At 38.6% G+C, this 144,179-nt stretch overlaps 1 protein-coding gene across 4 annotated transcripts; it reads right to left on the reverse strand.

The window, feature by feature from the left end:
- Positions 1-32,550: 32,550 nt before the first annotated feature.
- Positions 32,551-87,681, reverse strand: STARD3NL (STARD3 N-terminal like). Of its 4 annotated transcripts, XM_047694497.1 has the most exons (11): positions 87,526-87,679; positions 86,760-86,815; positions 77,648-77,701; positions 57,346-57,613; positions 50,909-50,986; positions 48,151-48,228; positions 45,530-45,583; positions 45,299-45,416; positions 44,992-45,087; positions 34,179-34,254; positions 32,551-33,046 (listed from the first exon to the last, which is right to left on the reverse strand). In XM_047694497.1, exons 4-10 carry the CDS (start codon positions 57,568-57,570, stop codon positions 34,196-34,198), a joined length of 708 nt encoding a protein of 235 aa, XP_047550453.1. In that variant the 5' UTR covers positions 57,571-57,613; positions 77,648-77,701; positions 86,760-86,815; positions 87,526-87,679; the 3' UTR covers positions 32,551-33,046; positions 34,179-34,195. The 4 variants fall into 4 exon arrangements, with proteins under 4 accessions (XP_047550453.1, XP_047550451.1, XP_047550452.1 ...); XM_047694495.1 differs by lacking the exon at positions 77,648-77,701; XM_047694496.1 differs by lacking the exon at positions 86,760-86,815 and having other exon boundaries at positions 87,526-87,656.
- Positions 87,682-144,179: the final 56,498 nt, after the last annotated feature.

A 144,179-nucleotide genomic window follows, 5' to 3' on the forward strand; every position in this document is an offset into this window, starting at 1 on the left:
AGATGTGAAAATTCTCACCAAATTACTAGCCAATAGGATACAACAGTACATTAAAAGGATTATTCACCATGACCAAGTGGGATTTATTCCAGGGCTGCAAGGTTGGTTCAACATCCGCAAATCAATCAATGTGATACAACACATTAATAAAAGAAAGAACAAGAACCACATGATACTCTCAATAGATGCTGAAAGAGCATTTGAAAAAGTACAGCATCTCTTCCTGATGAAAACTCTTCAAAGTGTAGGGATAGAGGGTACATACCTCAATATTATCAAAGCCATCTATGAAAAACCCACCACAAATATCATTCTCAATGGAGAAAAACTGAAAGCTTTTCCGCTAAGGTCAGGAACGCGGCAAGGATGTCCATTGTCACCACTGCTATTCAACATAGTGCTAGAAGTCCTAGCCTTAGCAATCAGATAACAAAACGAAATTAAGGCATCCAAATCGGCAAAGAAGAAGTCAAACTATCACTCTTCACAGCTGATATGATACTGTATGTGGAAAACCCAAAAGACTCCACTCCAAAACTGCTTGAACTTGTACAGGAATTCACTAAAGTGTCAGGATATAAAATCAATGCACAGAAATCAGTTGCATTTCTCTACACCAACAACAAGACAGAAGAAAGAGAAATTAAGGAGTCCATCCCATTTACAATTGCACCCAAAACTATAAGATACCTAGGAATAAACCTAACCAAAGAGACTAAGAATCTATACTCAGAAAACTATAAAGTACTCATGAGAGAAATTGAGGAAGACACAAAGAAATGGAAAAATGTTCCATGCTCCTGGATTGGAAGAATAAATATTGTGAAAATATCTATGCTACCTAAAGCAATCTACACATTTAATGCAATTCCTATCAAAGTACCATCCATTTTTTTCAAAGAAATGGAACAAAGAATCCTAAAATTTATATGGAACCAGAAAAGACCTCGAATAGCCAAAGGAATACTGAAAAAGAAAGCCAAAGTTGGTGGCATCACAATCCCGGACTTCAAGCTCTATTACAAAGCTGTCATCATCAAGACAGCATGGTACTGGCACAAAAACAGACACATAGATCAATGGAACAGAATAGAAAGCCCAGAAATAGACCCTCAACTCTATGGTCAACTAGTCTTCGACAAAGCAGGAAAGAATGTCCAATGGAAAAAAGACAGCCTCTTCAATAAATGGTGTTGGGAAAATTGGACAGTCACATGCAGTAAAATGAAATTGGATCACTTCCTTACACCACACACGAAAGTAGACTCAAAAAGGATGAAGGACCTCAATGTGAGAAAGGAATCCATCAAAATCCTTGAGGAGAACACAGGCAGCAACCTCTTCGACCTCACCCACAGCAACATCTTCCTAGGAACATCGCCAAAGGCAAGGGAAGCAAGGGCAAAAATGAAATATTGGGACTTCATCAAGATCAAAAGCTTTTGCACAGCAAAGGAAACAGTTAACAAAACCAAAAGACAACTGACAGAATGGGAGAAGGTATTTGCAAACGACATATCAGCTAAAGGGCTAGTGTCCAAAATCTATAAAGAACTTCGCAAACTCAACACCCAAAGAACAAATAATCCAATCAAGAAATGGGCAGAGACGTGAACAGACTTTTCTGCAAAGAAGACATCCAGATGGCCAACAGACACATGAAAAAGTGCTCCACATCACCTGACATCAGGGAAATACAAATCAAAACCACAATGAGATATCACCTCACACCAGTCAGAATGGCTAAAATTAACAAGTCAGGAAATGACAGATGCTGGCGAGGATGGGGAGAAAGGGGAACCCTCCTACACTCTTGTGGGAATGCAAGCTGGTGCAACCACTCTGGAAAACAGCACGGAGGTTCCTCAAAAAGTTGAAAATAGAACTACCCTATGACCCAGCAATTGCACTGCTGGGGATTTATCCTAAAGATACAAACGTAGTGATCTGAAGGGGCACGTGCACCGGAATGTTTATAGCAGCAATGTCTACAATAGCCAAACTATGGAAAGAACCTGGATGTCCATCAACAGATGGATGGATAAAGAAGATGTGGTATATATACACAATGGAATACTATGCAGCCATCAAAAGAAATGAAATCTTGCCATTTGCGATGATGTGGATGGAACTAGATGGTATCATGCTTAGCGAAATAAGTCATTCGGAGAAAGACAATTGTCATATGATCTCCCTGATATGAGGGAGAAGAGATGCAACATGGAGGGTTAAGGGGGTAGGAAAAGAGTAAATGAAACAAGATGAGATTGGGAGGGAGACAAACCATAAGTGACTCTAATCTCATAAAACATTCTGAGGGTTGATGGCGTAGGGGGGTTGGGAGAGGGGGGTGGGGTTATGGACATTGGGGAGGGTTTGTGCTATGGTGAGTGCTGTGAAATGTATAAACCTGGTGATTCACAGACCTGTACCCCTGGGGATAAAAATATATTATATGTTTAAAATTGGGAAGGATTTTCTGTTTATTTACAATCAGCCTCAGTTTCTGTGAAACAGGTTCTGTTGGAAACCAAGTAGAGGTTCCCATGTGGAAACAACATAAGAGCCACCAGATACAAGAAAGTGGGAATTTAATTTTTTTCTACTCCTTGATTCTCAAGAATGTGATCAGACTTCTTTAGTACAAATGCCCGGCTTCTACTTAGTGATCTGGAACTGTTTCTGCATGTGGAAATCATGGAGATACAGAGGGAAAACTAACAAAAGATAGAAAGCTGTGTGGAGCTGATGTCACTGCTGGGGTTCCTAGGCAGTGTTTCCTGTGGCTTCCAACTCCTTAGCACCCTCATTCCCCAACTGGACTTGGACTGCCCTGGACTGGGAGATGCAGAGAGGGGGAGGTGCTGGAGACCAGTGTGGGTGGCAGGAGGGTGCTGGTGTGGTGATGGTGTTCTATTTTCTCAGGCTTGTTTTATCTATGTGCTCTGTCAAATGTGGTTTATTCATGGAAAATGTTGAAGTCAAACCGGCCTTTACTAGTTGGGACTGTCAGTGGTGGTTGCCATGTTGAAAGATAAAATAAGGACAGTTAGGGGCACCTGGATGGCTCAGGGTTAAGCCTCTGCCTTCAGCTCAGGTCATGATCCCAGGGTCCTGGGATTGAGCCCCACATCGGGCTCTCTGCTCAGCAGGGAGCCTGCTTCCCCCTCTCTCTCTGCCTGCTGCTCTGCCTACTTGTGATCTCTGTCTGTCAAATAAATAAATAAAATCTTTAATTAAAAAAATAAAATAAGGACAGTTAAACCCCAGCCAACTTTGCTCATCCAAAGGGCCACAACTAATGGGAAGAACATATTCATCTGCACATGCATGCTCCTTCTGTCAAGCATACTGTTAGGCTGTGGGTGAGGGTCCCCATATTTTACACCAAGGTTCATTCCAATAGCTGCTACGTTAGTTGGGATTGTAAGACCAGGGGTATTGAGACACTGCACCCTCAGTCCACTGTGATGACACTGTTCTAAAAGAAATAACATGCAGACTTGTAGAACTAGGTGATCCCTGACATTCCACCAAGACCTGCTCTTTTCCACAGCAGGTGATTACTGAGGCTCCTATTTTCAGTCTCATTTTGTCACTATAGGGAGGGAGACATGAGATTCTTCACCATGAAACCACTAGCACAGGTATATTGTAGACATTATAATAGCAGGTGCTTCTTTCCTCACAGGAACACAGACATATAGAGACCCTGAGTTCCACTGTGTCATTGGATGTCATAAGCTGAATCTTCTCAGTGCCTCTAAAGAGACAAATGACTGCAGTCAAGAATAATTAGAGCAAAGCCATTTTTTAAAAATTTAATTTAATTTAAGTTCAATTACTTGACATATAGGGTATTATTAATTTCAGAGGTAGAGTTTAGTGATTCATCAGTTGTATATAATACCCAGTGCCCTCCTTAATGCTTATTATCCCGTTACCCCATCCACCCATGCCCCTCCCCTCTAACAACCTGTTTGTTATCTATGGTTAAGAGTCTCTTATGGTTTGCCTACCTCTCTGATTTCGTCTTCTATTTTTCCCTCCCTTGCCCTATGCTCCCCTGTTTTGTTTCTTAAATTCCACTTATGAGGGAAATCATGTGATAATTGTCTTTCTCTGATTGACTTATTTTGCTTAGCATAATACACTCTAATTCCATCCACGCCCTTGTAAATAGCAAGATTTCATTTTTTGATGGCTGGCCAATATTCCATTGTATGTGTATACCACATTTTCTTTATCCATTCATCTGTCCCTTTCTCCACATCCTCACCAACATATGTTATTTTCTGATTTGTTAATTGTAGCCATGGTATACATGGTGTACATGGTATAAGATGGTATCTCTTGTGAATTTGATTTGTACTTCCCTGATGCCAAGTGATGGTGAGCATTTTTTTCATGTGTCTGTTCACCATTTGTATTTCTTCCTTATAGAAATGTCTGCTCATGTCTTCTGCCATTTCTTAACTGGATTATTTGTTCTTTGGGTGTTGAGTTTGAAAAGTTCTTTTTGTGTGTGTGTTTTACTATTATGATAAGTTCTTTATAGATTTTGGATACTAGCCCTTTATCTGATAAAACATTTGCAATTTTCTTCTCTCATTCTGTAGGTTTTCTTTTGGTTTTGTTGGCTGTTTCCTTTGCTGTTCAAAAGCTTTTTAACTTGATGAAGTCCTGAGAGTTCACTTTTGTCTTTGTTTCCCTTGCCTTTGGAGATGTATCTAGCAAGATGCTGTGGCCAAGATTACAGAGTTTTCTGCTTGTGTTCTCTAGGATTTTGATGGATTCCTGTCTCACAATTATATCCTTCATCCATTTTGAATTTATATTTGTGTATGGTGTAAAAAAAAAAAAAAGGAGAAGAAGCCCATTTCCATTCTTCTGCATGTAGCTGTCCAATTTTCCTAACACCATTTGTTGAAGAGACTGTCTTTTTTCTATTGCATATTCTTTCCTGTTTTGTCAAAGATTAATTGACCATAGAGTTGGGGGTCCATTTCTGGGCTTTCTATTCTGTTCCATTGATCTATGTGTCTGTTTTTGTGCCAGTACCATACTGTCTTGATGATGACAGCTTTGTAATAGAGCTTGAGGTCTGGAATTGTGATGCCACCAGCTTTGGTTTTCTTTTTCAAGATTCCTTTGGCTATTTGGGGTCTTTTCTCATTCTTTTAGGATTGTTTGTTCCAGCTCTGTGAAAAATGCTGTGGTATTTTGATAGGGAATGCATTGAATGTATAGATTTTTCTGAAGTTATTTGTTCTTCCAATTATTAAGCATGAAATGTTTTCCTATTTCTTTCTTTCTCCCTCTATTTCTTTCATGAGTGTTCTATAGTTTTCAGAGTACAGATCCTTTACCTCTTTGGTTACATTCATTCCTATGTATGTTATGGTTTTTGATGCAATTGTAAATGGGACTGATTCCCTAATTTCTTTCTCTTTCTCTTTCTCTTCTGTCTTGGTCCTGTCTCATTGTTAATGTATAGAAATGTAACAGATTTCTGTGTGTTGATTTTATATTATTCCATATTTCTGAATTACTGCTTGAGTTCTCACAATTTTGGGGTGGAGTCATTTGGGTTTTCCACATAGTGTGTCATGTCATCAGTGAAGAGTGAGAGTGATTTCTTTGCCACCTCAGATGATTTTTATTTCTTTTTGTTGTCTGATTGCTGAGGCTCAGACGTCTAGCACTATGTTGAAGAGGAATGGTGATAGTGGACATCCCTGGCATGTTCCTAACTTTAGGGGAAATGCTCATAGTTTTTCCTCCATTGAGAATGATACTTACTATGGGATTTTCATATCTGACTTTTATGATATTGAGTTATGTTCACTTTATCCTTACACTGTGAAGAGTTTTAATCAAGAAGAGATTCTATATTTGTCAAATGCTTTTTTTGCATCTATTTAGAGGATCATGTAGTTCTTGTCCCTTCTTTTATTAATGTAGTGTATCACATTGATTAATTTGATGTTGAACCAAACTTGCAGCCCAGGAATAAATCCCACTTGGTCGGGGTGAATAATCCTTTTAATGTACTGTTGTATCTTATTGGCTAGTATCTTGGTGAGAATTTTGGCATCCATGTTCATCAGGGATATTGGTCTACAATTCTCTTTTTTTATGGGTTCTTTGTCTGGTTTTGGGATCAGGGTAATGCTGGCCTCACAGAGAGGGTTTGGAAATTTTCCTTCCATCTCTGTTTTTTAAAACAGCTTTAGAAGAATAGGTTTTATTTCTTTTTTAAATGTTTGGTAGAATTACCCTGGGAAGCCATCTGGCCCTGGATTCTGGTTTGTTGGGAGATTTTTGATTCCTGCCTCAATTCTCCTTGCTACTTATGGGATGGGTCTGTTCAGGTTTTCTATTTCTTCCTGTTTCAGTTTTGGTAGTTTGTATATTTCAAGGAATAGATTCATTTTTCCAGATTGCCTAATTTGTTGACATGTAGTTGCTCATAATATGTTCTTACAATTGTTTGTATTTCTTTGGTGTTGGTGTGATCTCTACCTCTTTCGTTCATGATTTTATTCACTTGAGTCCTTTCTGTTTTCTTTTTGATAAGTTTGGCTAGGGGATCATTGATCTTAATTCTTTCAAAGAACCAGCTCCTAGTTTCACTGATCTGTTATATTGTTCCTTTGGTTTCTATTTCATTGATTTCTGCTCTACTCTTTATTAATTTTCTTTTCCTGCTGAGTTTAAGTTTTATTTGCTGTTCTTTCTCCAGCTCCTTTAGGTATAAAGTTAGGTTGTATATTTGAGACTATTCTTGCTTCTTGGGAAAAGCTTGTATTGCTATATACACTCCTCTTAGGACCACCTTTGCTGCATCCCAAGGGTTTTGAACAGTTGTGTTTTCATTTTTATTTGTTTCCATGAATTTTTTAAAAATTCTTCTTTAATTTCCTGGTTGACCCATTCATTCTTAAGTAAGATGTTCTTTAGCTTCCATGTATTTGTGTTCTTTCCACATTTCCTTCTGTGATTGAGTTCAAGTTTTAAGGCATTATGGCCAAAAACATACAGGGAATAATCCCAATTTTTGGTACCAATCGAGACTTGATTTGTGACCCAGTATGTGATCTATTCTAGAGAAGTTGTCATGTGACTTGAGAAGAATGTGTATTCTGTTGCTTTAAGACAGAATGTTCTGAATATATCTGTGAAGTCCATCTGGTCCAGGGTGTCATTCAAGCCCTTATTCCCTTGTTGATCTTCTGCTTGGTCTGTCCATTGCAGTGAGTGGGGTGTTAAAGTCCCCTACTATTATTGTATTATTATCAATGTGTTTCTTTAATTTTGCTATTAATTGCCCTATATAATTGGCTGCTCCCAAATTTGGAGCATAAATATTTATAATTTTTAAATCTTCTTGTTGGATAGACCCATTAAGTATGATACAGTAGTCCTCTTTGTCTCTTATTACAATCTTTGGTTTGTTCTAAACAAATCTAATTTGTTTGTTATAAGGATTACTATCCCAGCTTTCTTTTGATATCCATTAGCATGATAAATTGTTCTCCATCCCCTCACTTTCAATCTCGAGGTGTCTTTGGGTTTCGTGTTTAAGATGGTGGAGATAGAATTCAGAATAACAATTATAAAGACACTAGCTGGGCTTGAAAATCTGGGCTTGCAGACAACATATTGATGGTCTTGCTTTTTTATCTAATTTGATACTCTGTGTCTTTTGATTGAACATTTAACCTATTTACATTCAGAATGACTATTGATATATATGAATTTAGTACCATTGTATTACCTGTAAAGTCAATGTTTTTGTATATTGCTCTGTTCCTTTCTGGTCTATTTTACTTTTGTGCTCTCTCTTCACTTGAAGGATCACCTTCAATATTTTTTGCAGGGCTGATTTAATGATCACAATTTCTTTTGTTTCTGTTTTTCCTGGAAGCTCTTTATCTCTCCTATTCTGAATGAGAGCCTTGGTGGATAAAGTATTCTTGATTGCATATTTTTCTCATTTACCACCCTGAATATATCATGCCAGTCATTTCTGGTCTGCCAGGTCTCTATGGATGGATCTGATACCAGCCTTATATTTCTACCTTTGTAGGTTAAGAACCTCTTGTCCCAAACCACTTTCAGGATTTTCTCTTTGTCTCTGAAATTTGTAAGCTTCACTGTTATAGGTCGGTGTGTTGACCTATTTTTAGTAATTTTGATGAGGGTTATCTCTCCTTCCTGGACTTGAGTGCCCATTCCCTTCCCAAATTAGGGAAGTTCTCAGCTATAACTTGCTTAAATATACTTTCTGCCCTTCTATCTCTCTCTCTCTTTCTCTTTCTTTCCTCCTCCTCTGGGACCTCATTATCCTAATATCGTTTTGCTTTATGGTGTCACTTATCTCTCAAATTCTCACCTCATGATCTCTCTTTTTCACAGATTCTTAATTCTCCATCATTTTGTCTTCTATATCACTGATGCTTTCTTTTGCTTCATTTATCCTAGGATTAGAGCCTCCATATTTTATTGCATTTTATTAAAAGCCTTTTTTATTTTGATCTGATTAGATTTTAGTTCTTTTATTTCTCTAGTAAGGGATTCTCTAGTGTCTTCTGCTTTTTTCAAGCCCAGTTAGTATCTTTATAATTGTTATTCTGAATTCGTTTTTGTTGTTGTTGTTGTTGTTATTCTGAATTCTATCTCTACTATCCACTTATCCATATTGATTAAGTCCCTGGCAGTTAGTACTTCCTCTTGTTCTCTTTTTCAAGTGAATTCTTCCATCTTGTCATTCTATCCATGGAAGAATAGATGAGTGTGAGAACAAAATACAAAAATAGCAACAATGACCCCAGAAAAATATACCTTAAACAAATCAAAAGAGACCAGAAACCAAAAAAGAAAAAAAAGAAAAGAAAAAGTAAAAAAGAGAGAATATAATCAAACAGGTGAATGGAACAGATACCTGGTGTATTTTGGTCTGTTAGAAGAAACTAGATCCCAAAATTGTAAAGAAAGAAAAACTTTTTTTAAAATCATTTTTTAAAATTTATTTTCAGCATAACAGTATTCATTGTTTTTGTACCACACCCAGTGCTCCATGCAATCCATGCCCTCTCTAATACCCACCACCTGGTTCCCCCAACCTCCCACCCCCCCCACCTCTTCAAACCCTTCAGATTGTTTTTCAGAGTCCATAGTCTCTCATTGTTCACCTCCCCTTCCAATTTCCCCCAACTCCCTTCTCCTAACTCCCTTTGTCCTCCATGCTATTTGTTATGCTCCACAAATCAGTGAAACCATATGATAATTGACTTTCTCTGCTTGACTTATTTCACTCAGCATAATCTCTTCCAGTCCCATCCATGTTGATACAAAAGTTGGGTATTCATCCTTTCTGATGGAGGCATAATACTCCATAGTGTATATGGACCACCAAGAACCATAAGATACCTGGAAATAAACCTAACCAAAGAGGTAAAGGATCTGTACTCGAGGAACTACAGAACACTCATGAAAGAAATTGAAGAAGACACAAAAAGATGGAAGACCATTCCATGCTCTTGGATCAGAAGAATAAACATTGTTAAAATGTCTATACTGCCTAGAGCAATCTATACTTTTAATGCCATTCCGATCAAAATTCCACAGGTATTTTTCAAAGAGCTGGAGCAAATAATCCTAAAATTTGTATGGAATCAGAAGAGACCCCGAATCGCTAAGGAAATGTTGAAGAACAAAACTAAACTGGCAGCATCACGTTACCTGATTTCAAGCTTTACTATGAAGCTGTGATCACCAAGACAGCATAGTACTGGCATAAAAACAGACACATAGACCAGTGGAACAGAGTAAAGAGCCCAGATATGGACCCTCAACTCTACGGTCAAATAATCTTTGACAAAACAGGAAAAAATATACAGTGGAAAAAAGACAGTCTCTTCAATAAATGGTGCTGGAAAAACCAGACAGCTATATGTAGAAGAATGAAACTCAAACATTCTCTTACACCGTACACAAAAATAAACTCAAAATGGATAAAAGACCTCAATGTGAGACAGGAATCCATCAGAATCCTAGAGGAGAATATAGGCAGTAACCTCTTCGATATCAGCCACAGCAACTTCTTTCAAGATATGTCTCCAAAGGCAAAGGAAACAAAAACGAAAATGAACTTGGGACTTCATCAAGATCAAAAGCTTCTGCACAGCAAAGGAAACAGTCAAGAAAAGAAAGAGGCAATCCACAGAATGGGAGAAGATATTTGCAAATGACAGTACAGACAAAATGTTGATATCCAGGATCTATAAAGAACTCCTCAAATTTAACACACACAAAACAGACAACCATATCAAAAAATGGGCAGAAGATATGAACAGACACTTCTCCAATGAAGACATACAAATGGCTATCAGACACATGAAAAAAATGTTCATCATCACCAGCCATCAGGGAGATTCAAATTAAAACCACATTGAGATACCACTTTACACCACTTAGAATGGTCAAAATTAGCAAAACAGGAAACAACATGTGTTGGAGGGGGTGTGGAGAAAGGGGAACCCTCTTACACTGTTGGTGGGAATGCAAGTTGGTGCAGCCACTTTGGAGAACAGTGTGGAGATTCCTCAAGAAATTAAAAATAGAGATTCCCTATAATCCTGCAATTGCACTACTGGGTATAAACCCCAAAGATACAGATGTAGTGAAAAGAAGGGCCATCTGTACCCCAATGTTTAGAGCAGCAATGGCCACGGTTGCCAAACTGTGGTAAGAACCAAGGTGCCCTTCAACGGACGAATGGATAAGGAAGATGTGGTCCATATGCACTATGGAGTGTGATGCCTCCATCAGAAAGGATGAATACCCAACTTTTGTATCAACATGGATGGGACTGGAAGAGATTATGCTGAGTGAAATAAGTCAAGCAGAGAGAGTCAATTATCATATGATTTCACTTATTTGTGGAGCATAACAAATAGCATGGAGGACAAAGGGAGTTAGGAGAAGGGAGTTGGGGCAAATTGGAAGGGCAGATGAACCATGAGAGACTATGGACTCTGAAAAACAATCTGAGGGTTTTGAAGGGGTGGGGCATGGGAGGTTAGGGGAAACCAGGTGGTGCATATTGGAGAGGGCACAGATTGCATGGAGCACTGGGTGTGGTACAAAAACAAAAACAAAAACTGTTAGGCTGAAAATAAATTTAAAAAAAATTAAAAAAAAAATACAAAAGAAATCTGAGCCATTAAAAAAATTCCATTTTGGGGGCACCTGGGTGGCTCAGTGGATTAAGACCTCTGCCTTTGGCTCAGGTCATGATCTCAGGGTCCTGGAATGAGTCCCGCGTCTGGCTCTCTGCTCGGCAGGGAGCCTTCTTCCCCCTCACTCTCTGCCTACTTGTGATCTCTCTCTCTCTCTGTCAAATAAATAAAATCTTTAAAAAAACTCCATTTTGCATTTCAAATTAAAAAGATACTTTCTTAGGGTGCCTGGGTGGCACAATTGGCTAAGTGTCCCACTCTGGACTCAGGTCTTGGTCTCAGTGTTGTGAGATAGAGCCCTGTGCTGGGCTCCAGCTCAGTTCAGAGTCTGCTTAAAGACTCTCTCAACCTCTGACCCTCCCCCCTCTCCTCTTCCTTGTTCTCATGCACATGTTCTTTTGCTCACTTAAAATAAATAAATAAATCTTTAAAAAGAAAGATATTTTGTGTAATAAAAAAAACTGTTATTCTAATATATTAAGAAGTTTTTTAATTGGGAATATAGCAGAAGACTGCTCCAACTTTTCATGAATAGATCAGATTCAGTCTCATGGAACATAGATATATCATCACATTATCTTACCAACCACAGGCAGGTGCTAAATATACATAATCTAGCACAAGGTGTAGAGGTATTACAATAAATAAATTCTTCACTAATGATCATTCAAGTCAGCAGCAGATGTCGCCTTCAACTTTCAATAGGACGACCCCAGCTCTAGTCCTTTTTTTTCCTCCAGTGACTTTCAATGATGAATTTTCACACTTAGAAAAAGGGAGAATACAAAATTATTTAAAATGTACAGTTAAAGGGAAAATGGTACACTTTGCCTTATGTTTTTATGAGAAAGTCTGTGTGCTAAAGATGGGCTGTTAGGACACAAAAAGACCTGAGTGTGGCCACACAAGAATTTGTTTTAAAGTATCTAAGGATTTTATTATTATTTTGCTCCCATCTCTGCTGTATCTCAACCACTGATAAGGAAAGCTCGGCCAGAGCTTGTGGAGCCCTGCAGGTGTAGGCATGGATCCCACTTGCAGTCCCCCCTGTACAGACCCCTCCACTGCTCTGAGACAGTCACCACTTTCTTTCTATCCTCACATAATTAGGTAGAGCTGTTGCTACTATAATTCACTTTGTTTTTATTTGTGGGCATTTCAAAGGTTGAAGAGATTTGCTTGATGATTTGAAGGAACTGAACAAAAGGCCCCATCTTGTGGCCCATCGAGTTATTGCCCTCATTGGACCACATGTTTCATCTTGGAAGCTCCGCAGCACTTGGGGGACATCTGGGTGCAGGGCCAGGATGAACCCTGGTACCAGATTGGGTGGGTCTGAGTCCCAGCTCTGCCACTTGCCAGCTGTGCTGCCTGGGACAGTGACTCACCATACTAGTTCCATGTGCTCAGGGGTAGACCAAAATACTAATGGTACCTGAATCCCATAGGACTGCTACCATCATAGCACACATGTGAAAAACAACTCACAGGGACACATGCTGGCTAAGAAGACAAAGATGAACTCAATCTTACGGTGTAGTATTTGGGTGGTAACAAGAGTTATGGTTGTGATCACTTTGTAGTGTATACAAATACTGAATTGTAATGTACTCCAGAAATTTATATAATGTTGTAAGCTAATTTTATCTCAATAAAACAAAGAAAGAAAGTTATTTTTTCGTACTTTACAAATTCACACCAATGCAAAATAATGGTCAGAAACTGGGGAACCCGGGTGGCTCAGTCGTGAAGCATCGTCCTCCAGCTCAGGTCATGATCCCAGGGTCCTGGGATAGAGCCCTGCATTGAGCTCCCTGCTCAGCGGCAAGTCTGCTTCTCCCTCTTGCACTCTCCCTGCCTGTGTTCCCTCTCTTGCTGTGTCTCGCACGGTCAAATAAGTAAATAAATAAATAAAATCTTTTAAAAAAGAAAAAAGTGGCAAGAAATTGTACATGAATAACAGGAAACCTTAAATCCATGTGAACAGAACAAATCTGCTACATAACTGAACTCATATTCTTTGAATTTTACCTTAAATCTACTTAAAGAATTTTACCCTAAATCTACTTAAAGAAATGGCCCATTTTTAACTGCTTTGTTTCATACAATTACTTCAACTAAAATAAGTTCTAAAACTGTTCTAAGCATAGTGTTTCACTGTCCTGCTTTTTGTCAGCTTTTTCTTCAGATCCTACTTAGTTGAGAAGAGAACAAAAAGTATCACATTCCATTCAGGAATAACATAAGGTATTTAATATTACAATATATGTGCATCAAATTTTAAGACCTCCAAAGATACACAGGTTTAATCCTCAAGAGATTTAGGTTAAAAAACTGTAACTGTAAAATAAAGTCTTATTTTATTTCTTGTAGGAGGAAAACCTTTAAAACAAAATCTCTAACTCATACTAACTTGTCAAAATGGATGTCACTTCTGTACTACTACAAATATTTATATGGACTAAGAACTATTATCTACTTCTGCAACTCTCCTCCACCTCTTAGCTGACAAGCTTGCATATGCTTTTCAAGTGCAAATAACTGTGAGCTTTGGTACAAATACTCTAATCTACTTATTTTTAAAAAAATCACTGTACCCAGTGAGTGAGTGTGGTGAGAACTTCCCAATGCCACGGGAAATCTCAGATGGTCACTGCTGTGAGCTCTAGCCAGTGACCACTGCCACAACCATGGTGGGTCTCCCCTCATGAGTCTTAAAAAAAAACTTCAAATACAGTCTAACTTCTGACCAGTTAACACAAACCCCTACATTAAGGCCTAGAGGAAAAGGTGTGCTCATTTCCAAGCACAAAATATATTTACCTCAGTATCTACTATACCATAGAACCTCCACCTTCCAACCTAAAATGTAGAGGCATACAACAAGTCAAGAAGAAACACAGCCTGAGGACACAAAGCAGTCACCAGAACAGAGTGAGACATGACACAGATATTGAACTATCAGGGAATTCAAAATAACTATGATTAATATCTTAAAGATTCTAATCTAATAGAAAAGGTAAACAGTATTCAAGATTAGACAGATAATTTTAGTAGAGAGATGGAAACATCCAAATTAAAGGTAAGAAATAAAAACACAGTTACAGAAAAGAAGAATGCCCTGAAAGGCTTACCAGTAGATTTAAGAGATATGAGGAAAGAATTAGTTAACATTAAGACAGACCACTAGAAATTACCCAAACTGCAATGGAAGGACATATGAAGAGAGAGACAGAGTCAGAAAGAGAGAGAGAGAGCAGATAATCATAATTCATAGAAGAAGAGAACTGTAAGAACTCTTCCCATCTGTCTCTCTCCCTCTCCCACTCTCTGATTTGAATCAATAAAGGACTGTATTACTATAACAAGAAAATAGCCTCTTTACACTAATATCATTGGATGGTAACAATCACACAGTGAAGAGAGAAATCTGCTGATAAAGGGAGTAGTAACCGTATTCTGCAGGATGTTTTGTGGTAAATATTGTGGGCCCCTTTCTCTGCAGTCTCTGTGTCTTAGCTTGTGTGTTCAGAGCACCACTTCCTCTTACTACATCAGTCAGACTTGCTCTGTGATCAGCCCAGTAATCAACCATCTCTCCTGAGAAGAGCTGACAGGATGCTGCTCCCACTACAGGTCATCCTGGTGGCCTCCCTGTGGAGTTGTGGGTGGCTTTACCCATGGGAGATTTTACTCAGTGAAGAAAGCTAATAGAAAGCATGCACAATCAAGTCAGCCCATGTGGGCAGAAGTCCATAGGATCATTCAAACTAAGTTGGCAAATTTCACCATGACATTGAATTCTTCAGGAAAAAAAAATGTGAACCTCAGATCCCAAGCTTTTCCTTAAGAGAAAAAAGTGTACTATTTTAACAAATGTCAAAATTTTGCTAATTGTTGTTTTTGTTTTCTTTCAGATACAAATGCGTGTATTTTAATAACACAACTCATGTCATCCATTATCAAGAAACAAGGAAACACAGCATTTTTAGAATGCCATATTAAAAATGGGTGTCTTAAAGAAGAATGTTTATAACCCTAGCTCCAACAGAAACCACACCAACCTCTTAAATCCATTCTGCATTCTGTATATTTCTGCAAATGAAAATGTGGTCCATGAGCAAGGTGTTAGTGAGGAAAGATTTGAAGCCAGGAAACAACAGAGGGATTTACCAGTGAGTCTCAGGATACATGGAGTTAATGAAGCAGATACTGGGCTGGATTACTGTGTTTGTTGGGATACACTATATGGAAGTGCTCCATGGCCATGGAACAAAAGTCCTCCCACACTTTCACACCCTTGCAAACATTTGCATGCCCCTTTCTACCTCCCAGAGGGACCTGACTAATGTGTATACAGGAATTTTTCTCCTGCATCTGTGTCCTCAGCAAGGTCTGACCTAGGACCTTCAGACCCAATCTATGATGTTTCTTTCAGTTAGGACAAGTTATCATCTATTTACCTCTCTGGGGCCTAGCCTGGCTTTTGTTAGTTCTGATTTTTTTTTTATTTCTGCATATATTAGAAGCTTCTTGGGAAAGAAGCCAACCCTAATGTGCAAAATGGTGTGCTGACGAAGGAAGGAAGGAAGGAAAGAAAAGAGAGAAGAAAGAAAGAGAGAAAGAAAGAGAAAGAAAGAGAGAAAGAAAGAAAGAAGGAAAGAAAGAAAAAGTAAAGTAAAGGAAGAATGATAAAAGGGGAGAGAGTGTCAGGAAGGAAGGAAGGAAAGAAGGAAGGTAGGTTGAGGGAGGGAGGGCATAGTAGGGAGGGAGGGACAGAGGGAGGGAGGAAGGAAGGAAAGGTGAAGGAGGGAGGGTGTAGTAAGGAGGGAGAGACAGAGGAGGGAGGGAGGGAAGAAGGGAGGAAGGTAGTGAGGGAGGGAGGGAGAGAAAAAGCAAGGGAGAGAGAGGGAGGGAGAAAAGCAGGGAGGGAGGGAGGGAGGAAGAAGAAAGGAAAAAGGAAGGAAAAAAAGAAAGAAATCTGAATTCCAAATTCCTACTCAGCCATTTAACTGACACAATCCAGGAAAGTTACGCAATCTTTCTCCTAGGGTTGCTGGGGACAGAAGAAAGTTGTATACAGGACAGTTCTAGCACAGGATCAACACATCACAGTGTCCTTTCCCATTACAATTGACCTGCTTCACTGAGCCATCTCAGTTCACACAGAAACTCAGGGGACTCTTTGAAAGTCCCACTTTCTGTCCTCCAAACAGTAAAGTTTGCTTTATTTTGAAAAGCTAAGATTTGTGAATAGAAGAGTCAAAGAGAGTAAATCAAAGGACATTTTTACTCCAAGATTTTTCTTCATTCACACTAGAGTGTAGAAATGTAATAACCTCTAAAGCAATAACTACAGTAACGTTTTAAGATTTTATTTATTTGACAGACAGAGATCACGAGTAGGCGGGGGGGGGGGGGGGCGGTGGGAAGCAGGCTCCCTGCTGAACAAAGAGCCCGATGTAGGGCTCGATCCCAGAACCCTGGGATCATGACTTGAGCCGAAGGCAGAGGCTTTAATCCACCCAGGCACGCCAACTACAGTAATTTTTAATATTCACCAAACTTTGAGAACTTTCTACAAACTACTGATCTATAAAACGTGCATACTTCTGCATAAAGTTGTGGGATTATTGTCTCATTTATTGTATAGAATTAAGATTTTTTTTTCAAATTCTCATGATAAGCATAGAGCTCCCCACACTTTCACTCAGAGTGAAAAAGAGCTCAAAGATAGTGTGTGTGAAGCAAAACCTAAAGGACAATGCAAGAGTGTTGTCCCCAAGGGGAAGATAACAAAGAATTATTATAACATGGGTGTTTGGTGAGGTCTTCTGAGTTCTGATAGTTCTTTATACCAGGAACATAGTAACACTAAGACAGATCATACTGAAGTCTTTCATTGGTGCTAAAGCAAACATTCCTTCCCTCTCCTTGCCTTTGAAGAACAGGACTGCCACTGCCTCCCCAATTCTGATGCATGACCATCTTGGAGAAAATTCTGACAAGTCATTGGCAGTGCCAACCCCATGGATATACATGTGTCTTGGGCTTGAGTTTGTAGGTTGACTATATTCCATTTTTGTCTTTCCATGTTTTTATGTCCACTGTCAACTTGTTCAAGTATCTCTGATTTTCTCTTTTGCTTTACAATGTAGATAGCAAAATGAGACTCTCAGGATTAAGTTTCCTTTAACTGAAGACATGCAAGAACAGTGCACGTAGGGCTGCAAGCTGTCTGGGGTTTCCCTGGGGAAGGCTATTATGCATGGTATCTATAAAAAGAAAGGGATCCCTTGAAATGACTCTTATATGGCTCAACCAGTATTACCTGTAAGACCAGCCCAATTCTGTCTTGGGCACAGGTAAGAGAGACAACAGAGTTTTTTAACCTGATAATCCTTAATGTCCTCAAGTCTGAGGAAGCCCCCCGCTATTGTGCCCGCTGGGATCTCACAATGTCACAAATTCAGAAGGGACCTGCAGGAAAACCTTCTCCATTACTAACCTTCAACTCCTTTCTCACTTGAGCAGCCACAGCAAACAAACCTGCTCTTAATCACAGGTTCATAAGCTGTGGGAACAGGAAGAGCCCTTTGGACATACATAGCCCAATGTCCACAAAGCAAATGGGATGTGGCGTCCCGAGGGTGACAAACACCTTATCCAAAGCTAGTTAACCACACAGGCAGAGCTACATGTGCATTTCTGAAGATCACAGAATAGCTTCCAAGAGGCTTTTTCTTTCAACACATCAGAGAACTGGGTTTTGTTTTCAAAAATTTTGGTTTAAATAGGAATCTATTTCATGGAAGATAGAGTTCTACAAATTTATTCCTTCATTCCAGGAATAATATGTCATTACAAAAATTATATTTCTCATTTTGCATTATGTGGTAAAAAAATAATTTTGCTAAGTCATAAAAGTAGCTGGTCACAAAATGGAGAACATTGTTAATAATTCTCAAGTAGATATCTGTTGATATAATTGCATTTTGGATTACTAAAGAGTTTCCTCCTTTAGAAATACAATCCCAAACTGCTAACGGAGCAGGATCGTTTTTTGTGACAACAGAGGGGCTTCTCCTTTGACGCATCTCTAAGCAGTTTCACACAATTGAATACCTGGAAATCAAAACCTCTTAATTGACCGAATACTTTTCCCAGTAATTTAGATAAGTAGTTGGTTGACCAGTTACTCCCTCTCTCTCTGTTTTCTTTTGCTCTTTTTATTTGTTTTCTATTGTTTCTGTGATTACTGCCTCCTTGCAAAACAGATATTGTTGTCAGTTAATTTGAGGAAAACTTATAAGATATCAGATGCCATGAAGCTTATATTCAAAGACTTTCAGGGGAATGCAGAAAATCAAATTGCCAGTACAAGGTTTCTACCTGCTGGTCCTGCCATGAAGCTCAGGAGAAGGCTGGTGTTTTTATAGAACCTCTAACTGGTGTGATAACTCAGGCTGGATCAAGATATTTGCACAAGGGACTAAGCTCATAGTAACTCCCCCAGGTAAGTAACTCTGTTCTGTTTTGACCCTGTAAATGGTAAACTAAGAGATGTTTTTTAGAAAAAACAATGTAAGATCACCTCAGCATCTGGACAGCAATTTTGTAGCTACTGGTTACTATATATGGAAATAAAACTACTTTGCAAATGGTTTATTTACTTCCCTGTGTATGAGCAGATTAAAATTCTACTTTTAGAATATACATACACACCCAAAAATAGACTCAGGCTTGAAATTAAAATTATTTTTAAGACTGTGCCTACAAACCATTGGTGTGACTTATTGGTTCAAAATGCTTTTCTTCTTTTTTTTAAATTTTATTTGTTTATTTGACAAATAGAGAAAGAGTGAGCACACAAGCAGGGGGAGCTGCAGACGGAGAGAGAGAAAAGAAGCAGGTTCTCCAATGAGCAGGGAGCCTGATGCAAGGCTCTATCCCTGGCCGCTGGGATCCAAAATGGTTTTCTTCTAATTGGTCACTTAAATGAGAAATGCTTTGATTAAGTGCCTCTGGTATTAATAATGTTCCTTTCTTAATGAATAGTGTTCCTTTCTTTAATAACCTGCAAAATGTATGTGATCACATTTGATCTCATTTTTAACAGCAGTGCAAAAAAAAAACAAACAACTCTTACGTAAATGACAATAGAACATCAATTATCCTCATGAGCAGTTCTGAATTGTAAAGCAATACCCTGGAATTTATTAGGGGGTAATTTCGAGTTCAGAGAGGCAGTCTTTCAAGAATAAATATGTTACAGGACTCTGTAACAACTCATCTCATCTCTAATTAGTGGGGATTGCATTCTGGAAAGAGCTTACTTTACAATCAAACAAAATACTCACCCCTCAATATGTAGAAAGAAAAAAAATCTGCAAAAACATTGAACATTCATTTATTAAATACTTTTTGCTCCTCTTTTAAAACAAAATAAATAATAGCTGTAAGTTATTTCTAGTAAAAGAAGTGATATCTCACAAGAAAACCCTTTAAAGGAAGAGATAGCTAAGGGTCAAGAAAATGGTGAGGAAAAGTAAAATCATACTCCCCAACTCATGTGAGTGAGCTGGAAAAGATGGACCCAAGTTGTCCAGGCAGAGAGGGGTCAGTTCTTCCATTCTCAACTGCATTCATATCTAATGTGATTTTGCTTGAGCTTTATCTTTGTTTAATGTTAACAAGGTCCATTTTTATAAATTTATGTAAATACTGAAAAAAAATGTGGGCACAATTTTAAAAGAGGCACAGAGAGATTGCTGTAAAAGTTTTTCAGGTGAGATTAGTATGGCTGGAGCAGAATCAAAGTGTTTGGTCCTGGCACAAAGCTCAGGGTTACCGGTAAATTTCTTTACATTCTTCAGTATAAGGTAGGGAGGGGAGGCTGGCAATGCAGGGGCCACATACTAGGTGCTGGTGCTGGCTCAGAATGCACTGGGTGTGGTGCAAAAAATATGAATACTGTTACGCTGAAAATAAATAAAAAATAAAGAAAGAAAGAAAATAAATAAGATTATAAAATAAATAAAACCTAAAATTAAAAAATTTAAAAATTAAAAAAAAAAGAATTCTAGGCTTTGGTCCCAGTTTGGTCACAAATAGCAGCAGGATCCTTGGAGAGGTAGGAAATTCCATCCCAGTCCTTGGGGGTAATTGCTGCTTGACCTAGCATGGAGGATATTAGCAAGGAGCTAACTAGCTGCAACAACTGAGGGTTTCTAAGATCTTAGGGTAATTTGGGGTTTCTGTGTTGAAAGTTTTGTAAAGAGGCTTATACATCTTATTTATTTGATTTCAAAAATAACCAATGGAAAAGAACAAAAAATTGCTAAACTTTCATTTGTCAGAGGATGACTAATATCAAGTATCAAAATACTTAACTGTGTAAACATATTCAAGAATGTATAAGCTACGTTTTTTCCCCCTAAATTCAATCTACTAAATTTGTTCATTCTTTGCTAGTCTCAGAGATGAAATTTTGCCTGAATGAGGGAGAACATCTCACAGGGAAGTTTCTAGCATACTGAGTCTGCACAAATAGAAGTTTTCAAGAATTTTCACAAAGGCGGTAAAACATTGAAAAAAATGAAAGAAAGTATATATTTTGCTTTTCTTAGTGGTTGTGATGATAGGCACATATGAATTCCTAAACTGAAAAACAAGGTTCTGGTCTCTTTTTTTTCCAACTGACTGCATAATGAATGTGTATTCTAGCAATCGAATTAAGTAATGCTCAGTTAACTATTCTACTGAGAAAATTGTGGAAGTTCAAGACACATTTTATCCAAAGAATAAAACACCAAGAATCTAAATGAAGAAAAGGAACAGAAGATAAAAAACAGTGTGTTACTGTCCAGAAACTTTTCAAGTTCATCATTTGATTTTCAATTTCTTTACTATAATGAATCAGAAGTATTCTTATTAAAAAAAATACAAAGTTTCTAAGATGAAAATTAGATTCCTTAATATTTGAGTGGAGGTTAAAATTACATAACTATCACGTGCAGTTGAAAAATTAATTTTTAACATGCTTTTTAAATTAAAAACAAAGTGTATGGTGGGAGCAATATACAGTGTCTTACTATTATAATCAATAAAATACTATTTGCACTGCAAGCAAGATGTATAAACTTAAGTACGTTATCATCTAATTCTACTTATACCATGAATAAGAACTCATTGTTTGCTTACTGAATTAATATGAAAATCAGGAGGTTTGCTACAAAGGTAGAAATTCTCATGAATTTTTTTTTGAAAAAAAAAAAAAAAACAAACAGAATATTAAGAACCCCCCCAAAAAGAACTTTTTCCTTCTCTTCTTAAATGAGAAATCCAATTCCTCTCTCCTTAAGAAATTGAATTATTAAACTAACTCCAAACTAGCCCAAAGAGAATATCAGAAAAGTACTTGAATTTCATTTGGAAATCAATTTTAAAATGTTTCTAACATTTGTAATTTCAATCATTAAATTAAAGTAAATGTATAATCAAGTAACATACCAACATTCAGGTGACACATCCTTTAAAACTATGATGTTTTGTTAAATATATTTTTTTAAATTTTTAATTTATTTGACAGAGAGAGAGAGAGATCACAAGTAGGCAGAGAGGCAGGCAGAGAGAGGAGGAAGCAGGCTCACCGCTGAGCAGAGAGCCCGACGCCGGGCTCGATCCCAGGACCCTGAGATCATGACCTGAGCCGAAGGCAAAGGCTTAATCCACTGAGCCACCCAGGTGTCCCTGTTTTGTTAAATACTTTGACATTATTTCAAGAAAGTCTGGAATCATAACTTTTATACTAATAGTTATATATCTATTTTATTCAGCAGGTGAAATTACAGAATATTATGGCATTCTAAAAATGTTTAGCAGTGTTCTAGAGCAGATTCAACTTTGAGGGGAGATGCTGAGAGTCCAAATTCTTCAGTGTGTCTTCTTAGGGTGTCTTCTTAGTTATACCTAAAATACAAATGAAATTCCAATGTAAAATGTGTTTTCAATGAACATTTTCCAAAACAAAACAAAATTCTGAAAAGTGTGTTACTTGATAAGGTTAATATAAAAGCATTCCTGAAAATAATAAGCTTTCCAATAGCAGTTTTGAAATACTGCCCCTTTGCTTCTAAATTCAAGGCATTAAAAATAATTGGGAAGTACAGTTTTAAACATTGTCTTACTTAAAACCCTGGAGTCGTTCAGATGTGAGATTGAGATATTTTATAAAATCAGGAATTAAGAAGGAGACCTCCGCTACTTCAAAGTGGGCATGGGATCCATATTTGAAGAGTTAAATGTCAACTTGATAGATGGCCAAATACATGTTAGTAGAACCCATTCAAAAAGTGAGCATGTACTGTTTCAAAAAATCTCACATTTTAATCCAGACTCTAATGCTTACTAGCTGTGACTTTGGGCAAGTTATATGACTTCTTGAATCTGTTTTCCCACTGAAAATAAGAACAATCAATACCTCATAACCCACTGTGGATGAAAGACCATGATAAGCACTAATTCTAGAGCAAATCCCCTCCTCATTTCACTCTGTGCTAGGAGTTCCAAACTACACGATGTTTGTATTTCTCTAATAATGTTTTTAATTACTATTCTATTTTCCCCTACAGACAAAAGCCTTGATGCAGACATATTCCCCAAGCCCATAATTTTTTTCCCTTCACTTGCTGAAATAAAATTCCACATGTCCGGTACATATATTTGTCTTCTTGAGAATTTTTTCCCCGAAGTTATCAAGATACATTGGAAAGAAAAGGATGGCAAAACAATTCTGAAATCCCAGCAGGGAGACACCATGAAGATTAAGGACACATACATGAAATTAAGCTGGCTGACCGTGGCTAGAGAGTCATTGGCTAAAGAACAAAAATGTATCATCACACATGAGAGTAATAAAGGAGGGATTGATGAAGAGACTGTTTTCCGTTCAATGAAAAAAGGTATGTGCATATATGGAAATATAACCTCCCATTACCTATTTTTTTCCAAAGGAAATACCACACCTTTTCTGTTAAATATTAATGAAAAGAAACAAATTAGAAATCTTTCTAAATATTGTTACCTTTAAAGGTAGCATAAATGTCCTGCTATTTCCCCAGTGATATGAAATAATATGGGCTTTGAAATATTAAAAAAGAAAAAGGAAAAAGAAAAATTCACTTATTCTTTCTCGCCTCAGTTTATCATCCAAAATATGAAGGGCACAATGATTTTTTTTTTAGGGTCATTGCAGAGATTAAATGAAACAATACACATGAAAGCATATAGCAAATTTGCACACTACATATGTTTTAAAAAAGAGTCCACTTTTGACGATCTTAGTCAAAATTTTGTTCCTACTTAGTCAGGAAATAAAAACAATTATACATCTTTCAATAATGTTCTACTCAGAAGTCAAAGTCCCTCTCACTTCAACCTGGTCTACTCAAAGTATGACCCATCAACAATGAGTTGGTGACAAGATGCTATTCATTTGATAGAATCAGATCCCAACTCAACAAAAAACAAAACAAAACAAACAAACAAACAAAAAACAGAATAATCTGGGTGCTGAAGTTTTAGTATGGTCTTGGGTTTTTTAGATTTGAATTTTATATACCACCGTAAGGTAAAATTTGGTAAGTAAAGATTGAATGAGGCTAACGTGTACATACATTCTTCATTCAACCTAATGAATGTATTTTTTACCTTTGGTAAAGCTGCTCTGCAAACATTCTTGCAGTCCTGGTGTGTCCCAGGCCAGGGAGGGATGCAGGATGAACTACTGTCCCAAGGAGGATCACTACAGTAGAGAGAACATGCTTTTCCTAATCACTCTGGGTCACTTGTGATTCAGGCATGGTGTCCCAAATGAAACTCATTGGTGCAGATACTGGATATATTTAGACAGTGTGGGCAGACGGCTGAATGCGCCCTGGCCCTGCAGTGATCCAGTAACCCACTAGACTCAGTGAAGTGCTAGCATTAACATCACAGACCAAGACCCAGAAGGCCCATAAGAAGGAACCAGTTTGTACTTTTCGCTGCGGTTTACAAGCCCTTGGGAAGCAGCAGGGAACAAACACTAACAAGATGTGCAAAGACATTTGCAGTATACCTCTCTGAATTGCTGAGGTGATTCTTTATCTTCTTGGATCTTTAGTTTTTCTAACAATCAAATTGGGGTGGAACAGTTATCTTCCCTTTTTCCTGGCATGTGGTAAAGAAGAAGTGCAATAATGTCAGTGAAAATGCTTGTTTTTGAAGACGTAACATGTATACATTTATTCATATATTTATTGTATTTATGTATATCCTTCCCTAAAATAACTAACGTGAGACTGAAAACAGTCTGAATTCTTTTTATTTCTACAACTAAGAAACAGAGAGGAGGCAAATGAGCTAAGCATAAGTTTAATGTAACCACTGGACTGAAGTCCTTTAGGTGTTGATTTTTATACTGATCAATGTAAAAATATACTATAGTAACATCCCATGGTGATGATTATAACAAAGGGAGAAGTTCTTATTTATGATGTGTTTTACTTGGGAATTAAATTATGAAAGGAATGTCTCCCAAGGTCTTCTCATAGCAAAAAAGCTAGTGAGGCCATTTTGTTAATGTCTTTCCTCAGCAAATTTCTAATGCTCTTTCTTGTTTGTTCTTTTTGTTTTTGATGAAACTAAAAATATATAGAACATGGAAGCCCAAATCGATGAAGTGATTTTGAAGAGGTAAAACTATCTGGCCCAAGCTTTCAACCAAGCCTGATTGAGAAAGAAGTATTCTTTCTTGGGTGGGAGATTTTAGTAAAAAGGACATTAGTTGTGATGAGCACTGGGTGATGTATGGAAGTGTTGAGTCACTATGTTGTACACCTGAAACTAATATTACACTATATGTTAACCAACTGGAATTTAAATAATAATTTTTAAAGTAATAAAATAAAGTGCAAGAAAGGGCTGATACCAAATTTTCTGCAACTTTAGGAGGTCAAACTCACTCCCTTGTCTTTCCTGAGTACCCTCATTTTAGCTACGGTGTTATATGATAATTTGCATTTATTATCCTTTGAACTTTTTTAGGAAATACGTGATGTCAAGAAATAATTAGTGCTAACAATGGTGGGACAAGTTGGCTACTCAATGAATGATCAAGCTGAGTCTGTTCATACGGATATTTCTTTTATGTGTTTATCTCCAAAGAATCAGAAATTCAGAATCATTAGCCCTCAGCCTGGAAAGCGACCTTGAGTGGTGCTGTACTCATAACTCCTTGCCCTTGGCCCGGTAATATGTTAGTTAAGGTCCACAGGCCCCTTGAGTTTGGACATGGGGGGTAGATCAGCAGAACTTCATGTGCAGAAATACAATATATGAATTGATCTACTGAATTACAAAGAATCAGACCAAACATTTCAGGAATTGTGGGGCTCATATTTGCAATGGATCTCTCCTCTCTGTTTACTAATTGTTATCTATTTATCATCTACCTATCCATCTATCCACAACAGAGACACTTGTCTAATAGTAGATATGAACATTTGAATAATACTTGCTCTCATTTATTTTAGAGCTCACTGCTATTGATTCTACAAAAATTGAAGATGGTAAGTTGTTTTTTTAAAATATTTTATTTATTTATTTGATAGACAGAGATCACAAGTAGGCAGAGAGGCAGGCAGAGAGTGGGGGGGGGGAAGCAGGCTCCCTGCTGAGCAGAAAGCCCGATGCGGGGCTCTTGATCCCAGGACCCTGGGATCATGACCTGAGCTGAAGGCAGAGGCTTTAACCCACTGAGCCACCCAGGTGCCCCGAAGATGGTAAGTTTTTGCCTATGTTTACCTTTATGTTATAGCATTTTTTCTTCCTGATCAACTTAACTTTTGAACTCCCCCGGCTTCAGGTAGAAACCTCAGAATAGCTGGATCTTGCAAAAGAGACTGAGTGATATGTGAAGTCATCTTCACACAGCAAATGCTATTTGGGTGTGAGAGGACTATAAGTTAGGGGTACAATGATGTGATCTGAATTCTTTCAACAATGGACTTCATTTCTGGGGCCTTTGTTTCTGATTAAGGAAACCTGGTATTAAGTTGCTTCTAGTGCTTTTTTAAATCTTTGTTCTTGCTGGTGATTAATAACATGAACACCAAGAGGTTCTCATACAGAAGGTGTTATGCTGCACCATGAGTGCATTTTGTTTAATTCTCTTAACACTCATTGTGAAGGATTTTATTCCCATTTTACACATGAGGGCAAGGAACTGAAATTAATTAAGTCCCTTGAACTGTGCCACACAGCGAGATCTGGGGCTTCAACCCAGACCTTCTGAATCAACAATCCACACACTCAGTTTTCTATTCTTCTTCTATGATGTAATCATAGAGCAAGAAATCCCAAAGCTAAGGCCCTGAGACAGGTGTACACATGGGATGGGGAGCAGTGAGTGCAGGGCTTCAAGTGCCACAGACTAGACATTAACAACAGCCTTTTAAATATTAGTTGCATGAATATGGGTACAGTAGCTAACATTTTCTGAGCTAACAAGGAATAACATGAGTAACACTTCACTCTGTTACTGAAGATATGATGTCAAATAGGTGGAATGTCTAGCATAGGGTATTTCATTTAGATGATACATTGTAAGTACTGGTTTCTAGCCCTTTCTCCCTGCATATGTACAAAGAATGTGACTAGGACCATTGACTCTAGCCCTACTGATCTACCCTCTATGAACACAATCGACCATGAACCTACTATGAACACAATCAAATTTCCATTGATTGTACCCTTGATAGGAATCTCATTGATGCACAATGTGTAATGGCTGAGATGATTCTAAATCAGCAATTCAGGGGTACCTGGGTGGCTCAGTGGGTTAAAGCCTCTCCTTTCTGCTCAGGTCATGATCCCAGGGTCCTGGTATCGAGCCCCGCATCGGGCTCTCTGCTCAGCGGGGAGTCTGCTTTCCCCTCTCTCTCTCTGGCTGCCTCTCTGTCTGCTTGTGGTTTGTCTGTCAAATAAATAAATAAAATCTTTTAAAAAAATAAATAAAAATAAAAATAAATCAGCAATTCATGCTTAACTCTTTGTTGTCAGGGCTGTTTATTGAATGTGGAGGTTCAGAACTACAGAGTAGGTAAATGTGTTCTTGAATATTATGTTGCTGGGATAAAATCTGGCTTTTGGTACTTACTGTTTGACATCAGGCAAATTAGTTCTCTGTTCTCAATTTATTTGTGAAATGGAAATGAACATAATCTCATAGATATTGAGAACTTAAATAAGATTAGAGCTTTGCACACAAACCTCTAAAATTAAATATCTGTCATTTAGTTAGTGGTTAAAGCATATGTGTTATTATTATTACTTACTGACATGGTAGGAGTGAAGAAATGATAAAAGCTGCCTACCACCAGTGCTTTTTTCAGGTTGACTCATCCATCTAAGACCTAATCTTACTTTTTAATACTTGAGAATGTTCTAAGTGAATTTCCCAGAGGTTGTTGTTTGACTTCATGTACAAGCTGGATTCTGAGTTGTCTTGGTGGCAATGGTGGATAGATGTTTACTCTCTGGCTGTTTTGTGGTGGGGGTGTCCCTTCAACCTAGATATTCAGAAATGTATAATGTGACACCCCCCCCCCCCATTAATAAGACCTGGTCTTTCAAAAAAAAAAGTGAAACTAATAAATGACCTCTTTTAGCCACCCTGCAGCGACAGCTCAAGACCACCTCTGCCTGCTACACCTACCTCCTCCTCTACTTCAAGAGCCTGATCTACTCCACCATCATCACCATCTATCTGTTTGGGAGACCAGCACTCCGTGGCAATGGGAAGAGTTCCTAGCACATGGTGGTACCAAGGATCCACTTTTCTCCATTGGCTATTGTCGTTAAAAATCTTTCTTTCTTGGTTTGCGTTATTTCAGTTCATACATGCATTTTTCAATTGTGTCATTTCTGCAGAATGGGTTTACAAATCACTGGGCAAACAGAAATTTTCAGTCTGCAGCAAGAACAACTGCCATGATGCAGAGGCGGGGCCATGGGGCATCCACAGTGTCTTCAACACCATTCTCTCCTTAATGTCCACCAGCTCCTCAGCCACCCAGTCCCTGTGCCTGAGTACAGCCAGCATGCAGCTTCTGTCCCTTGGGGCTCTTTAACCAGATAATTGCCAGGAAGACTTTTATTCTGCACATCCAAAGAATAAAAGAATAAAAGAAGCCTTTTATTCTACACATACGCTGCAATCTTTGCTACCTGAATTTTGTACTGTTTTACAAAATAGGCACAATAAAAACAATTAAATGTCTACTTTGGCCTCTGTGCACTTTCACTTGGTGCAACCTGAGAGTCCAAGGTGAGGGACAGCATGACAACTGAGCCTTCCAATTCAGCAGTGATTGTAATAATGGTCAATTCCACATTTCTAATTTTTTCTCTGAGGTAGTCCTTATGATGACTTCTTTGGGGGCACCAGCTGCAAGAGAGCCACAGCCAGTGAAGGTGCCCTGGTATTTCTCCTTCAAAGGTCAGCAGATTCACTCATTTGGTTAAAGACGCTCCAGTGGTGACAGTATAACCTGTCTCATGACTGGTGGGTGTGCTCAGACCTGTCCCAGTGTGTCATGGGCACCACATTCCTGATCTCACAAGAATCCCATGACAGCGGTACTAACACTGGAAAGGTAGGGTGGGGGAGGGGTTAAGTGCTCGGACTCTGAACCCCAAGTGCCTGGATTGAAATCTTTGGTCTATAGCTATTTGAACTCTCTGTGCCATTATTTTCTCATCTGTCAAATGGAGTTACAATGTGTCCTGGTCTCCTGGGGTTGTGTGGATGAGAAGAGTTAATTTTGGGGATACATGGGAGTCCTAAGCAGCATTAGCATCTACTGTTGGCAGCTCTACTTTAGAAATAATAGCTAACACACACCCCCACCCCCCCACACATACAAAAGGTATGTATTAAGATTTATGTGTGATACCACAGTACCATTCACAAAGGTCCCAAATTTACTCAAATGCCCAGTAAGAAACTAAAAAATAATTAAATGATATTATATGATGGAGTAGTATGCATCTACAAAAAATATAGGTTGTCAAAGAAATGTAAAATTAATCAGAAAGTGTTGCTGAAGAACTATGCATGCCAGGACCTTTCTAAAATTCTTTTTTTTTTTAAGATTTTATTTATTTATTTGACAGACAGAGATCATAAGTAGGCAGATAGGCAGAGAGAGAGGAGGAAGCAGGCTCCCCGCTGAGCAGAGAGCCTGATGTGGGGCTCGATCCCAGGACCCTGGGATCATGACCTGAGCCCAAGGCAGAGGCTTTAACCCACTGAGCCACCCAGGCGCCCCCCTTCTAAAATTCTTAAGAGTACAACTTCACATGGTTCCAAAATCAAAACACTCTAAAAATGAAACAGGAAATCTTCCTTCAACCACTGTATCAACCTCCCCAGCACTTACAGGTCACACTTTAATTTCTTGTGCAACCCTCCAATTTTTTATTTATGCAATATGAATGTACATATAAAAAACAAATCCACACAAACTAATTTTCTTCCTTCTAACACAAAGGGAGTATACAACATACAATATTCTGCACTTCTCATTTATGTATCCTTGAGCTCTTTATATGTCAGTATACAGGGACACTTAGCTCCAAATATTTTACAGGTGACTCTAAACTTTCTAAGAGACATTATAAGGTCAGTTCCTTGTGATAGACCAATGGATTATTTCCAATCTTTTACTATTATAAAATATGCTGAAATTATAATATTGCCTTATGTCAATATATGCTTTATGTCTCTATGGACATGTGGACTGGTCATTTTACTAGGTACTGTCAGCTTACCCGATAGAGATGCACCATCATGCATTTCTACCACAATGTAGGCGAATGTCAGGACACTGCTGCCAAACATCAGGATTTTGCTAATCTGACACATGAAAAACAGTATTCCACCATGTTTTGAATTTGTCTCTGATGAAGATAACCATCTTTTCATTTTTTGAGTTTTTTATATTTGTGTGTGCAATATTCATTCAGTCCCTTGACCACAATTTCTATTGAGTAATAATACTAACAAGTATGACACTCATTTGTATGTGTGTGTGTCTCTTCAAACATGAGTATAAAACAAAATGTTCAATGTATGGTCAGTAGATGAACAAAATAACTGGTTGTTTTTCTTCTTTTCTAATGAATCCTTTTAAAGTAGAAGTTTTTATATATTAGAATAAAACAAGACCTCATTTAAAATTCGGAAGGAGGGGCACCTTGGGTGGCTCAATGGGTTGAGCCTCTGCCTTTGGCTCAGGTCATGGTCTCAGGGTCCTGGGATTGAGCCCCGCATCGGGCTCTCTGCTCAGCGGGGAGCCTGCTTCCCCCTCTGTCTCTGTCTGCCTACTTGTGACCCTTCTCTCTGTCAAATAAATAAATAAATAAAATCTTAAAATAAAATAAAATTGGGAAGTTTTTTTTTTGGTTTTGTTTTGTTTTACTTAAAATCAGCTTTATTTTCTGTGAAACAGGTTCTGTTGGAAACCAAGTAGAGGTTCCCATGTGGAAACGTTAAGACCCATCAGATACAAGAAAGTGGAAATTTGGGGCGCCTGGGTGGCTCAGTGGGTTAAGCCGCTGCCTTCGGCTCAGGTCATGATCTCGGAGTCCTGGGATGGAGCCCCGCATCGGGCTCTCTGCTCTCTCGGGGAGCCTGCTTCCTCCTCTCTCTCTGCCTGCCTCTCTGCCTGCTTGTGATCTCTCTGTCAAATAAAAAAAGAAAAAAAAATCTTAAAAAAAAAAAAAAGAAAGTGGAAATTTAATTTTGTTCTATTCATTGATTCTCAAGAATGTGATCAGACTTATTTAGGACAAATGCCTGGCCTCTACTTAGAGATCTGAACCTGTTTCACATGTGGAAAGCACAGACACACAGAGGGGAAACTAACAAATGACCTACAGCTCTGTGAGCTGATGTCACTGCTGGGACTCCTAGGCAGTGTCTCCTGTGGCTTCCAACTCCCTTCCCCAACTGGCCCTGAGCTGCCCTGGACTGGGAAGTGCAGAGAGTGGGAGGGTGGTGGTGCTGGAGATATTATGGGTGGCAGGAGGGCCCTGGTGTGGCGATGGTGTTCTATTTTCTCAGGCTTGTTTTATCTATGCGCTCTCTCAAATGTGGTTGATTCATGGAAAATGCTTGAAGTCAAACCGGTCCCTGCTGGTTGGGGCTCTGCAAGCATTGGCTTTGGGTGTTGTAAGATCAAATAAGGACAGTTAAACCACAACCAACTAGCTCACTTCCTAAAGGCCACAGCTAATAGAAAAAATATATCCATCACACAGGCATGCTCCTGCTGTCAAACATACTCTCAGGCTGTGGGTGAGGGTCCCCTATTTTATACTGAGTTCATTCCAAGTAGCTGCTATGTGAGTTGGGATTGTATGACCAGGACTGTCAAGATGCTGCTCCCTCAGTCCACTCCGATGACACTGTTCTGAAGGAAAGAGCATGCACACTCCTTGTAGTAGCACTAAGTGATTCCCGACATTCCACCAGGATCTGCGCTTTTCCGTGGCAGGTGATTTACTGAGGCTTCCATTTTCAGTCTCATTTTGTCAGTGTAGGCAGGGTAACACGAGATCCTTGCCGTGAAGCTACTAGCACAGGTAGACTGTAGTCGACACAACAGCAGGTGCATCTTTCCTCACAAGAACACAGACATACAGAGGCCTCGAGTTCAACTATGTCACTGGATGTCACAGGCTGAGTCATCTCAGTGCGTTCAGTAGAGTCAGGCTGAGCCAGGCTCCACAGAAGACATGCACATCAGGTAAGTGTGCGGGGGTGGGTGGGGGGACCAGACCTGATCCGACCTGCACAAAGGTCACTTTCTAGCCAAACCAGCCCCAGTCAGTACTCACAACTGAGTTTTTCTTGAAGAACACAATGAATAAGGAAAGAAAACTAAGAGACACAGTGTCTTCGCATGAAGCATTAAGGGAAATATTCATGCTGGAAAGAAAGAGTTCACAATATAATTTAGTTTATTTTAATTCAAATTAGTCACACAAGGAGAATGATGGCAATGATTTCAGACTGTGGATTCAAAATAAGAGTCTCACACTTTTTTGATAAGAAAGATGCTATTTCATAATGAAAACAATACAAAAATGTCTGGTTACCCTATACATGTACTCACATTCCCTCCTGGCCCCCTCTGGTAATTCCAATACTGCAAGCCAAATACATGATGAAAAACAAGAAAAATAAAATGAACCATTTTGATATGTTGGTATTTATTACTTTTTAAAACTGTACAAAGAGCGCATAAGCGTGAGTTAAAAAACACAAGGGAAATGTTGGATGTTAAAAAAGAAATACAAAAGAAATCTGAGACATGAAACAAAAAATTCCAAATTGCGGATCAAATAAAAAGATATTTTGCTTACTAAAAAAGTGTTATTCCAATATATTCAGAAGTCTTTTGATCAGGAATATAGCACAAGACTTTGCTCCCACTATTCATGAACAGATCAGACTCAGTCTCACTGAACACGGGATGGATCATCACATTATCTTACCAGCCACAGGCAGGTCCTAAATGTATGTGATCTGGTACAATGTCTATGAGGTATTACAATAAATAAATTCTTTATTAACTGTTCATTAAAATCAGCAGTGGATGTCACCTTCAACTTTCGATAGCAAGACCCCAGCTCTGGTCCTTTTTTTTTTTTTTTTTTCCTCCAGTGACTTTCAGTGATGAATTTTCACACTTGGAATAAAAGAGAAGAAAAATATTTGAGCTGCAGTGTTACAAAGTAAAGCGCTACGCTTTGCCTTATGTTTTTATGAGAAAGTCTGTGTGCTGAAGACGGGCTGTTACAGACACAAAAAGACCTGGGTGTGGCCACACAAGAATTTATCATAAGGCATATTAAAGCTTTACTATTCACAGGGCCCCATCTCAGCTGCGTCTCAACCACAGATGCAGAAAGCATGTCTCGAGCATATGGGGGCGCTGGGGGTGGAGAAACAGGGTCCACTCACTGGCCCAGGCTGCTCTGTAGCCGGTCCCCACCTGTCCCCGCTGCTCGGCAGCTCCGAGTCAGCCACCACTTTCTTCTGTCCTTACAAAATTGGGCAGAGCTGCTGCTACTACAGTTCACTTTGTGTTTATTTGCTGGCATTTCTGAGGCGGAAGTGATTCCCTTTGATGATCTGAACAACAGGCCCCACCTTGAGGCCCATCACCTCCTGCTCTGATTGGACCACACGTTTTCATCTTAGAAGCTCCACAGCATGTGGGGGACATCGGGATGCAGGGCCCAGGAGGACCCTGGTACCAGACTGGGCGGGCCTGAGTCCCAGCTCTGCCCCTTGCCTGCTGTGCTGCCTGGGATGGTCACTCACCATTCTAGGCCCACAGGCTCAGATGTAGACAGACACTTGGTCCCCACATCCCATCCCAACTGCTACCCTTACACAGTTATTAGGGCCTGTAACTGAACAGCATCTGACATGGAGACATGCTGGCTAAGTAAACAATAATGAACTCGTCCTTTTTCTGTAGAAATGTAGATGGTAACTACACTAGTTAGATGGCGATCACACTGTAGTGATTTGTACCATATACAAATACCAAATTCTAATGTTATACACCTGAAACTTACCTGTTATATGCCAATTTTACCTCAAAAAAAAATTTGAACTCTGAGGTATTTTTTATACTTTACAAATTCACATCTATGCAAAAGAATGTTAAATTTTACATGAATAAAATTACAAATTCATGTGACTAGGATAAATCTGACTATATATTTGTACTCATATTATTGAATTTGACCTTGAAAGTACCCAAAGAAATGATCCAGTTTTTTGTTACACTTCTACTTTCAAACACTTACTTTAACAAAAGTAGTACTCATAGTTCCAAAAGTGGTTTTTCGCTGTCCTGTTTTTCTTCAGCTTCTTCCTCAGATCCTAAAAGGTAGGGAAAAGGGAAGGAGAGAAAAAAATGGTGAACCTTATATCGTTCATAAATTCGAGCCCACCATTTCACTCTGGAATTATTTTGTTTAGGAAGTATGTCTAACGAAGTGATATTTGTTTTTCATTAAGTAGATTTTGCTAAAAATGAGGGAAAAAAATCTAGACGCCTGAGGCTAGAAGAAAAGTTTAAAAATTATTTTATTTCCACAAAATATTTCATATCCACTTGCATTTATGTAGTTCATTACAGCATGGAAAATGCACATTTTATAAAGTAAGAGCAAATACATAATGAAAAGAACTATATCCAATAGGATCATAATTACAAAAATAAAAACCCAAGTACACATGTGCCAATCAGAAAGCCTACAAGAAAATAACCAGAGGACAAAATCATTTCTGGATATTCCAAAACGTGTACAACAAACTGACTTTGTAATTTTTAAATTATATATATATTTTAAAAAGGGTCTAAATAAATACCTTTATTTACACCTTTTATACCCATAATAATAAATTATGTGGAATTACAAACACAAAACCAGCAGAAGGACAAACTGCTGTCTACACTGATGTGGCACAGAGTGAAGGACAGGTTCTGTGATTGCTGTTCTGTGCACATTTTTATAAAAGCATGTGATACTCTCACAGTCAGGGAAGGAACACAAAAAGGGATCCGTGGAAAGACAAGCAGCAGGTGAGGGACAGAGCCGACTCACACACAAAGGAGCAGCCTGCCTCACTGTTGCTTTCCTCTGGTCAGATACCACACCTCAAACAGCACATTTCTGCTTCTGAGAATGTTTGCCTCATTAGAGCCAAGAACTAATTTGGTACAAGAGAACAGTTATAGCAGAGAATCTTAAGAAAAAATTGTACCCTATGTCTTAACCTCATAAATGTCACACGGCTCAGGTTAAGCTTGTGGTAACATTCATAGATGAAGGTATAGGGGTTGGAAGGCTTCACTTTTCATCCTATTGAATTGCTGCAAATCACAGTCACCCTGGGGCAGACTAAATGCCTTCTCACTTTGAAATGAGTCTAAGGCAGATTGTCATACCAAGTCTTCCTGCTTCTGGACTTAACTGTCCACCTGTCAGACAAATGGCACTTGAGCCACAAGAGCTGACATGTCTGGTAATTATTTGGGAGTCCTAAATAAAGCCAAACTTTTAATTAAAACACAGAATATGTATGTTTTACAAAATTTAAAAATAAATGCTAGCAAGGCCATCTTGTTATGGTCAAGTGAAGTTAACAAATCTCCTTGAAAAGCAACTATAAAACTGGACTCGATGGGGGCACCTGGGTGGCTCAGTGGGTTAAAGCCTCTGCCTTCGGCTCAGGTCATGGTCCCAGTGTCCTGGGATCGAGCCCCACATCGGGCTCTGTGCTCTGCAGGGAGCCTGCTTCCCCCTCTCTCTCTATCTGTCTGCCTCTCTGCCTACTTGTGATCTCTGTCAAATAAATAAATAAAATCTTAAAAAAAAAAAACTGGACTCGATGAACAAAATTAACCATTTCAGCAGTTGGGCAATGTCCAAAATACACAACAATCAGAAGTGATTTTGCTTGAAAAACTGCAGATCGGAAACAACAGTAGTGCTCTTGCCTGGAGCTGAGCCCATTCCTCACCACCTCCCAATACCCAGCTCCACGGGCATGAAGACTTTTCTAAGACAGGATGGCCCATGAGGACTAGCAGTATAATTACACAGTGTAAGGAGCTGGGTTAATCTGGGAAGGCAGCGATGCGAAGGTGAGCTGACAAGCTGTGTGGTGTGCAAGCAGGAAGGCCAGGGGCTCTGCTGGTCTGCGGTTGGGGTCATGACTGCAGCAAGCATGTGCTCGGCTGAAGCTGTGTGTGTGCTTAGAGAGACTCAAAAGAGCCCAAACCAGCCGCACACTTCCTGCTCGACCCTGAGGCTTTGGATATATTGCAGAGGAGATGTGAAAGACTCGGCAAATAGTACAAGTAGAGGAAAACTTGAAATTCCCTAAAATCTGAATATGCTACTCAATATAAACACATAACTATCTGTCAGAGGATGGAGGTCTTTATTTAAATTTCCAGTATGATTAATGTATACTGCTATATTTGTTTCAGATGTACAATATAGTGATTCACCAATCCCAAACATTACTCAATGTTTATCCCAATAAATGTACTCTTAATCCCGTTCACCTATTTCACCTATCTGCCTATCTACCTCCCACTCTGGTAAAAAGTTTGTTTTCTATATTTAAAAGTCTGTTTTTTTGTCTTTTTTTCTTTCTTATGTTCTACAAATGAGTGAAACCATATGGTATTTGTCTTTTTCAAACTAATTTACTTCACGTAACAGAGGCTGGAAGTCTTATCAAGGTGCCTGAGCACAACCTCCACCCAGTCACTGGCTATGACTAAACCACGTAGACACAGAGGTGGTCCCTGGGGAGCTAGGCTTAAAAATAACGGACTAGAGCCACTGAGAGACACAAACTACAGGGGACATAATTTCACAGATTTGCCCTAAGCAATTTTTTAAGCAAAAGAAGAACAATAAAGGCAACCTTTTGGGGAAAAAAGTCAGACTCTAGAGTTGCTACAATGTTTTTTCCACAAAATATTTTTCAATTAAAAAAAAATAAAAGAAAAAGAAAGGCAAAGAATCAACAATTAGGTGGTGGAAACCCTGACAATTCAATAGAAACTGTCTCTGAGTGTGTCCAGGTTTTTTATTTAGCAGACAAAGACTTCAAAGCAGCTATTATAAATATGTTCAAGAAAATATGGAAAGCCATGTTTAAAGAAGTAAAGTATGATAATAATAAATGAACACACAGATATTCTAAAGGATGCAATAAATTATAAAAAAGAAAAGATTCTTTAGAAGTAAAATGTAGAATAGAAAAATATAATAATTTAAGTAAAGTATTCTCTAGAGGAGTTTAAGAAAATATTCAAATTGGCAGAAGAAATAATCTGTGAACCTGAAGATAGCACTGTATATTATCCAAGCTGAGTAACAGAGGAAAAGACTGAAGAAAAAATGAACCGAGCTCAGAGGCCAATGAGATAGCATTAATGGAATGGGACTCCCAGATAGAGCAGAAGAAAAAAAAGAACAGGAAAAATGTTTGAAGAAACAATGGCCCAAACTCCCTTATGGCTAACACATCCAATATTATTGAGAAATATTAATCTATAAGTCTAATAAAGTAAAGGAATACCAATTAATATATATACAAATATATTCACCTAATAGGCAACCTTCTGAAAGCCAAGAGTGCATGAAAATAAATACATAATACATCAAATCTCATAAGAGGTTGCTAAATGTCTAGAAGAAAATTAATAGTTTTAAATACCTACATTAGAAAAGAAGAAAAATGTAAACTCCAACATGGAAGAGAAGAGCAAGCTAAACCCTCCTAAACACAGTAAGGGTAATAAAAACTGGAACGGAAATAACTGAAGTAGAATGCAGAAAAACAAGAGAGAAATACCAATGTAAACCAGCTGGTTTTTTGAAAATACTTGAAAATATCAGTAAGTTTGATAAACCTTAACCTAGAGTTACAAAGAGGGAAGGAGAGAAGACACAAATTACCAAAACTAGGAAAAAAGAACATCACTACCAATTCTGCAGAAATTAAAATATTAGGAATATTAAATAAATTATTAATTAAATATTAAATATTAGGAATGATTAATTAGGTAGGAATAATTAAATAATTAGGAATTAAAATATTAGGAATAATTTATGTCAACAACTAGGTAATTTAGAAAAAATTATGAATTCCTATAAATTCAAAATTATCAAAGACTCCAGAAGAAATAAAAAATCTCAATACATCTATATATAAAAGGTAAAGAAACTGAATGAGTAATTAGAAGTCTTCTCACAAAGGTAACTCTTGTTCCAGATGGTTTCACTGATGAATCTATCAAACACTTAAAAGAGAAATAATATTAATCACTCATAGGAAGAATTCATTCAGAAAATAGTATGTTTGGAAAGACTTTCTAATGTATTCTATGAGGTCAGTATATTAAAGGTAAGGACATAACAAGAGAATTATAGACCAAAAGGTAAAATATCATGAGCATATGTTTTATATATACACATAGGTACAAACATTCTCAGGAAAATATTAGCAAATCAAATCCAGAAAACTACTACTGGATTATACAACATGACCAAGTCGGATTTATCCTTTATATATAAACAGTTGATGTGATATACAGATAGTACTTAATGTGCGTCATCATATCAACTGAATATAGGATAAAAACCATCATTCAACAGATGCATATAAAGCAGGTGAAACGTTTAATGTTTATTCATGAGGAAAACTCTCACACTAAGAATAAAAGCAAACTTCTTCAACCTGATCACGGGAATCTGTGAAAACCCACAGCTGACATCATACTTAAAGCTAATACTTAAAGCTGAAAGACTGACCACGTCCCCCCCCAAAGACCAGGAACAAGACAGGGTGTGTGGTCTTGATATTTCTATTTTACACGGTACTACGGTTCTAGACAGTGCGGCTAGAAAAAAAAATAAAATATATTTAACAGAAGAAAATTAAAAGTAAAAAAGTCTTTAACCACAGATGACATGATCTTGTATGTAGATAACACCATGGAATCTACATGTACACAAAACCAAAATTAGAACTCATGAACAAGCTTAGCATTGTCACAAGGTACACATTCCATATACAAAATATCAGTTAGATTTTTATATACTAGCATGGAAAACTGAAAATGAAATTAAGGAAACAATTCCATTTACTATAGAACTAAAAAGTATAAAACGCTTAGGAATTACCTTAACAAAAGAAAAGCAAAACTTATATGCTGAAAATTACAAAACAATGCAGAGAAAAATTAAAGGATATCTAAATAAATCCAGAGAGGGTCCATGTTCATGGATCAGAAGATTCAATATTGTGACGCCATTTCTTCCCAAATCATCTATAAATCCAATGTAGTAGGCTTTACTCACAAAAATTAACAAGCTCAACCCAAAATTGACATGAAGACCCAAAAGACCTAGAATAGACAAAATAATGTTGAAAAAGAACAAAGTTGGAGAACTGATGTGGTCACCCTACAGAAGCAGTTGGGGGGCACACCCAAAATTTGATTTGGATGATGAGTCTGATGATGCTGCACACACAGAGGGTGCGGAAAGCTTCGTCACTGACACATGAGGTCCTGTGGACAGCACGGCGGGCCTTTCAAGCACAGGCTTGCAGCACCTGATTTCAAAGCTACAGAAAGATTAAGTTACAGAGTAAGGCCAATGCAAAGAGAGCATACAGGTCAGTGAAAGAGAACTGAGAGTCCAGAAATAAACCCTTATATTTATGGTTAAATGGTTTTTGACAGATGTGCTGAGTTAATTCGGTGCAGGAAGGGAAAGTCTGTTCAACAAATTGTACTGCCACAACCAGATATTTGGAAGGCAGAAGAATAAACTTAATTCCCTACCTTTTCCATACATGAAAATTAATTCACAATGGACCATAAACTTAGTGGAAGAGCTAACACTATAAAATATTCTAGAAGAAAACATAGGAAGGATACAAGACTAAGGCAAGGAGTTCTTAGATATGGCTGCAAACACATTATCCATAAAAGAATATATTCTGATAAACTGGACTTCATCAAAATCAAAACATGTGCTTCAAAAGGTTCCATGAAGAAGATGAAAAGTCTACAGCCGGCGAAAGAAATACTTGTACATCACTGAAAGGACTTTTATCCGAAAAAGGACTTTTATCTATTTTATCTAGAATTTCTAAGGAACTTCTACAATTCAATAAGGAGACACACAACATAACTTAAAAAAAAATAAAGGTGGTAAAATAGACTTTCTCCAAAGAAGACATAGGACTAATTAATAACTTCATAAAAAGGTTCTCAAGGTCATCCATTAGTCCTTAGGGGCAAATGAAAACCACAAGGAAAGAGCACTTCAGACCTGCTCGAATAACCATAATCAAAAAGCCCCTGCCAGGTATGGAAGAGTACATGGAAAAACAAAGCCTTACACACTGCTAAAGGGAACGTGACATGGTACAGCACTTTGGAGAACACTTTAGCAATCACTTGAAAAGTTCAACAGAAACTCGTCCTAAGATTCAAATCAAAACCACATTGAGATACCACCTTACACCAGTTAGAATGGCCAAAATTAACAAGACAGTAAACAAGTGTTGGAGGGGATCTGGAGAAAGGGGAACCCTCTTACACTGTTGGTGGGAATGCAAGTTGGTGCAGCCACTTTGGAAAACAGGGTGGAGATTCCTTAAGAAATGAAAAATAGAGCTTCCCTATGACCCAGCAATTGCACTACTGGGTATTTACCCCAAAGATACAGATGTAGTGAAAAGAAGGGCCATCTGTGCCCCAATGTTTAGAGCAGCAATGGCCATGGTCGCCAAACTGTGGAAAGAACCAAGATGCCCTTCAACGGACGAATGGATAAAGAAGATATGATCCATATACACTATGGAGTATTATGCCTCCATCAAAAGGATGAATACCCAACTTCTGTATCAACCTAGATGGGACTGGAGGAGATTATGCTGAGAGAAATAAGTCAAGCAGAAAGAATCAATTATCATATGGTTTCGCTTATTTGTGGAGCATAAGGAATATCAGGGAGAACACGGGAAGATGGAGAGGAGAAGGGAGTTGGAGGAAATTGGAGGGGGAGACGAACCATGAGAGACTATGGACTCTGAGGAACTAACTGAGAGTTCTGGAGGGGAGGAGGTTAGGAATTTGGGTGAGCCTGGTGGTGGGTATTGTGGGGAGGGCATGTATTGCATGGAGCACTGGGTGTGGTGCATAAACAATGAATTCTGGAACACTGAAAAGAAATTTAAAAAATAAATTAAAAAAAAAAAAAAGGAAAAGAAACTCGCCCTAATACCCAGTGAGTCCTCTCCTAGGAATCTAAGAAAAATAAAAGCAAATGTCCCCAGAAAGACATGCACATAAAAGTTCGTAACACGATTAGTCATGATAGCAAACATAGCCAACAATTCCAATGTCTAACTACTGATAAAGAAAAGACTGTATGTCCCTAAAATGGAATAGTATCAAGTCACATAAAGGAATGAACTACTTATACATGCCACACCATGAATGGCTGTCAAGAATATTATACTAAGTAAAAGAAGCCACATGCAAAAATTACATATTCTATGATATTGATGTTAATTGTCCAAAGGGGCATATTTTCAAGACAGAAAGTAGATCAGCGGTTTATCTAGGACTGGAAGTAGGAGTGAGGGTTAGTTAAAAAATATTTTTGGGGGACGCCTGGGTGGCTCAGTTGGTTAAGCAACTGCCTTCGGCTCAGGTCATGATCCCAGCGTCCTGGGATCGAGTCCCACATCGGGCTCCTTGCTCAGTGGGGAGCCTGCTTCTCCCTCTGCCTCTGCCTACCACTCTGTCTGCCTGTGCTCATGCTCTCTCTCTCTCTCTCTAACAAATAAATAAATAAAATCTTTAAAAATATATATATTTTTGGATGATAAAAGTGCTCTAAAATTATACTGTGATATTGGCTTAAAAGTATAAATTTACTAAAAATCATGCAATTGCATATTTACAATGGATCAATTTTATGTTTTCCAAATTATAACTCATTAAAGCTACTCTTTTTTGGGGGGGGCACCTGGGTGGCTCAGTGGGTTAAAGCCGCTGCCTTCGGCTCAGGTCATGATCTCAGGGTCCTGGGATCGAGCCCCGCATCGGGCTCTCTGCTCAGCAGGGAGCCTGCTTCCCTCTCTCTCTCTCTCTGCCTGCCTCTCTGCCTACTTGTGATCTCTACCTGTCAAATAAATAAATAAATAAAATCTTTAAAAAAAAAAAAAGCTACTCTTTTTTTTAAATCAAGGTTAGACGGTATCTTCAGCGGTGATGTTTTAATACACTTAAACTTTTTAATAAAAAGTAGAAAAACTATGTTTCAAATCTGTTGATTACACATTGAGTGACTATAGAATTGATCATCTAAACGAGAACATTTCCAATAGATCAAAGGAGTTCTAATAATAACTACATGGAACCACAGGTGTCAGCCAAGACTGTCCAGGGCAAACCAGCATGTATGCCTGGTTGCTATTAGAAAGTGTAAAATTATAATTACAGTGTCTTTCTCTAGATTTGCTTACCACAGATTGTATTATGCAACTGAACTATTCTTCAAATTAAGTCTTTTGATGATTTACGAGGTGGCTAACTTTTTCTCAGCATCACAACCGGTTCCCTTTTTTTCAGCTGTCTGACTCCACATAACACCTTCAGCCCAACTGTCTGACAGAGGATTGTGGTTCCTTGTTCCTTCCAGTGAATACACAGAGAAGCAGGACACAGACCAATACGCAAACCGGCAAACACACCGCAGTTATAACCCTTCAAAGTACATCTAACAAAAGGTGCTAATTTTCCAAATCTCTATGATAATAAAACTCAACCATCCCTTTACAAGGAAAAGTGCTAACATCTTAATTTTTGGTGACTTTGATTTCTTTCTCTTCTCATCCATTCCTTCCACAGCTATCCATCTACTCTGTGCCGTTGCCTCACTAGGTGCTAGAGAAAGAAAGTCAGGAGAAGGCCAGCAGTCCCCAGACGCCCTCTCCTCCACCAGGGGCCCATCAGAGCTGGATCCGTCCCAGAGCAGCAGGAGCCCAGATGTCCTGTTTCATTTGTAGCCACTGGTCAAAAAAGCCCACAGTGCTTTAGAGTAGAATCTTATGTTCTAGGAACCTTATTCCAATAATAGTTTTAATTTTAATAACTTCCTAACTTGATGGTCAGACAATGAAAATATAATACAGTAAAGTCAGTCACTTTGAACATTCCTTCTCTGCCTGCTACTCACCTGCATTTTGTCTTGAACAAAGCACAACACCCTGACACTGTTTGTTCTAGCTCAGCAACTTGATCCAACAAAATGGTAATGCTGCCAACCACCACTAGGTGGGGGTAAAAGTCAGAGGCAGGAAGACAACCATAGATTCAGAACTAGAAAGCTTGATGAAGAATGTCTAAGTGGTATTCCTCCTGTTACTATTCTGGTCCTCTGAACTTCTAACTAAGTAAATACATTACTACTAAAAACGTTTATTACTCTTAGAAAACGAAAATCTATATGAAAGCATGAACAACAATGTAAACTTCCTTTTTTCAAAAGGAGTCCTATGACCAAAAAAAAAAAAAAAACCTCAAGGAAATAATTCTCTTATGAGGTAAGCAGAAGTTTAACACTTATTTCAGTTACTGTTGGCTGAAAAATAGATCTTCTGCTAGCTCATATCTGTATCTTATCTAACTCTGTGCTTTCATGGTTTAATCTGCTTTTAGATCCAATAGCAAGAGTCCAGAATATCAAGTTACTTAGGGTTTCCTTGACTCACTATCCCATTGCCATCCCTCTGATCTTTGAGTCTTTCTGCCTGGAATCTGCTTTACCATCGTGTATGTGTGTTTCTTTACTTACTTAGGGTCAATGCTGGGAATAACATAACGCGGTCTCTAACTCAGGTTTCTAGCCCAGTGGTGGAAACAGTCCAGGTCAGTGCTGAGGGCAGTGCAGCCAGCACACATGACAACGTTGGGGAGAGTTCCTAAGGAAATGCAGAGAACACCTCCCAGCAGCCAGGGGATGGGGGTGGGGTGGGAGAAGGCTTCTCTCCTGGGAGTGGAGAGTAGGACTGCAGAGCAACAGTGTGAAAGATAGAGAAAGCACGCTGCCGAATGGCCTGAAGGTTTAGGCACACAAGGTCTTTAGCAAAGTTCAGAAGAGAACACAAGGAGATGCTACGGGGAGGTTGGACAACTGTAAGTGAGGTCAAATGGTGCTTGCTGCCAGACCAAGGACCCATCACTTCCTTTATCCTTTTTGCCACTGAAGGATTTTGAACAGAAGAAGATGGGAACAATGCAGCCTTTCCATAAATACTGAGAGGCCCCACATGGATTAGCTGTGAGCGTGGACTCCAGCACTGAGCCAGGGCTCAAATGTGAGCTCCCCTTTTCACTCTTTATATGGCCTTGCACAATTACTCCCTTCCCTGTGCCTCAATCTGCTCATCTCTGAAATAGGCTCCTAGAATGGATTGAGGAACTCATGGAACAGTGCAGTGTTCTATGTCCCAAGGTGCTCTGGTGGGGCGGGGAGAGGCTGACTGAGGCAGCGAGACAGGAGCTGGTGCAGGAACCACAGCAGGAAGAGCTGAATGGAAGGTGGGGGAGACAGGACGTGGAACAAAGCAGGAGACACAGGAGGCAGGAACACAGAGGATGGAAATGGCAGGTGACCAATGGGATGGAGGCCTGAGAAAGGGCAGCTCCCCAGGGAGGCTCTGGTCTCTGTCATGGGCAACCTGGAGGACAGCGCTCCCTCCTCACACAGCGGGTGCTGGAGGATGGTCAGGTGAGGGGATGACAGGGAGTAGGAGAGCATCAAGACCCCTTCCCCTGCTCTGTCTTCTGAGATGCAGATCGCACGTCACAGGGTCTGTGGCCCTTGGTTACATTTATTTTATACTCTGGGTCTCACCACAGGTCCCATAGCAAGTCCATGTCTCAATGCCTGCTGTGTTCAAGTCTGCTCAGGTTCTAAGAGTAGAGGGGGGGAAAGGAAAAGGAGGGAGGGCCAAGCTATTGAGTGATGGATGAAAACACAAATGATAATCACATTATTTTACCTGCTTCAGATTCAGGAGGAGAATAAAACTGACCATCGGAAAGACCGCCAGGTATAAGCGCTGCTCTCTCTGAAGCATCCTGAACTATCAGGAGTCCTGGAGAAGAAGAAATTCAGTTGCTGGGATGATGGCACAATTCTGGGAGCTTCTTGGTAAGGTTAACCAAAAAAAAAAAAATGCTGTTATCATTATATTAAAAAGAAGTCTTAGCAAAAAGCTAAGCTTTGTTCAAATCATGACTACCATAATCTTCCTTCTAGCCTGCTCCCTAACCACTCTGAGGAGACTAACCTGGGGAAACACTTACTGTTTTCCTCTTCTGCCTCTTGAGGTAAGACTTTGAAATCCAGGAACCACGTCTCAATCCAGGCAAGGAGAAATGAAATGATGGGCAGCACGTAGCCGAAAGCCCCTTGGGAGAAAAGCTGGAAGGACAGACGTGACGAGGAGAGGGACATGCAGTTACCGGGAGCTCACACTGGAAAACGAGGCTTCGCCATTATAGACGATAATTGTAAGAAAACGTGGGAGGCTGTACCTTTGAGAGGATCACTTTTGCGAGTAAAAAGGCACTGGTCACTGCTGTTGTCAACTGAAAGACACATAATCCAGCACCATTTGAATTAGACATTTGACGTTGGGAAGGCAGCTGCTCCCAAGACACCTGTCTGAGCAAGAAGCTTCTAATGCCTGGAAAAGCTCTGCCAGGCCTGGCTCCTGCCCACATCACTCTGTCTCCAGCTCCTGAACACACACTGGGCCTACGTGGGCTTCTCCGTGGTGTCCCATCCCTTCCTGGCTGCTGGTGCTCTCCCTCCTCCCAGGGTCTAGCAGGCTAGTGTGTTGGCAAACTAAGTTTTGTCCCTGACAAGGTGCAACAGGCAAAGGCAGTCTCCCCACAGAAGGGACCCCTGAAATGCAGAGGCGGCGTTCCCCCTACTGGTTGGGGACCCAGAGATCATCCCACAGGACCTGGGCCTTGTCTCTATCCACCACCTAGGATTCCTAGTAACAGGAGAGCTTCCTGGAGTGATGCCAACAGTAGCCCGACTCATAGCATGGGGGTCGGGGGACATCGAATGTGAAGCTCTGTACGTATTAACACAGCTGCAGAGTCAGTATTTGTTAGCAATTCACAGCGTGTGTACATACACACACACACACGCACACACACACCCCAGTCAAAGTAAGCTATCTGGAAGAGGAGGCATTTTACATTCCGACACTCATTAACTTTATAGGCTGACATTTAGTACCTTTTCAGGTACTAGGTGAGTCCTCCTTCCAGCTGCCTGATCCCTCACTGCAAATGTTTTTAAAACAAAAAATCAAAAATAATCAAATGGATGTGCTAATCATGATTCATCGCTTCATAACTTGGTTTAGATATTGAAAATACTTGTGATGCCTGAGTGACTCAGTCAGTTAAGTGTCTGCCTTTGGCTCAGTTATATCCCAGGGTCCTGGGATCAAGCCCCGCACTGGGCTCCCTGCTCAGTGGGGAGTCTGCTTCTCCCTCTCACTCTGCCTGCTGCTCCTCCTGCTGTGTGTTCTCTCTCTCTTCCTTTCTGATAAATAAAATCTTCAAAAAAATTTTAAAAATTTAAAATAGATATTGAACATACTTCCTAAAAAGCTCAGACTTTCACTGAAAGTCACTCTCTCCTCTGAACCAAATACTGAGACTGACAGTCTGACAAACACTAGTGTACATTAAGGAGATCTGGAGTAGAACGTTTTAAATGGGACGGCTGTAGAAAACTGGGAACGGACAATTACAGCAGTTTATCATCAGCAAAAATGTATTCAGGAAAGGGAATCAAGTCTGGCTAATACTGTCAGCCTACAGCTGAGACACATTAGCATGGGGCTCAGCTGATGGTCTGATGTCAGTCCTATGATACTGTGGGTGCTCGGGAGAGACGCCCCAGGCCAGTGCAGCTCCTGGTGGACTGTGTCTTAGAAGGGAGTCTGTCCCCAGCTGGGCAAGCCATGCGGGCCCCCACACACACCCCAAGGCCTCACTCCAGGAGCAGGACTACAGGCACTCCTAAGCAGGTCTCTCCAGCTGGGGGAGTTCAGCATTCCTCCCCATACACCTGCCTTATCAGAGTGCTCCAAAGGGTGAGTATTCAGACATCTGTGAAAATGACAAAAATAATTGAGGCCGAATGGCTTATAATTCTTCTTTTAACCAGTTAATATTTACTGACAGTAAAGAGCAGGTGCCAAGCTCCATGCCAGATGCAAGAAACAGAGACGAGCAAAAACACCACTGCCTTCGGGGTAGCTCAGTCAGTTAAGTGTCGGACCCTTGGTTTCAGCTCAGGTCCTGAGCTCAGGGTTGAGAGATCAAGACCCGCATCCAGCTCCGCGCTCAACTGGGAATCTGCTTCAGGTTCTCCCTCTCCCTGCATTCTCTCTCTGTCTCTAAAGTAAATAAATCTTTTAAAATGCCACTGCCCGGGCACCTGGGTGGCTCAGTGGATTGAGCCTCTGCTTTCAGCTCAGGTCATGGTCTCAGGGTCCTGGGATCGAGCCCCACATCGGGCTCTCTGCTCAGCAGGGAGCCTGCTTCTCCTTCTCCCTCTGCCTGCCTCTCTGCCTACTTGTGATGTCTGTCTCTCTGTCAAAAAAATAAATAAAATATTTAAAAAAAATTAAAATGTCACTGCCTTCAAGAAGCCTGAAGGCAACAACAGAAAGGAGCATGGAACTTCTCCCTTTAATACTGAAGGGAGGGGCTAAAATAGCAAGGAAGCCAATTATCGAAATAAGCAGAGAGCAAGTCATGAAAAATTACTAAGCAGTTTCAACCAAAGGGAAAATTTTCTAAGTATCTTTGTGCACCAGTGCTGATTTCACCACTCATTTGCAAAATGAGGTAGAGGGTGCACTGGTGCTTGGCCAAGAACCACTGCTGGGGCTCTATGTTCCTCATCCGGCTCAGTGTCCACCGAGACGAAGCTAGTTACTCATCACCACTGGAAAGAAGCCCCAGCGCATTGAACCTCCTGAAGGGTGAAGGCAGGGGACTCAGGAAAAGCTAGCAGAGTTCAACCCAGAGGAAAAGCGCTTTTTCTCCTAGCCTATCCCTGTTGTGAGCAGGCCTGGCCACCAGCATTGGACGGGATGAACCAGCCACACAGACATACTCACCGCTATGGCCCACCAGTGGCGCAGTCTGCATACAGCATATGCAAGTATTAACACTTTAAATCGAAAAACTGCCAAGAGCTACATAAAAAAAGAAAAAGAAAAAGAAAAAAAAAAGACAAGGTAAGTTTTAAAAAGAGAAACAAATATCAAATAACTGAGTTTTATGAAGAACTCACCAGAGCGTCTTTACTATTCTAATTTAACTGAAGATGGGCACTGGGTTGTAGACCCGTATTTGGATCTCTGCTTGAGAATCTATGCAGTACTGCCCAAATGAGAATTCAAATTCATGTCCCGTTAGCAACACAAGAATATATAATTACATGTTTTATTTTTCCTTTCTGTTTGAGTGCACATATATTTCTGATATCCTTTTAAGACGAGAAAATGTTCTGAAAGTTGACTTTTCCACTCCTGGTATAAACACCTTTGGAAGATACCAGGTTCTTAGCAAAGTCCACTGTAAAGCTCTAGGTTATGGGGGTATTGGGACAGTTCTATCCAAGTAGCTACCACCCGGTTATTCAGGGTGGCTCTGGGACTTTTGTGAAACCCTTTATGTGTATTATTATCCCATGTAATCCCTTCCTTAACAACCCCATGCATCAGTTACTATCTTAATCCCATTATACACAGAAGGTGGTAGAAAAATTGTACAAGGTCACACAACTCCTTAGAGGGGAAGCCGGGACTTGAACCCCAGCGGCCAGACTCTACTGAGCCACTACATCACAGCTGTCTTCATAATTCTCATCATGCAAGAAATACACATAGAATAAGATTTTACCCATTTTCCCTTTGGCAGGCATGCCTACTGTGAGCAGGGAGAAGTCAGGTGACTCTTGAGTAGTGCCTGAGGGCAGGGGTCTGCCAAAAGTTCCTCACTCATCAATTCTGCTGAAAGGCTGGAGGCTGACAGTCTTTTCGAGGCCACTGACCAGAGAACTACACTACAATTCTTTTACGTAAATGAAGGTCACAAGTTACGTTTTGTTTTTAATTTGCTGTTTTCATTAAAAATGTGTTTTCCAACAGTCTGCAAACTGTTTAGCCTCTCTATTAATTCCAGCTCTATCCCTGCTTTCTGGGTTTGGCAAAAAGGGAAGTCTTCATCAGTCCTCCATCTCAAAGTCTCCCAGGCCCCAAGGTTTCCTGGAGGCTGTGTCCATTTCCCAGGCCAGACATGCCAGTCCTTCCAGTCTAAACTAATGGGCCCTGCCTATTTGGCCATTACCACCGGCTTCTCAAGCATAAAGGACAGACCACCCTCAGAGATCTGGCTGGTGGATTAGCCTGGTTTCCTGGCTGAGGCTATTTTAAGATAAATTCAGCAAGAGAAAGAAGAGAAAAAAAGAGAAATCAATCTTGCTACTATATGTCAATAGTTTTAGGAGAAAGAAATGGGATCTAACATGCTCTGCCCCCAACTTCAATGACCTGGGGTGGGTCGAGACACTGCACCAAAGAAACTCAATTTCCTCATCTGGAAAAATGAGGGGATTAAATTATATTAGCAGTTCTCTAAATATTCTGTAGCAACCAAACACCGTTCAACACAATCTTATTGGAAACAGACCATACAGATTAAAACAAAACTACTTGGGTTAACACAAGGCTGATGAAAGGGAACCCTAACCTCTACTTATTAGGAGTCCTACCTCCTTCTCCATACACACTTCTGCAGGTCCCTTCAGAAATAAAACAACAAAAAAGCCTTTCTAGTGTAGTTTGAAAACCACCAAAAATATAATTCTCAATTATTAAAATTCTCAACCAAAAATAATAATGATGGTAGTGATTGAGGATGGTTCTCTGAGCTCATTGCTCATTGGGAAAATGTTTTCCATGCATTATTTCATTTATTTTTCAGAACTAGGATGATCACATTTTACATACAAAAAAAAAACATACACACATACATACAAAAAAACTGAAGTTTAGACCCAATATATTAAAAGACATACAAACAGTGATAGTGCTGTGAATCAAACCCAGGTTTTTTCTGACTTTAAGTGTCCTGCTCTTCCTAACCATTACGCATAACAATTCTAAAAGTAATAAAACAAGTAGGTAAAATGAATTTAGAAGAATTCACTGTGAATATTGCCCACACTGCATCTAACACAACGTTAGGATCTGATTTACTTACACCATCAACTATAAAGAAATACCAGGGAGGTGTACCAAGCCCAGTGAGAGTCACAGTGTGTCCTAGAAAGACTGTAAGCATTCCTTTGAATGAAATGAAGGCCTCATCCACAGAGAATTGAATCTTTGCAATTCTATAACTGGCCGGTGTTGCCCAGGATTACCAACAGCTCACTTTCCTCAAGAACTCCAATTACAGAAAAATGTAACATAGTATCATTATTATCAAAAGTACACTCACAAATCTATCTCAAGGCAGAAAAGGAATGGCATTTTCTTCGTGTTATTATATAAAATGGGGAATTTTCCTGTTAGTGATTAGGGTATGTCGCTGGCTTCTATGAAAAGAATGAAGGCTCTCCTCCAAGAAAAGCAGAATGGCTCCTTCTGCTGCCTTTTCTTATCTCTCATTAATCATGTCCTCCTTTCCTGTGACCAGACAATTCCTTATAAAGAGAGCACAAGTGCACTGACTGGGCCAGAAACTGAGGGGAAAGGAAGGCCAGTGTTCCAGTGAGGGAAAGAGAATGGCATAGAAATCAGAGGAAATTTGCCTGGGGGTTACAGATGAATCATATCTGAAATGAAAAGTAAAACAGGAAATACTTACAAATATATCAAAATAAGAGGAGAAGTAGTCATACTGTACCACCTCCTTCTCTAATGTGTTCTCAATGCCTCCATTCACCTGGGACGCAGAGTGAGAAGTAAAAATGAGATTCATGTGGGAAAACAATAGAAGAAAACATACAAGTAAGGTATTGTAAGCACTCTTCTGCCTACCTTCTCAGAACCCTGGAATGTTGAAATAGGAGGAACAAAACACTCCTAACTCAGACAGAAAAATGCCAGAAGAGCATTTCCCATTTCAATTCTTCATTCATTCATTCGACAAATGCATATGCATAATGAGAAACCATGCCTTGTCATTCCTACTTTGGCAAACTAAAAATGTTAAAAAAAATGATCCTTTTTCTAAGATAAAGTCTTCAATCAAACCTATGTATAATTTTAAGGAAGACAATTCACATTCATCCAGTTCTGCCCTCTCTGACCACACTCCACTGTTTCAGCTCCTGAAAGGCCAACAGCTCCTCTGATCTTAGCAAAGGTCAATGACACGAGATAGAAGTATAGATGTTCTCCCTGGCATTTGAAAATCCTGCACTCTCATCAACTTTCATATAGATATTTAATTTGATAGATAATGAAATGAGGGACAGACTAGACTATAATCATATGTGTAGAAGTTACAGTTAAATGATGAAAATCAGACCTAAGATGACAAACTTTCTGTCCTCTCCCAATTCTCCTATCAAGATGACTTTTAAGTGAGCAAGTTTTCAGAACTCTACATATTACACTTACAGAAAACATTTTTTTTTTTTTTTTAAATCAAGTAATGGAATGTGTGTCTGACAGCTAAGGCAGCACCCAAGCAGACACTAGAATTGTCAGGGCCCATGGATTAGGAAACATGACGTAAATTCCCATTTCCAGTCTGGAGTACAGACATTGTTTGTCCTGGCAAACTGATGGACATGATCTGAAAAAGGACAAAGTGAAGGGCGGTGGACCCAAGACCTGGATAAAGGGGGAGAAAATTAATAGGGAACATCTTTGCAAGGTTTGCTAACTGGTCAAACTGGAGTTAAAGTTCCAACAAAGAAAAAGGATCCTCTTGGCTTAGAAAACTTTAAAAGTATTTGCATTTGTTATTCAAATGAAAGTATGCCATAAACACCATTGGGTACTTTAAAACTCCCTTAAGGAGGTTTAGATTTCTGCATAATTTCTGCAGTTGCCTACTGACCTGGTTGAACACAGATCTTTACAAAAAAATAGAATGGAAAACTTGGGAGCAAAGAGAAAACCAATGTAGTCTTCTCACTGTTTCTCTCCAGATTAAGAAAACTTAGCACTATCTAAAATATTAAAAAAATGATTATTCCAGGGCACCTGGGTGGCTCAGTTGGTTGGGCGGCTGCCTTCAGCTCAGGTCATGATCCCGGAGTCCTAGGATTTGGTTCTGCATCAGGCTCCCAGCTCCATGGGGAGTCTGCTTCTCCTGCTGACCTCCCCTCTCATGCTCTCTCTCTCACTGTCTCTCAAATAAATAAAATCTTTTAAAAAATGATTATTCCAAATGATTTATAGCAAAGAGGGGTTCTCTAAGGCACAGAGACTACCCTCCTAGCTGAGAGAACAGCAATGAACCTGCTGATACAGTCTTTAATAGACAGTAGAAAAAGGGTTTCTATGACATCTGTACTTTAAAAGACCCTGACTGGGGGAAGGGGTCACCTGGGGGCTCAGTCAGTTAAGCAACCAACTCTTGGTTTCGGCTCCCCACATCGGGCTCCACCCCCAGCATGGAGTCTGCTTGGGATTCTCCCTCTCACTCTGCCCCTCCCCCCACTTGTGCTCTCCCACTCTTTCCCTCTATAAAATAAATAAATCTTTAAAAAATAATAATAAAAGACTCTGATTTTGTGTTACCTTTAAATAGAGAAATCTAAAATCTACATCTCTAGCTCCAACTTGTACTCAATTCCTTATTTCAAAATCTTTGTCTCAAAATGTGCCCCATAGACTCATCTTATTTTCATATGGAACCTCTTCTCACAGTTCTGACAGAGCTCCCCCATTCTTCTACCTTCCATCATTAGAAATCTTAAGAGTCGTTTCTGGACACGAGGGATAATAAAATCAGCATATCTGTAAGTCTATCAGCATACTTATTTTTTTTTATAAGATTTTATTTATTTATTTGACAGAGAGAGATCACAGTAGACAGAGGCAGGCAGAGAGAGAGAGAGAGGGAAGCAGGCTCTCTGCTTAGCAGAGAGCCGGATTCGGGACTTGATCCCAGGACCCTGAGATCATGACCTGAGCCGAAGGCAGCGGCTTAACCCACTGAGCCACCCAGGCGTCCCAGCATACTTGTTTTTTATGAGCATGTCTCTCAAATCAGTTTTTTCCTTTCTATTCCTACTACCTTACATGGGATTCCTTTCATAGCTTCAGAGCCAATCTGTCCCTAATGTAATCCAACTGGTAAACCACTGCCACAAGATCTTTATCAATTCACCAAGTATTTGCTGAACAATTATTGTCAAGTATGATCCTAAATACAATAAATTCTTTAGTAAACAAAACCGTTTATCTCTGTCTTTCTGGAACTTACATTCTAGCAAGGAGATGACAAACAAGAAAATAAGTGCTCTACAGAGAACAAAGCAGGAGCAGGACAGACAGAATGAGTAACGGTTGACTGCTCTGGGACGGGTGGTAAATGGAAGTCTTCCCTGTGGTGATATTTAAACTGACAGACACCAGCATGATAAGCAGTCAGACTCTGCATCAAGATAAAAGAAATTAACCATTTCGTGTAGAAGGAACAACTCATATGAAGGTCCAAGACTGAATGCAGCTTGTTCCATTGTGAGACCAGGAGGCAAGTCTGGGATGATCTGGGTAGGCTGGGAAGAGAGAGTGGGGAAGGAAGTCTGGACAGGAGCTATACAAGCCAAGTTAGGCAATTTTTATTCAAAGTGCCCTGCTAGGGCTGTGAAGGGTTATAAATAGAAAGTAGAACTACCTGATTTGTTTTTACTTTTAAAAATCCCTCTAGAGGGCGCCAGGTGACTCATTCATTAAGTGTCTGTCTTTGGCTCAGGTCATGATCCCAGAGTCCTAGGATCAAGCCAGACATAGGGATCCCTGCTCAGTGGGAAGCCTACTTCTCCCTCTCCCACTCCCCCTGCTTGTGTTCCCTCTCTTGCTGTGTGTCTCTGTTAAATAAATAAATAAAATCTTTAAAATGAAGAAATAAATATTCCTCTGGCTTCTATGAGGAGAATGGGTACTAGGAGGGCAAGGGTGGAAGCAGGCAAACCAGTTGGGCCTCTGGTACAGTAGCTTGGAGGAGCAATAGCACCGGCTGGGTTGAGGGGGCAACTGTAGAAATGGAGAGGAGAGGTCACATTTTGGATACATTTAGCAGGCAGATCTGACAGGGCTTACTTTTCAACTGGATATGGAGTGTGAGAAATACAAAACAAACACCCAAATTAATCAAGGATGCGTCTTCATTTTTGGCCTCGGCATCTTGTTTCCTTGAAGCAAGGAGGAAAATCGGCTAATGTGGAAGTCACATATGAAGACAAAATATTTTGGTTATGGTTATAATTGCATAGTACAGCTGGGTTCCATTACTCTTCTGAAGACCTAAACAACGTTTGTGCGATTTCTTTTCTCTTTTCAAGACCAGCGCCACAAGTCAGTATATGCGTTCCATCTCCTCAGCTAAACTTCAATTCTCATATGATTTTTCTGTGGAACTTGCCATACCTGAATCTGAAGCCTATGCCCTGGGACTCAGTAAATGTATAGATATGAAAAAAGAACAATGTATTTGAGTGATTAGAGAGTTATAGACAGACCACAAAAGTAAAGGGAGGGTATGTAGTGAAAAACCCAGGTCAGGACTGACAACTAAAACAAACAGAACTAGAAATTGAATGTTTAAAAAAAATGTAAAAATAAAAAAATAAAAGCTTGCTAAAAAAAGACAAGATGTGCTATCCTAAAGATCATATATTCTTTTTTTTTAAGATTTTATTTGACAGAGAGAGAGATCACAAGTAGGCGGGTGCGGCGGCGGGGGGAAGGAGGCTCCCCCTTGAGCAGAGAGCCCAACATGGGGCTTGATCCCAGGACCCTGAGATCATGACCTGAGCCAAAGGCAGAGTCTTAACCCACTGAGCCACCCGGACACCCCAAGATCATATAGTCTTGTATGATCTTTTTATTTTACAACTGGGGCAATTTGAAAAGATATATATGTTCCTGTGTTTACTGCAGCATTGTACAATAGCCAAGATATGGATATGTCTATCAGCAGATGAATGGATATGTTATATACACACACACACGCATGCACGCACAGAGTATTAGCCATAAAAAAGAATGTGATCCTGCCATCTGCAACAATGTGGATGAACCTAGAGGTTATTATATGCTAAGTGAAATTAAGTCACTCAGAGAAAGACAAATACTAAGTGATCTCACTCACATGTGAAATTTAAGAAATAAGACAAATGAACAAACAAAAAAAGAGACAAACAGGGGTGCCTGGATGGCTTAGTCATTAAGCCTTTGCCTTCAGCTCAGGTCATGATCCCAGAGCCCTGGGATCGAGCGCCACATTGGGCTCCCTGCTCCACAGGAGGCCTGCTTCTCTGTCTCCCACTCCCCCTGCTTGTGTTCCTTCTTTCTCTATGTCTCTCTCTTTCAAATAAATAAATAAAATCTTCAAAAAGTAAAAAGAGACAACCAAAAAGCAGACTCTTAAATACAGAGAACAAACTGATGGTTGCCAGAGGAGAAGTTGGGTAGGGTGATGAGTGAAACAGATAGAGGGGATTAAGAGGTATAAACTTCCAGTTACAAAGTAAGTAAATCACAGAGATAAAAAGTACAGCACAGGAAATACAGTCAGCAAGATAGCAATAAGGTTCCTTGGAGACAGATGATGACCACACTGATTACAGGCCCTGAGTAATGCAGAGGAATGTTGACTCATGTTGTATACCTGAAACTGTGATAACACTGTTCATTATATTTCAATAAAAAATTTAATAGAAATTTTTATTTCTTAATTGCTAGGTCTGGTGATTTTTCATTTATAACATGTTGCACACAGATGAACACTGATCCCCTCTGATGTATAGAACAGTGTGCAGTCCACTTCACTTCCATTTCAATTTCGTTGAAGCAGTAAGAAAGGGGGGGAAGTGAGAGTGTGATCCATGAACCCCACCACAGTTCTACCCCATGATTTCCATCACTTAAAAGCAGGGAGTGATATTAGTGGTAAATCAATATATACTTTGATTTTGTGCTGTTATTAAAATAACTTTTACGTGAGCTCCCTGAAAACTGCTACTGTGCTTTCCTGTTAAATGATGGATTAGATTCGAAACTAGTTTTCAATTTTGGAAAACATGTTACTCCTTTGAAAAATACATTAATTTAAATATTGTCTTTAATGCATACATGTGGAACAAATAATAAAAAGAGATACTCTAATTTACTGTGTCCTATCACTGGCTTGTTTGATTCTAAACAATTCTTCCCTGTGAGGGAAGCATTCTGGAAGAGTTACCTATTTGTTGGTAAGGAATGTAAACAGAGCCAAGGCTTTGGGGGGAAACAGACATATTGGGTTAAATAAAATATATTATTAAAATGTATTTTATCTGTTTATTTTTACATTTATTAATATAGCAACTAGAGAACTTAATCATCTATGAGGCTTACATTATATTGCCATTGGACAGTACTTACTGGTCTAGATAATTTTATTTGGCAATATAACTGCAAAGACTTGAGGAGAAGGGGACAAACCTCCGAATGGTTCTAGAACATTTTTTCAATAAAATATTAATAATCTCTTTGTGAAAAAGTAAAGATTAATGTATGGAAAATCTTAAACATGGGGATTAGAAAAGTAGATGTAACATCTAAAATATATTCCAGAGGCAAGAAAAGGGCCAGGAAATAAATACTTTTGCCTTTGTGGCCCAATATTCAATTCAACCACTTAGCACAAAAGCCAGCCATAAACAATAGGCAAACAGTAAGGGCAGGGCTGTGTTCCAATAAAACTTTATAAAAACAGGCCAGCTGAATTTGGGCCCCAGGCTATAGTTTGCTAACTCCTGATGTAGATCAAAATACCATGAATTCAAGGGAAAATTGGACAGCCACATGCAGAAAAATGAAATTGGATCATTTCCTTACACCACACACGAAAATAGACCCAAAGTGAGTTTTAAATGAATGAGCTCTGCTTTAAAACATGACAGTACAGAACAAGAAAAGTCAAAATCAGCTGGAAAAGAGCAATAATACTCCCTCTGGAAAAAAGTATTCACTAAATAAGTATTCACTAAATAAGAAAGAAATGATGAGAAAAATAAGAAAATTGTTTCTTGTGTCTCGAAACAATTCTTATGTAGAGTCATGGGGAAAACCACTTACATTTAACTCTATTATCCAGAGTAATGTTACAAATAAGAGGTCAAAGGTGACAAACAAACAGAAAGTCCTCCTGACATCAGATATCCCTTTCTTTTCCCTTCCTTCATAAGACTCGATCCTGGCCATGAGGTGTGTGGGGTTGATGGAATGAACATTGCGCAAAGAAGCGTGAGAGCTCTGGCTCCCTGTGAGAGCGTTCTCCATGTCTTCTTGCAGGGGGTTCATCCTGGAGGAGGGTTAAAGGAGCCTTTCTCCAACTTCACCATCCCTAGAGAGAAGAGAGTTTTGTGTTAAATCAGAGCTCACCTAAGACCACCATGCCACCCCCACCACTGGGCAACTGTTTCTCTGAGAAACAGTGTCTTAACTGAAGACATTTGTTCTGATGAAGACATGAAGAGAAAGGGAAATGAGAAGCAATTCTTGATGTTATCAATATTACAAAAGAGCTTTATTTCATTCAGAAATGAATGAAATAAAGAAGAATGCAATTTATAGAATTAGAGACAGAAGACAGGATGCCAACCACATCAAGAAGGGTCTCAGTGATAACCTGAAGGCTGGTTCCTTTGCTGGGCCCTGGAGAAAACCTCTCCAACTCTTGTCATTACTCCTGAACCAGGAATCCATTTCCTGAAAGCTCCCCAGAGAGTTCGTAACCAGAATGTGTAAACAAGACAGGAAAAATGTGTTTCCTAAAGAGGAATTGCTTTCCACCAAAGAAAGTATCTAATAAACTGACTTTAGCATTTCCTCATCACCTCATAATGAATAAGCATGTTTCCAGGTCTCTTCTTGGAAAAGAAGTATACTCACCCCTAAAGTTCAGCATTCTCCAAATACCTCTGTGCTAATTACACAAGTTACAGCTCTATCTAGAGATCCAGGAACCCCCTTCTCCAAGACCAAGATGTGCTTCTACAATACAACTAAAAGATTAGTCACCTAAGTGGTCTGATCTCTTCATGAATGATGCAAAGTCATGAAACAGTATGGTAGATGGCATTACTGTTTGCCAAACATTCCTGCTTCCCTCCTATAGCACCTCTCCCCATCGGAGAGTCTATACCCCAGGCTCTACTGACCTCGTGTGCCTTTCTTTGGCCAATTGAATGCAAGCAGAAATTCATGTGCCACTCTTTTTTTTTTTTTAAGATCTTATTTATTTATTTGTCAGAGAGAGAGAGAGAAATAGGGAGAACAGAAGCAGGCAGAGCAGCAGGCAGAGGCAGAGAGAGAAACAGGCTCCCCGCTGAGCAAGGAGCCCAATGCGGGACTCGATCCCAGGACCCTGGGATCATGACCTGAGCCGAAGGCAGCTGCTTAACCAACTGAGCCACCCAGGCATCCCTCATGTGCCACTCTTGTCCAGATCCAGGAACCATGCACTAGTTCTCTTTGCTTTTGCCAGTGACTGGCAATGGCCAGATAAAGAGAATTTTCAAATCTATGTCATTAGAGGTTGGCTTAGTGATTATCTTCGAGCAAGAGGGAGGGAATAGCAACTAGAGCTCACAAGTTTGGTCAAATTCCACTTCTTGGCCTGAGTAGTGCTACATGGCTCTGACCACTTAGTGATAATCTACTGATGTAGGTAGTGGCTTCAGCGGTGTATTGATTTGTGAATATTCAAAATGCTGTATGCCTATGTATGTACACATATATTGTCTACATGTCTCTACGTGATATCTCTACATGATAAGGAGACTTTATCATTATACATCTATAACAGTTCCAACTAGAAAACAATCTAAATATCTAACAAGGGATTAGATAAATCATAGTACAGCCACAGTAGTCATTAAAATAAATACTTAGAAAGTATGTGTAACTTAGAAAAATGTTTGTTTTAATAGTAACTTGACTAAAATCTGAATATTAAACAGAACACAGAGTATGTTCACAACTTCGTAAAAATAAAACCAAATTTTTACAAAAATGTATCTATGAAACATACCAAATCTTAGTACTGATTATCTTCGCCTGATATCAGATCCCCCCGCACTTTTACTTTTTCCATATTTTCAGATTCCCTATTTTGCACATACTGTATTTACAGTAGGAAGGATTATATTAAAATGTAAAATTGTTATAGTCCTGGACAGATGTCCCAAGACTCTATAAGGCTCTTCCCTCCCTTCTCAACACATCTGGGTGACAGTAGATAACATCACCTTGGACATTTTCAAAAGCTCAATAGGAGTCCAATTCAGTGCTTTGTAAAATAAAATACAAATTTCCAAAAATTGAAAGCATTTCTACACAATTTATTTCTCAATGAGATCATTACCATTCTAGGGGAAGGAATACCAGTGGGATATTCCGCAGTACAGTTGCTCTTAAAACAAAGCTCTCAAAACACTAAATTTATCTGCCAGGCTTCTAAGAGTTAATTTTGGAACAATAAGTAAAAAGGAATGTAACTGTGTTTTCTGTGGTGAAACACACATTTCAAAGTTCAAAAAGACACCGCAGTTGATCTCTAAATTTCAACCTGGATAAATATAGACATATTTTTGTAGCCATGCATTCTACATAAGAAAAAGCAATCCAAGTAGTTTTTAAGCCAATCTAATAATCTATTAGCAAGTATATTTAAAAATTAATTTAAATTTTTGGTCTACTAAACTGTATAGACAATCCAATAAATTCACAACTGAAACTCAGGACTGTATCTAGGAAGAAATCACTTCTAAGATAATTAGATCATTTTCTCAATCTCATCCACTCCTCCTTCCCTGAACCCACTCCTCATGAATAAAAAATGATAACAAAGCAAAACACCAACCCTAGAAATCTGAGGCTATTTCAAAGGAAAACCTGACATCATACAATGATATACACCTGCCCTGAGAAATGAGAATCATTACACTATTTTTCAGGGGCATGCACACAACTGCTAACTAGCTAGAATTTACAGATACTTGCATACCTTCAACAATAGTTACCCAAAGCACAGACTGTTGTGAGCAGCTTCCTATCAGATTTAGGACAGAGGGAAATCCTGAAAGGGAGAGAGTTTCCTTTTAATGTATACATTAAAAGGATACTTCCTTTTAATGTATAGAAAAGGATACCTTTCTACTCTATGGTCATAGGACTTCATGCTAACACTGTTTGAATCCCCAAAGATTCAAGTGCGAATTCCTTGAGGAAGACTTCACTGAAATGCTCCCCACATTCTAATCTCCAGGCAAGGTCAAGTACATCTCCTCCAAGTTCCCCTAGGACTGTGGATATGCCACTTCTGCTACTGCTTACCACAGTGTGCCCTAATTATCCATTTATTTGCCTGTTTCTCCTGCTAGTCACTATGCTCCATGAAGGCCTTGAATTTGATTTGCACACTCCTGTGCCCCGTGGACTACCACAATATAGGGCACACAGCAGGAACAATACAACTGGTCAACTAAGTTAATTCTACCATCTATCACAAAGATTAGCACAGAGTCAGCTTTCAACATTCTCTGAAGAGACTACAACTATTTTTCCCCCCTAAGGAAGAGCTCAGACAGTCTTCCAGATATAATTTTGGAAGTATTAAATATTCAGTTCTTGGTACCGAGAACTTCTCTGGGGTTGGCTTAAGGAAAACTAAGCCTCTCTAAAGATGGTGTTAAGCATTGATTAGCTGTATGCACCAGAACCTAAATCTGTAATTCAAGATTTAATCCAACCATGGGGAAAGTATGGGGGAGGAGGAGTAGGGTGGAGAATTACTCTTAAAAAAGAAAAACATCTCCTTATCGTTTTCTGGGATTTGTGTGAGGAGATAAGAATCTCCTTTTGTTGCTTCAGTTATTGAAAATGAGATTCATGTCTTCCTCTCTAGATGAATAACTATAATATTAGCCAGCTACTTCTACAATCACGCTATATTGACACCTCCCCAAAATTTAGTGGCTTAACACAATCTACCTTCATTCTCAAGCACACGGGTCTACAGGTTGCCTGAAGTTCAGCTGTTCTAGTGGGGGCTCAGCTGGGAAACTGCTTCTGGAGGCAGGAGAACTTGGCTTCAAACTGTGTGTTGGATCTAGGTCTGATCTTCGTCTTCCTCCTTGGACCAGGACTGTGTGGGTCATGTTCTTTTCACGGCAATAGCACAGGAAACAAGCTAGATCATGTAAATACATTTAAAATTTCTGTATACATGCTATCTGTTCATAGTCTATTAGCCAAAGTATACCTCAAGGCCATGCCCAAGGGCAGCAGAGCTAGCATGTATACTCCGCTCAAAGAGCAGGAGAATGTAAGTGCATATTTGCTGGTTAATACTCCAATCTAGCACAGCTATCAATGTTCTAAACCCAGGGTTGACAAACTATAGCCTGAAGGTCAAATATGGCCTGCTGCCTGTTTTTGAATACCGGGCTTTATTGGAACACCACCACACCCATTCTTCCGGTCTATTGATGCTTTCACATGAAGATGGCAGAGGTGAATTGTCCCAACAGAAACCATACTTTACTACGGGCATTTTTCTAGAAAGAGGGATTACTGCTTTCATTAGCTTCACAAAGGAGACCCAGGTGAGATTTAGAGTTGTTGGATTAGCAAAAATAGGCTAATTGATGAATATTCACTTTTCCAATGCATGCTCTGATTATATGACTGGCAAGAACCTAGGATTCATTCTAATTTCTCCACTGGTTGTTCTACTGACACCACAGGTTAGGGACAGACGGTATGTTGGCTCCCTGGGGCCACTTCAGCAGTGCTTATAGCATCAACATGCTGCTCTTTGACTTAATTCTCTTTCCTTAATTCCATACTACCAGAATTGGAGAAGAATTCTGTCCCATCTATGTTGGTAGCTTCTTAAATGATGACATCCTTCCCACGTGGAAAAAAACAAAACAAAACAAAAAGAACTCGGATCCTTTCTGTTTCCGAGAGGAATTGCTTACATCTCCAGGATTCTGCCACGGCACCCATCCCCAGGCTGGGTGCAAAGCTGAGCCACAACTTCAACTCCATGGGCTTCAGCACAGAATTGATACTATCAGATGGTAAAGAGGAGCTTCTCTGGGCACTGGCTACCACCGCTAGCGTCATACAGGAGTCCCACAGTTTCTTGTACCTTCCTAGAGGAGGAGAAAGAGCCTCTGGGCACCCACTGGTGGCATCAAACCACATCTTTCAACCGAACTACCCAGCCTCCTTCTCTGCACTACTTCTGGCAACAGCCAGGACACTGTATGTTCTCCTTGAAGAGAGTGTCAGAATAACAGACACTAAAACCATTTCTTTCAGACAGACTTTAGCCATCATCTTAACCAAAGGCCTAGGGAGCAGAGTTGCCTTACAGACATGTTTTGCTTGGTCTTGCACAGTGTTGCTCAAGATTTTGAACTAATTGAGGACATTTTAAATAATGAATTTTCATGTAAAAATCCAGATTTCTAGCTTTTCTTGAAAAGTTAAACATAGAACCACTAGGCCTGCATTTCCTTACCATGACAATAAGGCCAAGAAGCTGCTGACCTCCTTAGAGGCGGTAAGATGCCTTTTCCACTTGGCCTCAGTTTTGACCTAGCCTGGAGGCATTTGAGTTTTTCACTCTAATCTAGTTCCACTCTCTTGTTTTAAAGGCAAGAAGATGCATTAACACCTGAAGACTCATCATATTGTTTCAAAGCTTTCTTCATGTTTGTTATTAAAGTTATTTTTGTCTATAAAACAAACGTATGCTTAAAGATTAAAAAAAAAAGAAGGAAGAATCTGAGGCCTCTGTGGATTATAGGGACGTGCCCACCTAAGAGATATTTTAAGATATATTTTAGGATTAAAACTGAGGTCTTCTACTTCTTTCCTCCCCATCACTCAGCCTCCTTCCAGATTACTAGAAGGAAATATGAGGTACATCCGCGGGTGTTTAAATGGACTTGGGGATGCAGGTACCGAATTTAAGAGTCCCTAAAGACAGGGCTACCTCAGCTATGCCCACTCTATCCTAGGACTGGGTTTCTTTGGGAGCAGGGAACAGCCCAAGCTAGCTAGCCTCTTGCAAGGCTCACATGGGATAAGACCTAGTTTACTGTGATAGAATCCTGTCTAGAGCCTAACGGTTCCAAGATGAAACAGCTAGAACTGGGAAATAGGAATACTGAGGAGATAACCTGATATGCCTTGCCAGTATAAGAAACATACAGGCTTTAGAAAATAAATATACACAGAAAGAGAGGAGATGGGAAGGAAGCCACAGCTAATTTGAAGTATCAGAAAACATAAAACTACCTTCATATTTTAAGGATATCAGTATGAGATGAGCAAAGTTCTGCCATGTCTAAGAAGAGCTCGATAACCTACATGTCAAATGCAATCAATTATTAACCTTTCCTAAAATAAAAATTTCTACTTAATGTTTGCTTCAATGAGGCTGCTTATATTTTTTTAAAACTTCCAAAGTTGTTTGTAGATAACATGTTCTAAACAAAGAAAAAAGTACAATTCATTGTCCTATACTTCATGTTGTTGATTCTACCCTGGAAAGTAAAAGCCAGGCAGAACTCTGATGAAAGTGGCTTCAGAAAGATTAGCAGGGGACAAGTTTAAGGAGTTGACACCTTTGGGCAACACTCCAGCTTCCTGAGCTGGAGAACCAGCATCAAAGCACTAAGATCAAACCCAAGATCAAACCAACCTTTTTTTGGCAAATTGCCCACTACCACTATGTTCACATTTCAAAAAAGTCTTGGCTTACTTTATGCCATACATACTTCAAACTAAATACAATGTCTAGAAAAATGTTTCTAAAAATTAGGCTACTGGATTGAATTTGTTATCTTTTATTTTGTTTCAGGCTTTTATTTAAATTTTAGTTAGTTAACATACAGTGTAATATTGGTTTCAGGAGTAGAATTCGGTGATTCATCACTTATAACATGCAGTGCTTATCACAAGTGCCCTCCTTAATGCCCATCACCCAGCTAGCCCAATGCCCACCAGCAGCCCTCAGTTTGTTCTCCACAGCCATCAAAAAGAATGAGATCTTGCCATTTGCAGAATGGAGCTACAGGGCATTATGATGAGCAAAGTCAGTCAGTCAGAGAAAGACAAATACCATATGATTTCACTCATATGTGGAATTTAAGAAACAAAATAGATGAATATTGGATTGAGTTTTAAAATACCTACCTATCACATTCAAATCAGCAGCTGAAACAACAGGATATTACTGGATAGAGAGAAATACAGATTACTGGATAGAGAAATCTGGGGGCAAAAATCAGTTATTGCAAAGGAGTAAATAAAAACTCTATAAAGCATTTAAATAACATCACCCTATTGTTTGGTACAAATAAAAATTAACTCCTCGGTCAGAGTCAAATATTGCCAGTAGATCCCTATTAATTTGACTACTGAGTGAAATACTTAAAAAAGAAAAAGAAGGGGCGCCTGGGTGGCTCAGTGGGTTAAAGCCTCTGCCTTCGGCTCAGGTCATGATCCCAGGGTCCTGGGATCGAGCCCCACACCACATCGGGCTCTCTGCTCAGCGGGGAGCCTGCTTCCCTTCCTCTCTCTGCCTGCCTCTCTGCCTACCTGTGATCTCTGTCTGTCAAATAAATAAATAAAATCTTTAAAAAAAAAAAAGAAAGAAAGAAAAAGAAAACAATGTACGTGCATGTATGAAGGTCTGCAAGCCTTTTTACAGATCTGCCCATATCATCAGGGCTACAATGGGGGAGCAGAGGGGAGATGTGTGAAACAATTATAGTTAAGACTACTCTCTGAGGGAAATTGGAAGGGGAGGTGAACCATGAGAGACTATGGACTCTGAAAAACAACCTGAGGGTTTTGAAGGGGCAGGGGTGGGAGGTTGGAGGAGCCAGGTGGTGGGTATTAAGGAGGGCACGGATTGCATGGAGCACTGGGTGTGGTGCAAAAACAATAAATACTGTTACTCTGAAAAAAAAAAAAAAAAAAAAAGACTGCTCTCTGAGAGTTCAACTCTAAAATCACACACAATGAATCAGAGTAGATATACGGTGTCCCTGAAGGAGCAAAATGGTTTGCAAAACAAGACAGGAGAACACTGACAGGGCATGCATTCAGCTCTCAAGAGCAGAGGAGGAAATGTGCCCATCAGAAAGGGGATGGGTCAGTTCAGAAAGCACAGGAACAGGAGTGTCACAGCAAATGGAAGCTGTGTCTAGGCTGGCATCTTCAAGGGGGAGTACCTTGCCCGTTGGATTTTAAGTATCTCCAGTCCGCAGGCCAGATTATTCCGATGACTGATATGATGGCACAAGGGTATCATCAGTGCCTTTTGTCACTGAACAATTTAACAATTTCTGGCATGCCTCCTACCATCTTCTTAAAATTCTGTTGTTTTTTTTTTTCTTTTCTAATCCATGCAACACGTGCCCTCCTTAATATCCACCACCAGGCTCACCCATCCCCCAGGCCCCCCTGCCTTCCAAAACCTTCAGTTTATTTCTCAGAGTCCACAGTCTCTCATGGTTTATCTCCCCCTCCAATTTCCCCCAATTCACTTTTCCTTTCCTTCTCCTAATGTCCTCCATGTTACTCTGTTTCTTATTAAAATGTCACAGTGTAGGGCACCTGGGTGGCTCAGTTGGTTAAGCAACTGCCTTCGGCTCAGGTCATGATCCCAGAGTCTCGGGATCCAGTCCCACATTGGGCTCCCAGCTCCAAGGGGAGTCTGCTTCTTCCTCTGACTTCCCCTCTCATGCTTTCTCTCACTGTCTCTCTCTCAAATAAATAAAATCTTTAAAAAAAAATGTCACAGTGTAGGTAGAGAAACAAGAGATTGTTCAGCTTGAGATAGTCATTCAGTCTACACTGAATGTTCACTGAAGATTTGGGGATGTGAGTTGACTCACATGAGGCAGAGTCACTCTCCACGGGACTCTGGCAACAGATGGAGACAAAACAGGTTTCTCGGGCAACAAGAGGGCTAGACTATAACATTAACAAAGTCGGTGTGATGCCACTAAGAAACTTTTGGGGAAGTGGGTGTCTGGATGTCTCCTGATGACCCACAAAAGCACTGCTCTTTGAGAACTCCTAGAGATACCATTCAGATACCACCTTTAAATATTACCATATCTTACATATCATGGGCAAGTGGTGACATTCCAAAGGCAAAAGAGAATTATAGAAAGTTGTACTTTCACTCCAGTATTTTTCCAATATATCTTTAACAACTCACATGATAAACAACAGTGGTGAGAACGGACATCCCTGTCCTGTTCCTGACCCCAGGGGAAAAGCTCTCAGAGTTCCCCACTGAGGATATTTGCTGTGGGTCTTTCATAAATACAGCTTTCATGATGCTGAGGTATGTTCCCTCTATCTCTACATGGTGGAGAGTTTTTATCAAGAAAGGATGATATATTTTGTCAAATGCTTTTTCTGTACCTATTGAGAGGATCATATGGTTTTCATTCTTCTTTTATTAACGTAATGTATCGCACTGATTTGCGAACTTACATGCAGTTATCAATAATTTACTGCAAGTAAATTATTAAGAGGACCACAGTTATCAGGCTCAAAACAAAGCTAGAATAACTGAACTTGACTCTGTAATGGTAATACAGCACATTTGCTTTTTTAAAAATCTGACCTACAAGTATTTAAGTATGATTATTAATTTATAACCACTAAAATGCAGGGAAAGTTCAGCAAAAGGTTCTTAAGAAGTATATAGATTCTGACATATATCCTCTCAACTTAGCAAGTATAGCTAATATTTGGATTTCTAAAAGTTGAGAAGTATAATACATTTGTAATCAGATTTAAGATTTACCACTCAGTATCAATAACATATGCCCTACCAGAAAGAAAAGAGGAAAAAAGCCCATCTTAAAATTGAAGAAAATGTAAAAGCTAAGAAAATGAAATGGAAGTGTTGACAGTTTACTTTTCTAAAAAAACTCTATTTGGTATTTTAAAGACATACATATGGATGCAGATTATTTGAATACATAATTTTTTAAAGACTGATAATTATTTTTTAACCCCTCAATCACAGACAATATGCTTTTTTGAGGATATGATATGTTATGCTTATAAAATTTAGCATAAAACTATATTGCTAAATAAAATCTAATTCAATAAGTCTTGTAATTAGGAACTGTACATAGAAAAAACAACACATAACAGACAATCAGAGCACTATTTTCTAAAATACTAAAGTAAATATATTTAAAATTTTTAATATTTAAAAAACAACACTAAGACCTTAGGAAAATGTTTAGAGAGTTGTTTATAAAAGAATTCTGAAGGGGCATCTGGGTGGCTCAGCTGGTTAAACATCTGACTCTTAATTCTGGGTCAGGACCTATCTCAGGGTCCTAGGATCAAGCCCCGGGTCAGGCTCCACACTCGGCATGGAGTCTGCTTGAGATTCTCTCTCTCCCTCTGCCCTTCCCACCTGCCTGCCTGTGCATGTTTGCTCTCTCTCTCTCTGTCTCAAATACATAAATAAATCTTAAAAAAAAATTAATTCTGAAAATGTCCAACTAACGAAGCATTTAGGTAAGAACATGTCAAACTCTCTGATGTTCAATGCAAATATCCATTTTCTCCTCTCAGAATGAGAAGTAGAGTCAATGAAAGTAAAACATCTTACTCTGAAAAATAAATAAATAAATAAATAAATTGGGTTGTACAATTTTTTTTAAAATGACAGTAACGGCAGTGGAAAGCTGTCAAAGTTGTTCTTATCATCAAATTCACTTCTTAAAGTACTTTAATTACTTTTTAAGTAAGCAATAAAATTTTAAAAATAGGCACTTAAATTTTAAGACTACAAAAACTACATGTATCTTATAGGGAAAAATAACAAAAAAGAAAAAACAGTAAGTACGATTAATAAATAAGTCCTAAAGGAGAATGGTAAATGTTTCAAGCTGGGGAATGGGTACAATGTGATTCATTATACTCAACTCTCTATTTTTGTACATGGATGAACATTTCCACAGATTTAAAATATATAAATTAAACCCAAGAAATAGGCAAATAGGTAAACCTAGATTGGGGAGAGAGAGATTAAGAAAGAAATAAAAGTACCACTATAGGAGAGGTTATTTTTCAAGCTACAAATGATACTTAACACTAATTACATTTGAGCATCATAAAAGTAATACTCTGGAAATATTTTAGTATTCTTCATATATCAAGAAGACGATGGCCTGATTAGAATGAACCATCCTAAAAAGAAAAGTAACACAGTTACAAAGAATTACCTAGCAAAGGAACTACAGCAAGACAGTTTGCACAGTATTTCAAAATTTGAGGGAAAAAAAAAAGATCTTGTAAACTACTCTAGAACATAAAAAAAAGCTATCATATTACTAAATAAAACTAGCATAATCCTGACATTAACTGTCCCAAAACACACAAGAACAAAGAACACAAGTATTAACTAATTCCACCTGTGACCATGTATATAATACTATATATACCACATATTAACCTAATAGCAAAATGAGTAATTTTGTTAGTGCAAACTGAGTTGGGCATATTACGGAGTACTTAATTTACAATAGAGTCATTTAAACCTCACAACAGCTCCCATGAGTAAGACTCCCATATTCGAATGTATTTCTGAAACATCACATAAATTAATCAAAACTCATATAAATAAAAACTAAACCTAATAAGGAGGCAGATATTTCGGTTTCTTTGCATTTCAAAAGCATGCATGAACACAACTTATGATTCATGTGGGCCAAAAAGCTTTGAAATTATGTAAATTTTGACTGGTTTTCAATTTGGGGGGATTGGCATGATTTCAAATTTTGTGGGACTCATCTCCATATTGACCTGCTGTCTTCCACTTTCTTTAAAGCGAGGCCCTTTCAAGTCTCTTATTCTCCAGATTTTGAAAGAGATATAGGGAAACATACTAGTGATATAAGAAAAACAACTGCAGACTGAAGGAAAAAAGTGGCAAGTATAATCAGTGCGCGGAGACAAGGAACAACAGACAGACAGAAGAGGAGTGTGTGCCAATCTTCATGGGCCACACAAGTGGACAGAGAAGCCACAATGCTGATTTATCAGAAGTCAGAAATTTTAACTGTGAAAGGAAATTAACTAACTACCAAGTATTAGTTCAATTAAAAAAAAAAACCACTAACGATCAAGGAAAACTTATTACCTATAAGCCATCTGACCTGTACTTTTAAGCTTTTCTGCAAAAAATATTTACAGATGATAAAAATGTCATCTAAATTCAGTTACAAAAGAAAGAAACTATTAAATAGTCATTCTGGCTCATGGAAAAAGAAATCTATACATCGAAATATACTGAAGGTTCCATTTAAAAGTTAACAAAACAAGGGGCACCTGGGTGGCTCAGTCATTAAGTGTCTGCCTTGGCTCCAGTCATGATCCCAGGAGTCCTAGGATTCAGCCCCACATCGGGCTCCCTGCTCACCGAGAAGCCTGCTTCTCCCTCTCCCACTATCCCTGCCTGTGTTCCTGCTCTCACTACCTCTCTCTCTCTATCAGAGCTACCTCTCTTTCTGTCAAAGATATGAACTTAAAAATCTTTTAAAAAAATAATAAATTTTTAAAAAGTTAACGAAACAAAACCATTTGAATGGGTTATGCAGTAGAAGAAACTGCAGGTAAATAAATGTTTTTACGATGAGGAATTTAAAAGAACATCTACAAAGAGAAACATATGAATACATAAAAATCAAAAGCTTTCCTATATTACGTTAGAAAGTGAAACTTAAAGGTGATTAAAGACATAATGAAAACCTTAAATTTCAACCAGAAGAATGGGCAAAGAAAGACAAGGCACACAAGATAAAGAAATTTATTGATAATCTAAAAAAAAAAAGAATTCTCATCAAACACCTGTAAATTTTTTAGAGAAGCAAATTTGAGATATGATCATTTATTAAAGTTTCCTGGGACCTTCAGGTAGACACACCTGAAACTCTTTAATGTTGCCTAACCTAACACATGGTCTACTTCTGCCTCCCTCTTCAGAACCACTTCACGCAAGAAATTGTAAGCACTTCCCTAAAGGAATCAAATTCTCTGGAAGCTCTACTAGTACTTTTCTCTCTACCTGGAGTGCTACTCTCCTTATCTCTATGGCTTACTCAACCCGTAAGCCTTAACTCAAAGGTTACTTTCTCATGGAAGCTTTGGCTTCTTCCCACTCTTCCACACCCTGCTGCCCAAGCAGAGAAAAGTATACGCAGACATCTGTAATGACATTTATTATGCTGCAACAAGATTATTTTTGCTTTTCATTTTTTTTTAAAGCAAAAGTTTGCTTAAAATTTTGGGATTCAGGGGCACCTGGGTGGCTCAGTGGGTTAAGCCTCTGCCTTCAGCTCAGGTCATGATCTCAGGGTCCTGGGATCGAGCCCCGCATCGGGCTCTCTGCTCAGCAGTGAGCCTGCTTCTCCCTCTCTCTGCCTGCCTCTCTGCCTACTTGTGATCTCTCTCTCTCTCTGTCAAATAAATAAATAAAATCTTAAAAATAAAAATTGGGGGGATTCACCTACTTACCAGTCCCTTCATTCCGGACAGTGAAAGTGGGAAGAAATTAAAGACAGACAGAAATGGGGCACCTGGGTGGCTCAGTCAGGTAAGCGTTTGACTCTTGATTTAGACTCTGGTCATGATCATAGGGTCCTAGGACTGAGCCCTGCATCAGGCTCCCCGCTGAGTGGGGAGTCTGCTTGTCTCCTTCTGCCCCTCCCTCTGCATGCACTTTCTCTTTCTCTCAAAATTAAATAAATAAACCTTTAAAAACAATACAGACTGAAAAAAGACTATTTAAAATTGCATCAAAAACATTAAAATAAATTTAACAAAATATATGCAAGATCTCAACACTGAAAATTTCTGCTTAGAAAACAGAGATGAAAATAAATGGAGAGATATATAATGTTTATGAAGTAGAAGAACTCATAGTATTAATATTTCAGTTCCCCCAAATCAATCTATAGATACAACTCAATCCCAATAATCTAAAAGTTTTTTTGGTAGAAGTTGACAAGCTGATTCTAAAATACATATATACAAATGCAAAGAAATGAGAATATCCAAAGCAATTTTGAGAAAAAAGAACAAAACTGGAAGACTCACACTGCCTAACATAAAGATTTTCTATAAAGCTTCAGTAATGAAAACAGTATGGCACTAACATAAAGGTCAACAAATAGATCAATGGAACACAAAAGAGAGCCTAGAAATAGACCTGCACTTATATGATCACTTGACTTTGGACAAAAATATCAGAGCAATCCAACGGTAAAAAGACAACAAATGATGCCAGGAGAACGAGCTATCAAAACTGAAGATGAAAAAAAGAAAAGGACTTTGAACCCTGACTCACACTGTGCAAAAAATACGAATGTATAGGAGAATATTTTTAAACATTTCTGCAAGCAAAGATTTCCTACAGAAGACACAAAAAACCAAAATCATTTAAAATAATTGTATAGGCTGTCTTGAGGGGCTCCCACTGGCCAATATGGGACAACCTGAACATGAAAATAAGTAATGGCAGTAATGTTGGAAAAATCTAAAAGTTCCAGAAGTCCATTAGTATGTAAGAGAGAGAGAGACAGAGAGACAGAGAGAGAGATGGGGCAGAAGTTCTCCTTTACCCCCAAAAAAAAGATAAAAAAGGAAGAAGAGATAATTAAATTAGAAAAATCAACAATTTGTAACCCACAGTTGGAGTAACTGAGCCATGTAAGAATCTTCAACAGATGCTAAAAATTATTAAGAGGTTGTTGAGAAATAGGATCTTCACAGTCTCAAAAGTATTATCCCTCAGATTATCCAATAAGTCCATTGGGGATAATACACCTTTACAGTGAAGAGACAGGCAGCCACCATCTGTACCTAATCAAGCAGCATCATCAATATTGGAATAAGCTGACATTATATATGTCCTGATGTGATGCAGTAAGAAGTACACAACACCACTTATCTATCATGACATACCCTGGCAAAAATGTTTAACCTGATTTTAGTAATAAAGAAACAGTCAGACAGACACAGCTTTGGGATGTTCTCCAAGACAGGTATTGCAGACTATTTAAAGAAGTCTGGTGGTTAAAACAAAACAAGAACAGAAAGAAGGAAAAGTGTTGTGGATAATCTTTGAACTTAAACATCAAGAGACACAACCAAATGCAATACAGAAGCCTAGATTGAATCTTGAATTTGAAAGAAAAAAAATAAAAGAAAGAGAGAGAAAAGAGAAGAGAAAAAGTTACAGAAAACAATTGGAGAATTGATTATAGTCCAGTCTCCTGGTTATGTAGAAGAATGACCCTATTCTTAGGAGATGCATGCTCAAGTACTGAGTAGTAAGCGTCATGAAGTACACGGCTTAATTTATGAATAGTTCAGAAAACAGAAGGACAGAAAGATGTTTTGTAATAGAGTTGCCTCTATGTATCTATCCATCCATCCAGTATCTGTAAACATACATATGGTATGTATTTTAAAATAATGTATATACATGTAGATGTACATACATGTAACATGTAGCATACAGCTATTACAGAGAGCAAATGTAAATTTTCATTACAAAAAAAATCATTAAATTAACTCTGCCACACTGTGAGCTACCTTTCGGAGCACAGAGGAACCAGAATCATCATAGGAAATCACTTATCATTCTATAAAACAGAATGCACATGAATTTTGCACACATTTGCATAATTCTTCTGTGCAAGACAGTTTAAGTGACAGACTAAAAGGAAAACCTCTGTAAGAGGCATGCAGATAATTTTGCCCTTTACGTAACTATCAAATTATCCCCACACAAATGAAAACTGGTTGAAGACTTCCTAAGTGCTTGTGACTGAAGATAGCAGTCATTCTGTCTGAACATTCAGCCAGTGTCAGTCAAACCCCTACTAATGGCCTTTCTGGTTGTTGTTCTGAGGCCTAAATGGAACACTGGAGAGTATACTGAGCAACAGTCTGGGCTCTAAAGTTTGCCCAAGTCTTTAATGAACATGTGCACAAGATAATCACTTTTCTATAAGCTTTTAGAAGCCAAATCTGTCTTTCAATTGGTTCCACATATTAGTACCCAAACTCTTCCCAGACTTGGGGAGAGAGATTTTTTACAAGGCACCATCCACCGAGGCTTGGGCATACCAGATGCTATTTAATTCATGAAGCTGATTTATTATACGACCACTGATTGCTACACTTCAACACGACTTCCTTCTGTTCTTTCTCTTACTTCTCTTTAAGAATTTAGAATGTCTAGAATTTGTAATATCTCTCTATATGCTTTCCATTGTTTCATTCCAAATATTTATTTTCTAGGTCTTTTCTAGTGTTGTTTACTCACTTGGGATATAATGAAAGCTTTTATTCCATTCTGATAAATCTGCTCTCTCTTTGCTGCTATTTTCCGCCTTCCTCCTCCCCACCTCCCCCAACGCACACATTTAAGGCTTTCTATTAAAAACCTCTGTCACAAAAAAAAAAAAAAAAAAAAAAAAAAAGAAAGAAAGGAAGGATGAATCCCCAAGTTTTGTAGCAACATGGACGGGACTGGAAGAGATTATGCTGAGTGAAATAAGTCAAGCAGAGAGAGTCAATTATCATATGGTTTCACTTATTTGTGGAGCATAACAAATAGCATGGAGGACAAGGGGAGATGGAGAGGAGAAGGGAGTTGAGGGAAATTGGAAGGGGAGGTGAACCATGAGAGACTATGGACTCTGAAAAACGATCTGAGAATTTTGAAGGGGTGGGGGGTGGGAGGTTGGGGGCACCAGGTGGTGGGTATTGTAGAGGGCACGGATTGCATGGAGCACTGGGTGTGGAGCAAAAATAATGAATACTGTTATGCTGAAAAAAAAAAAAAAATTAAAAAAAAAAAAAAAAAAAATTCAAACTTTCCAGGATTTATTACACAGCCATAACAAATGGCTCCAGGCAGAAACTTGGCAAATCCTTCTTGAACGTAGGAGGAAATCTTTTTTTTTTTTTTAACAATTTTTAAAAGGGGGAAAAAATAAACAAGTGTTTACCACTTCCAAAAAAATAAAAAAATAAAAAAATAAAAACCTCTGTCATTTCTTGCAGTCTTGTATCACTCAATAATTTCTGCTAATATCAGCAGATCAAAGTAACCATATGTGCATAAACAGGATTTAACCTTTCAATGATATGCTTTAGGACTAAGATTTATTTAGAAATTGGTATCAATGGGGGCACCTGGGTGGCTCAGTGGGTTAAAGCCTCTGCCTTCGGCTCAGGTCATGATCCCAGGATCTTGGGATCGAGCCCCACACTGGGCTCTCTGCTTGGCAGGGAGCCTGCTTCCCTCTCTCTCTCTCTGCCTGCCTCTCTGCCTACTTGTGATCTCTCTGTCAAATAAATAAAATATTTAAAAAAAAAAAGAAATTGATATCAATGACCAGGAAAAATTAGAGCAAAAAACAAATATGCTATAGTATTTTTAGGTCAGTCTTCTAACAACACTAATTTATCTCCCAAACCCAAATCTGTTTTTATAAAAACTTAATTTCTAAGCAATCTATTTCTATAGCAATAGTAAAAATATTAGTGAACTTTTTTTGACACTAAACATAGAAATATTAAGATTTAAAGATGGCTGGATAAATGTATATTGATGTTTGCATAATTTATGAGGAGAACTCAAACATATACTGAGAAACTGAATCTAGATGTGTACTACAAAATTTTAAAATTGCACTTGATAATTTTTGAAAATTCAAACTTTGCCATGTCTACTTCATTTACTCCACAAATACGAGTCGACCACCGAAAAGCTGTGCCAGGTCTTCCTCTGAACATGGGATGTGGCAACGAACAAAATAAAAAATATTTCCTATGCTCACAGAGCTTATTTTCTTTTTCATTTTTTTAAAGACTTCATTTATTTGAGAGTGAGAGAGAGATCACAGAGAGGGAGAAGCAGACTGGCTGCTGAGCAGGGAGGCTGACTCGAGGCTCTATCCCAGAACCCTGAGATCATGACCTGGGCAGAAGGCAGACTTTTTTTTTTTTTTTTTTTTTAGTATTTATTCACAAGCATGTTTATTGGGTTAGAGTCACATAAAAACTGAAAACTGATTGTTCATCAGTGGAAATAAGTGAATAGGCTATTGAATCAGAAGCTGCTTATAAAAAAAGTTACATCAGGGGCACCTGGGTGCTCAGTTGGTTAGAAGTCTGACTTGATTTCGGCTGGGGTCATGATATCAGGCTTGTGGGATCCATCCCCACATCCGGCTGCCCACTCAGTGGGGAACTGGCTTGGGATTCTCTCTCTCCCTCTGGAAGGCAGACTTTCTAAAGGGGGCAGGGGGTAAATAAAAAAGCACTGTACATTTAAACTGCATGTTTACGATTACCTCACTGACGAGGTGGAGCAAAGACCAGCAAAGAGCATTGCAGGGAGAGGGAAGAGTAAGGGCACTGCCCTGAGGTGGGTGGAGTTGGCCACCCTGGAGTACAGACAGTCATTAGCCTTCAGCTTGGCTGTAGCTAAGTAACAGAACTGGAGAGCAGGGGCACCTGGGTGGCTCAGTGGGTTAAAGCCTCTGCCTTCGGCTCAGGTCATGGTCTCACAGTCCTGGGATGGAGCCCCACATCGGCTCTCTGCTTAGCAGGGAACCTGCTTCCTCCTCTCTCTCTGCCTGTCTCTCTGCCTACTTGTGATCTCTGTCAGGCAAATAAAAAATGAACAAACAAACAAAAAACTGGAGAGCAGCAGGAGAGGATAAGAGAGAAGTTGAGAAGGGACAGAAGACCTTATAGGCCACTGTAAAGATTTTAATGAGACAGGAAGAAACTGAAGGTTTTCAGTAGAGGCTCTCTAGTTGAGAGAACCATAGAAGCAGGAAGAACAACCAGCAGATATGGTAACAAATTCAGGAAGGAGGTAAAACACTGCCTTAGTAGACTAGCCTGGTAGCATGGAGGTGGTAAGAACAGACTGGTTCTAAATACAGAGTCAAAAGCATTTGTTGATGGACTGGGTGTGGGGTATGGGATAAAGGAAGGATGAAAAGAGAACTGCTGGGTTTACAGCCTGGGGAAATTGAAGGATGGAGCTGCTATTTACTGAAATGGAGAAGATCATGGAAAGGCAACTTCGAGGAAGAACATCAGTTCAGTTTGGACACATAAAGTTTGAAATGCTTATTAATATCCAAGTAGATAGTAATTATTATTAAAGGAAATAGCCAGAAAGAAGTCAGGAGTTCAGGGAAGAGGTCTGAACTAGAGAGAGAGATTTTAGAGTTAGTAGCTTAGGAATGGAATATAAAACCATTCAATAAAACAGAAATTTGAATGTTCTCCCTTCTTTCCATAAAAGATGAGAAAAAAAAAAAGTTCCTTTATCTGTAGAACAGAAAATAATTAAGATGGGGCCCACTCTAAGTCCACTAAAAGTTCCCATTTTATTAAATAATAAGCACTGAACACCTACAAAATGTAAAACCCCAAGGACATTTAAAAGGCTTCAAAAAGCAATGTAAGTGTTCCCCTGCTCTTGGCAGAACTGCCATCTACTTGAGGAGACAGATAAATAATAGAAGGGAATGACAAAGAGGAAGAAAGGATGGAAGGAAGGAGGGGAGGGAGGGAGAAAGGAAGAGAAGAAGGAAGGAAGTCAGTCAAGTGAGTACCCCTGACAATAACCATGCCCCTGGGTGTTGCCTAGTCCAAGGGAAGATGAGCCAGCTGGAGAGAAAAAGGACACCTGACAATGTAGATTTACTCTTCCACAGATCACAGGTTGGCAAAATGGCAGCATGCCATGGAATGGCCAGTCACGTTGGGTAGTTCATGTTGTTCGCTCACTACCTCCGCAAGGGCTGACAACTCGATAGACAGTTACGCCACCAGCACTGGCTGAGTCAGATGGCTGGCAGGTTATAGCCACATCTCATCACCATCCAAATTAAAAAATCTCTCTCAAGATGGGCTCTGGCAAACAAGAATATTCATCTTTTTCAGAAACAGCTATCAGGTGGCCCAGAATAACTGGAACAACGTGGTCTCTATAGCTACTTCCCTCCAACTTCTACTGTCTCTTTCCAAACTCTGAGTCTCCTCCCAGTAGATCTCTTTTGGTGCTCAAATAGATTTTTACAGCTTTTCTCCCTCTCACAGCTTTGGCTCTAACTTCTATACTCATATACTGCCTTCACAGCTCACCTAGAAACAACTTTATTTTAATCTTCTAGGTCACAGAAGCTATACATAACCCCATTTCCCTTCATGAGTCAAAGTCATTTCCACAGGTATAAAAGACTGCTGATTTTCTTGGTTGCTGACTACCCACCATTTTCCAGAACTTTTTCTTCTTCCCACAGAACAAAATCTACTTTTAGCTTTCCTAAAAAATCACAGGAAATCAGTTATTATGGTTATTATGGAGTTAGCACTATTTTTCCCGATTTTGAATTCATTAGTACTCTCAACCATCAGTAGGTGGTAATTCAGAGCAACCGTGTTCCTCCTTAGTGCACACATTCTCATGAATATTTAAAACTTCCTCTTCAGGATGTGCTGCCAGCTTTAGCAACGGTGGAGTCAACCATCATAATACTTCCTTTGAGGAGATCATCAAGATGTGACCACCAGCCAACCTGTGAGCTGGACCTGGACACCGGGAGACTCCCCACCCCCTTTCCTGTCCCTGGAATGTGTATTCTGCTCGTCTTCCTCACTCTCAGAAGCTGCTCCAAAGATACAGCCTTGAAACAGAACTGTGGTGCTGAGACCATCTGGACTGGGTGTGTGTGACTGGCTGAACTCACTTGAGGCCTTGACATAAACTTTGAAGATTCTGGAGGCCGGGTGAGGAAAACTACTCATCTCGCAACTGCTTAAGACAAGCCTTGTAAGTAAGTTCCTTCATCCCTACAACTGCCATGGCAAATGTGAAATGGTCTGCCTCTTTCTTCACTGTCCCTGCCCTGCACACACAGTGGCTAGATTTCAGATTACACCCCAGAAGCTCCAGAGAAAGCTGTAAACCAACAAATCCCTCAGTTATGTAACCTAAATATTTTCCAATGCATATAAAGACATCTCTACGCCATGTATTGCCATTTCGTCAGTGCTCACTGCAAGCAATTTTCAAAAAGAGGATTTCGGTTCTCAGGACAGAACTGCGATCTTATTGATCTCTATCTGAAAATCAGTAATGTCCCAAGGCAGTGAGCTCAATGACCTCCCATGAATCATAGGCAAGTGGCTACAAGTGGACACTTCTTTTAGTAACCACCTCTCTTCATCTCAATGACTAGAATTAAGAATATGTTCATCACACATTCTCCACAGCCCTCCCCAAACTTATCTCCTCTACAGGGGAAAACCTGTAGAGTAGCCAGCTGTAGCTGGTCAGCTGACGAGTAGACAGCAAAGCTAAGGTGGCTATTCAGAAGCAAGCAGGGTTTCTCTTTGTTCAAAGGCACAAGACTCCTTCTGTGAAAGAGGAGAAATAAACATTCCTGCAAATGTCACTCTAGCTGACAAAGCCATCCTCTCCTCACTGCTCCTTAGTGGCTCCAACACTGGGAGAAGTAGTACACGAAGAGCAATGCCAGGGAAGACGGAGTATCAACTGCCCCTGGCGTTATCCAAGGCCAACTCCCTAATTCACAAACCAGGACAAGCCAAGAGAAGGAACGGTCATTCACATCTTTGCCCAGGAGTATCTACCAACAGGCAGAAGTTACATATGTCATCTCCTACTCTTTGGTATACAAAATGGCACATAGTTCCTAACATAATTACTAATCTTTACGGTGGGTGAAGGTCTGCTTGGTGCACATGACAGATTAGGAAAATCAATGGCAAAATCTTGATGTCTGGATTTGAAGGGGAAAAAAAAACAATTGTAATCTTTCCTTCTTTCATCAGACTTCATAGGTGGTCATATAGGAAACTGACCTTCAGAAGATCAGCATCAGATGACTTTAGCTTATGCTTCAGGAAACAGAATCACAAAAACAAGGACCACTAATTTTAAGACTCAGTGCAGCTATAGGCTAATATACTCAAGAAACAGAATTAAAGCCTCATAATGAGAATGGATTCAGAGAATGTTACAGAGGTAGAGGACATCATAAAAGTAGTAGGAGCTCGGGTGCCTGGGCGGCTCAGTGGGTTAAAGCCTCTGCCTTAGGCTCAGGTCATGATCCAGGGTCCTGGGATTGAGCCCCACATCGGGCTCTCTGTTCCATGGAGAGCCTGCTTCCTTCTCTCTCTCGCTGCCTGCCTCTCTGCCTACTTATAATCTCCATCTGTCAAATAAATAAATAAAATCTTAAAAAAAAAAAGTAGTAGGATCTCTTTAAGCTTTCAAGGTTCTCAAAAAGGTTTGAAACCAGCTCCATTATTTGCTCTCAAATAATGTAACAAGAGATAATTACAAAGTCAAAAACAAAACTGTAAGAATGACTTAAAAATACAGATATTGGTGTAGAACATATATACTACCCGTAAATCTTCAAAAAATATTTAGGGAAAGAAAAACTAACAAATAATAACCCATAATTTCTTGTGTACAGCTTTTATTATGAAGATAAGCATTAAATTTGATTCTGCTGTGAGCTTCATCTTCCGAACTGGTGACCATGTCATTCCCCTAATATCTCTTATTGGACTTTTCCAGTTTTCCCAATTATCACTCATTCACATTACTCAATAATTCAGACTCACTCATCTCTGAAACATCTTCCATGCTGGTATCATGCTAGTTTTTTTTAAAAAATGAAAACTCGAACGAACCATTTTATCCCCTTTCTCTCATACCCAGGGCTCTAGCCACAGGGGCCTATTTTTAGTTCCCTGTGCAGGAGGAAATTTCACCATCCATGCATTTGCTCTAATGCTCCATCTTCCTGGAGAGTCTTATCATCGAAGCACTTAAACAACAGCAATAAAAGCCAGTTCACTGTTTAAGGAAGCTTAAGTACCACTTCCTCAAAGAAACCTTCCATAACCTCACTGGATGACACACATGTCATGCATCTTTAATGGCACCTCTAATTTTTCACACATTGTTCACATGTCCTTTTCCCAGTGCTAGACCAATAGTTCCTGCAAGACATGTGGACATATAATCCTTTGCACCTAGGGAAATGCCTAGCTATGGGTTATGCATTTGATTTGTTTGTTTAATTCATGAATCACAAATATTATCATATGAAAGTCTGAGGTCCAGGTGCTTGTTAACTAAAATTAGGCAAGTTTATACACATGTCTGGGATTTCAGTATATTACATTAAATGAACCAAGAATATTTGAACTTTCTTTAATTACTGTAACTGACAAAACAATCAAAATGTCCCAAATTAATTAATTTGGTCATCTCTTATTCCAATTATTTTCAGTGCTATTTACTGAAGTCATTCCAACAACACACTACATAAACTGATACAAATATATGGAAAAAGAGAAAGAAACCACTATAGGAATAGGACCCAAGTAAACAGATATTAAAATCTACCACAAGTAAAACACTATGCTAGAAGCTGTGAGGAAAACCAAAATGAGAAAGACAAGCCCCTGATCCTCAAGTAGAATAGTTTTATAAAGGAGGTAAAACGGTCATACCAATAATTAGAAATCAAAGCCTAAGATAATTATAATACAGAGAAGACTGAACTTTAGATTGTGGTGACCAGAAAAGGCTTCATGAAAAAGCTGGCCCAAGAGTAAATGTATGACTTCGCAAGAAATGGAAAGGAAATGCATATTGTGAATAAGAGGAAGACTGGAGTAAATTAAAAACAGAGGTGCAGGAGCATGTCCAGGACCAGTGAGCCATGGACGGTCTGGGAGGGACCCCATGTGAGCACGCCTCAGAGGGTACAGCTGGGCCAGGAAGGAGGACAGGTGACAAGGGCCATGGATGGTCAGCACGGGAGTGACGGCTCGCTTTTCACACCTAGAGCTGGGGCATGAGGGTACACAGGCCCGACTAAGGGGGTCAGAGTCTGAGGATAAGGAAAATGCATCAAAAGCCACAGCCGTCCATTGGCTACTGAAATGCAGGCAGAGATGCTCTTCAAAGCGTTAAACCAGACTCAATGAGTTTCTGGCTGCCACAAAGAGGTCTAGTTGTGGTTTGCTTCTGCAAGGATACAATCATTCCAGGATTCCAGAATTTATGCTTTCTCCATGTCCTATAAAAATATGTATTTTACCACCTGTACAGGCAGAGGGCAAGAGAGAAACAGGTACAAACACTGCTGAAGGCCGTAGGAGTCCAGAACTTTCAAATGGTCAGCTCTGAGCAGCAGAGCACTAAAAGTTCAAAGGGTGTCAGAGGGCCAGCTTTAATTCTCACACTCTTCTGGCTTAAAAAAACAGCAAGACAGTCCCTTCTAGTCTGGAAGCACCTTCCCACCCACCCTCATTTCGAGTCTTCACAGGGAAACCCGCCCTCCACACAGAAACTACATTCCCCCCATCACATGCATGCACACTTTTCTATAATGATGCACTGCTGCGAAGTTTACACAAAAAAAGACTCCCAACTGATGCCCCAGAACCAAACCTTGTCCAGATATAGGTGACAGTGTTTATCTGACTGTTGGCTCACACGATGTTTTATAAACACTGAATTGCCAATATTAAAATATGAGAGTTTTCCCCTCATAGATCCAAATTTCTAGTTTCTCTTCAAATATAGGCAATCCTGGCAATACTTCCCAGCTCCCCAGTTTGACATCCTGCCACCTCACTTACATGCAGCCCTGCCTACTCCTTCTTGGCATTTGTTTGGGCTCCTAGTTTACGTGGCCTTTGGATCCCCAATAGTTGGGGTCCAGTCTCAGCTGGCTGTGGGAGGACGGGGCTCACAAAGAACACTGCCTAGTGTCAGTCCCCTCCTTACTAGTTGTATAACCTGAGACAAACTACTTTAACCTCTCTATGCCTCAGCTTCTCCTTCTGTAAAATGAGGACAATTATGATGTAATGTACTTCAGAGGGCTTTTGCGAGGAATACATTAGTTTCTAGAAAGCAGCGGTTGTGCAGGTATTGGGGCCGGTGAGACGTTTTTGGTTGTCACAACTGGGGGAGGTGTCCCTGGCATCTAGTTAGAGTCCAGGGATGCTGTAGGATGGCTCCCACAACAACAACAACAACAACAACAACAACAATTAGCCAGCCCAAAATGTCAACAGGATAAGCAATCCAGACACAAAGCGATGAGAACAGCAGCTGGCCCAGAGGAAGCCCTCTTTTAAGTGAGAGCTCTTATCAATAATGCCCAAAGTGAGGACTGGCTGGTGCTCATATCTCAGCTGGAGAAATTTCTGATAGCTCAGGAGCTCCTTGCTTGATGAATTTAAGTACAACACAAATAGCAAAATGTACTTGAAACTCCCTGGTTCCGCATATTCGCTCAACAAGCAAGTGGTTAATTGAAAGAAAACAAAAACAAAAACATGAAAGTCTATTTTCCTAAAACAAAGAGCAAACAAGAATACACCCGGGTAAGCAATAATGCACAGGATTTGAAAAGCACACTGTCCTAAAACACATGGGTGGTGGAAACCAGTGACTACTGCAACTTAGAAGGTACTAGGCCAAATTCCTCTCCACTCCAAGTTTTATACACTGAGGATGCCCACTGGTCCCAAGATAGTTTTCGGAAAACTGTGACAAGATGAGAAGTAGAGGAGAAGGGTTTTAAACTAAAGAGTCAACCACACCCCGTACTACCCCAGTGCCTGCGCAGGAATATCCTGCAGGCTGGCAGGGGTCCTGTGATGGGGAGTCATCACAACAGGTACCTTCAAGATCCAGATCGAGAACAAGCAAAGCAAATAAAATAGCTCAGAAAGGCTCAAGCTCTGCAGGACAGCAGAACCCATGACATCTGGTGCAAGCCTCCGCTGTCTCCAGCCAGGGATACGGACCAGGCTTCTTAGCCCAGCACCACATGCATCCCTGGCTAGGCTCTCTGGGCCTTTTCTAATCTTTAATACTCAAAAGCTGGAACTGTTATTATATTATCCAGTACCATAAACACAGGTAACAATGATTTTTACTTGTGACCATTTACAACCCAAAGATTTGAGTTCCTCTCAAGGGATCTCTTGGTAACTGCCCTTAACTGAAATAGGAAAGAGGTTCTGTTGAATCAAAGCCAAGAAAAACAGAACAGTGCTTCTTTCAAAGATGAGATGATAAAAGTATAAATAAAACTAAAGGGCTCTACAATCTACAAAAAACTTTGCATGTATAACATGAATAGTTAAGTGTCTCCTAAGCTCAAGCAAACATATATTTGAATACCCATGCATAAAAGAGTGCATTACCAAAGATACCAGGATTGGTAAACTACATCACAAAGAAAGACTCCCAAAGGTGTTATGAAAGGCTTCCATTAAAGACACAGGAAATATTCCATTAAATAAGCAGCACAAATGGACATGGAAGGACAGGCAGAACTTTGGCTGGATTTGTCCATCTATGAGGCATTCCAGGCAGAACACAAGCAAAGACACTGAAGCTGAAACAGCTAGTTCAGCCTGGGGCACTAGGTTCGGAGAAGGATGGCACTACAGTCTGAGACCAATTCATGACAGCCTAGATCTTCAAAACATGGACACTGCTTGCACGAACAATCTTGAAGGACAGGGAAACTCAGTCAAAATACCCAGTGAATGGCTTAAAGAGCAAAAGCTCTCTTTTGCCTAAATTTAAGACTTTCCAATGTGTAAGAAAGAAGATAAGTGCATTTACATAATTCTAATTCAACTAATGAAAGACAATCCCTACTACGTTATAGGAGAGTCAAGAAATCACCAGAAAGTAAATTGAACTATTTGTTAGTTTACTATTACTCACCTACCATATCCCAGTCATAAGAAGCAAAGCTTGGAAATAAATAATGAGTATTTTTAAATTGGAGGAACATAGCAACTCATTTTTTAACCACAAAATCCATGAACTGATTTTTACTTAATTTTTTAAAATGATTATAGAGTACCAAGAAAGAAGTTATATCCCAAAGCTGACCCAAAGACGTCCTCAATTCTAGGAAGAAACTCCACTTGCTAACAAAGAGTATGAGCCAGCAGCTCTATGCAATGTTCCCACACCTGTAAGCGCAAGGTTAATGCTAGGAATTTAGTAACAAGTTTTGAACTCCTTTTCAAAGATGTGTGCAATTAGGGGCACCTGGGTGGCTCAGTCAGTTAAGCATCTACCTTCAGCTCAGGTCATGATCCCAGGGTCCTTGGATAAAGCCTGCTCAGAAGGGATCTGGCTTCTCCCTCTCTCTCTCAAATAAATAAATAAAAATCTTTAAAAAGGAAAAAAAAAAAAGATGTGTGCAATTAAACCTTAAATTTTATAGTCATTTTTGAGGGGCACTGGGGTGGCTCAGTCGGTGTCTGCCTTCCACTCAGGTCATAATTCCAGGGTCCTGGGATCGAGCCTGCTTCTCCCTCTCCCTGTTTCTCCCCCTGCTTGTGTACACCCTCATTCACTCTCTCTCTCTCTGCCAAATAAACAAAATCTTAAAAAAAGAAAAATCATTTTGAAACCACTGCCTATTAACAAAAATCTGTAATCTACTAACAAAAATACTGTATTCTCAGGGGCACCTGGGTGGCTCAGTCAGTTATGCGTCTGCCTTAGGCTGGGGTGAGGATTCTCCGGGTCCTGGGATCAAGCCCAGCACCAGGCTCTCTGCTCAGCAGGAAGCCTGCTTCTCCCTCTCTTTCTGTCCCCCCCCCTTACTCTGGCGCTCTCTCTCTCAAATAAATAAATAAAATCTTTATAAAATGAGAGGACTAAATCATGATCTCTAAAATGCCATTTCAAAAAATATAACTTCAAAAAAATATATAACTTCAAATAAAAGAGATTTGTAGCTGTAGCTATGTTATTCAGGGAAGCAGTGAGGTAGAGTAACATGGATTAGGCTTTGGGGTCAGGCTAGCTGGAATGTTTGAATCTACGCTCACTCAGTACTAGCTAGATGGCCAAAGTACAAGCTTCCCTTCTGATCAAGAAGGATTAATATTTACCTTTGCAATATGTTGGAAGGAAAGAATGTATGTAATGCTCCTGGCACAGTGTAGGCACTAAATAAAGGCAGACATTAATTCTCCAGTTAGTTAAAAGCTCTGATGAAAAATGGTAATTCACTTGACCATGCAGTTTCCTAGAACTCAGCTTGGACAAGAGCAGGTAGTGACTGCCAGTCCTTTCCAAAGGGATACCCTACATAAAGAATGGAGGGCTCATAGGAAGGAAGGATAAAAGCAGGGAGCTGAAGACAAGCAGAGGCTGAGAGTCCTGCACATAATAATGAATAGGAAAAAACAGCATGAGACACTGTGCTAAAGGGAAGGAGATGTATTTTCATTAAGAGAGAAGACTACTGGTGAAAAAATATATACATAATGAATTGCTGCAATGATTTCATAACCAAAATAAAACAGAGAGCTAGCTAGAGTCTATGAGCATCATTAAATAAAGAGGGGTTTGGCAACACACAAATCCTATGCCTTTTGCCTGAGTGCACTGGGTTCAGACAATGCAGCTCAAGCCCACCTCTCAAATGTCATCTCCCCCCACCTCACTCTCTCCAAGGTTCAATCCATTCCACACATGGCTTCTCTTCTATCCCTGGTACACTCTAAGCCCATTTTTCCTTTAGCTCCTTTGCACTGCAGTGTCTGCCTGGAAACTTCCACCAGATCTTCCCATGGCTGACTCATTCTAAACACTTAGGTCTCATCAAACTGTCACTTCCTCAAGGAAACCTTCTCTTGTCACCATATCTAAATTCTCTCAACTCCCCCATATCCCAGTCACACTCTATCCCCTTATCCTGAACTATTTTTTCTATCATTTATCATTATCTAAAATAGTCATTTTTCTTTACATGTTTATTGTGTCTCCACCAAAATGAAAGGTCTTTGAGGGCAGGAACCCTAAGTAAACTTTTCAATCTCCAACACCTCAAACCAAAATGTGGCACAGATGAGGTCCTCATCTGATAAACTTGTTCAAAGAATAAACTGAAATGATTGAAATTGCCATCCTGTGAACATAAGTAAGGAAAAGTCTCCCAAAGTGACTTCAATTTCACTTCTTTAATGCAGTTTTATGCAATCATGCAGACTTAAAAGTTCAATGTTTTACCAAGATTTAAAGAGAATAAATTTTTAATGAAAATATTATATATGTATTTACATACTGTACACCACACATTTTCACTTTATGGGCATGAATCTATACATAAAGCAAAGGTAGTAAAAGTTTTATTTTTTGAGATCGTGCTTTTAGAGAGTAGATGGGTAGGTGGTACATACATGGGAATTATCTTTCAGAACCTTTCTCAAAGGTTCTGAGGTAAACAATCTGAACTAATTCCAGTATATTTGAGAGATTAGACCTGTTACTTTGTTACCTTGCTAAACTTATCCAAACTATTACTGAGTCAAGTGATGAATTCAGTGATTCCATCTGTGAAACAGAAGACAAATGACATGGTGAATAACTGGCACATTAATGGAAGGGTAAGAAAAGTTCCACAATGTTAACCCATATTTGAACAAAAGGCGGGGGGGGGGGCGGGGGGGGACAACTCTTTCTATAAAATCCTAAACAAAAACAAGCATGCTACTTTGATTTCAAAATATGGCCGGATACTATGACTGGGCAAGGCAGTGAAATGAAACTAGGGCCACAACACTCATAACTTGGGCTTTGATTTTTCAATTTTGTTTTGTTTTGAACACTGATTTTCTTAATGAGTAAAAGAGGCCAATGATCGACCTTGTCCGTATAAACCACGCATCACCCTAGTCACCGTTCATGGTTAACTCCGGAGGGCCCATGGCGCCAGCACGGGGCGGGACTCCACCGAGGACTCCTCGAGGTCCGCAGGGGGAAGGAATGCAGACCTCTCTACCAGCATCCCGTCCCAGCATCCCAGCCTCAGCTCTGGAACGAGGTGGGGCTCAGCATTCTGCAACTTCACTTTTGCATCCTTTATAAACACAGCCTGCCTAGCCCCTCCTCCTCCCCGAGGACCGCGCAGCGCTCCGCAAACACCCGACGCTCTGGCTCTGGCCTCCGTTCACGGGTCTACCGTGAGCCCCGAGCAAGTCATCTGATCCCGGGTGACTCAGTTTTCCAATCTATCAAATAGGGTGACGAGAAACCCAGCCTACCTTATCGGGTGGTTTCGGGCCGGCCGCCCCAGGCTGGCCCGGGGACAGCGGTTCCGTAGTTGCGCCCGCGCCAAGCGGGCGGAGGGGCGGGGCTTGGCGGGGCGGGCCCGGGCACCAAGCCTCGCAGCCGGCGCGCAGCCCACCGCCCGCAGTCAGCCACCCCCTGCCCTCTTCGAGTATCCGACCCGTGACGTCAACACGCTGACGTCGACGCACAGAGGCTCATCTCGCCGGAGGGACCAAAGACTGGGCTGGGGCCTGCGTGCCCCCTCCCCCCCCGTAACAGAGCCAGCGATTGGTACAAGAGTCTGTCGATCATTTGCTGCCCAGTAAGCGACATGAGAAGCCGGGAAAAGGCGGGCTGGCTTGGCCCGAGGGGAGGGTGTGAATCTAGACTTGGTTTTGAGAGCCTCGAGCTGGTTGGACTTGACTGAGTGTTGTCACACAGTGTTTCGTTAATGGGCGGCTTCCCCCGTGCGGGAGATTTTGCTTCTTTCGCTTTCCTGCAGTCTCGTGGTGGAGATTTAGGTTCCAGTTCGTGGAAAATAGTCATGGCCTGGATTTCAGGGTCCCTGGCACCTCCCACTGTGCTCTCCAGGAATGAAAAAGTAGGACCTTCCATTTCTCTGTTGAAGCGTCACCTCCAATTTGAATTCTCCTCAAAGCCCCCAGACTTATTTAGGAGACCCTTTCTCTGTTCTTCTGTGGCATAATTAACACTCCGATAATAGTAGTCACATATAATTATGTTTGTTTTCCCACGAGATGGGGCTCCTTTTAACGATTGTTTTAATTCAAATTACCTTTAAGTTTTAAAAGATCTTTTTACCAATAGGTGATATATATAGTTCAAATATTTAAAGATGTAGAAGGTCATAGAGTGAAAATTTTTCCGCTTCCAACTTCTCAGGCATTCAGTTCGCCTATTGGAGGGAACCACTGTTACTTTCTGGATGGATAACCTTTCAAAGTAGACGTTCTAAGTGCCATGATTAATTTTAAATTACACATAATAGTAAATGTAAACGTTACAAATAGGCTAAAATCATTTTCAGGCACTAATTATAAACCCAGTCCCTATTTGATGACTTCTAGTTCCTATGCATTTACATATGTGTAGCCTTTTTTTTTTTTTTCCAATCAACATTATATTCTTGAGATTTTTCCGTATCTCTATATAGAGATCTACCTCATTCTTTTAAGATACTTCATGGCAGCCCTCAGAACCAATAGATACAATTTATTATTTCCTTACCGTTGGATATGTACTTAATCTCTTTTTTGTTTTTCTATCAGAAGCATTGCTACATTGAACATAAATGCATGCTGAAAATACATACATACATGCATACATACATAAATGCTACTCCTTTTTGTACCTGTATCCAAGTGTTCTCCAGGGTAGAAATACTAGCAAGTGAATGTGCTGGATAGAGAATTTTCAGAGTAGATTCTTCATAGCAGATTTTAAATCTTCATAGTACATTCTTTCATTTGTTCCTTTAAGTAGCTGTTACAACTTGCATTCCTACCTGTAATATATGAGCAACTCCCTGCACTTGCTAAAATGGAAAAAAAATATAATTTAAAAAAATTTCTGAATTGATCAGTGTGAAAAAATTTTTGAGGGATAACACGTGTGCAAAAGAAGTGCAGTAATCATGAGTGTATGTCTTGGTAGGAAAGTGAATGAACTTGTGTAAGCATCTCCTAGATCAAGATTTTGAAAATTTACCAGGAACGTAGAATCTCTCCTCATACTTGTTCTAGTCATTGCACTCCTAAACAGAAATAGCTACGATGTTGAATTTTACTACCAAAATTAGTTTTGCCTGCCTGAACATTTGTATATGGACAGAGGTAGTATGTGCTCTTGTGTGGCTCTTTTAGCTCAGTACTATGCCTATAATATTGATTCATATTAAAGAATGTAGTTGTTTGTTTCCATTTTTTTTTAAAGATTTTATTTATTTATTTGACAGATCACAAGCAGGCAGAGAGGCAGGCAGAGAGAGAGGAGGAAGCAGGCTCTCTGCTGAGCAGAGAGCCGGATGCGGGGCTCGATCCCAGGACTCCGAGATCATGACCTGAGCCGAAAGCAGCGGCTTAACCCGCTGAGCCACCCAGGCGCCCCGTTTGTTTCCATTTTTGTATACATTTCCAAAGTTTCTCTATTTATTCTAATATTGCTTGAGGTGAAGTTGTTTGAAGTTGGGGTGGCCACAAGTGATAGTACTATGAATATTCTTGTAGATCTCTGTTGATGCACATAGTTACACATTTGATTTTGATATATCCCTATGAATAGTATTACTGTGCCACAGGATATGCTTGTATTCACTATTAGTAGAACCTGCCAAATAGTGTTTTATTTTGGTTTACCAATTTACAGCTCACTAGCAGTGAACGAAAATTCCAGTTGCTCTACATCTTTGCCAACATTTGATATTCTCATTTTTGTTTTGTGCTCATCCTCTTTTTTTTTGTTTTCAATTTTATTGAGACAAATTGAATACACAAAAAGTTGCATATATTTAATACAGAAATCTTAATGAGTTTAGATGTATGCATATACATGATACCATCACCACAAACAAGATAATAAACATAAACATCATCACTAAAATATTTCTTGTGTCCCCTTGCTTTTGTTGTTGCTCTTGTTGGTAAGAGAACACAGCATAAGTTCTACCTTTTTAACAAGTTTTTAAGTGCATAACACCCTGTTTTTAACTATGGCCTAACATAGATTTTTCATGTAAGTGGAATCATGCAGCATTTGTTCGTCTGTAACTGACTTATTTCCAGGCATAATGTTTTCCATGGTGATATGATATCTCCTGTTCCTCACACAGAACCTCATGAAAGCCCCAAACTGGGCTGGTCTTCAGTGTCTGCCCTGAGGATAATCATCATGAGGGGACCACAGCAGGTAAGAGGGCTGTGGTGACGGTAGGTCACCTTCTACTCCTTTCTATCTGCAGCCCCTCTTATCCCTCACCTCAGACTTCCCCAGACCTACCACCTAAGCCTAAAAATTTCTCTGCTCCCTCCTGGTTCAAGCTCCAGGGATCCATGTTTGCCTGGATGTCCAGGACAAGTTTTGGCCTTGGATTTTGTATTCCAGCAATCCCTGGGAATTGTCCTGGCAAGCCAGATGCTGTAAAGAAAAAGTGATGATTGAACTGAGTAAAACAAATCAGAGTAAGAACATGTCTCTGGTTGTGTAACTGGCTTATCACATGATAGGCCACTTTTAAGCAATTAGAACTAGATAATGCAATCATTTCTTACCCAATTAAATTTGTAAGCCCAGAAATGCATGAATTAGCACTTTAGCTTTTGCTTCAAAGTAATTGTTACTTAGATGAAAGGAAATTTAAAATGAGAAATGGATTTTGATAAAAATGTAGAGGTGTAGATAATATGCACTTCTTGTTAAATGCTTGAAAAATGCATGTTTTCTTGTCTATGCATGATGTCACAAATGGTAAGATATCCTTCTTTTTTTAAGGCTGAATAACATTGTATTGTATGCATCTTCCACATTGTATTTACTCATTCATCTGCTGATGGTAATTTGGACTATTTCTAAATCCTGATTTTTGTGAATCATGCTGCAATAAACATGGCAGTACAGCTATCTCTTTGAGATCCTGATTTCAATTTGGATATATACCCAGGAATGGAATTATTAGGTCATATGGTAGAAGAAATAGAAAATATGAACAGACCAATAGACAAGTAAAGGAAATTGAATCAATAATCAAAAGCTCCCAACAAAGAAAAGCCCAGAACCAGATAGCTTCACTGGTGAATTCTATCAAATGTGTAAAAGGATTAATACCATTCCTTCTCAGACTCTTCCAAAATATTAAAGAGAAGCAGCACTTTCAAACTCATGGTATGAAGCCTGCATTACACTGACACCAAAACCAGAAAAAGACACTACAAGAAAACAAAACTGCAGGTCCATATCGCTGATGAACGTGGATGCAAAAATCTGTTAAAAAAAAAAAGTCTAGATGCAAAAATTTGTAACAAAAAATTCTAGCAAACAGAATTCAATGGCGTATTAAAAGGATCATATATTGTGATCAAATAAACTATATTCCTGGGATGCCAGAATGTGTTAAAAAACACTTTAACAGAATGAAGGATAAAAATCATATGATTGTCTCAATAGATGCAGAAAATCTATTTGACAAAATTCAACATCCCTTCATGTTGTTGAAACTTTCAAATCGGGTATAGAAAGAATACACCTCAACATAATGAAGGCCATATATGACAAGCCCACAGCTAAACTCCAGCTTAATACTGAAAAACTAAAAACCTTCCCTCTAAGATCAGGAGCAAGATGAATCTGTCCTTTCCCACCACTCCTATTCAACATAATATTGGAAGACCTAGCCAGAGCAATTAGACATGAAAAAGAAATAAAAGGCATCCAAGTTCGAAAAGAAATAGTCTATGTTTGCAGATTATATGATCACATATGGTCATATATATAAAACCCTAATGATTACACACACATGCATGCACACACACATATTTGTTGGAATGAATAAATACATCTAGGAAAGTTGCAGGGTATAAAAATCCCATATACTCTTGGTTTGAGCTCAGGTCATGATCTCATCATTATGAGATCAAGACCCCTGTTGGGCTCCACACTCAGGGTGGAATCTGCTTGAGATTGTCTCCCCCTTTCCTCTGCCCCTCCTGCTCATGCTCTCTCTCTCAGATAAATAAGTAAATCTTTAAAAAAAATTTTTTTTAATCACCTTATAAAAGTCATTTGCTGGGGCACCTGGGTGGCTCAGTCGGTTAGGCATCTGCTTCATCTCAGGTATGATCCAGAGATCCTAGGATTGAGCCCTACATTGGGCTCTCTGCTCATCGGGGAGCCTGATTCTCCCTCTTCCTCTGCTTGCACTCTCTTTCTCTCTCTCTCAAATAAATAAATAAAATCTTTTAAAAAAATAAGTTGCATTTCCATACACTACCAATGTATTATCCAAAAAGGAAATTAGGTAAATGTTCTTAGTTACATTAGCACCAAAAACAATAAAATATTTAGGAGGTGAAAGGTTTGTGTACTGAAAATGATAACACACTAAAGAAACCAATTAAAGAAGTCACAGGGGCACCTGGGTGGCTCAGTCGGTTAAGCATTTGCCTTCAGCTCAGATCATGATTCCAGGCTGCTGGGATCAAGCTCCACATCAGGCTCCCTGCTGGATGGGCAGCCTGCTTCTCCCATTCCACCACTTGTGCTCTCTCACACATGCACACACACACTCTCTTTCTCTCTCAAATGAATAAATAAAGTCTCTTTTTTTTTTAAAGAAAACATTAAAAAGTGAAAAGACACTTTGTGTTTATAGATTGGAAGACTTAATATTATTAAAATGACCATACTTGGGCACCTAGGTGGCTCAGTGGGTTAAAGCCTCTTCCTTTGGCTCAGGTCATGATCCTAGGGTCCTGGGATCAAGCTCCCTCTCTTCTGCCTGCCTCTCTGCCTACTTGTGATCACTGTCAAATAAATAAATAAAATCTTTAAAAATAAATAAATAAATAAAATGACCATACTACCAAAGCAACCTACATATTCAGTGCTATTCTCATCAAAACTACAGTGGCTATACACAATGGAATACTATGCAGCCATCAAAAGAAATGAAATCTTGCCATTTGCGACGACGTGGATGGAACTAGAGGGTATCATGCTTAGCGAAATAAGTCAATCGGAGAAAGACAACTATCATATGATCTCCCTGATATGAGGGAGAGGAGATGCAACATGGGGGGTCGAGGGGGTAGGAGAAGAGTAAATGAAACAAGATGGGATTGGGAGGGAGACAAACCATAAGTGACTCTTAATCTCACAAAACAAACTGAGGGTTGATGGGGGCAGGGGGTTGGGAGAGGGGGTGGGGTTGTGGATATTGGGGAGGGTATGTGCTATGGTGAGTGTTGTGAAGTGTGTAAACCTGGCGATTCGCAGACCTGTACCCCTGGGGATAAAAATATATGTTTATAAAGCTGTAAAAAAAAAAAAAAAGAAAGAAAGGATGAATCCCCAAGTTTTGTAGCAACATGGACGGGACTGGAAGAGATTATGCTGAGTGAAATAAGTCAAGCAGAGAGAGTCAATTATCATATGGTTTCACTTATTTGTGGAGCATAACAAATAGCATGGAGGACAAGGGGAGATGGAGAGGAGAAGGGAGTTGAGGGAAATTGGAAGGGGAGGTGAACCATGAGAGACTATGGACTCTGAAAAACGATCTGAGAATTTTGAAGGGGTGGGGGGTGGGAGGTTGGGGGCACCAGGTGGTGGGTATTGTAGAAGGCACGGATTGCATGGAGCACTGGGTGTGGTGCAAAAATAATGAATACTGTTATGCTGAAAAAAATTAAAAAATTAAAAAAAAAACTACAGTGGCATTTTATACAGAAATAGAAAAATAATCCTAAATTTATGTAGAACAGCAAAAGACCCAGAATAGCCAAACCAACCTTGAAAAAGAACAAAGCTGAAGGCATCAAACTTCCTGATTTCAAAATATAATACAAAGCAGCTGAAGTTAATATGATACTGGCATAAAAAGACTCATAAACTAATAGAGCATACTAGAGAGCCTGGAAATAAACCCACACATATATAGGCAAATAATCTTCAACAGTGGTGTCAAGAATACACAATGGGAAAAACATAGTGTTTTCAACAAACGGGGTTGGAAAAATTAGATATCCTCATGTAGAAGTATAAAAATAAAGTCCTATCTCACAACAAACACAAAAACCAGCTCAAAATGGATTGAAGCTTTAAATATAAGATCTGGAACTGTAAAACTTCTAGGGAAAAATTGCACGATGCTAGTCTTGGCAATGATTTCATGGCTATTTGGACTGGACAGCAAAAAGAAAACAAAAGCAAAAGTAGACAAGTGAGACTACATTAAACAAAAGCTTTTTCATAATAAAGGGAAGAAGTACAATGGAAAGGCAACCTAAAAATGGAAGAAAATATTTGAAAACCATGTATCTTATAACCTCCCCCCTGCAAAATATATAAGGAACTCTTTATATAGTCCCCCTCCCCGCAAAACTCCTACAACTCTTCAATTCAAAAAAAAAAGCCCAATTTAAAAAAAAGGCAAAAGACTTGAGTAGACATTTCTCAATAGGAGACATACAGATAGCCAATAGAGATATATGAAAATGTGCTTAACATCACTAATCAGAGAAATGCAAATCAAAATCACTATGAGATATACACTCCACACCAGTTAGGCTGGATATTAATAAAAGATAACAAGTGTTGATGGGATATGGAAAAATTAGAATTTGTGTACACCATGGGGATGTAAAATGGTACAGCCACTATGGAAAACTGCATAAAAGTCTTTTTGTGGTTTTATACATTCTGATGCATATGTAGGGGTATCACATTGTAGATTTAATTTGCATTTCCTGGATGACAAAAAGAGTTTAGCACTTTTTCATGTCTATATGCCACTTGTTCAAGTCTTTTACCCAATTTAAAATTGGGCAATGTGCTGTGGTGAGTGCTGTGTATTGTGTAAGACTGATGAATCACAGGCCTATACTCCTGAAACAAATAATACATTATGTTAATTATTTAAAAAGTAGACTATGTCGTTTTCAGGTTTTTCTACATTTTAGATATGATTCCTATGTCAGATATATGTATTGTGTATATTTTTATTACTCTGTGGCTTACTTTATCATTATAAAATATTCATTTTACTAGAATGTACTACAATTAATACTTTTTCTAATTTTTGGAAAATTCAAGGATTTTAGAACATTAATTTCATTTACCCAACTCCTGATTTTTGGGCAATTTTTGTCCTCTATTTTATTTTTTAAAGATTTTATTTATTTATTTGTCAGAGAGAGAGAGTACAAGCAGTGAGAGCAGCAGGCAGAGGGAGAAGCAGGCTCCCTGCTGAGTAAGGAGCCTGATGCGGGACTCAATTCCAGGACCCTAGGATCATGACCTGAGCCAAAGGCAGCCGCTTAACTGATTGAGCCACCCAGGTGTTCCCTTGTCATGTATTTTAAATTCTATTATATTTAAAAACCCAACAAAATATTATTTTATTTCACATAGAAGAATTTATATTTATCCATATATTTTCCCTTACTTTGCCTTTTATTACTTTTTGCTTTTCTGGGATTACATTTGAAATTATTGCATTCTTTGTTAAGTTTTAAAGCATATCTGCTGGTGACAAAAATCTCTATTGCACTACCTAAGATGAGATACCTATGCTGTCTCTGCTGGCTGTTTTGGTTACTCTCTGATGCAACTGTTTTCTTTTCAAACTTAATCCAGCATTGTGGTTATTCTTGGTAGGAACTTGGTCTGATACCAAATTGTAAATTATAGCTCAAAATGGATCGAGTATGTTGACAGGTGTGAATATTATTATTTTGGTGTCCTTGGCCTAGAATAGTGATGTGCACCAAAAGAAAAATATTTGGAATGACAAAGGTGAAAATGGTGGAGTAGGCAGCTCCAATAACCTACTTACCTACAGAAACATTAAAAAATTAAGCAAAAACTGTCAGAATCAACTCTCTCAGTAGTCTGGAAAACAGACAAAATTTTATAAAAACAAGCACCTGCTGAATTAAGGAAAAGGGAACTTTGCAATGGTAAAATAGTTTTGGGTGTTTTTACTTGCCCTTGACCAGGCTCCTCCAGGTTCTATAGTGGTCCTAAAGGTGGGAACCTATGTTCCAGGTATGGGAAAGAAAAAGAACAGAGCAGAAATAAAAGGTATCCAAATTAGAAAGGAAGAAAAGTTGAGCTAATAACTAGAGCTTATAAATGATTTTAGCAAAGTTGCAGGCACAACATCAACTCAAAAAACCAGGTATGTTTCTGATCAGGTGTTTATATTCACTAGCATAAACAATAAGAAAATGGAATTAAGAAAACAGTTCCATTTACATGAGCATAAAAAAAAGCTAGGAATGAATTTAACCAATGAGGTGAAAGGCTTCTATACTGGAAACTATAAGACATTGCTGAAAGAAATTTAAGAACTAATTAAGTGGAATGACATCTCATGTTCATAGATTGAAAACAATATTATTAAGATGGCAGACTTCTCAAAATCATCTACAGATTGAGTAAAATCTCTACTAAAATATCAATGGCATTTTTTTGAAAGGGAAAGGCTGATCTTCCAATTTATATAGAATTGCAAGGGGCCCCAAATATACAAATCAGTCTTGAAAAAGAAGAATAAATTTGAGGAACCCATATTTTGGGTTTTAACACTTACATCAAGACTACAATAATCAAGACAGTATGATACTGGAACAGAGGCATATAGGTCAATAGAATAGAATTGAGAGTCCAGAAATAAACCCAAACATCTGTAGCACAGTGATTTTCAGCAAAGAGGCAAACACCATTCAATAAGGTAAAGAATAGTCTTTTCAACAAATCATTCTGAGACAACTGGGCATATATATGCTAAAGAATAGAAATGGACCCCTAACTCACTGATACATATATTTTGTGCATACATGCACATATAAATTATCTCAAAAAGAGCCAATAACCTAAATATAAGAGCTAAAACCATAAAACTCTAAGAAGAAAACATAGCGATAAATCTTTATGTCCTTGGACTTAACAGTGGATTCTTAGCTTTGAGAACAAAATTTTGAAAAACAACAACAATAGATAAAATGAACTTCATCAAAATTAAAACTTTTGTGCATCAGAGAACAATATCAAGAAAGTGAAAAAACAGCCTGCAGAATTGTAGAAAACATTTGCAAATAATGTTTCTGATAAGAGTCTAATATCCAGATTTTATAAAGAACTCCCATGACTCAGCCACAAAAGATAATCAAATAAAAAAATAGGCAAAGGACTCGATAGACATTTACTCAAAATAGATATACAATTGGCCAATGAGACATGAAAAGATACTCAATATCCTTCATTAATTATTAGGGAAATGAAAATCAAAACCATAGCGAAGTACCACTTCACATCCACTAGAATGGCAAACAAAACAAAATAAAAACAGTCCCCCCAACAAAAAAGGAAAATAAAAGTATTAGCAAGGATGTGGAAAAATTGGAACCCATGTCCATTGTTGCTAGGAATGTAAAATGATGCAATTTTTGTGAAAAGCAGTTTGGCATTCTTCAAAAAGTTATGCATGGTACGACCCAACATTTCTTACAGGTGCATTCACAAAATTAAAAAAAAAAAAAAAAAAAAAAAAAAAAAACAGGGGCACCTGGGTGGCTCAGTGGGTTAAATCCTCTGCCTTCGGCTCAGGTCATGATCCCAGAGTCCTGGGATCGAGCCCCACGTTGGGCTCTCTGCTCCGCAGGGAGCCTGCTTCCTCCCCTCTCTCTCTCTGCCTGCCTCTCTGCCTACTTGTGATCTCTCTCTGTCAAATAAATAAAAATCTTAAAAAAAACAGTCAAATAAATATATGTACACACATATTCACAGCAGCACAATTCACTATAACCAAGAGGTGGAAACAGTTAAAACACCCATCAGTAAAGGAATGGGTAAGCAAAATTTGGTATATATGTACAGTGGAATATTATTTAGTCATAAAAAGAAATAAAGTACTGAAACATGCTGCAATGTGAATAAACCTTCGAAACAGTATGCTAAGTGAAAAAATCAGACAGAAAATATCATGTATTATATAATGCCATTTATGTGAAATATCCAGAATAGGTAAATCCATAGAGAGAATGTACATTTATGCTTATCAGGGAAGGGGCAGTAGAATGGGAGCAAGCACTTGAGGGATAAGAGGTTTTCCTTTGGAGTAACAAAAAAGTTTTAGAATTTTAAAGAGATGGTGGTTGCACAATGTTTGGAGTGCATAAATAAACACCACTGAATTGTTTACTTTAAAATGTTAATTTTATGTTATGTGAATTTCACTTCAGTTTAGAAAGTAGCGATTCAATGACCTCTCCCCACTCCAAAGAAAAATGTTTAAAAGAGTTTTCTTCTCTCTCCCAACCATCCATGGATTTGAGATAGTGGAAAGACCTATAGCTATTTAAGTATGGAAGAATTATCTAATTTACACCTAAATTACATGAAACATATTTACAGCAGAATGTAAATGTAAAAATAGAACTTAATACAGAAGATTCTACCACTATATGCCCAACCTATCTGCCACTCCTCCTCTGACTTCCCATTTGGCTAGCTACACCTGTTTTCTGTCCCAGATCAGGTGCTTAGGAATATTTGCTGAATGATGATATGATGAATAAGCATTTTACAATGCTCGTGCAATACAGTGCTTCCATTTAATCTGTCCTCTATGCTGCCACTAGTTAGTCTCTATGAGATAACGATGAAAGCCTGCAGGCTTGCAGTAGTTATGTTTATAATAGAAATCAGTAATATGCATTCATATGGATTGAAAAGAAAGCAATGAATACGTGTGTAAGCTGTTAAATAGAATGGACAAGATTTGACTATTTACTTGGAAAAATAAGAATAGAGAAGGGGGGATTAGTTGGAGAATTTCACCATTAACTTCATCAGGAATTCAGAAATAAAGTTGGATTGAATAGGGTTAGTGTTATAAACTCCCTTTTGAACATTTTGTTTGAAATATTTGTGCTTCTTTTGGAATTTTGTGTCTAGTAGGCATTTAGATTATAAACCAAGAGAGTTCAGGGGCACCTGGGTGGCTCAGTCAGTTGAGTGTCTGACTCTTGATTTTTGCTCAGGTCATGATCTCAGGATCCTGGGATCCAGCCCTGTGTGGTGGTTTGCACTCAGCAGGTAGTCTGCTTAAGATTCTCCCTCTCCCTCTGCCCCCCTCCTCCCTCTCTCTTTCTCTCTCAAATAAATAAATCTTTAAACAAATAAAATAAACCTACATAGTTCAGGAGAGACACTTCAGGATGGTATCACTCAGGAAGAGCACAGATTGAGAAGGAGGACAACCCAGGGCAGAATCCTGAGTATATCATCAGTTAAGGAGTAGGTGAAAGCAGAAGAGACCAAAAGGTAACTTAGACACAGTGAATTCAGAGATCAGAGAAGTGCCAAGTAAAGAGTCATGAGTGACCAGAGAAAGCCATGTTTTAAAAATGATCATGTGGTAAAGATTTAAATCAGAGTGAGTAAGAATTAAGGGAATACAGAATATATCCTTCATATTAGTGTTTTTTTGGGTAAGGATCCAGGAGTGGAATTATCAGATCTCAGGGTATTTCTAGTTTTAATCTTTTGAGCAATCTCCATACTGTTTTCTATAAGAAGGTGCACCAGTGTACTTTCCCACCAACAGTGCATCCCTATCTTTACAACACTTGTTATTTCTTGGCTTTTTGATTCTAGCCATTTTGGCAGATGTGAGCTAATATCTCATTGTGGTTTTGATTTGGATTTTCCTGATGATTACTGATATTGAGCACATTTTCATTAGCCATTTGTATGTGTTGTGTGTCATAAAATGAATGAGATCTTGCCATTTGTGGCAACATGGATGGACCCAGAAAGTATTATGCTAAGTAAAATAAGTTAGAGAAAAACAAATACCATATGATTTTATTTGTATGTGGAATCTAAAAAAAAAAACAAAACAAATGAACAAAGAAATAGACTCTTAAATTCAGAGAACAAACTGGTGATTGCCAGAAGGGAGGTGAGTAGAAAAAGGGGATTAAGAGGTATAAACTTCCAGTTATAAAATAAGTCATGTTGATGAAAAGTACAGCATCGGGAATATAGCAATAATATTGTAATAACATGTACAGTGATTCTCTAATCCCTGAGTAATGTATAGAATTGTCAAACCAGTATGTTGTACACCTGAAACTAATACATATAATATGTATAAGGGAATACAGAATAGAAATCCTAGCAGAGTGAGGCACCTATGCCAATATTTAATTAAAGAGATTAATTGTAACTTGGGGAGCCCTGGGTAGCTCAGTTAGCTGACTGCCTGATTCTTGGTTTTGGCTCAAGTTATAATCTCTGGGTCATGAAACTGAGTCCAGCATCAGGCTCCCTGCTCGGTGGGAAGTCTACCTGAAGATTCTCTCCCTCTGCTCCCCACCTTTCTTCCTGTCTCTCTCCCTCTCTCTAAAATGAATACACACACATACATATACATACATATGCATATATATGTATATATACATGTATATGTATGTGTGTATATGTATTATATACACACATATATATGATTAATTGTAACTTAGATTTTAAGGATGTAATATAAAGCAGTAAGAAAGCAAACAGAAGATGAAGAGGGACAAGCATTATGGGAAAAGAAAAGGATGTAACAACGTGTGAGCAGCCTTGAGGGTAGCCTTGACTGAATGATACATGAAACTATAGGTCCCTTTATTATCTAACCTGATAAAATCATTTTAGATTCTGAGAGAAGCTATCTTTGGTCATACACTGAAAAGAGGGATTAACACATTTTGGTCTAATGTTTTCCTTATATTCCCTTTATTATTTTTTTAGTTTGCAACTAAAACAGCCTGAAGAGTTTTTCTAAAGGGACAATCCTTCTAGTAATTTAGGAATTTGACAAATCATGAGACTACAGTACAGTTTAGTTCCCATAAAATGATACTACCATATAAGTAAAAAAGTTAAAAAACCTGGCATTGGAAGTTTTAATTTAAAAAAACAATACCCCAATACTGGAGAAGAACACAATAATCGATGGCTACTGGGAAGGGCAGTATGTGTACTGTCCAAAGAGACATGGATTTGGAGGCAAGTTGGGGCATTAGGTCTGATCCATGATAGAATTTAAATGTTGATTCACTCTTAAACAGAATGGAAATTCCTATAGCATTTGTTCAAAAGACAATTCAATTGTAGCAATTTAATTACTAGAAGTCGAGAAGACAGGAAAACATTATTTATGAGCCCAGAGCTAATGTTAGACTTTCATAGAATCTTGCCAACTCAAACCATCAGTGAATTTGGTCTTTCTCATCCTGTTCTCTCCTAATTTGAGGGATTTGGTTGCATCTTGGTGAAGTTGTTTAGCTCACCGCGGTCTCTCACGTAATGGGACCACAACCCTGATGAGCATCCTCTTCTGCTCCACAGTGAGTCAAGACAGCCAGGAAGGAGGCTCTCTTCTACCACTGTGACTCATGGCACATGACACTGAGCTGGTTCCCTGGGGTATGAAGCCACTGCACACCCCTCTTCCATGTGGACTTGATGTTAGCCAAGGCTGGACAAACCACCAAATCCACATGTCAAATTAGTCCTCTGTCTTGCAAAGTTGTTAAGAAGTCATACAGAGGTCATTGGTTTATTCTTCCCAGTGATGTTTCTAAAGTTTTCACACAATGCTTATGTTGGCAGGAAGCAGCTCCTATAAGATTCTAGTGGTAACATGTGAGGAAAGGCCAAAATAATGGCAGAATATCCAGGAAAGCAATGTTTACCATTTATCATTAATTATGCTCAAAGAAACTTTTCCAGATTGCTTTTTTTACCTACTGGAGGTTCTCTTAGTCTTTTTATAAAAGAGTCAGTAAGCTGATGTCCTTTCTGTGTTAAAAAAAGAAGTAAAGGCACTGTTAGTAATTCTTGAAAGCACCATGTTGATGTAAAATTTCTCCACAAAGTTGTGCTATTCATTAAGAGGCTTTAAAGAAAAAGTAATAATACAGACAGAACTGTAATGCTAATGTTCACTCGGTGAAATTCACTATTAGCAGAAACTGATAGAGTTAGTAAGGGTTTTGTTTTGTTCTTTCCAGTTTAAGAATTTATAGGAAAAGGTTGGATTTAACTCATGCTCCCTTCCTTCCTTCTGTCCTTTATTTTTTACTTCCTTCTTCCTCTTTTTGCTACAGAAAAAAAAAAAAAAGTTAGAAAACACAGTCTTCACACCTGGCCTCATTTTAAATGCTGGATACTTCCCATGAAGTTCTCTAATGTCTGGTTATAACAAAGGGGACAATATTTAGGCAGATTCATTACCTGTATGAAATAAAGCTGCATAATATGTTAATTCCAAATTCTGACTTTAAAAATCCCATATCACTTACATAAGTTATATATGAATACATGCTCCTTGCAAATAATCCAAATATTATAGATGTAGAGTGAGTGAAAATTAAAAATCTTTCAAATGCCCCCTAAAGATGTCTATTAATCCATTGAGTGTACAGCCTTCCCAACTTTTTTTTTACAGTTTATTGATTTTATTGGATTTGTTGACAATAACATACCATAATTTGAAAATCGGCTGCAACTTGCCTATAAAATTCTTATTTTTTATTCTTATTTATTATTTTTTAATTTAATTTTATTTTTTCAGTGTTCCAAGATTCATTGTTTATGCATCACACCCAGTGCTCCATGCAATACACGCCCTCCTTAATACCCACCACCAGGTTCACCCATCCCCCCATCCCCCTTCTCTGTATATTAGCATGATATACATTAGCATTTGAAACCGGTGTACTGGACAGGTGAAAAACATTGGATATACATTGAAAACATCTTTATTTTTGTTTCCTGTTCTATCTTTAAACAGGCTTAGTGGGAAGTTTCTTTCTCTGTCAATAGGTTAAAACTGGGCATATCTATTAACTCTTCTGCTCCTTCCTAGTTAACTCTAAATTATAAATTGTAATCCTATCTTAGAAATTAGAATGCTAAACACTATATGTTGATCAGCACTTCAGTCTCCCAAACACAAGCCATCCCTTCCTCCCTTGATTGGGCAGTAGATCACCTGCTGATAGAGAAAGGGTGCCCCTCTTCTCCCTTCTTTTTAGTACTTCTTTCCCTCTAACTGGCAGTGATATTTGACCCACTCTAGTTGGAGCTAGAGGCATGGGAAATAGGGAAGAAAGAGAGATGAGTGTGGGAGGTAGGCAAGTAGGAAAGTGTTAACTTTTAATGAATTTTAAAAGAAGGCTCCATGGTATTTAGGCCTGGGTGTTTTGTATTTTAATTGTAGTTTAAAAAAAAAAAAACGAAATTTACCATCTTAACCATTTTTAAGTGTACCATTCCATAGTGTTAACTGTGTTTACATTGTTGTGCAGTTGCTCTCTAGAGCTCTTTCGTTTTGCAAAACGGAAACTGTACCATTGAACAACAGCTCCCCATGTCCCCTTTCCTCCAACCCTTGACAAATACCATTTTACTTTCTGTTTGTATGAGTTTGACTACTTGGGATATTTCTTGTATTATATATTTCTTTGTCTCCTTTGATTGAATTTACTTAGCATATTGTCCTTAAGGTTCATTTATGTTATAGAGTGTATTGGGATTTCCTTCTTGTTTAAGGTTGAATAATACTTCACTGTATGTATATAACCCTTTTTTTCTTAATCCATTAATCCTTCAATGGACATTTGAGTTGCTTTCACCTTTTGGCCATTGTGAATAATGCTACAATGAACAGGAGTGTGCAGAATGTCTTCAATCCTTGTCTCATTCTTTTGGATAGATACCCAGAAGTGGGATGGCTGGGTCATATGATGATTCTGTTTTTTACTTTTTTTTTTTTTTTAACTTTTTGGGAAACTTTATATTCCCACTAACATTTCCAATTTCTCTTCATCCTCACCAACACTGTTATTCTCTGGGTTTTTTATCGATACCTCATTGCATTTCTCTAATAATTAGTGATGGTCGACATCTTTTCATATGCTTGTTGGCCATTTGTATATTTTCTGTGTATATTCCTCTTTTGGAGGAATGTCTGTTTGGGTGCTTTGCACATTTTTAAAATCAGGGTTTTGTTGTTATTGTTGTTGAGTCATAGGAGTTCTTTGTATATTGTAGATATTAACCACTTACCATATATATGATTAGCAAATATTTTCTCCTATTTTGTAGGTTGTCTTTGCTCTGTTGATTGCTTCCTTTCATGGACAGAAGTTATTAAGTTTAGTGTAGTTCCATTTATCTATTTTTGCTTTTTTTGCCTGTGTATTTAGTGTCATATCTAAGAAATTATTGCCAAATCCATTGCCATGAAGTTATACCCATATTTTTTATAGTTTTATAGATTTATGTCTTACCTCTAGGTCTTTAGTACATTTTTAGATCATTTTCATGAATACTATAAGCTAAAGGTCCAACTTCATTCTTTTGCATGTTCTGAATAAAAGATTCACAACAGCTGTGTTTTGGTTCTGAAAAGGAAAGAAAATATTATTATTATTGAAACCTGGTAGAAACAGAAGAGAAAAAGAATCTACACATAGATGAAGGTAATAGTAGACAATAAATGAGAATAAGGCAAAGTTACATCAAATTACGACATCCAACCTCATTAGCTGGGGAAGCCCCATAGAAACAGCCAGGCTGGAGTCCCAATTGAGAGACCTGGGTGGAGCATCCTCACCTCAAATGAGACTTGCAAGTGACCATCCTCATAAGGACTATATTTTTAGGGCAAATGACAGGGTTTGAAGATAAACATTAATTTGCCTACGTGCAGTTTGGAGTGAGCTGTATTTCTATGTTATCTATTTATATTTTCAAGTAGCTGAGCTGTATGTGTCTGCCTCCCCTCCAGGATTCCACTCTGGGGGGCCAGCCCAGCCTGGAGAAGGAGGGGATGTGAGACAAGATTTGTAGTTCTTGGAGTCCAGAATAGAAGGGCCAGTTCTGGCCTGGAGGCCAGATAATAAATATTTTAAATAACCAGGCTCCCAAGGTTATTCATATAACATGAGTCTCACAAACAACATTTCTTAGCCTACTTCTGTACATGCTGCTCCAGGTGATTGGTTACCTGGGACAAATCACAGAAACATATAGAACACATGTGAATACCTAGCTTTCACAGCATATTTTGTTGAAGACTATTCTATGTGGTCTTGGCAACCTAGTCCAAGGTCATATGACCAAATGCATGAGGGTTTATTCTAACCTGTCTATTCTGTTCTATTGGTCACTATGTCTGTCTTTACATAGTACCACTCTGTCTTGATTACTGTAGCTTTGTAATATGTTTTGAAGTCAAGAAGTGTGAGGCCTCCAACTTTGTTCTTTTTCAAGATTTATTTGGGTTACCTTGAGAGTCCATCTGAATTTTGGAATTTTCTTCTATTTCTACAAAGCTATCATTTGGGTTTTCATAGATATTGATTTAAATCTGTAGATTGCTTTGGGTAATACAGAGATTTTAGCAATATGAAGTCTTCCAATTCATAAACATGTGTTGTCTTTCCAGGTATTTGTATCTTCTTTTATTTCTTAAAACTTTGTAGTTTTAAGTGTATAATCTTTTTCCATCTTGGTTAAGTTAATTTCTAAGTATTCTGTTCTTTCTAATGTCATTGTAGTTGGGATTGTTTTCTTAATTTCCTTCCTGGGTTGTTTGTTGTTAATGTATAGAAACGCAACTGATTTGGGGGTGTTATTTTTATATCCTACTACTTTGTTGAATTTGTTTATTCTAACGGCATTTGTATGTGTGTGTGTGTCTGTGTGTATGTGTCTGTGTTTATTCTTTAGTTTTCTACATACAAGGTCATGTCACTTGGCAAACAGAGATAATCTTATTTTTTCCTTTCCTATTTAGATGTCTTCTTTTTTCCTGACCAATTCCTCTGGTTAGAATTTCTAGTATATAGGGGCGCCTGGGTGGCTCAGTGGGTTAAGCCGCTGCCTTCGGCTCAGGTCATGATCTCAGGGTCCTGGGATCGAGTTCCGCATCAGGCTCTCTGCTCAGCAGGGAGCCTGCTTCCCTCTCTCTCTCTCTCTGCCTGCCTTTCTGTCTACTTGTGATCTCTCTCTGTCAAATAAATAAATAAAATCTTTAAAAAAAAAAGAATTTCTAGTATATGGTGAATAGAAGAGATGAGAATGGGAATCCTTCTCTTGTTCCTTATCTGAGAGGAAAAGCTTTCAGTTTTTCTCCTTTGAGTATACTGTTAGTTGTGGGCTTTTCATATATGGCTTAATTATGTGAGGTAATTTCCTTTGATTCCTGATTTTATGAGTGTTTTTATCATGAAAGTGTGTTGAATTTTGTTGTATGATTTTTCTTCATCAACTGTGATGATCATGTGGAGTTTTTTTTTCCTTCATTCTGTTAATGTCATATATTAAATTGATTGGTTTTCATGTGTAGAACCATCCTGACATTTCAGGAATAAATCCCACTTGGCCATTGTGGAGTGCTTCTAATGTCCTATTGAATTCAGTTTGCTTGTATTTTGTTGAAGATTTTTATATCAATATTAATCAAAGATATTTGCTTCTAGTTTTCTTGTAGTCTTTCTCTGGCTTTGTTTCAGGGTAATTCTGGCCTCCCAAACTGAGTTTGGAAGTGTTCCTTCCTTAATTTTTTGGAAGAGTTTAAAGAGTATTCATATTTTCCTCTTTAAATACTGGTAGAATTCTCCAAAGAAGCCATCTGGTTCTGAAGTTTTCTTTTGGGAAAGATTTTTGACCACTGATTCAGTCTCCTTAGTGATTATAGGTCTGTTTGGATTTTTTTTCTTTATGATTCAGTCTTGTTAGGGTCTATCTTTCTAGTAATTTGATCCATTTCTTTTAGATTATCCAATTTGTTGGTGTTTAACTATTCATAGTGGTCTCTTAAAATCTTTTATATTTCTGTGGCATTAGGTGTAATATCTCCTCTTTTATTTATTTAGGTTTTTTCACTTTTATTTTAAAAATTTTTATAGAGAAAGAGAGCATGTGGGGAAGGGAGGGTAGAGGGAGAGGGAGAAGAGAATCTTAAGCAGACTCAACACCCAAAAGGGAGCCCTACACAGGGCTCCATCTCATGATTCTGAGATCATAACCTGAACCAAAACCCAGAGCTGAACACTTAATCAACTGAGCCACCCAGGCACCTCTCTTTTATTTTTTAATTTTATTTATGTGGGTCTTCTTTTTTTCTCAGACTAGCTGAGTTTGCCAATTTTATTTCTTTTTTAAAAAACTGTATTTTTAAATTTTTTTTCTATTTTCCTCTTCTCTATTTCATTTATTTCTTCTCTAATCTTTATTAATTTCTTCCTGCTGCTAACTTGGACTAAGTTTGATCCTTTTTAGTTCCTTAAGGTAGAAGGTCAGGTTGTTGATTTGAGTGATTTGAGATATTTCTTCATTTTTAATGTAATTATTTACTATCATAATCTTCCCTCTTAATACTGTTTTCACTGCATCCCATAAATTTTGGTATGCTGTTTTCTTTCTTTTTTTTTTGTCTAAAGATATTGTGACTAATTTTTGACCCATTGATTGTTTAAGAGTGTGTTAAGTTTTATGTGTTTGTTAAGTCTACAGTTTTTCTTTTTGTTATTGATTTCTAGTTTCATGTCATTGTGGTTGGAAAAGATCTTTGGCAAGATTTAAGTTTTCTTAGATTTGTTCAAACTTGTTTTGTGGCCCAACATTTGGTCTACTGTGAAGAATGTTTCATGTGCACTTGAGAAGAATGTGTGTTCTGCTGTGCTTGGGTGGAATGTTTTGTATATGCCTGTTAGGTCTAATTGGTCTACACTGTTGTTCAAGATTTCTGTTTCCATATTGATTTTCTGTCTGGTTCTTCTAGCCATTATTAAAAGAAGGCTGCTGAAATTTCCTACTATAATTCTATTACTGTCTATTTCTCTTGTCAATTCTGACAACTTTTTTCCTATATATATGGGAGCTCTGATGTTAAGTGCATATATTTATAATTCTTATATCTTTCTGATGAATTGCCCCTTTAATCATTATAAATTGTTCTTAATCTCTTGTGACAGTTTTTGACTTACCCGTTTTATATTATAATTATTTCCACCCCACCTATTGACTATTTGCACATTATGCATTTTCCTATCTTTTTGCTTTAAGCCTATGTATGCCCTTAGATTTTAAAATTAGTATTGTAGACAGCATATAGATGGATCTTGTGTTTTTTCAGCCCATTCAATAACTCGATGTCTTTTAATTGGGAGGTTTAAGATATTTACATTTAAAGTAATTAATAATAGGGTAGGACTTACTATCGCCATTTGTTTATGGTTTCTGATATGTTTTGTACTTATTTTGTCCCTCTTCCTCTCTTACTACCTTCCTTTGTGTTTCATTGATTTTTTTGTAGTTACATACTTTGATTCTTTCTCATTTCCTTTTATGGATCTTCTATAGTACTTTATTTGTGATTACCATGGAGATTTCATAAAGCATCTTAAAGTTATAATAATCCATTTTATTTTACTTTTCTATTTTTCTTAATTTTAATTTCAGGATAGTTAACATACAGTATTGTATTGGTTTCAGGTGTACAATATAGCGATTCAACAATTCTATACATTACTCAGGCCTCATCAAGATAAAGTGCTCTTAATGCTACCATTAATCCTCTTTATCTATTTCATCTATCACCCTCACCCATAACAATCCATCTTATACTGATAACAATTTATCTTACATTGCATACAAAAACTCTATCCATTTACATCTCTGTTCAACCAACTTTATGTTTTTTATATCACAAATTTACATCTTTTTATACTGTATATACATTAATATAGGTTTATAGTTATTTTTATGCCTCTGTCATTTAAATTCTAGGCCAGAATTAAAAGTGATTTATGAGCTGACATTACAGTACTTGAGGATTCTATGTTTGTCTATATATTTATCTTTACCAGAGAGCTTTATAATTTTGTATGTTTTCATGTTGCTGTCCAGTGTCTTTTTTTTTGCTTCAATTTGAAAAACACCTTTGGCATTTCTTGTAGGGCTGTTCTTGTAGCAGTGAACCTCTTCAGCCTTTTGTTGTCTAGGAAAGTCTTAATTTCTCTTTCATTTTTGAAAGACAGCTTTGCCAGTTACAGTGTTCTTGTTTGGTCATTTTCTTCTTTCATCATGTTTACTATATTGTCCTTGCAAGATTTCTATTGAGCAATCCACTGATAATCTCATGAAAGCTCCCTTATATATAATGAGTCACTTTTCTCTTGCTGCTTTCAAGATTCTCTCTTTGGGACTTTTGACAATTTGATTATCATTCATCTCAGCATGACCCTTTATGTATTTATCCCAATTGGAGTTCTTTTTATTTCTTGACCTTGTATATCCATTTCCTTTCTCAAATTTGGGACATTTTTGGCCTTTATTTCTTCAAATAGACTTTTTGTCCCTTTCCCTGTCTTTTTTTGTGACTCCCATAATGCATATATTACTTCTTTTGATCTTGTCCTGTAAGTCCCTTGGCTCCTATCACATCTTTTCATTCTTTTTTCTTTTAAAATTCTCACTTGTAATTTCAAATGACCTGTCTTTGTGTTTATTGCTTCTTTCTTCTGCTTGATCAAGACTGTTGTTGAATCTTACTAGTGAATTTTTGTTCTGTTTTTGTATACTTCAGCTTCAGAATTTCTCTTTGATCCCTTTCTTAATAGGTTGTATCTCTTTGTTGATATTCTCATTTTACTCATGCATTATTTTCCTGATTTCATTTACTTTTCCATAAGTATTCTCTTTTAACTCATCAAGCAGCTTTAAAATAGCTATTTTTAATGTCATTGTCATTATCAGGTATTTCATAGATCCCATTTTTTTTCTTTTTAAATTTTCTTTTCTTTTTAACTTATATTCAGTTAATTGACATATACTGTATTAATAGTTTCAGAAGTAGAGTTTAGTGACTAATCAGTCTTATATAATACCCAGTGCTCATTATATCATGTGCCCTCCTTCATATCCATCATCCAGTTACCCCATCCCCCCACAGCCCTCCCCTCCAGCAACTCTCAGTTTGTTTAATATGGCTGAGAGTCTCTTATGGTTTGTCTCCCTCTCTGATTTTTGTCTTCTTTTATTTTTCCCTCCCTTCCCCTATGCTCCTCTGTTTTGTTTCTTAAATTCCACATATGAGTGAAATTATATGATCATTGCCTTTCTCTGATTGAATTATTTTGCTTAGCAAAATACACTCTATTTCCATCCACACTGTTACAAACAGCAAGATTTCATTTTTTAATGGAGGAGTAGTAGTCCATTCTGTGTGTTTGTGTCTATGTGTGTATAACACATCTTCTTTATCCATTCATCCATTGATGGAAATCTCAGCTCTTTCCATAATTTAGCTATTATGGACATTGCTGCTATAAACATTGGGGTGCAGGTGCCCATTTGAATCACTACTTTTGTATCTTTACAGTAAATCCCTAGTAGTTCAGTTTCTGGGTCATAGGGTAGTTCTATTTTTAACTTAATCCTTTCAGTGTACTGTTGATCCTATTGGCTAGTTTCTTGATGAAAATTTTGGCATTGTTGTTCATCAGAGATATTGGTCTATAATTCTCCCTTTAGTTGGCATCTTTGTCTGGTTTGGGATCAAGGTATTGCTGGCTTCATAGAAATAGTTTTCAAATTTTCCATTTCTATTATTTAAAACAGCCTCAGAAGAATAGGTATTAATTCTTCTTCAAAAGCATAGAAGATACTAGAGAATCCTTTTTTGGAGAAATAAAAGAACTAAAATCTAGCCAAGTCGAGATAAAATGGCTATTAATGAGATGCAATAAAAAAAATGGAGGCTCTAACTGCTCAGATAAATGAGACAGAAGAGAGAATTAGTGATATAGAAGAGAAAATGATGGAGAACAAAGAATCTAAGAAAAAGAGTTAAACAACTACTGGAACATGAGGGAGAATTCAAGAGATAAGTGATATCATAAAGCAAAACCATGTTGACTAATTGGGATCCCAGAAGAAGAAGAAAGAAAGAGAAAGACAGAAGGTATACTGGGAAATGTTGTAGCAGAGAAGTTCCCCAATTTGGGGAAAGAAACAGGTATCAAAATCTAGGAGGCACAGAGAACCCCCTTCAAAATCAATAAAAATAGACCAACATAAAAATAAAAAAATAAAAAAATAAAAAAATAAATAGACCAACAGCAGGAGGATCAAATGGTGGCAGAGTAGGAGATCTAAATTTTGTCTGGTCCCAGGAATTTAGCTAGATAGTTATCAAACCATTCTAAACACCTACAAACTCAAAGAATAGCAGCAATTCTATGAACAGAAAAGTGACCACTTTCTGGAAGTATATGTTTTTCTGGGGTCATTGTTACCCTTTTAGCATTTTGTTCACTCCTTCATCTATTCTTCTCTGGAAAAAATGACAAGGTGGAAATGTTCAACCCCCAAAAAAGGAACAAGAGGTAGTACTGATGGCTGGGGACCTAATCAATATGGACATTAGTAAGATGTCAGAACTAGATTTCAGAATGACGATTATAAAAATGCTAGCTGGGCTTGAAAAAAGCATAGAAGATACTAGGGAATCCCTTTCTGCAGAAATAAAATCCCTTTCTGGAGAAATAAAAGAACTAAAATCTAACCAGGTTGAAATTTAAAAAGCTATTAATGAGGTGTAATAAAAAATGGAGGCTCTTGGGGCGGCTGGGTGGCTCAGCGGGTTAAGCCTCTGCCTTCGGCTCAGGTCATGATCTCAGGGTCCTGGGATCGAGCCCCACATTGGGCTCTCTGCTCAGCAGGGAGCCTGCTTCCCCCTCTCTCTCTGCCTGCCTCTCTGCCTACTTGTGATTTCTCTCTGTCAAATAAAATAATAATAATTAAAAAAATCTTTAAAAAAATACTCTTTAAAAAAAATGGAGGCTCTTACTGCTAGGATAAATGAGGCAGAAGAGAGAATTAGTGATATACAAGACCAAATGCTGGAGAATAAAGAAGCTGAGAAAAAGAGAGATAAACAACTACTGGATCACGAGGGGAGAATGTGAAAAATAAGTGACACCATAAGATGAAACAATATTAGAATAACTGAGATCCCAGAAGATGAAGAAAGAGAGAGGGGGGCAGATGGTATATTGGAGTAAATTATAGCAGAGAACTTCCCCAATTTGGGGAAGGAAATAATCATCAAAATCCAGGGGCACAGAGAACCCCCCCCAAAATCAATAAAAATAGGTCCACAACCCATCATCTAATAGTAAAACTTACAAGTCTCAGAAACAAAGGGAAAATCCTGAAAGTTGCTCGGGACAAGAGGTCTATAACCTACAAGGGTAGAAACATTAGACTGGCAGGAAAACCTATCCAGAGAGACCTGGCAGGCCAGAAAGGACTAGCATGATATATTCAGAGTGCTAAATTAGAAAAAAAAAAAATTATGCAGCCAAAAATACTTTACCCAGCAGGGTTGTCATTCAAAATGGAAGGAGAGAAAAAAAGCTTCCAGGACAAGTTAAAGAATTTGTGATCACTAAACCAGCCCTGCAAGAAATATTAAAGGGGATCCATTAAGTGAAGAAAGAGCCTACAAGCAACATAGAGCAGAAAGGAGCAGACACAATGTACGGAAACATTGACCTTACAGTTAACACAATGACACTGAATTCATATCTGTCAATACTTGCTCTGAATGTAAAAGGGCTAAAAACCCCAATAAAAAGATACACGGTACCAGATTGGATTAAAAAAAATAAACCAGACCCATTGATGTGCTGTCTACAAGAGACTCATTTGATATCCAAAGAAACCTCTAGAATGAAAGTAAGTGAGTGAGTGTGGATATTCCTCAAAAAATTAATAATAGAGCTACTCTAGGACCTGGTAATTGCACTACTGGGTATTTTCCCCAAAGATACAGATGTAGTGAAAAGAAGGGCCATATGTACCCCAATGTTCATAGCAGCAATGTCCACAATAACCAATCTGTGGAGAGAGCCAAGATGCCCTTCAACAGATGAATGGATGAAGAAGATGTGGTCCATATATACAATGGAATATTACTCAGCCATCAGCAAGGATGAGTACCCAACTTTTGCATCAACATGGATGGGACTGGAGATTATGCTGAGTGAAATAAGTCAAGCAGAGAAAGTCAATTATCATATAGTTTCACTTAATTGTGGAACATAAAGAATAACATGGAGGATACGGGGAGAAGGAAAGGAAAAGTGAAGGGAGGTAATCAGAGGGGGAGATGAACCATGAGATACTATAGACTCCAAGAAAAAAACTGAGGGTTTTAGAGGGATGGGGGTGGGGGATGGGTGAGTCTGCTGGTGGGTATGAAGGAAGGCACATATTGCATGGAGCAGTAGGTGTTATATGTAAACAATGAATCTTGCAACACTACATCAAAAACTAATGATGTATTGTGTAGTGACTGACATAACACAATTAAAAAAAAAGTGAGGTGGTGGAGAACCATTTATTATGCTAATGGACATCAAAAGAAAGCTGGGGTAACAATCTTATATCACGCACATTAGATTTTAAATCGAAGACAGACACTTCTCCAATGAAGACATACAAATGGCTATCAGACACATGAAAAAAATGTTCATCATCACTAGCCATCAGGGAGATTCAAATTAAAACCACATTGAGATACCACCTTACATCACTTAGAATGGCCAAAATAAGCAAGACAGGAAACAACATGTGTTGGAGGGGATGTGGAGAAAGGAGAACCCTCTTACACTGTTGGTGGGAATGCAAGTTGGTGCAGCCTCTTTGGAGAACAGTGTGGAGATTCCTCAAGAAATTAAAAATAGAGCTTCCCTATGAACCTGCAATTGCACTACTGGGTATTTACCCCAAAGATAAAGATGTAGTGAAAAGAAGGGCCATCTGTACCCCAATGTTTAGAGCAGCAAATGCCACGGTCGCCAAACTGTGGAAAGAACCAAGGTGCCCTTCAACGGACAAATGGATAAGGAAAATGTGGTCCATATACACTATGGAGTATTATGCTTCCATCAGAAAGGATGAATATCCAACTTTTATAGCAACATGGACGGGACTGGAAGAGATTATGCTGAGTGAAATAAGTCAAGCAGAGAGAGTCAATTATCATATGGTTTCACTTATTTGTGGAGCATAACAACATGGAGGACATGGGGAGATGGAGAGGAGAAGGGAGTTGAGGGAAATTGGAAGGGGAGGTGAACCATGAGAGACTATGGACTCTGAAAAACAATCTGAGGGTTTTGAAAGGGCAGGGGGTGGGAGGTTGGGGGACCCAGGTGGTGGGTATTGGAGAGGGCACGGATTGCATGGAGCACTGGGTGTGGTGCAAAAACAATGAATACTGTTATGCTGAAAATAAATTAAAAATTAAAAAAAAAAAACAAATACACTAGAATTATAAAACTTGTTTGAAGAAATTTAGTTTATGAACAGAACCAAACTTTTTCAATTACCTTAAACATGCTTATTTACATTTGACAGATTTGCAAATAAAGTAAGATTTGTAAATTGCAAAAAAAAAAAGATGAAAAGGGCCACTATATCATACTTAAAAGGGTCTATCCAACAAGAAGTTTTAACAATTGTAAATATTTATGCTCCAAAGTTAAGGGCAGTCAATTACATAAACTAACTACTAACAAAATTAAAGAAACACATCAATAGTAATACAATATTGTTAGGGTACTTTAACAACCCCCTCACTGCAATTGACAGATCAACTAAGCAGAAAATCAACAAGGAAACAAGGACTTTGAATGACATCTTGGACCAGATGGACTTCACAGATATATTCAGAGCATTACTTCCTAAAGCAACAGAGTACAGTCTTCTTGAGTACACATGGAACATCCTCCAGAAGAGATCACATCCTGGGTCACAAATCAAGTCTCAACCAGTATCAAAAGATTTGGATCATTCCCTGCATATTTTCAGACCACAATGCTTTGAAACTTGAACTCAAATCACAAAAGTAAATGTGGAAAGAACACAAACACATGGAAGTTAAAGAACATCCCACTAAAGAATGAATGGGTCAACCAGGAAATTAAAGAATAATTTATAAAGAATATTCATGGAAACAAATGAAGAAGAAAACACAACTGTTCAAAACCTATGGGATGTAGCAAAGGCAGTCCTTAGAGGAAAAGTATATAACAATACAAGCCTTTCTCAGGAAACAAGAAAGGTCTCAAATATACAACCTAACCTTCCACCTAAAGGAGCTGGAGAAAGAACAACAAATAAAGCCTAAATCCAGCAGGAGAAGAAAACCAATAAATATTAGACTAGAAACCAATGAAATAGAAACCAAAATAACACTAGAACAGATCAACTAAACCAGGAGCTGGTTCTTTGAAAGAATTAAGATCTATAAACCCCTAGCCAGACTTATCAAAAAGAAAAGGGAAAGACTCAAATTAATAAAATCATGAATGAAAGAGGAGAGATCACAACAAACACCAAAGAAATACAATTATAAGAACATAAGTATTTACCTGAAAGATACAGATGTAGTGAAAAGAAGGAGCACATGCACCCCAATGTTCATTGCAGCAATGTCCACAATAGCCAAACTGTGGAAGGAACCAAGATTCCCTTCAACAGATGAATGGATAAAGAAGATGTGGTTCATCTATACAGTGGAATATTACTCAGCCATCAGAAAGGATGAATACCTACCATTTGCATCAACATGGATGGAACTGGAGGGATTATGCTAAGTGAAATAAATCAAGCAGAGAAAGACAATTATATCGTTTCACTCATATGTGGAATATAAGCAATAGCATAGAGGATCATAGGGGAAGGGAGGGAAAACTGAATGGGAAGAAATCGGAGAGGGAGATAAACCATGAGAAACTCTGGATTCCAGGAAACAAACTGAGGGTTACAGAAGGGAGATGGGGTAACCGGGTGACGGGTACTAAGGAGGGCATATGATGTGATGAGCACTGGGTATTATACACAACTAATGAATCATTGAACACTACATCAAAAACTAATGATGTACTGTATGTTGGCTAATTGAACTTAATAAAAATTTTAAAATAATAAATAAATATGAACATATTTTGAGCAATTATATACCAACAAATTAGGTGATCTGGAAGAAATGGATGCATTCCTAGAAATGTATAAACTATGAAAACTGAATCAGGAAGAAACAGAAAAGCTGAACAGACCCATAACCAGGAAGGAAATTGAAGCAATAATCAAAAATCTCCCCACAAAGAAGAGTCCAGGGCCACCTGGCTTCCCAAGGGAATTCTAGATCCCCAATTCTTTAAGGTTGGTTTCTGGAGATTTGTTTTATTACTTTGATTTTGCCATATTTCATGTTTCTTTTGCATGTCTTGTGATTTTATTGAAATTGGGGCACTTGAAAAAAGAGCATCCTCTCCCAGTCTTTATGGACTGGCTTTGTACAGGGGAAGATCTTCAACAGCCAAGCTGACTAGAGATTCTGGAGCATCTTAACTGTCTTAGGCGTACATGACTTCTCTGGGATTGTGCATGTAATTTCTGTGTTAAAGAAGCTTGAACTTGTTTCTTTTTCAGGAGCTTGTAATATTTTGCTTTCCCTGCTTCTGTCTGTGGTAATGTAGTCTCTCTGGTGTTGCAACAAGCCACCATCCTAGCCTTTGCTCTAGGTGGCCCCAAGTCATTCCAACTTTATTGGTTCCTTTCAGAACTGAGTTAAGTGACAAAAACAGTCCTTGGAAAAGCCCTCTGAAAGGTCAATGTGTTTGATAGATGTTCCACTCTTCTCTGCTCTCCCTAGGGAAGAGCCATCAGTTGGAAGTTTTCTACCAATATGCTTATTCTGTGCTGCAGAAGGGGAAGAGATGTGGCAGGTCAATGCAACAAACTTTCTTACCAGAGTCCTTGTGGATCTTCTTGACTTTGCTCTCACCGAGTGCTGCAAACTCTTAACTGGTTTCTTGAGTTCTCACAAAGGCAATTTAGCAAATACATCATTGAGTTGGTGTCTCTATGGGGAAACAGGGGACTGGGGCTTCCTATTCAACCATCATACTGTTGTCACTCCTGGGCATGGGTGTTCTTTACATGTTCTTCATTCACTGACAATTTTACTTTCTCTATTTCGAATTCTGTATATAATTTAGTAAGTAATTTGGAGTATACATCTATTTTATCTCCAAATTTAGCATCCTGTTTACACATATAGAATTGCTGTTCCTATAAGGCTACTAATGCATTCTTATCTTTGCATCTCTGTACTCCTCAGTCTCTGTTAGTGTGCACTCCATTCTGATGTTCTTCTGGGGTCCCATCTCAAGGTCAACCTCATGAGTAGGATTTTTAAAGGTCCCAGGCTTGCTCTCTCTCCTGTGTGTTGTGATCCACAGGAAATGCTCTTGCATCCTTTGCACCACAGCGGTGTATGTTTAGTTCTGCAACCCCAAGGTGATATCCACAGCTCCTCTCCATTAGAGTTCTGAGGACTTTGCCAGGTATTAGTTTTCTGTGACACCCAACCACACAACTCCCAGAGAACTCGTAACATGCCCTCTGAGTGCTCTTACAGGACTCCTTCTTGAGAAGGTTAGTATCCTCTAAAATAATCTACACCCTTCCACAGACAGGTACAGTCTGTTCTAAAGAACTATTTTTTGCAAAATCTTCTCTCAACTTTAACCAGTTTTACTTACCCAATTTCAAACTCTGAATATTGTTTAGTAAGCCTTTTAGAATATAACCTCATATCTTTAAATTTAACATCCTGCTTACACATAGAGAATTGCATTTATGGGCACATATAAATTTCCAGTTATGTGTGTATATGTGTGCATGTTTTTTTTGTTTTTGTTTTTGGTTTTTGGTTTGTTTGTTTGGTTGGTTGTTTTTTTGTTTTGTTTTGTTTTTTTGTTTTTTGTTTTTTTACAAAAATGGGATCATACCATGTGTGGTAGGCAGAATAATGGCTCTACAAAAATGTCCACATCCTAATGCTCACAACTTGTGAATATGTGACCTTACCTGGCAAAAGGGACTTTGCAGATATGATTAAGTTAAGGATACCAAGATGGAGAGATTATCTTATATTACCTGCATATGTCCAATTAATCATTAAGGTCCTTATAAATGAAAGAGGTATACATGAGAGTCTGAGTGGCAGATGTGATGATAGAAGCAGAGATTAGAGTTATCTGATTGGTGGTCAAGGCCATAGTTCAAGGAATATTGGCAGTCTGTAGAAGATGAAAAAGACAAGTAAAATTGATTCTCCCATGGAGACTCCAGTGGAATATGGCCCTGCCAATATCTTTGTTTTTAGAACAATGAAATCCACTTGGGTCTTCTGTCCTCCAGAAGTGCAATGCAATAAATTTGGGGTGTTCTGAGGCATTGAGCTTTTGGTAATTCAGTACAGCAACAATAGAAATTAATAAGTGTTTGATTAAATGAAATATAGGGACCATAGATCAATAACTTGTAGAGGAGCCAGGTATTAGTCACCCCTACAACCCAGGTTCAAGTGCACCCCTACATTTCCCATGCTCCCTTGCAGTGAAGTTGGGACTAATCATGACTAATGGAGTGGAAGTGGAAGTACATGTTACTTCCAGACCAGCTAAAAGCAGTGAACTTCTGTCATCTCTCTGCTTCTCTTTCTTGGCAACTTCAAAGGCCACCTATTCAAAAGCTTCACTACAATAAGAGCTAGGAGATGTCAGTAGACTGTCATTTTATCTTATAGTTTTTGTTTTTTATCACAAGTCTTGCAATGTAAATAAAAATTATCAATATCAATACTGTCATAAATATGTTATCATTTTTCCTAAAACATTAGATTTCCTTTTGCAGTTAGGTATTTTTTCAACTGGGATTTATTCTCTGTATTATGTTAGGTAGTAGTGTAATTTCTTTCTGTATTCATAATCAGCTGGATCCCCCCTTTTTTGAATGGTCAATCCATTTGCACATATTTGTCATTCATGTTTTCCACATATATGTGAGAGAAGGGCTATTTTGAGTCTACTGCTCACTTCTGTTTTATTTGCTTGATTTATCTATCCCTGAGCTAATACTAGATAATCTCAAATACTATTGCTTTATAACATGTTTATCTTCCTGTTCTTCAAATTTGTCTTTGAGAGCTTTGGTTATTTGTCAGTTTCCATGGAAAAGTCTGATGAGACTTTATGCTTATATTTAATTTGTAGATTTATATGAAGACAATTTCTTTTTTTATGTTGGAACATTTTCTTTTCCTTTTTAAAAATTTTAATCTTATTTTTCCAGTGTTCCAAGATTCATTGATTATGCACCATACCTTGTGCTCCATGCAATAACCATGCCCTCCTTAATACCCACCACCAGGCTCACCCATCCCCCCACCCCTCTTCCTTCCAAAACCCTCAGTTTGTTTCTCAGAGTCCACAGTCTCTCATGCTTTGTATCCCCCTCCAATTTCCCCCAATTCACTTTTCCTCTACTTCTCCTAATGTCCTCCATGAGAATTTCTGGAGAGGTTTCCAGGTTTTGGAGTTGGTACTTTTTCCTGTTAATTTAGATTTTCTTTTCCATCCTTCAAAAGTGCTTTGTGGTTTACTTTGTAAAAAACCATTAGATTTCTTTCTGGGCACCCATAAGTTTTGGCCACTGTTATAGTATATGTGCTGCCAAAGCGAGCACTTGGCCACTGTTATAAATGGAATATTTTTTCTACAACCCTAATAGTAGTAGAAAAGTCTAATATATAATTGGACATATATATATCCAACAGATTTTTTCTTTGTATCTAGCAAAATCACTAACCACTCTTATTGAATCTAAGGGTTTATCTGTAAATTTTCTTGAGTTTTCTATGTAGCAATTAATAGAATCTAAAATAGAAAGAGTTTTGGCTCTTATTTCTCAATTCTTGCATCACATGTTTATTATTATTATTGTTTTAACTAGCATACTGTTAAAAGCCAATATGACATGGAAAGATGCTCAACATCATTCATTATCAGGGAAATAGAAATCAAAAGTACAGTGAGATATAACCTTATACTGGTCAGAATAGCTAAAATTGACAACAGGGGAAACAACAGATGTTGAGAAAGGGGAACCCTGCTATTCTGTTGGTGGGAATGCAAACTGGTGCAGCCACTCTGGAAAACATTATGGAAGTTCCTCAAAAAGCTAAAAATAGAACTACCTTATGACCCAGCAATTGCAGTAATAGGTATTTACCAGAAGGACACAAAAATACTGCTTCAAAGGATACACATACTCTGATATTTATAGTAGAATTATCAACAATAGCCAAATTGTAGCAAGAGCCCAAATGTCCATCGACTGCTGAATGGATAAAGAAGATGTGGTGTGTACACACACACACACACACACACACACACACACACACACACACACACACATATTACCCCACAGGACTATTACTTAACCATAAAGAAGAAGGAAATCTTGCCATTTGCAATGACACAGGTGGAGCTAAACCAAATAAGTCAGTTAGAGAAAATGAATGCCATATGATTTCACTCATATTTGGAATTTAAGGAAAAAAAAAAAAACAGGTGACTATGGGGGGGGAGGCAAACCATAAAACAGACTCTTTTTTTTTTAAGATTTTATTTATTCATTTGAGAAAGAGACAAGAAAGAGCACAAATAGGTGGAAAGGGAGAAGTGGACTCCTGCTGACCTGGGAGCCTGATGTGGGGCTCAATTCTAGGACCTGGTGATCATGACCTGAGCCAGAGGGAAGTGCTTAAGCATCTGAGCCACCCAGGTGCCCCCATAAAACAGACTCTCCACTATAGGAAACAAATTGAGAGTCGCTTAGGGGAGGTGTGGGTTGGGTGGGTTAAATGGGTGATGGCTATCAGGAGGGCACTTGTGATGAGCACTGGGTGTTGTATGTAAGTGAGGAACCACTAAATCCTATACCTGGAACAAAAAACAAAACAAAACAAAACAAAACAAAAAAAAACAAAGGCAACGTGAATTCCCTTTTTTAAAAATTTTCACTTTCACTTATTTTTCTTTCAAGTTTATTACTCTTTGTATTATTCTTGTTCCTTTTCTAGTGTTTTTTTTATAATTTTATTTTTTATAAACATATAATGTATTATTAGCCCCAGTGGTACAGGTCTGTGAATCACTAGGTTTACGCACTTCACAGCACTCACCATAGCACATACCCTCCCCAATGTCCATACCGCACCCCCCTCTCCCAACCCCCCTCCCCCAGCAACTCTCAGTTTGTTTTGTGAGATTAAGAGTCTTTTATGGGGAGGGACAAGATGGTGGGGAAGTAGGAGGAGGTGCCATTTCAACCTGTACCCTAAAGTGAGCTGATTACCTACCAAAGAACTTCGATCACCCATGAAATCAGCCTGAGATCAGAATTATACACGTCTGGATCTCTACAGGGGCAGAAGACGCCAGCAGGCAGGTGAAGCTGAGTGGGAACGTCAGACTGATATCGGAAGATAAACAAAAGGGGGAGGGAGACACCAGAGGTGACCGATTGGAAAGTAATACCCCAATACGAGGGTGCCCTGCATCTGGGGACCAGCATTAACTTGGAGTCTGGTTGAAAGCACTCAAAAAGTGCAAAGGATCGCAGGGGGAAATTGTGGGAATCAGGGCGGTTAGGGACAGGACCCAGGACAACCTCCCCTGGCGCTGAGCCAGAGAGAGTGTGGTGGAGAAACCAGGTCTTGGTCCCTGAGCTGCCAGCGCACCCAAGAATGCGTGGGGTCCAGCTCCCGTGAGGGGCTGGGAGCCTCGCCAGATGGCAGAATGCCACACCATGCTATCAGAGCCTGAGATGCGCATGCCCCACACACACTCCCCTGAGAGAGGTGTGCGAAGGCCCAGCCTGGTGCTCTTAGACCTGCGCTGTGCTATCAGAGCCTGAGACATGCAAGCCCCACACCCTCCCCTGGGAGAGGTAGGCGCAGGTGCCAGCCCGGTGCTCTCGGACCCGTAAAGACCAGGTACTCCCAGCCCGCGCCAGTGGGAAAATCTCAGTGTGCGATCACTGCTTGGAACCTCTCTGGCAGTCTGGAGCTGCCCAGACAGCCACGTCTTGGGGTACAAGCAGGAGATCCTGCATCCCCAGGGACTGCGACTGGGAACCTGCTCTGCCAGCAGCCGAGGGGGACCTTATGTGCTCTGAAGCACCCACAGGGGAGCAGACTGAGGCTTCTCTCTGAGAGGGAGGTCGGGGTGCAGTTTGCTTTCCTTTAAACCTCCACAAACCATCAAAAGCTGTCAAGGCGAGAGAAAACAAATGAATAAACATAAAAGCCTCCAGAGAACAAAAGCCTGAAAAAACCGGTTTCCTCAGAGCCCACCCCCTTGAGGGGTGCGGGAGGACTTAACTCAGGGAACATCACTGACTGAAAACCCACATGGCACGCCCCTCGCCCAGAAAACCAACCAGGAAAGAAAAAAAAAAAAAAGACGACAAGAGAACAACCACTACTACTTCATAGATAGAACTTTTGTTTTTAACTCGTTCCCACTATTCTGGTTCATCTTTTTTATATAGATAATTTTTTAACCTATTTACCATCACAGTGAGATGTCCAGTACATCAAATTCCATAATAATCTTCTAACCTGAACTTTTTGATACATACACCCGTGTTTTTCTTTTGCTTTTCTATTTTTTTTTAGATTTTAGTTTAGTTTATTCTTTTTTTATTTTTATATTATAATGTTCACATAGAGTTAAACTTCAAGGTAATCCCATTTCCCCAATCAATGCTACCCCTATAGGTAAACCAATTTTTAATCCCCCTTTATCTTAGGAAAGTTGAGTCCTTTAACAAACATATCAAGATACATAGGAAGAATCAAAATAACCTTCCTCGACCACACTGAGAATTTATAACCACTCTCCCATCTTTTTCTTCCACCAGTATTTCTGTGTATTTGTGTTTGTCCTGATAGTATATAAATCTTATACCTGGGGTTCTTTTTGACGAGGTTCTTCCCTTTTTTGCTTATATATATATATTTTTTTTTCTCTTGTCATATACTTTTATCAGTCTTTTTGTTTGTCTGTTTCTGTTTGTATACTTCATAAATCTTACCTTGGGGCCCATTTGAGCTGAGCCTTCTCTTTTATCTTCCCTTTTTTTCCTGTCTCTCTCTCTCTCTTTTCTTTTCTTTTTTTTTCTTTTTTCTCTCATTTGGGTGGGGAATCCTGATTGTTCAGAAGCGTTCCAGGGTGCAACTTGACTGTACCACAGTCGATACATCCAGCTACATCCGTTCAGTCATCTCTCACCAAAATGTCTAAGAGGAGGAATGCCCAACAGAAGAAAAATACAGAGTATGGGCCTTCTGCAACAGAGCTAATGGCATCAACATAGACAATATGTCAGAAAGGGAATTCAGGCTAACAATTATCCAGGCAATAGTTAGGGTGGAGAAAGCTGTGGATGATGAAATGGAATTGATTAGGGCAAAACTGAAAGCCACCAGGGATGATGTTTACAATGTTAGGGCAGAACTGAAAGCCACCAGGGATGATGTTCAAAATGCTCTCAATGAGTTCCAATCTAATCTAAATTCTAAAAGCTAGGGTAACTGAGACAGAAGATAGAATTAGTGATCTGGAGGACAAACAGATAGAAAGAAAGGATCAAGAGGAAGCCTGGAACAAATAGCTTAGAAGCCATGAAAACAGAATCATGGAAATAAATGATGCCATGAAATATTCCAACATCAGAATTATTGGAATCCCTGAAGGAGAGGAGAAAGAAAGAAGTCTAGAGGATATAGTGGAACAAGTTGTCCATGAAAATTTTCCCAATCTCACAAATGGAACCAGCGTTCATGTACTAGAGGCAGAATGGTTTCCCACCAAGATTATAGATTCTCGAAAGTCCTTGAGACACCTAGTAGTAAGAATGAAGAATTATAATTGTAGGCAGACCCTCTTGAAAGCAGCCAGGACAAAGAAGCTCCTTACGTACAGAGGAAAGCCCATCAGAATAACGTCAGACCTGTCCACAGAGACCTGGCAAGCCAGAAAGGGCTGGCAAGATATATTCAGCATTCTAAATGAGAAGAACATGCAGTCAAGAATACTTTATCCAGCAAGATTGACATTCAAAATGGATGGAGAGATAAAGAGTTTCCAAGACTGGTAAGGCTTAAAAGACTATGCAACCACCAAGCTGACACTGCAGGAAATATTAAGGGGAGTTCTATAAAAGAGAAAAAAATCCTAAAAATATCATTGAACAGAAATATAGAGATAATCTACAGAAAGAAAGACTTCAAAGGTAACACGATGTCAATAAAAACGTATCTCTCAATAACCACTCTCAATGTGAATGGCCTAAATGCGCCCATAAAACAACACAGGGTTGCAGATTGGATAAAACGACAGGACCCATCCATATGTTGTCTACAAGAGAACCATTTTGAACCTAAAGATACACTCAGACTGAAAGTGAAGGGACGGAGAAGCATCTTTCATGCCAATGGGCCTCAAAAGAAGGCCAGGGTAGCGATTCTGATATCAGATAAATTAGATTTTAAACTAAAGACTGTAGTCAGAGATACAGAAGGACACTACATAATTCTTAAAGGGACTATCCACCAAGATGATCTAACAATTGTAAATATCTACACCCCCAATATGGGAGCAGCCAATTACATAAGAAAACTATTAATCAAGATAAAGAGTCATATTGATATGAATACATTAATAGTAGGAGATCTTAACACGCCTCTCTCAGTAATAGATCATTGAAGCAGATAATCAATAAAGAAACAAGAGCATTGAATGACACATTGGACCAGATGGACCTCATAGATATATGCAGAACATTCCACCCTAAAACAACAAAATACTCATTCTTCTCAAGTGCACATGGAAACTTCTCCAGAATAGACCACATACTGGGTCACAAATCAGGACTCAACTGATACCAAAAGACTGATATTATTCCCTGCATATTCTCAGATCACAGTGCTTTTGAAACTGGAGCTCAATCACAAGGGAAAGTTTGGAAGGAACTCAAACACTGGGAAGCTAAAGACCACCTTGCTTAAGAATGCTTGGATCAACCAAGAGATCGAAGAAGAACTTAAAAAATTCATGGAAACCAACGAGAATGAAGACACTTTGGTCCAAAACCTATGGGATACAGCAAAGGCAGTCCTAAGGGGGAAATACATAGTCATCCAAGCCTCCCTCAAAAAAATTGAAAAATCGAGAATACACCAGCTGTCTCTATACCTTAAAGAACTGGAGAATCAACAACAAATCAAACCAACTCCACACATAAGAAAGGAAATAGCCAAGATTAGAACAGAGATCAATGAGGTAGAAACCAGAGATACAGTAGAACGTATCAATGAAACTAGAAGCTGGTTTTTTGAAAGAATCAATAAGATCAATAAACCATTGGCCACAAAATCAAAAAGAAAAGAGAGAAGGCCCAAATTAATAAAATTATGAATGAAAAGGGAGAGATCACAACTAACACCAAGGAAGTAGAAACAATCATCAGAAGTTATTATCAACAGTTATATGCTAATAAGCTAAGCAACCTAGATGAAATGGATGCATTCCTGGAAAACTATAAACTCCCAAAATTGAACCCGGAAGAAATTGACAACCTGAATAGACCTATATCTAGTAACGAGATTGAAGCAGTGATCAAAAACCTCCCAAAAAACAAGAGCCCAGGACTTGACAAATTCCATGGGGAATTCTACCAAGCTTTCAAAGAAAAAATAATACCTAATCTCCTGAAGCTGTTTCAAAAAATTGAAGCAGAAGGAAAACTTCCAGACTCTTTTTATGAAGCCAGCATTACCCTGAACCCCATACCAGGCAAAGACCCTACCAAAAAGAATTTCAGACCAATATCACTGATGAATATGGATGCTAAGACTCTCAACAAGATCCTAGCAAACAGGATCCAACAGCACATTAAAAAGATTATACACCATGACCAGGTGGGATTCATCCCTGGGTTACAAGGATGGTTCAACATTCACAAATCAATCAACGTGATTGAACAAATCAATAAGAGAAGAGAGAAGAACCACATGGTCCTCTCAATTGATGCAGAAAAAGCATTTGCCAAAATCCAGCATCTCCAATCCATTCCTGATCAAAATGCTTCAAAGTACAGGGATAGAGGGAACATTCCTGAATTTCATAAAATCTATCTATGAAAGACCCACAGCAAATATCATCCTCAATGGGAAAAAGCTTGCAGCCTTCCTGTTGAGATCAGGAACACGACAAGGATGCCCACTCTCACCACTCTTGTTCAACATAATATTAGAAGTCCTAGCAACAGCAATCAGACAACAAAGAGAAATAAAATGTGTCCAAATTGGCAATGAAGAAGTCAAACTCTCTCTCTTCACAGAGGACATGATTCTTTATATGGAAAACCCAAAAGACTCCACCCCAAACTACTAGAACTCATACAGCAATTCAGTAATGTGGCAGGATACAAAGTCAATGTACAGAAATCAGTGGCTTTCTTATACAATAACAATGAAAATACAGAAAGGGAAATTAGAGAATCGATTCCATTTACTATAGCACCAAGAACCATAAGATACCTGGGAATAAACCTAACCAAAGAGGTAAAGGAACTGTACTCGAGGAACTACAGAACACTCATTAAAAAAATTGAAGAAGACACAAAAAGATGGAAGACCATTCCATGCTCTTGGATCGGAAGAATAAACATTGTTAAAATGTCTATACTGCCTAGAGCAATCTATACTTTTAATGCCATTCCGATCAAAATTCCACTGGTATTTTTCAAAGAGCTAGAGCAAGTAATCCAAAAATTTATATGGAATCAGAAGAGACCCTGAATCACTAAGGAAATGTTGAAAAACAAAACTAAAACTGGCGGCATCACGTTACCTGATTTCAAGCTTTACTACGAAGCTGTGATCACCAAGACAGCATGGTACTGGCATAAAAACAGACACATAGACCAGTGGAACAAAGTAGAGAGCCCAGATATGGACCCTCAACTCTATGGTCAAATAATCTTTGACAAAATAAGAAAAAATATACAGTGGAAAAAAGACAGTCTCTTCAATAAATGGTGCGGGAAAACTGGACAGCTATATGTAGAAGAATGAAACTCGACCATTCTCTTACACCGTACACAAAGATAAACTCAAAATGGATAAAAGACCTCAACGTGAGACAGGAATCCATCAGAATCCTAGAGGAGAACATAGGCAGTAACCTCTTCGATATCAGCCACAGCAACTTCTTTCAAGATATGTCTCCAAAGGCAAAGGAAACAAAAGCAAAGATGAACTTTTGGGACTTCATCAAGGTCAAAAGCTTCTGCAGAGCAAAGGAAACAGTCAACAAAACAAAGAGGCAACCCACGGAATGGGAGAAGATATTTGCAAATGACAGTACAGACAAAAGGTTGATACCCAGGATCTATAAAGAACTCCTCAAACTCAACACACACAAAACAGACAATCATATCAAAAAATGGGCAGAAGATATGAACAGACACTTCTCCAATGAAGACATACAAGTGGCTATCAGACACATGAAAAAATGTTCATCATCACTAGCCATCAGGGAGATTCAAATTAAAACCACATTGAGATACCACCTTACACCACTTAGAATGGCCAAAATTATCAAGACAGGAAACAACATGTGTTGGAGAGGATGTGGAGAAAGGGGAACCCTCTTACACTTTTGGTGGGAATGCAAGTTGGTGCAGCCACCTTGGAGAACAGTGTGGAGATTCCTCAAGAAATTAAAAATAGAGCTTCCCTATGACCTTGCAATTGCACTACTGGGTATTTACCCCAAAGATAAAGATGTAGTGAAAAGAAGGGCCATCTGTACCCCAATGTTTAGAGCAGCAATGGCCACAGTCGCCAAACTGTGGAAAGAACCGAGATGCCCTTCAACGGACGAATGGATAAGGAAGATGTGGTCCATATACACTATGGAGTATTATGCCTCCATCAGAAAGGATGAATACCCAACTTTTGTAACAACATGGACGGGACTGGAAGAGATTATGCTGAGTGAAATAAGTCAAGCAGAGAAAGTCAGTTATCATATGGTTTCACTGATTTGTGGAGCATAACAAATAGCATGGAGGACAAGGGGAGATGGAGAGGAGAAGGGAGTTGAGGGAAATTGGAAGGGGAGGTGAACCATGAGAGACTATGGACTCTGAAAAATGATCTGAAGGGTTTGAAGAGGTGGGGGGGTGGGAGGTTGGGGGAACCAGGTGGTGGCTATTATGGAGGGCACGTATTACATGGAGCACTGGGTGTAGTGCAAAAACAAGGAATACTGTTATGCTGAAAATAAAAAAAAAAAAAATGGGCAGAAGACATGAACAGACATTTCTCCAAAGAAGACAAACAAATGGCTAACAGACATATGAAAAATGTTCAATATCATTAGCCATCAGGGAAATTCAAATCAAACCACATTGAGATACCACCTTCATTACTCATTCTTAAATGAGTTTTCTATCCTGGTCTGGTTTTCTCATGTGAGTGGTTTCTTTCTGGATTCTCATTTTTCATTTTGATGCTATCTTAGGCATTCTCTTAGTTCTCCAGCACTGCCTAGACAAGTAGGAAAAAGACCTGGAGCATTGATGCATCTGTTAGTGCTTGCCCTTTTCAAACCACCCATTTCCTGTTTGGTGAAGCTACCTTGCCAGATCTAGGCCCAGTGTCCACAGACCTCTTTACTAGTGTAGAGCAACCTTGTCTTTTGAGGAAGATAGTCCATGTTCTACCACTGGTGATGGCCTATTTTATGGTGTTCCTACACATTTGCTCAGTCCCATGCTTAACTTAACAAGAAGCTCTTTAATATATTAACCATATACCCTGGCCACCTGGGAACACCATACCTCAAAGTAATTGCTGCATTGTCCATGGCCTGCTGTTCTTAGTAAATGCTTAGCAAATGTTTCCTAGCATCTGACTTCAACAAGGCACTTGCCAGTGGGTCAACTAGAAACGCTTGGGGCACTTCTCCAGAACTGCTACCCACATTACCTACTACTCAGGAAAGCCTCTACTGCATCTGACTTTACTACCAAATGGTCCCTGAATTTTCCCTTCACCATGCCAAGGCAGTTGGTCTGAGTCCCTCTCAGGCTTTCAAATGTTGCCTCCACCCTCGCCCTTCATAACTATAGTATGTTTTTGGAACCCAAGAGCATTTCTGCTTATTTGTTTATTCCAATCTGGTCTGATTGGCACTGTGTGTGTATATATTCTTGAGACTTCTATACTAAGGGCAGCTGTTAGCCAATGCCTGTTATCTGGGGCTGGCATTCCTTATCAACTTCTTATACTAATAATGCAGGCTATGCTCTCTCTCCCTTGCTACACACACACACACACACACACACACACACACACACATCCACACCCCTTTTTGGGTACTTTTAAATGCCACTGGAGAGGAGAGAGGTCATACATATGATCTGACTGACCATCTTTTCCAATAAATCTTGATCATTATATGCTAGATACTTTCTAGTTCTCTATTCCATTTTGTTTTAACCTCCAAATTTTTAACATTTCTCAGGCTTTCAAATATCCACCTATCACAATATCATCATCCTCACTTTTTCAATTAACTCTCCCTACCCATATATCTTTTCTCAAACATGACTACTAGTACATCCACAATTTACCTATAATTCACCTAAGAAAATTTGTTTGATGGTAGTTGATATTCTACTAGTCTATCTGCCTGAAGTTTAATATACATGCATCTGTGTTTCTTGAGCTTCCACTTTTCAAAGTTTCTGAGCAGTGTTTCAACTCTAGAATGTGGTCAGCTTTTATTTTAATTATTTATTTATTATTTATTTATTTAGATTGTGAGTAGGGATAGAGAGAGAGAGAGAATCTTAAGCAGGCTCCATGCTCAGCACATAGCCCAACACAGGGCTCCATCTCATCACTCAAAGATTGTGACCTGAGATAAAATCAAGAGTTGGATGCTTAACCAACTGAGCCACCCAGGTGCTTCTGTGCTCAGCTTTTATAGTGAGAATGGTATCCTTCAGTCAATCTTCAAATAAAGAACTTCTCACTTTCTTATTTTTTTATTCATGTATCAGAACATTATTTTAGTATTTTGTAGGACTTAGAATTGGACCAACCCCTCCATGGAATTTGTGACATACTTGAAGAACAGAATCATTGTGGAAATTGAAGAAAAGATAATTTGACCAGCAGGTATCTAAGGAGTACTCCTAAAAATATAGGTTTCTCACCCAGATTTCCTTAGTTGTAGGTTTTCTAATGTTTATATATGGGATAGGCATAATGACTGCTGATGCTCAGCACTTGTCTGTAATGTCTACAAAGAAAGTAGTAACAAGACTGCATTAGTTTCTTAGGGCTCCCCATCCAAGTACCATAAGCTGAGTGGCTTAAAACAACAGAAATATATATTATGTCACAGTTCTGGATGTTAGGAATCTGAAATCAAATTGTCAGTAGGACTTTGCTCAGTCTGCCAGCTTTAGGGACTATATTTCTTTGCCTTTTCATAGTTTCTGGTGGCTGCCACAATACTTGGTGCTCCTTGGCTCACAACTGTGTCACTTCAGTCCTGGCCTCTGTCATCACATGGCACTCTCCTTATCTATCTGTCTTCAGACATCTTTCTTTCCTTATCAGGGCACTAATCATTTTGGATTAGGGGCCCATCCTACTTCAGTAATACCTCATCATAACTAATTATATCTGCAACAACCCTATTTCCAGGTGACATATTTGAGGTTTGGGGGTTATGAATTGAACATATCTTTATAGGGGACCATAGCTCAACCTGTGACAAAGACTGAGCCCAGTCCTAGAGGTACTAGAGAAGTAGTGTTCTTGAGAACAAAATATAAGACAGAAGTCCAGTCCTAAGAATTAGGACAAAAGGTCAGAACAAAAGTGAGGTCAAAGATCACTTACTGACAAACCAGACTATTAGCAAAAGAGAGAAGGCATGGTGGCCAAGGTGAGAATTTATTCTAGTGCCATAATATTGGGGTCAGGAGGAGAGAGGGGATTGTGGAAGCTGGAAGCCAGGTAGGCACAGAAAATCATTAACATTTTATTTCACATTTAATGATGTGAACCACTGTATGTAGCCCTTTAAAGTTTGTGAAAACATGAGACCATCTTTTATGTGCCAGGTCAACTACTAAGTAGCTCAGCAGATATAGTGATGGAGGATGCCCTGTCCTTTAGGGCTTTCTAGCATTTTGGCAAGACACAAATATGGCATTTACACACAAATATTATTATTATAAAGGGCAATCAGACTATAATCGGTGCATAAATGTGATACTGAATGGAGGGGAGGAACAAAATTACTTGACAGAGAATATATATTCTGTTTCTCTGAGCATTCCAGTCCTTCCCCATCCCTTTTTGTTTTCCTGTCTTCCTCTCTTTTCCTTCTATGTTGATCTGAACTTGACAAGCATATCTCTTAACCTTACTATGACACTGAAGCCAAAGGCTTCTGGTACAGACTGAATTTCATTTATCCCCCCATAAAATTCATATTGAAACCTAATGCCCAATGTGAAGGTAAAGACTTTGGGAGGGATTTACACCATGAGGGTGGAGCCCTCATGGATGGGAGTAGTACCCTTACAAAAGAGACTCCACAGATCTCCCTAGCCCCTTATATCATATGAGGTTACAGTGAAAAGACAGCTGCCTATCAGGAAGCAGACCCTCACCAGGATCAAATCTGCTGGAGACTTGATCTTGGACTTCCTGGCCTTCAGAAAAAAATTTCTCTTGTTTATAAGCCACACAGTATATGGTATTTTGTTATAGCAGCCCAGACAGACTAAGGCAGCTTCTTTTAGTCTTTATTTCTACATTGATGTTTGGTGATGGTTGGGTAAATGGATGGAAGAAAAGATGGAAGGAGAAAAGGAGGGTAGGAAAGAGGAAGAGAGATCCTCAGTGTACCATCAAGAAAGCACTGAGGAGGGGAACTGCTTGGAAAACATATATATTAACTCTGAAATCTAACCCTGGCTCAAAAAGACGGTGAGGCAAAATCATCTTCTCAATCTTCATTGTAATTAACTTTTCAGCCTTGCAGGCTGCTAACCCACTGTTAGCTCCGAGGAATCAGTGATTGAGTTTAAGCATGCTACGACTTGGAAAAATGTAATTTTAGTGGTTGGCTTGCACATACACATTTTCCCCCAATCAGCAAAATGAGAAGATCAACTGATACACTCTGTCCTATATTTGCCTAAGAACCACCTGGGACAACAGTTAAATATACAGGATTTCTGCCCTAGCTCCAATGTATCAGCCTCTCCAGGGATGGGGATCTGAACATTCTGAACTTTGGTTTTTAATTGAGGAGAGCTCATGATCAGAGAAGTCTGGAAACGTTGAGCAGATATAGGGAAGTATCCCTGAGAAAAAAAATAATAGAGCACTCAACTTACAAATAATATAATATGTATTTAGAAATAACTCTCCCATTGACTAGACATATTTTTTTATAATTTTATTTTTTATAAACATATATTTTTATCCCCAGGGGTACAGGTCTGTGAATCGCCCGGTTTACACACTTCACAGCACTCACTATAGCACATACCCTCCCCAATGTCCATAATCCCACCCCCCTCCCAACCCCCCTCCCCCCTTCAACCCTCAGTTTGTTTTGTGAGATTAAGAGTCACTTATGGTTTGTTTCCCTCCCAATTCCATCTTGTTTCATTTACTCTTCTCCTACCCCCTTAACCCCCCATGTTGCATCTGACTAGACATATTTTTAAGTAAGGAATGTCTAGTTGATACCTTAAATCTTTCCTAAGTTTGAGGATGATGATTTATCAGATTCATACCCATAAAGTTTCCCATCTGTCTCATCTTCTGTAATAATAATATAATCATACTGAATTGCCTAACCAGCACCTTTCAACTAAATGAAAATCATAAGTAATTCCTTATGAAACAGTTATTATTTGTTTAAAGGAAAAGTTTCTATAGAGAGAAAAGGAAAGTTAACCTGCATCCTATATGAAGGGAGAAACATCTTTTTTTGAGCACTTGCTATGATTCTTATGCCATATACCATATAACTATCTTTAGATCAAGGCCTGGGTTTCCATTTTACTGACTGAGAAGCAGACCAGGAAAAGCAAAGAGGCTTTCCCATGGCCCTAGAGTATAAAGCAGGCCAAGATCCAAACCCAGATAATTTATTAGGACAGCTAACTCAGTAACTAAATGGAGATGAAAGTTGGAGACCTTATGTTGTATCTTAAAAACAAATATGCCATAATATTTGCAAGAAAGAAAAAAAAAAGCTTACCAATGCTTATTTTAACTCCTAGAGAATCTACACTGCCTTTGTATTGGTGGTTGGGTTGATTATAGCAACAACAGTGACATCACAGGCAGTGGGTTGAATTCCACAAGGGGAATGAGTAAGTTTAACTATAGCAAATGAACAATGACAATACAGTGTCCCACAAAAACAAACATCATTGTCTTCTGGTCTTTTGTTATGCAGAAGCAAACCATAGGAAAATTTCTTGGAAGAGCAAAGTCAAAATTTTATGTCAGAATACAGAATAATGGGGCTTAAATATTTTCCAGCTTCTCTCAGTACCTTGCCCACTCTGAATTTTACAGATCCTCATATCAACTATCTTCTTATTGTCTCAGAGCTTTCCTTTTAACTATTTTGAAACCTAGTGGTTTCTTGTGTTGACTATAATTTTAACCAATGTTAAATCAAACTATTCAGCTTTATAATTTTCTAATACCACCCTAAGCAGGATCTCAGTGAAAATGTCCACAATAGCCAAACTATGGAAAGAACCTAGATGTCCATCAACAGATGAATGGATAAAGAAGATGTGGTATATATATACAATGGAATACTATGCAGCCATCAAAAGAAATGAAATCTTGCCATTTGCAATGACGTGGATGGAACTAGAGGGTATTATGCTTAGCGAAATAAGTCAATCGGAGAAAGACAACTATCATATGATCTCCCTGATATGAAGAAGTGGAGATGCAATGTGGGAGGTTTGGGGGGTGGGAAAAGAGTAAATGAAACAAGATGGGATCGGGAGGGAGACAAACCATAAGTGACTCTTAATCCCACAAAACAAACTGAGGGGGGCAGGGGGAAGGGGGGTAGGGAGAGGGGGTGGGGTTATGGACATTGGGGAGGGTATGTGCTATGGTGAGTGCTGTGAAGTGTGTAAACCTGGCGATTCAGACCTGTACCCCGGGGATAAAAATACATTATATGTTTATTAAAAAATTCTTAAATTTAATTTAAAAAATTACTGACTCATTTATGTTATTTGCCCTTCAAAGATAAATTATAAATGTCTACCAGAATCTGTGTCAGGAAGTATTTTGATGCACAATTTATCAAGTATTTAAACAGAAGATACTAAACTTGGTAGGACATCAAAGAACTTCCTAGAGAAGCATTACAATAGGAGAAAATAATGCCACAGTGTGGCTTACAGTCCTTAAGAATGTATACTGGCTTTCATAGAGATTCTGACTTTTACTCAACCTGTAAGATAGGTTTCTCATGTATATATTTTACTGGTAACTTATTCAGGTAAATTATGCAGGTAAGTTCCTAGTAACCTCTCACCCCAGGGATAAAACTATCCCTGTGTGGATTCAAGTGAAATAATTCATGTAATGCATATAGCATAATATTCGTTCCATTGTTAGTCTCCAATAAAGTTTGGTTATTATTAAAAGTTGTTATTATTAAAACTGTCTCTACAACATATCTCCTTCAGAATGAACAGTCCCATTAGAAATAGCAAATGTTCAACATGTTCTTGTTGCTGGTTGGTGTAGCAAGGAACTTGAAAGAAGCATGTGGCTTTATAGAAAAAAAATTCATATAGTACTATAGTAGGATCCTTGGGGGAGATGAAATATTTATATAGAAGTTTGTCATACATATGAAAAATTACACATGTATACAAAAGTAGAAAGAATAGTAGAATGTATCCACCAGGAGCTTCAACAACCATCAACTCATGGCTAATGTTTTCTAATGTAGCCCCTGAGCCATTCTTCTTCTCCCTCCACCACACACATTATTTTGCAGTAAATTGCAGAATCATATCATTAAATAAAAATTTTAATTGACTTTGAGCTCATTAAATAAGGTATCATTTTAAAGAATATGAAACAGACATAAATATGATCTAAAAAGCAAAAACATGTGAAAAGTCTCATACTGTGGGCTTTCATCTTCTAAAACAGAAGAAAAGAATAAAATAATATTATCTCTCTTTCAGATGAAAAATAAAAATTACTGAATATTTTTCAATATTAAAATGTTTTGAATGAACATTACTTGATAATACTATCTACTTATTTATTTAAAGAGTAGCCAAGTATTCTAAAATAAATATTTCTAGTTATCACAGGATCTGTTATTTGGTAAGGGGATCTGGCAAAGTACTAATTCATTTCTCAAAAAGACAAATGAATTTCTACTGAGAATAAAGGTGACTCTTTTTTTTTTTAATCTTAGATATTTGGGTTATAGTAATAAGAAAAATGAGTAAGTCAAAGAGGAAGAAATGTTTGGATGCAGAATTAAGCTGAACTAAAGACTTGGTATAGGCACAGTTCCTCCTAAATTCTGTAGAATATTCACTGTTTTGAGATGCTGGCAGAAACACAAACTGACCCTGGAACAACATGGAAAACAATTTCTTCCTGTGATAATGTATTTTAGTCATCTATTGCTGTGTAACAAATCACACCAAATCTTAAAGACTTAAAACGGAACGTGCTGATTATCTTATAGGCTCTATTGATCAGGAGGAATCTGGGCCTAGATTATCTGGGTCCTCTGGCTCAGGGATTTTCACAAGGCTGTAACCATGGTCTTTTTTGCAGCTATCTCCACATTCATGTGGGGCAGGCCCACTTGAGGTTATTTTGGTGGTTGCCCATGGAGTTCAGTTCCTCACTGGCTATTGTACTAAAGGCCTCTTTGTTCACTGCTGGCTGTTGGCCAAAGTTGTTAAAGCCAGCAAGTGAGTCTGCTAGCAAGACAGAAGTCATCATTTTGAAACCTAATCAATAAAATATTCTACTCAATAGACACAAGTCAGAGATCCAGCCCGCATTCCAGGAGAGGGCATTATACCGAGCAGGACTACCAGGAGGCAGGGATTATTGGAGGTCATCTGGGGTATTGGTCTATTGCATTAGGTCATTATAAGATCAGCCCAAAGCCACATTTCCTTTTGCATTAAGATTTTTTTTCTACTGGATCTCATGAAAATCTTTGACCTGAAGTATATTAAGCCAAGAAATTCACAAATATGTGAAAAGAGAAGTTGCTTCAGTATAAGTAAAAATTTTGTTCTTAGCTATCTATGAAAATTATAAAATAAAGTTCAGAAGCATCAGAAATTCTAGAATATGACAGTTATCCATATAGCAATGACTTTAGTACAAATCAAGCTAGTCTATACAAATAGGATCTATTGATTGGTCAGCACAGCACATTTTTGGTATTTTTAATGTGAATGTCTTTAGTTAAGTGTGTTCTCTCTAGTCCCTCACTGACATCTACACTGCTCCTGGACATTGGACAACCCTAGGAGGTTTCTCATGTAACTAAGAAACCCAGCATGAAACCCTTTGTACTCGGACTCCCTGTGATGTAAGGTACCACTTGGCAGAAGCTGTTTAGACATTCCATGAATCCAAGATACCCCTATTTCTCAGTTTCTTAGTGATGGAGTGTTATAGAATATCTTTCATGTTCTGGAGGAGGACTAGCATTATGGAGGGACAGAATATAACTTTCGTTATTATGCTTAGTGTAGGTGGTTAGCAAACCAAGGTAGCAAACATTTTAGGTTTTGTGGGCCACATATGGTTTCTGTCATATATTCTTCATTATTTTGTTTTGTTTCTATCTAAAAATGTAAAAACCCTTCTTAGCTCCAAGCTGTATGAAAATGACTGCAAATTCGATGTGGCCTACAGGTTTTAGTTTGTTAACTATGAAAGATTATTTTTCTGAAATTTTTCGATGTTCAAAACTATAACATTATAATTTTCAATTTTAGAAGACACATTTGTTAAAAAGTTATTCAAATTTATTTCATAAGTTCTAACAAATTTACTTAATATGTTTCTTTACATCTACTAACATATTAATTGAATATAAAATATTAAGTAAATAAAAGGCCACGTGTCACTAGGCAATTTGTGGGCCATTTTGATTAGCGAAAATTTCCTCAGGAAATTTGGTTGCATTAGTGTGTTAAATTTTTATCCCTTTCAGGACACCTGGGTGGCTCAGTTGGTTAAATGTCTACCTTTCGCTCAGGTCATGATTTCAGGATCCTGAATCAAGTCCCACATGGGGCTACCTGCTCAGGAGGGAGTCTGTTTCTCCCTCTGCCTACCACTCCCCCTGCTTGTCTTCTCTCTCATGCTCTCTCTCTGACAAATAAATAAATAAAATCTTAAAAAAAGTTATCCCTTTAGACAAACCATAAATGACTCTTAATCTCACAAAACAAACTGAGGGTTGATGGGGGGAGGGGGGGAGGGAGAGTGGGGGTGGGGTTATGGACATTGGGGAGGGTATGTGCTATGGTGAGTGCTGTGAAATGTGTAAACCTGGCGATTCACAGACCTGTACCCCTGGGGATAAAAATATATTATATGTTTAAAAAGATAATAAAATTTAAATTAAAAAAAAGTTATCCCTTTCATTTTTCTCTTTTTATGAACTTGTTATTAATAAGATATTAGGTCTCTTGAGTTAATTGTCTTTTTTATCACATTTTCCCACTCATCATTGAGTTTTGGTCATGCTTTTTGAGAGATTTCCCTAATTTTTATCTTTCAATCCTTGGATTGTCCTTTAAATAGTTCCAAGAGCTGTGTTTTCCAGTTGTTCATTTTCCATAGCATTCTCTTGTTTTATAGCCTATCTGCTGTAATGGCTCTGAGGATAGTAATTAAAAATAACGCTTTGAAGAAAACCTTTAAAGAACTCCAAGGTTGTTTTCCCCCCTATTGTGCTCTCTTTCTTTTGTATTGGAGCCCTTTCTCAAATGCCTCATACAATTTCATTCCCATGAATATTTCATAGTGAGATTCTGATAAGTCGATCGAAAGCCACATGTGGTTTAGCTTGATGACTTCTCACTTATTGGCTGTTTTTCTTGTTCTACAAAAACCACTGGTAGAGGTATATCCCAAGGACTACTAAGTTCTGCAAAGAAAAAATTGCAAATCTCTTGCCTAAGGTGGGGAAATGGGAGGAGCTTAGCTCAATATATAGCACAGAAAGCAGGATGGAGGATAACTGCACGTAACATTTGTAGTGTACAGAAATTCAGTTTTGCCCTTTGCCTTCTTATTACTTTCATCTGTACTTTGATTCTCCTAGTCCTAAACCCCTCTCAGTCCTAGCAAGTAAGCTGTCACTCTGCATGCACTATCCAGCTTTGTGATCAGAGCTTCCTCAGTCTCATTAAATCTATACATGTTGTTTTCTAGAAATTGATTGGAAATTTCTCCTCTGTTTCTGTCCCTCTTCCCATGTTTTCTTTGTATTTGGCAGTTTTTTCTCTTTAATATTATTTTTTAATCATTTTTTAAATTTATTTTCAGCATAACAGTATTCATTGTTTTTGTACCACACCAAGTGCTCCATGCAATCCGTGCCCTCTCTAATACCCACCACCTGGTTCCCCCAACCTCCCACCCCCCCACCTCTTCAAACCCTTCAGATTGTTTTTCAGAGTCCATAGTCTCTCATTGTTCACCTCCCCTTCCAATTTCCCCCAACTCCCTTCTCCTAACTCCCCATGTCCTCCATGCTATTTGTTATGCTCCACAAATAAGTGAAACCATATGATAATTGACTCTCTCTGCTTGACTTATTTCACTCAGCATAATCTCCTCCAGAGGATTGGCGGGGGGGAGATTAGGTGAATAGTTTACTGACTCCATGTATTTCATACTTAATTTGACTTCATCTTCCATTAATTAGCTTTAATATTATTGGAATACAGTTTGCCTTCATATTTGAATAATAGATTGGCTGGCTGTGAAAGTCAAAAGGTATTTTTCTCAGAACTTAGAAGATACCATTCCATTATCCCTTTGTATTGAGTGTTACTAGTGAGATGTCTGATTTCAATCTGACACCTGGTTGTTTAGAGGTAATTTTTGGTTAATTGACAGTCAACAAGATCCTGAGAACTTTTCCCCAACTTTATAGTAAAAAAAAAAAAAAACTGTTCAAACAAATAGGAAAGTCAAAAGAATAGTATAAGGAATACCCATGTACTTGTCACCTACATGAGGGTTTACCCACATTTGTTTGGTATCCCCATCTCTACATGTGTGTATGCTCTTTTGCTTACCATTTGAAAGTCAGTTTGGCCATCATGGGATTTCACCTTTAATTATTCAGCATACTTCTCTAAAGTATAAGGACAATCTTCCAGTAGCCACAATTCTTTCATTATCAAGGAAAATTAATAGTTATTATTTTATAACTAGTATTTTATATTTTCTTCTCTTCTACATTTTAGAGTTTTTCCTTGATGTTTTGATATTTTACTTCTGTGTGCACGAAAGTTGGAGTTTTCTATTTGATTTATTTTTAATCTACTCTGCATGGCACTGAAGCAGTCTCATTCAGTCTTACACTAAGCTTTTCAGTTCTCACACATTTTCTTCTTTTTAATTTATATTATGTACCACCCTTTGTTCTCTTGGGCCGTCTTCCTCTGGAACTGCCTCTGGAATTTCTAGAGATGTGCCTGCTATGTCTCTTATCCTTTCTTCTATGCTTTATGTCAGTTTATTCCTTTGGAATTCATTTAGGGACAATTCCTTAGTTTGATCCTTGTCTAACTAATTTGTCTTTGTTCATTTTTCTATTTATCCAATCTCCAGAATATTCTTTTAAACTAATCAGTTTTTAAATTGTGTAGATCTCTATTTGAGTATTTGGTGGATACAAAATCTTCCTGAACCTCTCTGGGGGGAAACTGGCTCCCTTTATACATTTTCTAAAGTTTAATTTGGTTTTCTGTATTAACTCTATTACTCAGTAGTTTTCCTACAGATAGATTGTGATTACTGGTTGTGTGCTCATCTTTATTTCCATTTCTGTGGACATAACGTGTTTCACCGCAGTTTTGCTCTTTTGATTATAAGGAAGGGATGCAGTGTACTGACAGATGGGGTGGCTAATAGTTTCCTTTTATGTGGTTTTTTCCACTGTTCCTGTTTTGCCAACATGGCACCAACCTGATTCTTAGTAGGAATCCCTGTCACTCTTTTTTTGTCAGGCACATGCACTACTGCTATGTGTTCAAATGTCATAAACCATGTCCATGAGTTACTGGGGCTGGATCCCTAAGGAGTGTGTAGATACCTCTCAGGATTATTCTCCTGAGGAGTAACATAGAACATTTGCTATCTGTCACTTCCTGACCCCTATTGGTTGAGGGTTCCTCAACAAGTTGCTAATACTCCTGAGCTTGTGGACTGCAAATTCATCCAGAGCAGTCTTTTATGTCCTGTGCTGCTACAGTGAGAAGCCCTGAGCAGGGAACATATACACCTGAGGTGTTAGTCCTGTTAGTATGTCATTAGACAAAATGTTCACGGAGTTCTTTGCCATAACATGGCTGAAATCAAGGGTGAGCCTGAGAAGGTGTAAGGCAGGCATAAGTGGCAATGATATAGGGAATGAGGTAGGAAATTTTAGGCAAAAGATGTTAGACTTTCTGCAGTTATGGTTCTTATGAGACACAAGAGAAGCTTAATAAAAACAAAGGTTGCTGCTTGCTGTTTCCTCTCTTTAAAAAGACAATAACCTACCCAAATGAGCCTGAAGTGACAACAGCTCTTCACAACATTCAAATCTGATTCAAAGGAATACATTTTACACCAAGATTTTACAAACAACCTCCAAACTCTCTCATTGCCATTTTTTGGCATTATGTCCTTATTTCAGGATCCATCCAACACTATTAAAATTCACAACATGGTAATGAGAAAGTGCACCAGCATTAGGAAATAGGGAGGGAACTAGTAACATATGCTGTCTTCAGCTATAGCAAGGACATTTGTCTTGGGGAGTCTGTCAGTTTCTTTTCTCTCCTTGCTCCTTATGATTTTTAGCATCTTCCCACAGGGCCTGAAGGATCTGGACTTGAGCAGACATCTCAGAAGAGGATTATAACTTCTCAATCAGTATTAGATTCAGTGTATGCCAAAATTATGTGTCACTATATACATATCCACTACAGGAAATCATTCTCATAAGAATGATGGACAAACTTGTGCTGAATAGCTTCATTTTATAGAAAAAATAATAATAGAGGGTGAGTATGTAATTGGATCCTAGAGGACAAAAAGGGAAAAGATTATCAGAGGGTATTTACCTCTAACTCCCACTGTTTATGGAAATCTTTCACAATACAGTTTCTCCTGGAGATACTCCTTACAAAGCTTCCATTTTAAAAAAAAAAAGGAAAAATATATCATGTGAGTGAAAGCAGCAAAGACAGAAACAGTTTTAAGAATGTGGAAAATACCATCCATTCCATGTCACTACAGTAGCAGCAAGTTTGAGGTCGGGGTTTCTGACATTCATAGCTGCAGAGGTAGGCAAGGGTTAGATCATGAAGAAGTACCCAGTAAGTGGCCTAGGCGTTATTCTGTAGGCAGTCACTGAAGGGTGTTAAACAAGAAAATGTTGTAATCAGCCTTCATCTAAGAAGAGTAATTAGAAACTTTGTAGAGAATGAAAATGAAGGGATAAAATATGTAGCAGAGAGAGTATGTAGGCATCTCTTGCATCTCCGAGTGGGTTATGATAGCAGCTTGATGCCTGGCAATAAAACTGTGGCTGAAGAAGAGAGTTGTAATCCATGACTAAGTTAAGAGTGTGGTATAAACAGTGAGGGAGGAGGGAGCTAAAAGATACATCAGACTTTAAGCTTGATTTAGGGTGGCTGCTTGTATAGCCAGTGCATATTGGGTTATGTAGAAGTGCTTGAGGAAAGAATGCTGTGAAAAGAGATTACTTTTAGAAAACACTGGATTTAGGTTTTCTCAAAAAATAATTATTGGGTCCAGCCAGCTAGTGAAAATCTTAAGGGGAGAAAGTTGAGTTGAAAATACAGATTTGGAAGTCAAACTATACTGATGATAGTTCAAAATACAGAAGATGCATTAATTTTAGATACCTTTTGTCTATGATTTTGGCAGGGAACTGAAAAAAGAATCCAAAATTAAGAATACATTAAAGAAAGAGATTCACTCATAGAAATGGGGGTAGAAGTAAGAAAATAGTGTGTTTTAGAAAACAAATAGTATATCTTGGAGAAAATAAAGTAGTGTATCTTGGAGAACATTTTTAAAAGAATGACATTATCAGTGTTATATAAAGTAGAGGGATCTAGTAAGGCTGTTAAATTTGGCGACAACATTATTATGGACCCCAACAAAAACAACTGAAGGATGAGTAGGGAGAAGTTAGACCAGAGGAAAGAAGGTAAAAATGGACTGGTAGTAAATAAATTTGTAGATAGGATGGAAAATTCAGAATGAGAAAAAAAATTAAAAAGCACTCAAATCACTGAATGCTTTGAGCATACTCTGAGTAGAAGGTGACATTGAGAAGATGTGTGAGGACAAAAAGATAGCTTGTGAATTTAATGGCAGAAGGAAAGTCATGGTTTACATTGAGAAGAGTCATTGCGTGAAACAAAAGGGAAACTTAAATTAGCTGATAGAAGGGCAGACAGGAGGCACAAGTGGCTTGTGAAGTCAGAGCCCAGAAGTCTGATTTTATCAGTCTGCAGTGTTGTTCAATTTAGAGCTCACTATCCTCAATAGAGTAGGAGAAAAAGTGGATTATTTCTTGCCTTTTGTCCAGGGTCAGGGAGTATGTAGAATGGGTAATAGAAAGATAGATTGTAGGTAACTGAGCGGCTAGTGAGAAGGTAGAGAGGATTAATCATGAGGTTCAGACCAAGTTGGAAAGCTATTAGTGAGGGAACACACACACTTGGGTGAGGTGAGATGAGGAACTGAAGAGAGGGAGGGCGGGGGGGGCGGGGTAGGGGGTAAAGACAAGGAGATCCTTTGAGAAGAAGAAGGTCAGGAGGTGGTGGTAAGAGTGTGGGATATTGGAATCTGTGATTTCTGAGGCCTGAACATATTCTTCAGAACAAATTGGACAGACTGGTTTTGGGGCTTCAGGACAAAAGATAAAGACCCAAAGAATTACCTCTATCTCACGTAACTCTCTCTTCATCAATGCCCCAGATTAATACTGGGACATAAAGCAGCACAGTGGTTATCGATTTACAACTTTTCTGATTCCTGGCCCTTTTATCTTATCATTCAAGAGAAATCCAGTTAAAAGCAACCATTAATGGGAGCCTGGGAAGAGCTGACTATGCAGGAGAATGGGAAAGTTAATCCATTAGGCATTCCCTCAATCACCACTCAGGCATAATGTGATTATGAGTGGTCTCTAGTGGGGACATTTGCAAGGTGGGAATATTGTACCACAGGAAATATCATATTATATACTTGTTTCAGTATATTTTAACAAAATGCTATGTGATGGAATAATCTGATACTAGGTGTAATGTTTAAAGATACGTCAAAGAGAGGATGACTTAGCCTAGAGGTTTTGAAACACTATGGAAAAAATGGAAATCTTGGGTTGTTCTCATTAACTATTGTGGATAACCACTATATTTCCCAATCTGCAAAGTATGCAAATTGTAGAATATTCACAAAAAAGGTTTTGGAAAATGGCAACAAGGAAGTAGCTAA

The sequence above is a fragment of the Lutra lutra genome, chromosome 11 (genome assembly GCF_902655055.1).
Source record: "Lutra lutra chromosome 11, mLutLut1.2, whole genome shotgun sequence".
In the NCBI taxonomy this organism is placed as follows: domain Eukaryota; kingdom Metazoa; phylum Chordata; class Mammalia; order Carnivora; family Mustelidae; genus Lutra; species Lutra lutra.

What these genes read in the sequence shown, in the direction of transcription:
- STARD3NL (XM_047694494.1), bottom strand. Translation starts at nt 57,570, where the DNA reads ATGAACCCCCTGCAAGAAGACATGGAGAACGCTCTCACAGGGAGCCAG. An exon ending in GCCACTGGTGGGCCATAGCG is followed by an intron (nt 45,584 to 48,150) that starts GTGAGTATGTCT and finishes TGTGTCTTTCAG; the next exon opens with TTGACAACAGCAGTGACCAG. An exon ending in AGAGGCAGAAGAGGAAAACA is followed by an intron (nt 45,088 to 45,298) that starts GTAAGTGTTTCC and finishes CTTCTTCTCCAG; the next exon opens with GACTCCTGATAGTTCAGGAT.